Below are 144,179 nucleotides of genomic sequence, written 5' to 3'. Positions count from 1 at the left end.
GGATTTTCTTCCCTCATTGGTGACCTGAGCTTCACTGCCTTTCTTGACCTGCTTGTACATCCTCATGTTCCATCTGAATGGTATCCTTGTAGGACTGTTAATGGAATATTAACAGTTAATGGAGTATTATGGAGGCATTGAAAGATAATCACATCCAAGGGTCATGTCTCATTTAACCTAATGTGTTCCATTCTTCAGGGCACTTCTGAAGCCCAAAGAATGTTATCCTAAGACATATCCTCTGCCCATGTGTCTATAAAGCAGCCAGTCATTTGTTCTTTGATTCAGTCAGTCAATCTTTAACTCATTTGTTCTTCAAGGCTGCCCTCTCTGTTTATGGTATTCCTAGAGACATGAAGATGAATAAAGTCTAGTATAGATTCTGCCTTCAGCATGTGGAAGAGCAGAAAGACATACAAATGGACGTGACATTGTCCTGGTGTAAAAGTTTTTAGGAGCCCATCGCTGGGTCATGGTGCCCTCTTACAGCACATAATAGAATGTTTCATAGTGCGTTGTTTACATTTATGTCCTCAAGGCAACTTGGCTCATATTTATGACAGAAGCATCTTACAAAACCAAAGCCCAAGACAGATAATACATATTTACAGAATTAATGAATGAGTGAATGCATGAAGGTGGAATGGCTGGCTCGCAGCAGGCCTGTGGAGCAGATACCTGGGTCATCTCTGGTTCCTGAGATTCTTCTTGGACTCTGTCCGGGGAGATCCTGGAGCCTCAGGGCTAGGAGTGTGACAAGAGTCATCCTGCTCCCAGGTTGTGAAAGTGACTGTTCTGCATACGCCAGCTGTGCCTCACTCCCAGGGAGACACCAGGCCCAGGATAGAAGGGCTCCAGTGCAGGGCTTCTCAGTCCTCAGCCTTGTCAACTATTACTGACAGCTCCTGCATCCTCCACTGAGTCATGTGAGTGCCTGGCAAAGACAGCTCCAGGGGTGATAGGACTGTATGAAAAGAGGGAGAGAAGAAGGCAGGCAAAGAGGAAGGTATCACTGGGGGTCAGGGAGGAGGGGAAGGATGCTGAAACCTACAGGCATTGTGGTTTTTAGTAGTACTGTCTTCCAATTTATTTATTGGAAAATGAATGTTCTTGGAAATGTTATCCTCCCATCAGAAATCCCTGAGATTAGGAGTCAGAAAATGACTAAACTACCTTGTTTCCCTTGGGGACAAGAAGGCTTATGTAGGGCTGACTTTGAAGGGCATGGAGGGAGAAGGCCAGAATACCTCAGCAGAGGCAAAGTGGACTGAAGTCAGAGAGAGTATTTATTAGACTTACTTTCCTCCAAATCAGTTTCCAAATTCCTTTGTAGAAGTTAGTTCATGAACCAGCTTTTTGTAGGGGGTAGGTTTCTATGAAATCCAGGAGAAAAAAAAAATAGTCCTTGGTATTGTGCACTGATTTCTTTTTTTTTTTTTCTTTCAGGTTGACTGAACCTTTCCCAACATGTCTTGCCATTAAAACCAGCAGCAGTACCAGCCCCTTTTCCAGTGCCCTCCAAATGCTTCACTTCTAAGTGAGGCAGCCCAGTGTCCTGCCCCATGTGTTCCTCCAGTATTTTTCTGCTGCAGCGTCAGCTCCGGGGGCTGCTGTGGCCCCAGCTCTGGGGGCTGCTACAACTCTGATTGGTGGCTGGCTACTGAACCACCACAGGCTGCCTGTTCCACTGACACCAGACCTAGAACCCTGACTGCTGTGTGTGTGAGCCCATTAAGGACTCTGGCTGCTGCCACAGCTCTAGAGGCTGCTGCTGACCTGGGCCCTTTCTGCAGAGGAGCAGTGATGGGAGGACCCAACTAAACATGGACCTCCCTTTCTGAGGTTTCCTCCCCTCACATTCTTTCTTCCCTTGTGGTGTTAGAGATGCTAAGATAAACTCTTCTCAGAGGACTCAACCTTGTGTTCTGTACAAACTCCCTGAGCTCCTAACCCCATGCCCATGCAAAACCCCTCTGTGGAACATCAGCTCCTGAATCACATAAAATTTCTTCTTCCTGTACCACCTGCTCCTTGTTCTTGATCCTCACACACACTTACTGCCTCCCTAGTAACTCTGCTCCTCCAAGCTGATTAGTGTTTTCCAGGAAAGGTGGCCCAACTCAGTCTCCAGACATCCCAGAAAACACAATGCTTTGTCCAGACAACCTCAGAGTGACCTCATCATGTAATCTGGAAATAGTACCTGCTTCCCTTCTGCCAGTCCCAGGGTTAGGGAATAGAAATGCCACATTGGTCAAGGGGAAGACACTCCTATGCTTATGTTGACATTTTAATTTAGAGAAAATTGTAGTATTTATTCTGTTTTATTTTTATAGCATTCTTTGATAAATAAACAAGAAAAACAAAACCAACAGAATTGAAAGATGAAGACAGAGATGTGGAGTGCCCACTGGGACCTTAGCCCGAAGCTCCAGTCTGTTTCCCTTTCAATCATACCTCATGTCACATGATCAGCCTATGTGATTTCATACTCCAAATAATTCTGGCTCATTGTAAGCTGTTTCAGAAATGAGTATTTTTCCACTAGGTGGCATCATGATGTAACAAAAATGGCTATAATTAAGCAATAATAATAATATAATGGCAATAATGATAATTACCTTTATTGAGGGCTTATTCATGGCTTGACTCTTCACGTATCTTTTCTTTAGCCTTTACAACCACCTATGAGGCAGCTATTGTTTACATTGTATTTATGATGAAACTAAAAAGGCTGAGAGAGAGCACGTGACTTCCCTCCAGTTGGCTGGAGGGAAGCAACAGGATAAGTGCAGATGTGTCTGACTTGGAGACCTTGCTGTTTCTTTGGGCCACTCAGCCTCCTAACTGCGGTTTTCGCTTCTTGAGATTCAAACAAGAGAGTATTATGTCTGATGGTGCCTAGTGCTAGTATAGGGTCAATGATTCATTTCCTGTCTCTCTGCTTCTGCTCAGCTTCCCAACACCATCCCTCACAGGGCACTCGGAGACTGGTCCTATCACACCTCCACCTAAAACAGTTGCTATCAGTCTAAGGACATAGACCTGGTTCTTAAAACCAGGCACCAACTGGCCCCTTCTGCCTACTGTCACCACACTGGCTGCTTTCAGTTCTGTGAAGATGCCATGATCCCTCCTGCCCCACACACACTCCTCTTGCACATGGAGTTCCCTTTCTAGCATGCTCTTCCTACTCTTTTGCTCCTACTTTTCCTTCAGATCTCAGCCCCATAGCCGCTCATTCAGGAAAGCCCTCCCTGGCCCAGTTAGCTCTCCCCTGTTCTGTGCGCCCAGCACTAGGTAGCTTTTGCTGCTCTGTGGACCTCTCCTGTCAAACAGTAATCAAGGTTAGCATTGGCTATTTGTCTCTGTGACCCTTGGGTTTGTCCTGCTGACCAAAGCTCATTCAGCACTGGAATTGTATTTAATAGTTTGCATATCTTACCACTGTCTCCACAGGGTATAGCATGGTGCTTCTTACATAGTAAATGCTTAATAAATATTTGCTGAGTGAATACTTGCATGAATGAATGAATGATTGAATCAGTATCCTTACCATTATCACCATCATCCTTTCATCATTATGAGTATTGAAATAATCTTTCTTAACTCTTCATATCCCATGGACACATATATACTAAAAAATTTTGTAGTCTACCTAAAATTCAAATTTATCTGAATCTTGTGTTTTTATTTGCTAAATCTGGAAATTCTACCCCGCACACTGGCCTTTTTATGCTGTGGGCTACCCAACTTCATAATTGGAGATTCACAGACCATCCTCTCACTCACTGCTTGACATGCGTGGCTGTTTCTCCAGAGCAGATGGTAAAGTCTTTGGAAGGTAGTGCCTTGTCTGTGTATCTTTGTGCTTTCCTTATTAGACTGTAAGGTCCCTGTGGGAAGATGCTGTGAATACATGCTCAGGGAGTGCTTGTGGAATAAATGATGGTGACTATTCTTAACCCAATCTGAGGAACCTGGTAGATATCTGTAAATAAGTGTTGAATGAATTAGACTGAATAAGCTCCACTTCATAAACTAAGATCTTTTCTATTCCAAGTAGAGTGTCTGAGATAATGACTGTTAACAGGGAAGACCTTTAAAATGTAGTAATCACCAAAGGAAATACACTGTTTTCCTGGATTATGGGTTGACATCTTGTGAACACGTCAATGTAGGTGATTAGTATCCCCAGCACGCTTGGGAAAGATGCCTAACTGAGGTTCAAACAGAGACTGATCCCATCTTTTAGAGGTAATTATGTATGGCAGAGAGGTTGGATCTCAAGGAGTTTGTGATTCTATGGTTCATAAATGTAATTTAGGTTTCACCAAGATTTATAGATATATTCCCACACACATGTGTGTATATATATGTGTGTGGATATATATATATATATGTACTTATGCATACAACATATATGTATATGCACATATGTATACACACATATATAATCTTTATTGAGATAATTCACATATCCGTTTATTTAAAGTATACAACTCAATGTTTTTAGTGTATTCGCAGAGCTGTGTTATCATCACTACAATCTAATTTTAGAATATTTTCCTCACCCCAAGAAATTCTGTAGCCAAAGTAGTCACACTCCACTCCCCCAAGTCCTCTTTTCCATCTCTACAAATTTGCCTACTCTGGATATTTTATATAAATGGGATCATACAGTATGTGGCCTTTTGTGACTGACTTCTTTCACTGAGCATAACATTTTCAAGGTTCAGCCATGTTGGAGCGTGTATCAGAATTTTATTCTTCTTCATGACGAATTAATATTCCCTCATATAGGTTAACCATGTTGTTTATCCATTCATCAGTTGATGGATGCATAGGTTGTTTTCACATTTTGGCTATTGTGAATAGTGCTGCTTTGAAACATTCATGTATAAGTTTTTAAGTGGATATATGTTTTAATTTTGCTTGCATGGAACGTTCATTTTTGCTAGGAGTGGGATTAATGGATCATGTAATACTCTATGTTTAAGTATTTGAGGAATTGTCAAGTCGTTTTCTGCAGTGACTGCACCATGTCCATCCCCACAGCAGTGTATTAATGGTTCCAGTTTCTCCACATACTCCCCAACACTTGTTCTTGTCTATTTTTTCTGACTATAATAATGCTAGTGGGTATGAAGTGGTATGTCATTGTGGTTTTAATTTGTATTTCCATCATCATTGACCAATGATGTTGAGCAATTTTTCATGTGTTTATTGGCTGTCTGTATATCTTTTATGGAGAACTGTCTATTCATATCTATTGCCCATTTTTAAATTGTAATATGTTCTTATTATTGAGTTTCAAGAGCTTTTACATATTCTAGATAAAAGGCCCTTTATAGATATATGAATTGCAAATATTTTCTCTTATTATGTAGGTCATCTTTTCACTTTTTAATGGTATCATTTGCAACTTGCAAGTTTTTAATTTTATTAAATTCAATTTTTCTATTTTTTTTTTTTTTTTTTTGAGACGGAGTCTTGCTCTGCCACCCAGACTGGAGTGCAGTGGCCGGATCTCAGCTCACTGCAAGCTCCGCCTCCCGGGTTTACGCCATTCTCCTGCCTCAGCCTCCCGAGTAGCTGGGACTACAGGCGCCCGCCTCGTCGCCCGGCTAGTTTTTTGTATTTTTAAGTAGAGACGGGGTTTCACCGTATTAGCCAGGATGGTCTCGATCTCCTGACCTCGTGATTCGCCCGTCTCGGCCTCCCAAAGTGCTGGGATTACAGGCTTGAGCCACCGCGCCCGGCCCAATTTTTCTATTTTTTTATTTATTACTTGTGTTTTTGGTATTGTAGCTAAAAAACCATTGCCTAACCCAATGGCATGAAGTTTTACTCCTATGTTTTCTTCTAAGAGTTTTATAGTTTTAGCTTTTACATTTAGGAATATAATCTATTTTGAGTAACTTTCTGTGTATGATGTGCGGAATCATATACTTTTTATCTTAATTTCGTCTGTATATTCTTACAGGCAACTCTGCATAATCTTATTGCGCAAATTTCTCTTATTTTTCTATATGCATGCCTAATGACAATAGTCCATTTTCACAGCTTTATGTCTATTTCTTTCATTGTTCTTCCTCAATCTATAGTTCTCTCTCTCTTTCTTCTTCTCTCTTTCTCTCTCTTTTTCTAACTCCATCTTTGTCTCTCTAATTTGAACCTAATATTAGGACCAGAAGTAATTTTAGGATTTGTTGAGTCCAACTGAGGCCCAGATAATTCAAGTGATTTTGCTGGAGGCCATGTAACTTCTAATGTATTCTTTATTGTAATAAGGTGTATTTATCATCAATTAATAAATTTTATAGTAATAAATTGACTTTAGAGCAATAATGCAATCTCGACTCACTGCAAACTCCGCCTCCCGAGTTCAAGAGATTCTCCTGCCTCAGCCTTCTGAGTAGCTGGGATTACAGGCATGTATCACCACGCTCAGCTAATTTTGTATGTTTAGTAGAGACAGGGCTTCTCCATGTTGGTCAGGCTGGTCTCAAACTCCTGACCTCAGGAGATTTGCCTGCCTCAGCCTCCCAAAGTGCTGTTATTACAGGCATGAAAGTCATCTTTTTTCTAGACAACTTATGCCTGCTGAAGTCATTCTTGTTATCTATCAAATAACCAATTACTTTAATTGTCCTCTGGGGTTATCACTAATTTTATTATGTCATTCAACAAACATTTAATGAGCACTTTTAGAAAGCCAGCTTTCTTCTGGGCACAGTCTTTTGCCATCAAGAGGTTCATTATCTAGTGTAGAAACCTGACACATCAGCATGGAAATGCAATACCAGTAGGTCCTACAATATTGGCAGGAGTTTGGCATACAATGGGACTAGGGGTGAGTGAGGAGAGAGTGTTCTTAGCGGAGGAAAGAATTTTGAGAAATGGAAGTGAATGAAGCACCACCCTAGACAGGGAGCAATTTTGAGGAGTTGGATGTAGCTTAAGGCTTCTAAGTAATCAAAGACTACTTGGCATTTGGTGTATCCTTACCAATAATTGAGCCCCCTTTGCTGTTTTCTAGATCATTGGATATTGATAACCCAGCAATACTACTAACATTCTATGAGACTCAAGATGTGATTAAGCAAGGCTCTCCATTCACCAAATGTGATGATGGTCTGAGAGTTTCCTATGATTTCAAAAAGTGGTTGATTTAGCTTCATATTAGGCTTAAAATATTATTGTTTAAGTAAAATGAGCATTGTAAGATAGTGAGCTGTATAGAAACGTAAACTATCTGTACAAGCGGGAGTACAACTTGTCTACCCTCATTTTTGTCCTGTTAACGAAATATGCACATATTTCTGTTAATTGAACTGAGACAACATCAAATTTGCAAAATGTGAAGAAGGGTTGAGGTAGGTATATAGTTCTACTTCCCTTGCTTCTCTATATTCTCTGGTTATACATTCCCAGCTCCAGTCTCTCCTGTCTCCCTATGCATCTATTTGGTTTTTGCTATCACTATCCTTATTGCGCTTTCTCTTCAATCTTTTAATGCCCCTGTTAAAGGTGGCTGCAGACAGCACTGACAAACTCTTCCTCTCTGCTTAATATTAATTCTATTCTTCTTTATTTTATGTATTTGTTTTTTGTTTTATTTTACTTTTTTTTTTTTTTTTTGGTTTTGAGACAGGGTCTAATTTTGTCACCCAGGCTGAAATGCTGCAGTTGATCACTGAAGGCTTGAGCTCCTGGCCTCAAGAGATTCTTCCACTTCAGCCTGCCAAGTCACGAGGACTACAACCGTGTGTCACTGCACATGGCTAATGTTTTTATTTTTTGTAGAGAAGGGGTCTCCCATTGTTGCCCAGACTGGTCTTGAAGTCCTATGCTCAAGCAATCCTGCAACCCTGGCCTCCCAAAATGCTGGGATTATAGGTATGAGTCACCATGGCTGGTCAACTTTGTTCTTCCTAATAGAGCTCTTGGGTGTCCTTGTCTCTTAATCTACTTAACAGTCATATGATGAAAACCTGTGATACTATTTTTCACCTTTACCCTACTTGACACATAGGTACTATGCAGTTTAGATATGTGTCTGATCTACCATAGCTGGGCTTAGGGAGGAGAGCTCAACAGCACTCAGGTAAAACCCTGATATCTTCAATGCTTCAAGGTAGAAGTCACAAGGCACTAAGCATTCATACTGAAATATTGGAAGATACCTCAGATGACAAATACCACCTTCATGTCGGGGTTGAGTCCCAGGACATATGTCTATTACAGTGATGGGAGGGAGACTAAAATGGAAAGATTGTGAAATGATACAAGGGAAAAGATTCTTCCTGAATCTGTTGAAAACACCTATCTTTGGAGCAGAAGGCAAGTATGGATATCCTAGCTCTCAGGATCAAGTTATCATTAAATTCTTTCAAATGAAAATCCAGAGTCTCAAAGGTTCATAACTCATGAAAATAATCTCATAGTTTAATAAAACATTGGGTGCATCTCCGTATCTCTAACTCAAGATAACTCCATCTCACTACATGTCTACTTTCAGAGGCCTCTCTCACCAGATCATTTGGCTATAAATCCTGGTTCTGCTGTTTCCAAGCTTGTTATCTACAACAAATTACTTCATCTTTGAACCTTTGTTCTCTCATTTTTTAATAAATAATGATAGTGATAGGTACCCTGCAGGGTTGTTTGAAAGATTAAGAGTTAACATAATTCAGTTCCCCAGCTAAATGACAGTAACAGAGCAAGTCCTCAATGAATTATCTCCAGATTTGTGTGTGCTTTCCAAGTTGCCTCCATCTTTTTGTTAATTAACGTATCCTGCTATTCCTGTGCCTCACAATCTCTTTCATGTGATCTGCCCATTCCTAATTTGCTCCACTTACACATCTGTATTTATTTAAATTTGAAACTTCGTCTTCATCTTTTGCCCTGTATGCCATTATTTCTAACTACATTTTAATAATTTATGAATATCTTTATATTCAGCTCTCTTCTGATAGTTCATGCCAATTTTATAAATCACTGCATACTTATCATTTATTCCCAGATTTATATTATTGTATTTCTAGCCACATGTATTTCAACCTATATTACTATTTCTAAATAGCTCAATTTATCTAAATAGCCACAATATCTTTCACTAAAATTAATGACCTATCTCTGGAGATAGTCTCTGCCTTTAGTACATCCTTTTATCTACAGTTATATGTATAGCATATATTGTATATGGTAATATACAATATATTATCCATATATATCATCACTGATCTCTTTGCTATCATTGTGGTTTTTAATATGATCTTTATATATTATCATTTATTTGTTTATTTCAATAGATAATAAAATGAATCAATCCATAAAATGCAATATAAGATATACGTATGCTAGGCTTATATGCATATAAGCATGTGTAAGGGTATGTGTATATTTGTAAAAATGAAAATGAAATGCTTAATCAACAAGGTAAAATGAGCACTAAGCATTAGCACAACACCTCTTTCTGGGATACAAATATTTACATACCAAAACTTATTTTCACTGAGGAATTCACAGTTGGTGTAGAAGACAGGAATGTAAATAATCACAAAACACATGATCACTTCAATGAGGGGTGTGTCTGAATTGCTGCCAGAGCTCAGAGTTGAGTCATGGCTTAGGGGACAGGGAACACTGCAAAGGAAGTGTTATTGTAGTTGCCTTGGATGATAAGCAATAGTTCCACATGTGGGTAGGAGATGAAAGGGCATTTCAGGCAGAGGAAGTAGCATTTGCAAAGATCTGACTTAGTGAAATATCAAGGAATGCATAGAGAATGAAAGCCACTATGCATGCTTCCTTTGATGCTCTCTGGGGTGGTAGATGTGTCGGGAGGTAGTAATGATGAGAGGATGTAAAGCCGAAAGGGTAGACCTGAGGCAGCTTATGAAAGGATTTTTATGTCTTGCTTAGGAGTTTGAACATTTTCCAATAGACAATGGGAAGCAAAGGGAATAACATGATCAGCTTTGTTTTTAATTTTATTTAATTTTTGGGATAATCACTCCTGTGGCTATTTGTAAGTTAAACGGAAGAAAAGACTGGACTCAGAAAAAAACAATTAAGAGATCATTGCACCATGTAGGAAGTCATGAAGACCTTAGATGCAGCAGGGGCAGAGGTGGGAACAGTAGGGGTGTATTTGAGAGCAAGTACAAAGCAGAATGAATAGTGTGGTGACTATATGTTAAGTTAAGGTGGAACAAGCATCCAGGGTGAATGAAAAATGGTGTGAATGGATCATTGTCAGAAACTGGACTTTGGAAAAAGAAAATGTATAGGAGGAGATGAAAATTTATTTTTGTCCACATTGAGTTGGTTGAGCCAAAAAGCAAAACATCTATAAATATGTATAGACTCACAGAGATTAAAGGGGCACACTGAAGACTAGCTAAATAAATTATTTAGTTTGAATAAATCACCAAATTAGAATGCCTTTGAAAGAGTTCTAAACTTCACTGGAGGAAAAGAGAATATGCCATATTTAACCCTGCCTTTAGACAATCTCATTACTTGTTCCAGTTCTTTAAGCAATGACAACTTTTTAATTCTAGAGCCTTACACACAAGAGAAGGAAGAATTTCAGGAGTCAAATCATTTGCTTCGAGCTTAACAATCAGTTTCTAAAATATTGTTGACAACTCTAACAGCTAACCTCATTATCATCTCTAAGACTTAACTTTCAGGCTCTTTCTACCCCCATCCCTATCCTTCATTTCTCTTCATAAGAAGCAAAAAGCGAAAAGTAACAAGGGTCGCAGTACTCTGATTTCTAGATGAGACAATGCCAAGTCATTCTCTAATGATTAAGGATACATGAATCAAGGCCAATTTTATACCCCTCCTTCCACTCACCTATCTATCTATCCATCAACAGGCTTATATGTCAGGATACAGAGATACAAAGATGGATAAGATAGAAATTATCCCTTTAAAAAGTGCACATTCTATCAAGAGATGAGTGGGAGAGACATAGCCATTAGGATTCAATAATTTGTATTTTCTTGAGGCCAGCTGATCTACGCTCTCAGTTTTCGTTGTTCATGGCTTTCCTGACTACCTTCTTAGTGAACATAGTCCCAGGGCTATTCAAGTTCAGAGCACCTTGGCCAAAGTGTGTGATCAGAGAAATCACTATGGAAGTGGAAAGAGTCCTGATCTGGAACTTGGGCTACCTGAAATCTAATCCCTTCAAGGCAGTCATTAGCTTCAGGTTCCTAGATAGGTTCTTCTCTCTGGGATTCACAGTCTTCATCTGTAAAATGACAAGGTGGGACCAGATAATTCCTGGGGGTTCTTGTTGGCATGACATTCTGAAAATCCTATTCAAGTTTTAAATGGTATCTGGAGACCCCTCTGGAATGAGTGATGGGATCCAGAACTAGGAATCCGAGATCATGTTGAGTTGGGCAGACATCCCCCTGGGACAGATTCCATGCACATAATTGGCATATGTACTGTGAGTTACAAAGCATCTTTATACCCATTATCTGATTTTATCTTTGTGAGAACTTGGTAAAGTCAATATTATCACTTTTATCCTCATATGAGGAAAATAAAGTCCAGACAGCTAAGTGGCTAATTAAGTTTTTTTTAACTGTGAGGTGTCAGATTTATTTCATTTTTTAAATTTTTTATTTTCATAGGTTTTTGGGAAACAGTTGCATGAGTGAGTTCTTTGGTGATGATCTGTGAGATTTTGGTGCACCCATCACCCAAGCAGTATACATTGAACCCAAGTTGTAGTCCCTTATCCCTCACCCCCTCCCCATCCTTCTTCCCCTAGTCCCCAAAGTCCATTGTATCATTCTTACACCTTTGCATCATCATACCTTAACTCCCACTTATGGGTGAGAACATACAATGTTCGATTTTACATTCCTGAGTTACTTCACCTAGAATAATGGTCTCCAATTCCCTCCAGGTTGCTGCGAATGCCATTAATTCATTCTTTCTTATGGCTGAGTAGTATTCCATCATATACATATATTACAGTGTCTTTATCCACTAGTTGATGGATGGACATTTGGGTTGGTTCCATATTTTTTTAGTTGCAAATTGACATGCTATAAACACACATGAGCAAGTATCTTTTTCGTATAATGACTTCTTTTCCTCTGGGTAGATACCCAATAATGAGACTGCTGGATCAAATGGTAGTTCTGCTTTTAATTCTTTAAGGAATCTCCACACTGTTTCCCATAGTGGCCGTACTAGTTTACATTCCCACCAGGAGTGTAGAGGTGTTCCCTTTTAACCACATCCATGCCAACATCTATTATTTTTTGATTTTTTGATTATGGTCATTCTTGGAGGAGTAAGGTGGTATCACATTGTGGTTTTGATTTGCATTTCCCTGGTCATTAGTGACGTTGAGCATTTTTTCATGTTTGCTGGCCATTTGTATATCTTCTTTTGAGAATTTTCTATTCATGTCCTCAGCCAAGTTTTTGATGGGATTGTTTGTTTTTTTCTTGCTAATTTGTTTGAGTTCCTTGTGGATTCTGGATATTAGTCCTTTGTTGGATATATAAATTGTGAAGATTTTCTCCCACTCTGTGGGTTGTCTGTTTACTCTGCTGAAGTGGCTAATTAAGTTTTAAGTACTTTAGATTAGTTTTCTCATTTAATTAACATAATAACCCTATGGCCATAAGCCACATGGACAGCTGGGTCATGGGTGCCTGCTCCCTCCCCATCCTGAGCTGAGCAAGTGATAGCTGCACAGCAGGTGCTCAGCCAGTGCTGCAGAACAGGGTTTGAAGGCAGCACCAGGCAGGTAGTGCTGTGGAGTAGCCCTTGAAGGCAGCACAGTGCAGGGCAGAAGTAATAAATGAGCATTCTGTGAGCCACATAGAGTCAAGATGGATCGCTCTTTAGGTTTTGTCTTCAAAATATTGTCATTAATCATTAGCATTTAAAATAGGGAGATTTTACTTAAGATTCCAGAAATTCAGCTTTCCTTCTAAAATCAAAAAATATAGCATAGTTGAACCTACCTTCCATCATCCTGACTAGCAGCTGCCCACCTTTAATAGGGCATTGCTAAGGTTTGGGTGTTTATCCCTTCCAAACCTCATGTTGATATTTGATCCCCAGTGTGAAGATTTTGTCCCACTCTGTAGGAGAAAATATTTTCTAATTCCTTCTCTTCTCGTGCTGTTATCTCCCCTCTTCTTCCTCTTTCTCCTCTTTTCCATTTTAGAAGTAGATAATCAATCTGAGGCTCATGGAGACTAAGTAGCTTTCATGCCGTTAGTAAGTTACTAGAGCTCAGATTCAACCCAAAACATGCCTAAATCTAAAGTCTATTCTCACAAGCTCGGTCAGAATCTTTTAAGATTCTGCTGAAAGGGGTTGAAGGGTGATATAAACAAGTGAAATAATCCAAGTAGAAGGATTATTTCACTTTTAATTTTAGCAAAGGAAAACAAAAGCACAAGTGAAATAACATAAGGAAATGTACACTTTGAATTACATTGTAGATATAGAAAAGAATAGTGGAGAATTATAGAATGGCAAAATATTTACCTGTCTTAGTCCAAATGTGTCGCTATAAAGGAGTATGTGAGGTCGGATAAAAAAAAAATAAGGCTTATTGGGTTCACATTTCTGTAGGCTGAACAAGAAACATGGCATCAGTATCTGCTTCTGGTGAGGGACTCAGGCTACCTCCACTCATGGTAGAAAGTGAAGGGGAGCAGGTTGTGCAGACATCACATGAAGAGAGAGGAAGCAGGAGAGGGGCAAGAGAGGTGCCAGGCTCTTTTTAACAACCAGCTCTTGCAGGAACAAATAGAGCGAGACCTTAACCCACACCCCTACCAGAGAGGGCATTAATCTGGTCATGAGGGATCCTACGCCATAACCCAAACATCTCCTATTAGGCTCCACCTCCAACACTAGGGGTCAAATTTCAGCATAAGGTTTGGAAGGGATAAACACCCAAACTATAGCAACGCCCTATCTAAGGTGGGCAGCTGCTAATCAGGATGATGGAAGGTAGGTTCAACTGTGCTAGATCTTTTCATTTTAGAAGAAAATCTGAATTTCTGGAATCTTAAATAAAATCTCCCTATTTTTAAATGCTAATGATTAATGACAGTATTATGAGGGAAAACATAAAGAGCTTTCCGTTTTGACTCTACGTGACTCACAGAGTGCCAGATTATTATTTCTGCCCTGCACTGTACTGCCTTTAAGGGTTACTCCACAGTATGCTACCTGCCTGGTGCTGCCTTCAAATACTGCTCTGCAGCATGGCTGAGCACCTGCTGTGCAGCCATCCACTTGCTCAGCTCAGGATGGGGAGGGAGCAGGCACCCAAGACTCAGCAGTGCCTGCAGCTTATGGCCAGCATTTACCCTGAGTGGATTTGGGATATTTTAAACATCATTCTTGGATAGGTTTTTAAAAATATAATAATTACCTTAATCCTCAAAACAATCAGAAACAAGATTTAAGTATCTCTGTTTTGCAGAAGAGTAATTTGATACTCAGGTTGGTTATAAAGGTTGCATAGCTATAAGTACATGGCCTGGGATGTTAGACTCACCTCTGACCCCATGGGCTCATCCTTCTATAGAGTTGCCTCTATCTTTGAAGTAACTTAAATTACTTCAAGTTAGAAAACATTTCCTCTTTTTTATCACTCTGGTAAGAATCTGAAGCAAAGTGGAAGTTGGCAGATACAATCATCTTTTAGGAGAGAAGATACCTTTGCCACTCCTCATCTCCTGACCATCAGGTCTTCTAGGGATGGAGAAGAAACTGTTAGGGCAATGAAGGAGGAAGAAAACAAGAATCTGCTCTTCATAGTCCTGAGGCTTCAACACTAAGACAAGACACTCCCATACTCTGTAAGTGACGGCAAGGGCAGGTACACAGGGAGGGAACCGGCTGCTGGAATGCCAGCCCGGGTGATGCACCAGGCAGATGCCAACAAGCTGTCTCATGGCCCAAGCCAGACCCAGAACCCTTTATATAAAGACAGCCCTCTTCCCAGATGCCTCAGCCTGAACGACTGCTTGCCTGTGAGGAGGGTGAGTCCAGGAACTGGATCCTGGGATTGGGGTGGGTGTGGTGTTCAGGGGGTGCCCAGGTTCACAGTGGTGAGGCACAAAGAAGGGAGAAGCTAGGAGCCAGGGAGGGCAAGGAGTGCATCAACCTCAGGAGAAAAGTCTGGTGAGCTTTTAGGAGACAGAAGCATAGCTATAGAGTTTATGAGATGAGCTAGGGCTGTGATGCCAGTGTATTTGCCTTTGATAACCCTGACCTTATCCTCAGGTACCATTTTTCCTCATGATCTTTCTGGAAAAGCCACATTAGCAATTTACACCTTATGAGCAAAGTTGTGTGTGGAAGGGTTACCTTCCCCAGGGAAATAGATGTGTAGGTATTCTCTATAAATTGAAAATGGAAGGTTTGAACCTTCATCAGGAGCATTTGGGGAGCTTATTGAAAGGCGTTTTGTTGGATGAGCCTGTTGTCAAATGATCTTGTTTTGCTAGTCAGTGGGCTGCCTGCAAATCCACATAAAAACGTGGATCTGGGACAAGCAGTGGAGTGAGGCTGCCCTGTGCTCTCCCCGGCTAAGCATGGTGTCAGGGTGTATGCCTACAGCCTCAAGTCATGTCTGCAATGCCCCAGCTGCGTAGATCATTAAGTATAGCAGAATGTCCATCTTCTGATTAAGAACTTTGGACTTTCTGGCTTACTCCATCTTGGGTAACTCCACCTTGTCTCTATGAGGAGCTGGGGAAAAACATTTCTGAGGCCTGCAGGCTGTCACACTTCAGGTGATTAAGAACAGCAACCTGACTGGGCAAGTTGCCATGGTGGTCAGTCTTTCCAAGGCTGGTGTGTTTTGCATGGGAAAGCTTTGCACGTGTCATGTTTAAATGAATTTATTCAAAACATTGTGTCATGTTTAAATGACTTTATTTCAGAACATTGTGTCATGTTTAAATGAATTTATCTAAAAACATTGAATATAAAGAAACAAACATTTAATGTTGGGTTTGAGCTGCCCACTTTCCAGTGAATGCTTTGACATTATGTGAATGCAGATGGTGTCGAGTGATTATTCTCATATGTACATTTTCACATGTTTGCACATATATGTATACTGCCAGTGCACATGTGTGAGTAAGTCCTAGCTCCTGTGGGAGTGGAGTTTCCACTTTGGGCTATAGCCTTGGGAGCAAGTTTTATCTCTCCTTCCTGTAGGGCTGCTCAGACCACATCAGATGTGAGAAAGTGTGGAGACAAAAGGAGAATCCTTTTGTCATCAGTGCCCTCTTGTTCTGGGCATTGGTAGGTCCACCCCTAGGGAGATCCTGGATATCTGCAACCCTGGATGTGCACAATCAGGCCCTTTGACAGACTCAGGGCAGGTCTAACAGATTAATCCTGGGTCCAACTAAGTCAGGACACTTGGGTGAAGGTTGAGGGTAGAGGAGGAAAAGCTAGGGAAAATGAAGGGTGTCTTCCTCTAGGTTCCAGCCCTCCCTCTCCAACTCTCACCCTCCTGACCCTGGTCTCTCTGCCCTCAGGTCACACTCGACTGACTGCATCAGAACCATGTGTGACCAGCAGCAGATCCAGTGCTGCCTGCCGCTCCAACAGTGCTGCGTCAAGGGTCCCTCCTTCTGCTCCTCTCACTCCCCCTTTGCCCAGAGCCAAGTGGTGGTTCAAGCCCCTTGTGAGATGCAAATTGTGGAGTGCCCTGCATCATGCCCAGTTCAAGTTTGCCAGGTGACAGACCAGACTCCATGCCAGTCTCAGACCACACAGGTGAAGTGCCAGTCTAAGACCAAGCAGGTGAAAGGCCAGGCTCCGTGTCAGTCTAAGACCACCCAGGTGAAGGGCCAGGCTCCATGTCAGTCTAAGACCACCCAGGTGAAGGGCCAGGCTGCATCCCAATCTCAAACTTCCTCTGTTCAAAGCCAGGCTCCATGCCAATCTGAGGTGTCCTACCTGCAGTGCGAAGCCTCACAGCCTGTTCAGACTTGCTTCGTAGAATGTGCTCCAGTTTGTTATACAGAAACTTGTTATGTAGAATGTCCAGTCCAGAACTATGTAACCTGTCCAGCTCCCCAGCCTGTCCAGATATACGGAGGGAGTCCTGCAGTGTGCCGGACACAGGGAAGGTTCTCCACCCAGTGCCAGTATCAAGGCTCCTACAGCAGTTGTGGCCCCCAGTTTCAGTCAAGGGCTGCCTACAACAACTACACCCCCCAGTTCCAGTCGAGGCCTTCCTACAGCAGCTGCGTCCCTCAGTATCGGTCCCGGGCTTCATTTAGCCCCTGTGTGCCCCAATGCCAGATCCAGGGCTCCTATGGGAGCTTCACTGAACAGCACCGCTCGCGGAGCACCAGCCGATGCCTTCCTTCTCCTCGGCGGCTGCAGCTTTTTCCCCGCAGCTGTTCCCCACCACGACGTTTTGAGCCCTGCTCCAGCAGCTACCTGCCATTAAGACCCTCTGAAGGTTTTCCTAACTACTGCACCCCACCCCGCCGTTCTGAACCCATCTATAACAGTCGCTGTCCTCGCCAACCCATTTCAAGCTGCTCTCAGAGACGTGGCCCCAAGTGCCGAATCGAGATTTCCTCCCCGTGCTGCCCCAGGCAGGTTCCCCCACAGAGGTGTCCTGTTGAGATTCCTCCCATCAGACGCCGCTCCCGGAGCTGTGGCCCGCAGCCCTCCTGGGGCACCTCCTGCCCCGAGCTGAGGCCACACGTAGAGCCACGTCCGCTCCCAAGCTTCTGTCCACCACGGCGTCTTGACCAGCGTCCAGAGTCACCACTGCGGCGATATCCACTTCCTGCTCCACGTCCACGTCTGCTCCCAGAACCATGCATAAGTTCAGAACCACGCCCGCGTCCTCTACCACGACAACGTTCAGAACCTTGTTTGTATCCGGAACCACTTCCAGCACCACGTCCAATACCGCGGCCAGTTCCCCGTCCTCGCCCAGCGCAGTGTGAGATTCCAGAGCCACGTCCACACCTGCAGCCCTGTGAGCACCCAGAGCCTCGTCCACGGCCAGAGCCAATTCCCCTGCCAGCGCCCTGCCCAAGCCCAGAGCCCTGCAGGCAGCCTTGGCGCAGCCCCAGCCCATGCTGGGGCCCAAATCCAGTTCCATACCCAGGAGACCTAGGCTGTCATGAGTCTAGTAGTCCACACCGCCTAGACACCGAAGCTCCTTACTGTGGCCCATCCAGTTATAACCAGGGGCAAGAGAGTGGTGCTGGCTGTGGGCCTGGTGATGTGTTTCCAGAGAGAAGGGGTCAGGATGGCCATGGAGACCAAGGCAATGCCTATGCTGGAGTGAAAGGGGAAGCAAAGAGTGCTTATTTTTAAAGGAAAGGTGACTGACACAGCCCTGTCTCCTGCCTCTGAAAATGTTGTTCCTCCTGTTCCACAATTTCCAGTGCGCTCTTGTTTGAATCTCTCCAGAGATATTCGGAGACTCCCTGTTACGAAGGTGATGTCCAAACTCCTTTGCCTATCATCCAAAGATTCACACCTGGGTCTCAGATGCCTCTCCAGCCTCACATGTCACTCCTCGCCTGTACACATCCTCAGCTCTAGCCAGACCAGTCTGGCCATTGGGCACAGCTTGGGTGTTCCCCGGGCCATACCTTAGATGTCCCTGCCTCCAAGCCTCTGCTCCCTCTTCCCCCCTCTTCCTAGACCACTTCTCTCCTCCTCCCCAGCTTCTGAAATCCAACCCATCTTTCACTGCATCCTCCGCACTACTTGGTAACTGCCTGGTGACGTCTCTTGAACTGTTATTTCACTTTGCAGGCATATCTTCCTTATCTGCCCAACTAGGTTCTAAACTCCCAACTGAGTGGAGTCAGAGAATCTCTAGATCTCAGTGTCTATCCTGGGGCAAGGCTTGTGGGTTGGCAACTTGAACCATGTTCTGTCCTGATGCTCAGCTGCAGGAACTGAAGTGAGAGGAGGCCACGTGACAATAAAGATCATGATGTACTCACTGCCTGAGTCCTGAGTCATTCCTGCTTTTATTCCTTGACTTGCTGAGATGAGGTTTTTATTGTTGCCATTTTAAATTGTGATAATAAAACACATGTAACATAAAATTTACCATCTTCACCATATTTAAGCCTTCAGTTCAATGGCATTAAGTACACTCACATTGTTTTGCTACCAGCACCACCATCTGTCCACAGAACTCATCTTGCTGAATTAAATCTTCATCCATTAAATAATAACTCCTCATTCCTTGCTCCTTCTAGCCCCTAGCAACCATCATTTCTGTCACTATCAATTTGATGATTCTAGGTAGCTCATATAAGTAGAAAAATGCAGTATTTGTCCTTTTATGACTGGCTTACTCCACTTAGCATAATGTTCTCAAGGTTTATCCAAGTTGTAGCATGTGCCATAATCTCCTTCCTCTTCAAGGCTGACTAATATTCCATTGCAGGTACATACTATATTTTGTTTATTTGTTCATCAGTGGATGGATGGGCACTTAGGTTGCTTTCACCATTTTTCTTGTAGTAAATAATATTGCAATGAACATGGGTATACAAATACTTCTGTGAATCTCTGATTTCAATTATTATGGATAGATATCTGGAAGTGGGATCACTGGATCGTAAGGCAATTTTATTTTTAGTTTTCTGAGGAACTGCTATACTATCTTTCACAGTGACTACATTATTTTACATTCCCACCAACAGGGTACAAGTCCTAATTTCTCCACATCCTTGTCAACATTTGCTATTTTCTGCTTGTTCTCTTGTTTTGGTAATAGCCATCTTGATGGATATGACATAGTATGAATTTTCTTTTTAATTTATTACCTTTCTTGTTTAGTTTATTGTACCCATGGTGCGAGTTTTTAAGCCTAGATCAAGTGGGTTGTCTTGTGGGTTTTCAATCTTCCCTCAGTGTCCTTGGCCCCAGATGGAAAGGATGAAGAAAAAGGCAAGGGGATGAGGAAACAGGGAGAATAACTCTGCCCCCTGGTGTAGGAGTGAAAGACTTCAGGCCTGGGTTTGGTGAACTGGGTTTTGCCTAGCTCTAGGGCCATAGTCACAGCCTTGTTGCCTCTGGAAAAGAGGAAGGAAAGAATGAAGTACCTGGAGGCTCTCTGGGGACACTCCTCTTCTTTCAGAACTAGGCCGGGCATGGTGGCTCACGCCTGTAATCCCAGCTATTTGGGTGGCCGAGGAGGGCTGATCACCTGAAGTCAAGAGTTTGAGACCAGCCTGACCAATATGACGAAATCCCGTCTCTCTACTAAAAACACAAAAATTATCCAGGTGTGGTGACCTGTGCCTGTAATCCCAGCTACTTGGGAGGTTGAGGCAAGAGAAGTGCTTGAACCCAGGAAGCGGAGGTTGCAGTGAGTCGAGATCATGCCACTGCTCTCCAGCTTGGGCAACAGAGCAAGACTCCATCTCACAGAAAAAAAAAAGAACTAAATTATTTACTTTTCTTTCTGTTTTCTTTTATGGAGGCATTTGAACCTAACTCCGCATTCATCAATTGCTCCCAGATTCCATTAGGCATGGGTGGTCTTGGCAGCATGAAGATAAGGGCTGGAGGGGAGGAAGAGACAGCAATGACTCTCCTATTAGTCCTTGCAGGTGAGATGAATGCTGGGTGGGGATGCGGCTCTGGAGGATGAGGGTGCTGGAGGACAGGTCCTCAGGGAGAGAGAATGAAAAAGCTCCACTTAGGAGGATGACAGCAGAGGGCAGCTCTGGCCTGGGCCTCTGAAGGTCTGATCCGTAGTCCTGCTCCTCACAGTCCACTCCCCAGAGGACCTCAGAGCTACAGAGCCATAGTTGGGAAACATCCAGGACCTGGCTCTGAGTATGCATCTCCCTTGCCCAAGGAATCTAGTTCTGCCAGGCTGATGGTGGAGACCTCAGAAACCAACTAGTAGAACCCTGTGTCATATAAAGGAAAACTGAGGCCCTTCATGTGAAATCCATTCATTCATGTATTTATTGGGCAATATTTATTGCTCATCTGCTGGATGGCCCTGGTTAGAGAGATAGACATAACCTTGTTTACTGTCAGTGCACAACCTAGTATACTGGTCTTCAAAATATGGTACCTGAACCAGCAGCATTGGCAACACCTAAGACCTTGTTTGCAATGCAAATGAAATGCATCACCCCAGACCTAATGAAGTAAAGATTCTGAGAGCAAGGCCCAGCAAGCTGTGTTTCAACAAGCTCTCCTGGTGTTGCTGATGCCCAGGAACATTTGGTCATCACTGGTTTGGTGAAATGCCATATGCAGATAGAATATTAATATACATATATAGTATGTGTATATCTGTGTGTGTGTATACAGACACATATCTACATATCTATCCATCCTCTAATTCCCATAATATTCGGTCAGGCAGGCATTATTATTTTGCCCTTTTGCAGAATTAAAAACCTAAGCACTCAGGGTTTAAGCGTTTGCCCAAGCCATACGGCCACTCGTGACTCCCAGTCTGCACTCTTTAATACCACACATGGCACCTTGGATCTTAGTCATAGTCCCTGCCTCTTCCAAAGATCTTTCCAGTTTTAACCCAATTATTTTCCCAACACAATCTTGGAGTTCTCTCAATCACTAAATGGGTTATTTAGTTCCACATCTGCCTCCTCCCTTAAAATCCAAGCTGCTCTAGAATTGAATTTGCTGTGTGGCACATCTCCCAGGGGCTTGGCAGGGCCTGAATTTGGCCCCACAGAGCATCTCTAAGTTTCCATCACCCAGACCTCTGGGTGGGAGTGAGGAGGGCAGGGTAGGGAGAGGCTTGGAAGCTCCAGTTTGGGAAGGGATTCTTGTTAGATCTCTCCCATGTCCTCGAAAACACACTGCTAGACAAGGAACCCCTTGCCTGGGGATGCTTGGGGGCCGACCACTCACCCCCGCAAAATATTGAAGAAACACATAACTGGCTGTGCAAAGGTGGTGTTCACTTCTAAGAAGTCCTGACCTCCCCTAGGTTTGGGCGACAAGTCACCATCCAGGATCTTTATTGAATGAGCAATGCTCTGTGGTCTGCACCATCCTCTGGGGATAGATTCTGGTTCCCAGAATGATGGTAGAATAGAGGGGTCTTTGATTGGGCCAGCCTGGAGCTGAGCCAAGAAACCCCCAATGGCTTGGTGTTCTCCACTGCCCAGGGCTATGCAGGAGCCAGCCCCCAGACCGTTTCTACAGCCAGAGACAAACACCTCAGAGGAAAAAGGCACACAGGGGTGTGTGTCTATTTTTCATGTTTGTGTGTGTGTGTGTGTTTATGTATCTGTGTGTCTAACTGTCTGCTTTAAAAGCTTGGAGCTTTTAAAATGCATTTGGCAACAGGGGCTGTGGCCTCAGAATATGCTTTAGGATATCCTAAGTCCTTCAGCAGTAGCTTTGATGATTCCTGTCATCTCTTCTACTCTCCACCATCCACCATTTCACTGATGACAGGCATCTTGGCTTTCTGACCTTTCCTTTTGTGTCAACCACTTGAACAAAACTTAAAGTGACTCCAGAACCAAGGCTGAAGACCCAAAAGAGGAAAAGAGACCATTTATAAGGCCCTTCAATGTACTCAAAAACCAACCAGAGAGGCTCCTCTTCAAATCCTACAAGGATGTTAGGCAGCACACAAGTTGTGTAGCTTCTGTACCAGAGTCTGGTGAACTGTGTTGCTCAGAAGTGCCCATGAATTGGCCAAGTCACAAAGTGTGAGGCAGTGATCAGTCCAGACATCCATGCCTGACATCCAGCCATGCTGCCTCAGAACCGGGGCCTGGCTCCCAGAGAGGGGGAGAACGTGAGAGAGACTGGGCCTGAATATCACGTTTCTCACTTTGGAATCCTGCTTACATTCTTCTGCAATTCTGTACCTTTTTTCTCTTTCTAAACTTTCCACTGTGGAATCTCCACTATAGACTGAAAGATGTTCTCAGAAGTTCCTTCCAGACCAGGTGGGTTATCTAAAATTCCTTTTTGTGGAAGGCAGTATGCTAGAATGAAATTACCTGGGGTACTCACTTAAAGACACAGAATCCCAGGATACATCCTAGAACTACTTAGCTTGAACTTTCAGAATGAAAATTGGGGACCTGCATTTGAGAATTATTCTGATCAATCAGAAGTGAAAACCATTTCTATAATGAATACCCAGGTGAGTGAGCTTACTCAATACCTAGGACGAGGGTTGAAAGTTGTACACAGTTGGCCCCAGCATGAGTAGGATGTGGCAGTGGTAGTGAAAACAGAGCTGACTGTTAACTGGTTTCTTCTAGGAGGTTTTATGTAATTGTCCATGTGGGGACACAAATTATCTACCTCTTGGTCTAGAAGCACCTTAAGATGAAGGAATCTCTTTCTTTTTCACAGTTAAATCCCCAACTTCACTGCCACCAAAAGCACCCAGAATGAGAGGATCTGGCATATATTACAGACGTATAGGAAATGGGGGCCTAGCTATAGTATATCTCTCCTCTACCCAGGCATCACCCGGACATCAAGAGAAAGAAATTCCACATCCCACAGTTTGTCCTACACATTATAACAGCCTGTAGTGCATAAACAAATACAAGTGTTATGCATCAGAGAATAGCTCAGCTGTTCATATTAGAATTCATAGGTAGACAGCAGGAATCGGAATCATGAATTCTGGCATGGCATGAATGGATTCTAGAGGATCCACATGCCTATGCCTGAGACTAGTCAGGAAGACGGGGTGATGCCTGATGATCTATGTGCTTCTCATTGCTAGAGACCATCCAGCTCATTCTTCCAAAAGATGGCACTTCCTGTTCTGGAAGGCTAAGCTAGACCTGTCTAGAGGCCTAGGAATAACCCAAGCTGTGCCAAATCTACCCATCACATCTTATCACAGGAACCCTGAGCTAGATCCACACCTTTCCTCTATTCTCTAGTGCACGTCCATCAGGGAAGAGGGGAACTACTTATGAATTTGCATCAACACATCCATTCACTTGACAAATATTTATTGAGGCTCTGCTGTCTTCCAGGAACTGGTACTGATCCTGGAGATATACTAGTGAGCAATACAGACAATAATACGGTAAAAGCTTCAATATGGGAGGCTCAGAGTATCATGGAAACCCACAGATGGGGCAGTTTAGCAAGTCCAGGGCCTAAAGGAGGCAACTACAAGTCAGAGATGAGACAAATGAGTGGCAGTTAGCTGATGATGGAGGAGAGAGGGGAGTCTTCTCCCTTCTCAGAGATAACAGCAGGCATGCTATCAGCATCATTGACTTAGTGACAGACAGCCGGATGAGGAGCAGGTCCTCATTAGTTAAATATCCTTCCTGGTTCCTAATACTATATGGAATTTTTATGTTGGTCCCAGGACTCCATTCTCAGCCCTGTTGTAATGAACTTTTTATCAATACCTTGGGGAGAAACTTGAAAAGAAACTGGCCTAAATTTCAGGTTACTTCAAGTCGTGAAGGAGAATTGAAGAGTAAAATTCTGATTTAACATGGGTAAGAATAATGAATTTAATTTGACAAGATAAAATGCAATTAAGGTAAACATTAAGTTTTAATGTACATTAACGATTAGCCACACCTGTAGAAGCTGAGTGGGTATATGCACAGTTGCACACATGAAGAAATTTTGGTTGATTAGAATCTTAGTGTGGACCAAGAGTGAGATTGTGCCATTTTGGCAATGAACTCTTGTTCTGAATAGCTCTGTATGATGGGGTCATTTTGCTTGGACAGATATGTGCACACCTGAGCACTGTGGTCAGCTCAAGTCAAGTGTGTGGGGCTGGAAGATGGTGATCTACTATGTACCAGCCACCATCTGAGGTGGGAAATCCTTCCTCATGCTCACAACTTGGAAAGGTGATAGCATTCACTCCATTTTGCAGACATTAGAAGACACAAAATCTAGAGAGGTTAACTAGCTTATCTGGTCACACATCTAAGACCTGATAGTGATGGAATTCAAGCCTAGGCTAATCTTGCTCCAAAACGTGATCTACCTCCCCGTGGAAGGAAGAGTAACACTGCATTTTGAAAGGACTAGCATACTTCCATCCTGCATTATTTATAGTGCTTTCATTTAGAAAAAGAATCAGCTTTTTTGGTAAAACAAAGAGCTCAGATTCAATGCAGGGAAACTGTAAGACGATTCTAGCTAGAAATAAAGAAAAAGTAATAGAACTGTTTGGAAATGAAATACATTGTTCTTACATGCATTCAACAAATATTTAGTCATTGTTAATTGAATATTTATTATGTGCCAGACGGTATTTTGGATGATTGGGATAGATCAATGAACAAAACAAAGACCCTTGTTCTCAAGGAGTTTAAAGTCTAGCAGAGAAAAACAAATAAATATTGGGCATATTTTAAAAAATTATATAATAAATCAAAACATACAACTAATCTGTAAATAAGAACATATATAGCAATGAAGATGACCTGGGCAGGCATCCCAGACCGTATAAGAAGTGGAGGAGTACTGAGCTAGATGTATGGAAGAAGGGGCTGAGAGGCTGTGGGGCCTAAACACTCAGCAATGAAAGGGCATGGAAGAGGCATCATGAGAGGAGGGTTTGAGCCCAGTTCTACCACTCATTAGCTGAGAAGTCATGACTTAGGCAATTTTTCTGGCACTCAGTTCCCCCATCTATAAAATGTGGCTGAAAATACGTCCACCTGTCTGGATCACACTGAGGATTAAATGAGATAAGCTATTTAAAATATTCAGTATATCATAAAACATTAAAAATATATTCGCTTTTGGCAGTGAAATATTCACCTTGAGAAAAGGGGGATGATTGGCTTGGAGAACGGCCTGTTTGAAGAAGGAGGAGGGCCACAAGGGTTAGTCAAGCCCAGGCAGGAGCAGACTGAATGAGCCGCAGGGACGCACATGTAGGGATGCATGTGGTCAGCAGGGGCAAGCAGGAAGCTTCAAAGAGGAGGAATTGAAGCAGTGGTGGGATATGGAATAGCAGAGAGGACAGGGATGGGGTGAATTGGAAAAATGCCGTAAGCAAAACACTGAGTCTAGAGGAAGTATAAGATCTGGGGGAAGGAAGCCCAGATGCCAGGGTGAGGGTGGGGTTAAGCACAGCAACGTCAGCAGCCATCACAGAGGGTCATCAGTGTATTGACGCCACTCAGCCAGTGTGCCATCAGCACGGCTTCTTAGTTCTACCAGAGGGAGAGGAAATACAGAAAGGGGAGGCTTTGCAGTCAATCAGAAGCACTATTTAGGCTCAAATTGGGATTGGGTCCTTAGTCACTGAAAGGTGTCCTTCCTTGACCTGGCCTGAATGTGAAATCCGGATTGAGCAATAAGTTAATTAATCAGTCATTTCCACAGCATTTCATCAGCATTCTTCAGAGGTTTGTTTTGTTCAGTGAGAAATCCAGGAGGTGTCTCCAGTGAGTATAGTCTTCATCCTCCTGTACTAGAGCAGGGTTTCTCATCCTCAGCACTACTGACGATTTGGACAACATAATTCTTTCTTAGCGAAGGCCTATTCTGTGATTTGAAGGGTGCTTAGCAATATCCGTGGCTTCTACCAACTAGATGACAGCAGCTGTGATGATCAAACACTTATCCAGATTGTCCAATGCCCTCTTTTGGGGTGTGGTAGTCAGGCCATCCCCAACCTCACCCTACTGAGAACCACTGAATTGGAGGAAAGTCTTAAGCTTTGTCCTCAAGGCCATCCCAAGCCAACAGTAATCACATCTTCCCCTTGCCTCCATCCCAAGAACCTCCCATTCATTAAAAATAAAACTCTGTAAGGCAGAAATACATGCAAATACATGCAAGCAATTACAACTTTAAGGATATACAGAAGGTTTTTATTTTTCCCCAAGGGATCTGCATGCTGATCATGGAAGAGTAGTTTATCTTGGCTATTATGGCAATTGTGAGTAGATTATCTGTGCCAGTAATTATCATCATTATTTGGCAAACTTGTCCAAGAGCTCAGAACATTCACTTTCTAACCTTCCTACTTAGTTGCCATGCAGTGCTAGTGGCACCTTGAAAAATATAAGCAGGAAATTCTATTGTCTTGGTAAAGTGTAACACAGGCCATTTTAACACAAAGAGGAATTGTTTGTATTGATGATTAGTCAATGGGATTAATGGGTAAAGGAGAAAAAGACAAAAATGCACAAGGGCCCTTGGGAGGGCTTCAAGAGCAGGCCTACAGATGCTCTTCTGGATGCCCATGGCTGCTTTTCTAGGTGCCCACGACTGCTCTTCTGGGTACCCACTTAATACAGGAGACTAGTTGAGAATAAGTAAAAAAAAAAAAAGAAAAAGAAAGAAAAACACGTATAGGGACACATTATGAATTAGGGTTGGTGATATGATTATGAGTGGGTAAAATCTTGGGGTGTCAGTTAAAAATGGGGAGAATCTGAGGCTTGTTTAAGTCTGAGAATTTGGGCAGACAGACTGATACAAGGTTCTCTTAAACAAAGTAGTGATTATTAGAGATAGATTGTTACTCCTGAAAAATGCTAGATTTGTTTGTTCCTCCAATGACCCATCCTAGATCCTTGGCAACAGATGTATTTTGAAATTTAGAACTTTTTTTTTTAAGGAGGGTAATACAGTGAATCGAATTCATTAGTAACACTATAGGTATGCTTCAAAATTGGCTGTATTCAGTCTTAATACCATGGAATTAGAACCAAGGACTTGAACACATGTTAGGCAGGCAAGGTGAGGGTGGGCAGTCCAGGACCACTTGTCATTCCTAAGGCTGCACGGGTCCTTCCCCTTAGGGAGGACATTTATATTTTTACAACAGAACATAAAAATATTTACATCAAAGTGAAGTGAGCTCACTGTCTGTTCAGGTTAGGATTTTTTTTTGTTTTTTTGTTTTTTTGCCACCATATGGACACTGTCAACAATCAGACAAAAACTCAGTTTTTAGGGGTGCCAGAATTGGAAATTGTGACTATGAGAGTATAGATATGTAGTAATATTTGGCAATTATCATCAATGGTATTTTCTCATTTCATTTTCTATTGCTGTTGCCCTCTGTGTTCACACTGCTGATAAAGACGTACCCAAGATTGGGTAATTTATAAAGGAAAGAGGTTTAATTAACTCACAGTTCAACATGGCTGGAGAGGCCTCAGGAAACTTACAATCATGGTGGAAGGGGGAGGAAACATATCCTTCTTCACACGGCGGCAGTAAGAAGTACTGAGCAAAGGGTGAAAAATCCCTTATGAAACCATCACATCTCATGAGAACTCACCATCATGAGAACAGCAGCATGGGGGTAACCACCTCCATGATTCAATTACCTCACATGAGTCTCTCCCATGACATATGGGCATTCTGGGAACTACAATTCAAGATGAGATTTGGGTGGGAACACACCAAACCGTGTCACCCTCTCTCGCAGGGTCTGCCTCAAAGTTCTCTTCCATATTAGAATCCAGCACTAATGTGATCATTCTTCCCATCCTAAAACAATAAACCTGTAAGTAAAAAAATAAAATTAAACTAAAGGCTTCAGGAGATGGATTTCTGGTGAACACTCAATACAGACAGCCCAGTGACTTGCCCTGACAGTGGACTTTCCACAGGCTGAACCTAGTCTTCCTTTTAGCCGCACTTTGTGCCTTGTTCGCTATCAAATGCCCGGCATTCTATCCACAAAAGACCACCTGCCCCTCCTGTCCTGTACTTGCCACAGGCTGAACCCAGTCTTTCTTTTAGCTGCACTTTGTGCCTCGTTCTCTGTTACATGCCCAGCATTCCAACCACAAAAGACCACCTGCCCCGTACATATTGTCATAACACTCACTTCTCCACATACCTCCCTACTCCCTACCATCTCCATCTCTCTAAGCTGTCTAAACCTCACCACCCCTTAAAACCTGTATCCTATCAGACGCCCTTAACAAACCTTTCCCAGACACCCTCGCTCAGAATCCCTCTCTCTTCCACCAGTCTTCCAAGACTAATTGGTATCCTCTTTCTGGACCTATAGTACCATTCATTGGCTTACTATGTATTTATCCTGCTTGGGATTTATTAATTTCTTGGCCCTGTAGGTTAATAATTTTTATCACTTTTGGAAAGTTTTTGACCATTATTTAAAAAAATATTTCCTCCCCCGTTCTATTTATTCTCTCTTCCTGAAACTCTAAATACATGGGTGCTAGAATGTTTGATATTATTCAACAGGTCACTGATCACCTGTTCATTTTTTCAATATATTTCCCTTTCTTCAGTTGGTCTGAACAATTTCTTCAAGTTCACCAATCTGTTCTTCTGCAACTTATAATCTGCTAAAACCATCCAATAATTCTTTGATATTATATATAATTTTGACCACATTTATTTTTCAAATACTGGTTTATCACTTTTACATTTTGCATTTGGTTAATTTTGAGCATGGGAAACTGGAAAATCAAACCCAGGAAATGTATATTGCAACAAAGCCAATAATTTCAAATTAAATATTGACTATGTCTATTCTTGTCTCTACCAGCTACACCACTCCAAGTCACAGTTTAAAGCCACCTCATTGGCTGTTCTCTTCTCTTCACCCTTCTCATCCCTTTATTTTACCTTATCCCTTCAGATTTTCCTCAGGAAACTGCAAATTCTTTTATGCTGTAATTTAGGGCAATATACATCTCTTTAGTCCTCTTTTCTTATACCCACTCTGGATCTACCTTCAGAAAGCCCAATTCACTGAGGCATGTGGGAGAAAAAAAAATGGCCTTTAGTTTTAATAAGAGCCACGTAATTTAAAAGTCACCTGTGGCTTTAAAAATTCCCAATGTCCATTAAAATCTCAGGTTTCCCTCTATTTTTCTTTGTGTCTGTCTGTCTCTGTCTATCTGTCTATCCATCTATCCATCCATTTCCTGATTATAACCACATGCCACATACTATCTCAGCTACTTCCCCTTTGCCATCTTAATTAATTTGTAAATCCTGCAAAAAAGATATTTCTCTTATTATCTGTATTAAAAATATCGGAAAGCCAATGACCAAAAATATCAAGTACTTGGCCAGGGTCTCCAAGGCCTCTTTTCTCAACTATTATGAAGTACACATATGCGCATGTGTGCACGGACAAACCCCACAATGCAGTCTTGTGGATTTTTAACGAAGCTATCTGGAGCCAAAGGTCTAGGTGGAAAATTAGTGTCTAGGATGGAAGGAAAAAGGGGTTGTTTGTGCAGAATTCATAAGTGTGACTACAAGACTGTGAAGAGAGCCATCTTCATAAGATATAGGCCACTGAGGACTCCAGGAACCATGATGTTCATTTTCACCCACCACAAGCCCCTATTTCCACCAAGCTCTTTCCTAGCTGAGAGCAGCTCCCCTGAACGCCGACAAAGGAAGGTGTGTGCAGAAATGCCAGTCACCACTCGTCACAAGACTTATGTGGGTGTCAGGAGGTAGGTCCTCTCATGCCCAGGCCCTGTCTCACAGCTGGAGGCAGCATCCAAGGGCAGAATAAAAGGGCTCAGGGCCAGAGCATCCCATCCACTCACCTCCTGTGGTGCTGAAGAACCCTGTGCTGCCTGTAATCCTGGTAAGTGTGCCCTGGGAAAAGGAGCAGGGGCTTCCGCAGAGGAATGCTCAGGCCAGGGAAGGAGGGGATGGATACTCAGACCAGGGCAGGAGTAGAGTCTAGTCAGGGCCTCAGGGGCCTGGAATTGTGATTGGCAAGGAATGGGGCAGGGGAAGAAAATTGGAAAGAGGAGGTAGAGGGGTGGGGTGGAGTGAGAGAGATTAAGAAGAACTGGTAAGATCTGGAGGGCTGTATGACACAGATTTAGAGGAACCAAATTGTTTTCAGTTGCTCAGTGTGTTTCTCCGGTTTTAGAGAATAAACTCATTGCCACTAGATTACGCTGGAGTGGGTTGCATAGGGGGAATATAATTTTTGAAATACAGATATACTTATTTGTAGAAAAGATATGCTGAGGACATTGCTACTTAGAGGAAGAAAGGATCAGAGACACCTGTGGATCTTATTAGATGCCAACAGGAAGATCTGTAGTGGAAAACTGAGTCCACACTGAAGTTTAGAAGCCATGTGACAGTGCCTGGGGACAGGCCTGGGGAGGCAGCATGTGCTAAAGGGCAGAGCCCAGGATGGCAACCAGGGGACCCAGGAACAAATGCAACATGCTAGTGAACAACTCTGGGCCAGTGAAGTTACCTCTTTTGGCTTCAGTTTCTTTATTTATATATTGAGTCTGTTGGAACAAATGGACTCCAACGTCCTTTGCGGTTATAGTTTTCTCTATTTCTGCAAACCGAAATACATCAGTTCTTCCAATAGAAATTCCTTTTGATTTTTCCTTAAGGAGATTTTCACCTCTAAACTGGTCCCAACATTGAACATTTTCAGAATTCTTGGTGATGTGATAGAATGAATGTTGGCCTGGAGCCAATTTATTTCCTGGCCTTCTCTGCCACACTTAGGAGCTTTTAATGAGCAGAAACTTTATTTACATATTTGGAGATTATATATTGTAGGACAACATCTCAAATAAGGTTTTAAGTGAGAATCCATGAATGAAAGCACTTGGTAAACATTGAGAGTGACAAAAACGTTAGAGGTGATTTTCCTATTTTGATATAAGGCTTTCAAAATGAAGGGTCCAGAAATAATGCAGAAAGGACAAGAATAGGCAGGGGTGGCCTCTGCCTCCATCTAACTTGCTGTCTGATTCTCCTTCAGCTCCTGAACACCCGCCACGGAGATGTCCTGCCAGCAGAGCCAGCAGCAGTGCCAGCCCCCTCCCAAGTGCACCCCCAAGTGCACTCCCAAGTGCCCCACTCCTAAGTGTCCCCCAAAGTGTCCCCCTAAGTGCCCTCCAGTCTCTTCCTGCTGCAGTGTCAGCTCCGGAGGCTGCTGTGGCTCCAGCTCTGGGGGCTGCTGCAGCTCTGGGGGTGGTGGCTGCTGCCTGAGCCACCACAGGCGCCGCAGGTCCCACTGCCACAGACCCCAGCGCTCTGACTGCTGCAGCCAGCCCTTGGGGGGCTCCAGTTGCTGTGGAGGGGGCAGCGGCCAGCATTCTGGAGGCTGCTGCTGAAGTGGACCTTGACTTCCTCTTCCTTCCGATTCTGCCTGAATAGTTGAGAGGTTCCAGCAAAAGCTTGAAGTCTTGCCTGGAGAATCCCTCTGGTCTGGTGTCAGGAAACCCAAAATCTTTCTCCTTAATGGCGTTCAGAGACTTTCTTCTGCATATCCATGGCTTCCCTGGGAACCCTAAAGCACACACCTAGTTCCTCCACAGTTCATGCTGAACTGAAGAAATAAAGTCCAGAATCTGCTCCCCAACTTGCTACCAGCTTGCTTGATTTTCCTGTTTGTGTCATCCTTGTTCTGCTCCCCTGTATCTGCTGGTGGCTGCTGAGGCCTTGGTGGACAGAGGATGGGGAAAGGGTTCAGGAGGAAAAAGCTTGCATTTTTGTGTGTTTTGTGTTGTTTCTTCTTTCTGTGTTTTCCTTTTAAACCAAGGGACCAAAGTAGCTTTAAGAAGCATTGTTCTTTCAACTTCTGGTTCCTTTCACCGATGTAACTGTGTCCCTTAGGCATGGCCAGGAGGCTGACTTCATCCTCCTTCCCACTGTCACCTCTTCACTCTTGTGTTCCTCGTTCCCCACTCCTTCCACTAATAATCTCCCCGGACTCCTCCTCCATATTGTATGTGCACGCATTCACACACACACATGTACATGCACATAAGTGAAATGAATTTGCATTGTAAAAAAATTAAATCACATTTAGTGCTGTATAATTTGCATGCAATAAAATTCAATAAATTTAAATGTAAATTTAAATGAGTTTTGTCAGCTATTTATAGCTGTATAACCACAATTGCAATAACACACCAAAAATGTAGTTAATTTATTGAGAAGATTTTCAAAATAACACAAAATCTAGAATACATAAGTGAAAATGTGGTACAGTTAACCACATTAAAATTAAATTCTAAGTATCAGATAGTACCACTAAAGGCATGGAGGGATAAAAAATTAACTTGGGAAAATTACAATATATGTGATAGGGAGCTGACTCATATTGGTAAGAAACATAGAGTTCATGAAAATTGAGTGAACAAATGTTCCTATAAAAGTTTTGGCAGACAAAACAAAAAGCACCTAAGTACAGCAGAGAAAAATCTGCTTGGTAAAATCATAAGAATATATCAAAAAAGGGTTCTTGTTATAGATTTCTCAAAATTTAAGCATAGTAGCAAAATGTAAACACTTCTCACATTTTCAAAGTGGCTTCGGTTTAGAAAGTCAAGATAAAATAACCTGAAGCTATATTAAAGTCTTATTTAAAAATTTGAAAAAAAAAAGTTTTGGCAGAATTCATATTTAATTCTCAAATAATTAATGAAGAAAATCAATAACTTCTGAAATTAGATTTTAAAAGCAATTTAATCTCATTAATAAAGAAAAAGCGTAGCTCATCTTTTAGGGATGAGAACTCATCTATTGGTTCATAAGCTTTTTGTGAGCTTTTTAGCTCACGAAACATTGCTGTTGAAGCTGTGTGGAAATGATCACTTACTCTTTGTAATTTAGAATGCTAACTGGCATAACAATTCATGCAAAAGATTTGGTGACTAATTTATTCATTTAACAATACTTATCGGATTTCTAGTATTAGGCAAAGGGACAAAATATAATAATAATAAATAGATATTTAAGAGTGTTCACTGCTGAGATGACATCAAATGATGACATAAGATGGTAAATAAGGAATCTCTGGGCTCTAGGTCACTTCAGAGACATTGGACAATGATATACAGACCAAAACATCTTTCTGAAAACTTTAAAAACAAGGTAAGAAGCTTCAGCAACCAAGCAAATCTTTAATAAAGAAAGTAACCATACACAAATGGTAGGAAATTTTGTGGTGCTTTTACTCATCCCTACCCTTTTCTATCTTATGCATAATGTGGTGTGGTCAGAGGAGGCTGCACAATTTCTCAGCCTTTCTTAACAGATGGAAGGAAAAGAGTGGAACTTCCATGCAAGATTGTGGGTTGTGTGAGGACTGTGTGAGGAACTGATTTGTCTTACCTGACTTTAGAGCACCAATGAGTCAGTGGCATAGTCTGGATATTCGATTGAAGGCTGCTGAAAGCAGAGGCTGCACTGTGGCATGAAACAGCTGCAAGGGGACTGCAGACTTGCAAGTGCGTAAAGATAAGAGATTAGCAGTAGAGGAACAAAATTGCCAAAGGCTCCAAGAAGAAGCAAGAGTAAGACTCTCTGAAAAATTTAGACATTTAAAAGCAGTCAGGGAACTGAAACAAAAGTGTCTGCACACACACAAACACAAACACAAGCACAAACACACGCTAAGGGAAGGTGCATCCCCAGGGAAGGTGCATCCCCAGGAAAGGTTTGAGAGGACTCTGAGCCTTCACACTACCTGAAGGTTTTCCACTGCACAGAGCCAGCTCCCAAAGATGGAAAGACATGGCTGTTTTTGCAAACATCTAATTTTCAACAACAACAACAAAAACACACGGCATGCAAAGAGAATGCATGAAACAAAATATTTACAGAAACAAAATATATCTCTAGAAACTGACTTTAAAGAAACACAAGCCAATGAATTCCTTGAAGAAGCTTTAAAACAACTGTCTTAAATGCTCAAAGAATTAAAGGACAACACACAAAAACAACAAATAAAATTAAGAAAATTATGTATTAACAAATAAAAATATCAACAGATAGAAATTATTTTTACAAAGACTCACACAGAAATTCTGGGGCTGAAGAATACAATAACTTCATAGAAAAATTATTCAGAGAAGTTCAACAGCAGAGTCAAAGAGGCAGAAGAAAGAATCAGCAAACTGAAGACAAGTTATTTGAAATTACTGAATTTGAGGAGGAAAATGGAAAGAAAATAAAGTGAAAAAAACCTAAGAGACTTATTAGACAAATTAGACTTTAACTCAAAGACTCTTACGAAAGACAAATAAGGACATTACATAATGATAAAAGAAATAATTTAATAAGAATATAGAATCATTATAAACACATATGTGCCTCAAATCAGAGCTCCGACATATATGAAGCAAATACTGACAGAATTAAAGGGAGAAATGGAGAAGTCTTCAATAATAGTAAGAGACTTCATATTCCACTTTCAGTAATAGATAGAACCACCATGTAGAATATCAGTAAGTATACAGTGGAATACACTATACATCAATTGGACCAAAAAGACATATGCAGAACACTCCACCTGAGATCAGCAGAGTGAGTACACATTTATCTCAAATACACATGCAACATTCTCCAAGATGGGCCACATACGGAAACCCACACAAAAATAATCTTAATAAATGTTAAAACATTGAAACTATACAAAGTATTTTTTCCAGCTACAATGGAATAAGATTAGAATTTGGCAGCAAAAGGAAAACTGGAAAATCCACAAATATGTGGAAATTAAACAACATAGTCTTATACAACCAGTGGGTCAGAGTAAAAATTACAAAGGAAATTATAACATATCTTGAGAAAATGAAAATGAAAACGCAGCATACAAAAATTTATGAGATGAAGAGAAAGCAATGCTAAGAGAGGAATTTATACCTACAAACTTACATTAAAAAAGAAAAAAAATCCCAAATCAGTAACCTAGTTTTACACCTTAAGGCTTAAGAAACCAAAAAACCAAAAACAAACAAACAAAAAAAAACACACACAAAAAAGTCTGCATCAAAGCTAGTAGAAGGAATGAGGAAATAAAAAAGATATAATAAATGAAATGAAAAATAGAAAATTCAATAGTGAAAATCGACAAAACCAAAAGTTTGTTCTTTGAGAAGACCACCAAAATTGACAAACCTTTCACTAGTTTGATGAAGAAAAAAGAGAAGAATCAAGGAACTAAAATCAAAAACGGGAGGGAAGGCATTACAACTAGCTCATAGATATAAAAAATTATAGGAGAATACCATGAACAATTGTATGCTAAATTGTATAACCTAGATGAAATGGATAGATCCCTAGAAACAAATCTGAACAGAACTATAACTAGCAAAGAGATTGAATTCGTAATTAAAACTCTGCCAACAGAATAAAGTGCAGCACCAGACAGCTTCACTCATTAATTCTACCAAACATTTGAAGAGAACTCAACACGATTCTTACTCAATGCTTCCAAAAAAATTGAAGAAAAGAGGACACTTATGAATTCATTCTCTGAGGCCAACATTATCCTGATGCCAAAGCCAGAAAACTACATAACAGTGTCTCTGGTGATATTGAGGGATGATAAAAATCCTCAACAGCACATTAAAAGGATTATACACCATGACTAATTGTGAATTATTCCTCAAATAATAAAACCAATCTTGAAGAAGAAAAATATAGTTAGAGTCACACACTTCCTGACTTTAAAACTTATCACAGACAGACATAGTGGTGTATACCTATAGTCTCAGCCACTCAGGAGGCAGAGGATAGAGGATCCCTTGAGCCCAGGAGTTCTAGACAAGCCTGAGTAACATAGTGAGACCTTGTCTCTAAAAAAAAATAAAAATAAATTAATACAATTTATTACAACAAAGCAACCATAATGAAAATAGTGTTTTATTGGCATAGAGATAGACATATAGGTCAATGAAATAGAAGAAAAGAGTAGCAGAGAAACTTAAAATAAATAAACCCTCATATATATGGTCAAATTATTCTTTTTTTGTCCAGAAACAGGATCTTGCTATGTTGCCCAGGCAGGACTCAAACTCCTGGACTCAAACAACCCTCCTGTCTCAGCCGCCTGAGTAGCTGCAACTATAGGCACAAACTATCATGCCTAGTTGATCAAAATGATTCTTGACAAGGGTGCCAATACCATTCAATGGAGAAAGGACAATCTTTTCAACAGGTGGTGTTGGGAAATTTAGATATGCACATGCAAAAGCATGAAGCTGGACCCTCAGCTTACACCATACACAAAAATTAACTCAATAAGGATCAAAGACATAAACATAGAGTTAAAACTGCAGGCTGGGTGTGGTGGCTCCTGCCTGTAATCCCAGCACTTTGGGAGGCCAAGGCGGGTGGATCACAAGGTCAAGAGACAGAGACCAGGCTGGTCAACATGGTGAAACCCCGTCTCTACTAAAAATACAAAAATTAGCTGGGCATGATGGTGCACGCCTATAGTCCCAGCTACTTGGGAGGTTGAGGCAGGAGAATCGCTTGAACCTGGGAGGTGGAGGTTGCAGTGAGCTGAGATCATGCCACTGCACTCCAGCCTGCTGCGCGACAGAGTGAGACTCCATTTAAAAAAAAAAGGCCGGGCGCGGTGGCTCAAGCCTGTAATCCCAGGACTTTGGGAGGCCGAGACGGGCGGATCACGAGGTCAGGAGATCGAGACCATCCTGGCTAACACGGTGAAACCCCGTCTCTACTAAAAAAAATACAAAATCTAGCCGGGCGAGATGGCGGGCGCCTGTAGTCCCAGCTGCTCGGGAGGCTGAGGCAGGAGAATGGCATAAACCCGGGAGGCGGAGCTTGCAGTGAGCTGAGATCCGGCCACTGCACTCCAGTCCGGGCAACAGAGCGAGACTCCGCCTCAAAAAAAAAAAAAAAAAAAAAAAAAAAAAAATTCCTAAAAGGAAACATAGGAGGAAATCTTCATGACATTGGATTTGACAATGATTTCTTGGCTATGATACCAAAAGCACAGGCAACAAATGTAAAAATAGAAAAATTAGACTACATAAACATTAGAAATGTATGTGCATCAGTGAACAAAATCAATACCATGAAAAGGAAAACTTTGTTACGGGAGCAAATATTAGCAAATCATGTATCTGGTAATGGGTTGCTATCCAAAATATATAAAGAACCCCCACAATTAAACAACAAGTAAACAAAGCAACCTTATTAAAAATGGGAAAAAAAGACTTGAATAGACACTTAACCCAAAAGAAATTTACAAATGGCCAAAGGATACATGAAAATATACTGAACACCATTCATAATTATATTAAATTATTTAAAGAAAAACCCACATTGAGATACCACTTCAAACCCAAGAGAATGGCTACTATAAAAAATAAAGCAGGCCGGGCGCGGTGGCTCAAGCCTGTAATCCCAGCACTTTGGGAGGCCGAGACGGGCGGATCACAAAGTCAGGAGATCGAGACCATCCTGGCTAACACGGTGAAACCCCATCTCTACTAAAACTACAAAAACTAGCCGGGCGAGGTGGCGGGCGCCTGTAGTCCCAGCTACTTAGGAGGCTGAGGCAGGAGAATGGCGTAAACCCGGGAGGTGGAGCTTGCAGTGAGCTGAGATCCGGCCACTGCACTCCAGCCTGGGAGACAGAGCCAGACTCCGTCTGAAAAAAAAAAAAAAAATAAAAAAATAAAGCAAAACAAAACAGATAATAACAAGGGTTGGTGAGGATGTAGAGGAATTAGAACCCTCGTGCACTGTTGGTGAGCATGTAAAATGGTATAATTACTGTGAAAACAAGTATGGTGATTCCTCAAAAAGTTAATAGAATTAACATATGATCCAGCAATTCCACTTCTGGGTATATGCAATACAAAAGGATTGAAAGTAGAATCTTGACAGGGTACTTGTACACCCATGTTCATAGCTTTATTATTCATAATAGCTAAAAGGTGGAAGCAAACCAAGCATTCACCGCTGGATGATTATAGAAGCAAAAGGAGGCATACACATACAATGTGATATTACGTGACCTTAAAAAGGTAAGAAATTTATGCACATGCTACAATATGAATGAATCCTAAAGATATGCTAAATCAAAAAGTCACAAAAAGACAAATACTGTATGGTTCCACTTATGTGAGATATGAGGAGTAGTCTTTTTGATAGAAACACAAATTAAAATGCTGATTGCCAGGGGCTGGGGAGAGGGAGTAAGGGAGAACTGTTGTTTAATGGGTGTAGAGTTTCAGTGTTGCAAGAAGACAAAAATTCTAGAGATCAGTTATACAACTATGGGATTCTATTTAACATTACTAAACTGTACACTAAAAAAATGATTAAGACAGTAAATTTTGGATTATGTATTTGACCAAATTTTTTTAGAAAAGTGTTCACTGCAAGAATTTAGGAGAGTTCAGCACAGTTGCAGTATATCAGTATATTAACAATTATAACAATAACCGCAATAAAAATATTTTTAAAAGAAAATATTTAAATAGAATAGAATTTTCTTCCAGACTTTAATAGTATTTTTTCATCACTGTAATTGTTTAAAGGGTTGTAGATATGGAAAGAACAAAACAAAGACTACTAACTTAACTTGTTACTGGTTATAGAACACACACACAAAAATTATTCCATTTGAATTATTTCTGGTTAGATCTCAATAGTATTCACTCACCTCCCATAAGTTGCTGAATTTTTGACTACCTAAAAGAGAAAAACCTTGACAAATAGGAAATTTCAGAAAGTCAATGCTTTGCTGGACAAGATATCTTATTTGACCTAATAGCTAAGCCATGATATCTCACAGCCAAGATTCAAGTTCCAATCTTCCTAATACAACTATGTTGCTGACTCATCACCTACATCCTAGTTAGGTCAGTTGAGAGCTTGGGTGTTGCCCTGCATAAAGACGGAGGCATGGACCAGATGGCATCCCAGCCCCATCATCCTAGATACCAGGAGTTGAACTTCTGAGTAGACCTGCCATTGTGACAGCCTGGGAATCAATGTCCTGACCACTCCCCCATTACTAAGCCCTTTGAAACAATCTGAGCAGGAGAACAAACGTCATACCCAGGAGAGACGGTGGCAGACCTCTCAGGGTGATGTGGCCCATACACCTCAATGAACGTGTCTCAGAGTGTGTCTCCTACGAGGGTGGCCTGAGTCATAAGGAATAGCTGTTTATAAACTGCAAATCAATGCTAATACCAATGAGAGGATTTAAAAGTCATTAAATATCCATTGTGCACATAGCCTTGTGTTGAAAACCAGAGGTAAAGAAATATGAAACACCCAAGGCAGGCCATCAAAGAATTTACTATTATGTCATTAGAGTGATACACCACAGGAAGGGGAAAAAAATTGGGATTGAGCCACACTGTCCAGGAAGGGCAGAGGCCATGGCATGCACTGCAGGGAGAAGCATAATCAAAGTACAGAATATAATCCAGTTCAGTTTCAGAACATTTCTGAAGGTAGACAATAAAGGCTTAAACTAAAGGGAGCACACAAAGTCTTATTTCACTGCAGGAATTTGGACATTTACCCTTACACAGTGTGTAATCATGAACAAGACTTTACTAAATGACTTAGTGTTAATTATGCACAGGGATGGGAGAGTGTTTTCTCGGATGTCATAAAAGAACAGAATCAAATACACACTACAAGTGTTTGCAGATACTACGTTGTCAGAGGAGTCTAGGCAGCTGTAACAGTTGATGCTCTGAGAAAGGGGGTACACACACACACACACATCTCTCTCAATATGTAAGCTCTGTGTATGTGTTTATAAATACACATGTATCTCCACCACGTTCTGGTTAGGGTCACCAAGTCCATTGCGACCTAGATACCATTCCCAAGTTCTGGGCATATCCAGAGTCTGTCGGCGCTGGGAGGAAGAGGACTTATCCCTTTTATTATTTAATCTGGCTTTTCTTGGTCTTCCTCTGAAGAAATAGTTTAACTTGTGGATAACCGTGCAGTCATGGCTGTCTTAGTGACTAGTTTGTCCTAGAATGAACAGCAGCCCATTTCATTAATACCCTAAAAATGTAAAAACTTAAAACACTCCATTCATATAAATCCTGTGGACATGTAGAAAGCTAGTGATTCTAGTGGAGAGAGAGGACAGGGGCTTCCAAAGTAGCAGCATAAACACATTCACATTAAATATTAAGGACTCTTGTTCTTAAAAGGCACCCGTCCCCTTATGTTCCAGGACAGGGTCCCACCAGCCATTTGACCCCACATGGAAGTGTAGGCTTATAATGTCTCACAACCGTGTCTCTTTTCTTTCTCTTTCTCATCTGTGACCATCATCCTGTGCTCCCAGTGTGAACCCAGAAAAGTCCAAATTCTCACACTAATACTAACAGCAGAGCTGGGGCTTCTTGTTTCTCTAATGAGCTGCTTCCTGGGTCACATCTCAGTGCTGACACATCAAGGACCCCACCAGAAGAAAAGGGCTATTTAAAAGCAAACAGATCACCAAACAGCCAGACTCACTCTCATTAGAAAAAAGCTGCATTTTGTTTGTTAAAGATCAGTATATTCACTCTGTATTCAGCAAGGTATGAATGTTTCACTTATTCAGAGCCTGCAACGTTTCAGTCTCTCTGTCAGACACCTTTTCTCTTTTTTGTGTTAATTTATTGACTTTCACAACTAACTAATTCTTCTGTAACTAATTCTATTTCATCTTCCAGCTTTATGGTTTAAAAAACCGTATAGGCTAAATAGTTTCAACAGTTCCACCTCGCAGGGCCTAGTCCTGGGCTGGGTTCTACTTCAAGGGTTTTACTTGTATAGATGTCTACATTGCACCCACAGCCACACAGTTTGGTGGTGCACAGGGACAGAAGTAAACATGCATGGAAACCTCAGGGATTAGTATTTCAACTTCAACCCAGGCTACATGGAGCATCAGGTACTTCGGAAGAGACAGAAATGAGATAGGTCCTAAGTTCTAAGACTGAGAACTGAGAGGCTCTCAGGGAAGCAACCTTCAAGTAAATGAGGTGGGTGATGGTTATCCTGGAACCCCATTTCAAGTAGGCACTTTCCTATCTGAGAGTGGCTGCTCTGAGCCTGGGGAGAGAGGTAGGTGAGGAGCTGTCAGTCACCACCCATCACAAGATCCACGTGGGTGTCAGAAGGATGGTCTTCTCATGCCCAGGCCCTGTCTCACAGCTGGGGCAGAGCCCAGGCCAGGATGAAAGGGCTCAGGGCCAGACCACCCATCCACTTACCTCCTGAGCTGCTGAAGAACCCTGTGCTGCCTGTGACTCCGGTAAGAACAGGAGCAGGGATGCTTAGAACAGAGTAGGAGGGAAGGAAGGGCAGGGCCTCAGGGGCTAGGTCCATGTTGTCAGAGGTGGAGAGTTTAGAAAAGACTGAAGGGGCAGGGGCAAAAAGGGGTCTGGCACTAACTAGGAGCAGAAAGGAGAAGAGGAAAAGAGCTGGCTGGCTGGCTGTGCCATGTGCCTTTGAACTCCAGAGGAAACAAACTTCTCTGGGATGAGATGAGTGGTCCAGAATGGGAACCTCGAAGCAGAGAGACCTGCTCCACTCTGGCAGCCCATAGGAGGGAAGCCCACTTCTAAAGATACAATCCTGTCTCTGCCTGCAAGGGAAGAACTAGAGCTGTGGACATGGGACTAAAGGCTCTTTGGGGTTTGTGAATCCCACATTTTCATGGGTATGAGATTTGTTCACAAACTTCCCAGCTTGGTTAGCACTCACCAAGCCTGAGACCCACTGTGTCAGCCCATCAGCCTGAGCAGATGGTGAGTGAGGAAGTCTGAGCTCCAACCTGAGATCAGGGAGTCAGGGTTCAAGTACTAGGTCTGCAGCAATTGCTAAGTTTATCTGTCTCTATCGAAGTGAGTTTACTGTGTGGTAGTCTCCAAGATCCTGTGCAATGCTGACCTTCCCAAGTAAAATTTTCTTGCAAGTTATGACCAGAGAGAATGACTGCCTCTTCTCCTTTAAAAATAAATTTTCCTTAAATGACTCGTAAATCAGATAATTTCAGTCTGAAGACATATTTGTAATAATTTCTTCCTCCACTGACAGCACATTAGAATCTTAGATGCATTTTGCAATATTGTTTAGTCTTAGTTTACAATTGTCTGACATTCAAAGATATCCTAAGCTTGAAAAAGATGATGTGAGAGTTTGAGGAAGTTATTGGAAATAAAACTACTGAAGATGATGCATTTATACATGAGAGATGCTAAGAGTGTCACAGGGGCAGAGGTGGCCCCTGCCTGGGTCTGACCTGTTATTTGACTCTCCTTCAGCTCCTGAACACCCACCTCCAAGATGTCCTGCCAGCAGAGCCAGCAGCAGTGCCAGCCCCCTCCCAAGTGCACCCCCAAGTGCACTCCCATGTGCCCCACACCCAAATGCCCCCCAAAGTGTCCCCCTAAGTGTCCTCCAGTCTCTTCCTGCTGCAGTGTCAGCTCCGGAGGCTGCTGTGGCTCCAGCTCTGGGGGCTGCTGCAGCTCTGGGGGTGGTGGCTGCTGCCTGAGTCACCACAGGCGCCGCAGGTCCCACTGCCACACACCACAGCGCTCTGACTGCTGCAGCCAGCCCTCGGGGGGCTCCAGTTGCTGTGGAGGGGGCAGCGGCCAGCATTCTGGAGGCTGCTGCTGAAGTGGACCTTGACTTCCTCTTCCTTCTGATGCTGCCTGAATAGCTGAGGGTTTCCAGCAAAAGCTTGAAGTCTTGCCTGGAGAATTCGTCTGGCCTAGTGTCAGGAAACCCAAAATCTTTCTCCTTGATGGCATTTAGAGACTTCCTTCTGCATATCCATGGCTTCCCTGGGAACCCAAAGCACACACCTAGTTCCTGCGCAGCTCACACTGCTGTATTCTGCTGCCTAAACTGAAGAAATAAAGTCCAGAATCTGCTCCCCAACTTGCTACCAGCTTGCTTGATTTTCCTGTTTGTGTCATCCTTGTTCTGCTCCCTGGTATCTGCTGGTGGCTGCTGAGGCCTTGGTGGACAGAGGATGGGGAAAGGGTTCAGGAGGAAAAAGCTTGCATTTTTGTGTGTTTTGTGTTGTTTCTTCTTTCTGTGTTTTCCTTTTAAACCAAGGGACCGAAGTAGTTTTAAGAAGCATTGTTCTTTCAACTTCTGGTTCCTTTCGTGTATGTAACTGTGTCCCTCAGGCATGGCCAGGAGGCCGACTTCATCCTCCTTCCCACTGTCACCTCTTCACTCTTGTGTTCCTCGTTCCCCACTCCTTCCACTAACAATCTCCCTGGACTCCTTCTTCAGATTGTATGTACACGTAGTAGACATATAAATATAAGTGTGTGTATGCGTATATATACACATATATTTACATATACACACATTATATGGAATAAATCTTTAGTTTTTAAATCTAAATCACTTTTATTGATGTATAACTTTCACACAATAAAACCCCTTTTTAAAATACACAATTCAATTAGTTTTACCAAATGTATACACTCTTGTAAACAAAATTACTAGGAACACTCTAAAACTGTAGTTGATTATTTATTAATCATTATTTGCAGTAAAGTTTAAAAATAGGCTATAAGTTTATGTATTTATTTCTGAATTTTCTGTTTTGTTTTTTTGGTCCATACGTCTGTTTTTATGCCAGTACTCTACTGTTTTGGTTACTATAACTTTGTAGTATAATTTGAAATCAGGTAGCATGATGCCTTCAGCTTTATTCTTTTTTGCTCAGGACCGCTTTCGCTATTTGGAGTCTTCTATGGTTCCATAAAAATGTTAAGTCTTTTTTTCTGTTGTATTAGTCAGGGTTCTCCAGAGGGACAGAACTAATAGGATATATGTATACATGAAAGGGAGTTTATTAGGGAGAATTGGCTCACATGGTATTTCAACAGAGATTGCACTGAATCTGTATATTGCCTTGAATACTGTAGACTTTTTAACAATATTAATTCTTCCAGTTCATGAGGCTGAGACACCTTTCCATTTGTTTGTGTCTTCTTCTATTTCTTTCATCAATGCTTTTAGCTTTCGTTGTAGTTCTTTCACTTCTTTGGTTAAATTTACTTCTGGCTATTTTATTTTTTGTGGCTATTATAAATGAGATTGTTTTCTTGATTTCTTTTTCAGATAGATTTCTATAAGGGTCTAGAAACACTGCTGATTTTTGTATGTTGATTTTGTATCCTGCCACTTTGCTAAATTTATCAGTTCTAAGAGTTTCTTGGTGGAGTCTTTAGTTTTTCTAAATATAGTATCACGTTATCTGCAAAAAGGATAATTTGACTTCTTCCTTTCAAATCTGGATGCCATTTATCTCTTTTCCTTGGCTAATTACTCTGGCTAGGACTTCTACCCTGTGCTGAATTAAAGTGGTGAAAGTGGGCGTCCTTGTCTTCTTTTACACTTAGTAGAAAGCCTTTCCATTTTTCTTCATTCAGTATGGTATTAGGTGTGGGTTTTATCATGTTGAGGTATGTTTCTTCTACAGGTAATGTCTTGAAGGTTTTTAACCACCGAGAGATGCTGAATTGTATTGAATGCTTTTTCAGCATCTATTGACAAAACTTAAGCTAGACCAAGAAGAAAAGAGAGAAGCCCCAGAAAAATAAAATCAGATAAAAAATGAAACATAATAACTTATATCACCACAATATAAAGGATAATTAGAGACTGTTATGAACAACTGTACACCAACAAATTGGAAAACCTAGAAAAAAACAGATAAATTACTGGACAACCCACCGAGATCGCACCATAAAGAAATACAGAACCTGAACAGACCAATAATGAGGAATGAGATTAAAGCAGTAATAAATAGTTTCCCATCAAGAAAAAGCCCCAGACCAGATATATTCCTTACTGGATTCTACCAAACATTTAAAGAAGAACTAATTCTGATTCTACTCAAACTACTTCCAAAAACTGAAGAACACCAAACACTTCTAAACTCATTCTACAAGGCCAGAATCACCCTGATATCAAAACCAAACAGACACACTAGAAAAAGAAAACTACAGGCCAATATCTCTGATGAACATAGATGAAAAAATCCTCAACAAAATGCTAGCAAACAGAATTCAACACTACCCTAAAAAAATTATTCACCATGATCAAGTGGGATTCATCCCAGAAACGTAAGAATGGTTCAACATATGCAAATAAATAGGCATAATGCATCAAATCAGCAGCATCAAGGCTGAATAATATTCCCCCTGCTATACAGTATATATATTCAGAATCTTTAAAATTCACTCATCCACTGACAGACATTTAGGTTGTTTCCAGATCTTGGTTATTGCTAATAATACTGAAATAACGCTGGGAGTACAGATATCTCTGGAAAATACTGATTTTATTTCCAGAAGTGGAGTTAGTAGATCATGAGGTAGTTTTATTTTCTATCTTTTTAGGAAATTCCATATGGTTTTACATAATAGCTGTACCAATTTACATTTCCACCAACAGTGTACAATAATTCCCTTTTTGCCACATCCTTGCCAACACTTGTTATATTTCATCCTTCTGATAATAGCCATTTAACAGGCATGAAGTGATATCTCATTGTGGTTCAGATTTGTGTTTCCCTGATGATTAGTGAGATTGAGCACCTTTTTCTGTACACCTGTTGGACATTTGTATATCTTTCGAGAAATAGCTGTTCAGTCTTTTGCTCATTTTTAAATTGGGTTGTTTGGTTGTTGCCATTCAGTTGTATGAGTTCCTTCATGTATAATTATTAAGAGTTTGTCAAGATGAGAAAGCAAAACAAGATCACTAGTTTCCTTGGTGCTGGCTCTGATGCAGAGAGATAAACATATAACTCCACTTTAACTATCATATTTCCAGTTAGATCTCAGTAATGTTTCCTTCCATCACATGTTATGAAAAAATGTTGATGATGTAAAAGATAAATGCCTTGACCCTCAGAAAATCAATGCTTTGCCGATCAACATGTCTGTATTGACCTGAAATCTAGGCTATGATTTCTCAAAGCCAAGACTTAATTTCCAGACTTTCTGATACAACCATGTTGCCAACTCATCACCTACATCCAAGTCAGGTCAGTCCAGGGCTTGGAGTTGCCCTGCATGAAGGCAGAGGCATGGACCAGATGGCACCCCAACCCCATCATCCTAGATACCAGGAGTTGAACTTCTGAGTAGACCTGCCACTGTGACAACCTGGGAACCAATGTCCTGACCACTCCCCCATTACTAAGCCCTTTGGAACAATCTGAGCAGGAGAACAAACGTCATACGCAGGAGAGATGGTAGCAGACCTCTCAGGGTGATGTGGCCCACACACCTCACTGAGCCTGTCTCAGAGTGTGTCTCCTATGAGGGTGGCCTGAGTCATAAGGAATAGCTATTTATAAACTGTAAAGCCTATGCTAATACCAATGAGAGGATTTAAAAGTCATTAAATATCCATTGTGCGCATAGCCCTGTGTTGAATAATTGAGGTAAAGAAATATGAAACACCCAAGGCAGGCCATCAAAGAATTTACTATTATGTCATTAGAGTAATATGGAAGGGGAAAAAAATTGGGATTGAGCCACACTGTCCTGGAAGGGTAGAGACCATGGCTTGCATTGCAGAGAGAAGCATAATCGAAGTACAAAAAATAATCCAATTCAGCTTCAGGTCATTTCTGAGAGTACATGACAAAGGCTTAAATGAGAGGGAGCACACAAAGTCTTATTTCACTGCAGGAATTTGGACATTTACCCTTAAACAGTGTGCAGTCCTGAACAAGACTTTACTAATGATTGAGTGTTAATTATTTATGGAGATGAACAAGTCTTTTCCTGAATCTCACACTGGAACAGCGTCAAGGAGACCCTTTTATCCTGGCCTTGGGCTGTGCCCCTGATGGGTGAGGCAGCACCTGGGCATAAGAGGACCTGCCTCTTGTTACCCACGTGGGTTGTATGATCAGGTGATAAACCAGCAGCTTCTCACCTGCCTCCCTCCACAGGAGATCAGAATAGCTCCCATCAGTGCCAACTTATTTTTCCTGGAGCTGTCTTAGACCTTTTTCTTGGAGTTTGGCCTCCCAAGCCCTCTTTTTCTGTATCCCTGATGGTATCATTTAAGCTAAAATTTTACAGAAGTCTTTTAGTGTCCCTGATGTGTCCCAGATTGTGTGTGTGTGTGCGTGCACGCGTGCGTGTGCAAATACGTGTCTATACCATCACAGTTACAAGCCTGGTAGGAGTCAGACACACCTGGGACAGAATCCTGGTTCTGTCACTTATTAGCTGTGTTACTTCTGAAAATCCCCAATTATCTCATCCTCTGTTTCCTGAAATTTCAAATGAAAATAATAAAGATTAGTCTCCAGGATGTCGTGAGGATCAATGAAGTTGTAGGAGAAAATGCGTATTAAAGTTCCTGTAACACAGTGAACCCTCGTATGAAACACTTGTCTATCAATAATTTTAAAGGGAAAGAATACTTTTTGAGATGGTCCAAGTCTCAGGTGCTATGTGGAGTGAAGGACCCCATGGAAAAGAGTTCCCCAGTGGAGGAGGCTGGAAGACCTGAAAAAAATAGGAGGACTTGAAATACAATGGGAAAGTTTTAGTGTTATTGCTTTGTTTCGACATGAACAAAAGTTTTTGTGTGAAGGTCTACTTAAAAACATTTTTAGGAGATTAAGATTTACTAATGTCAATTTGGTATATAACAGGTGTTCCTTTCGTATCTTGAGGGCAATATTATTTAAAAAATAAAAGAACTAATTAGATGAAAGCAAATCAGACTAGGGAGTAATCATGTGAAAAAGTTATCTTTTCAGGAAGTGTCCAAAACAATTCTCCAGAACATGTGATGAGGTGGAAATGGCCACAGTAAAACAATATCCAGGTCATAATGGGTATAGAGAATCAATATCTGAGATATGTATATGGACATAGGCATAGGTAGATATAGAAGTAGATATAGACATCAATATATAATAAGCCTTGTTCTATTATTACCATATCATGTATCTCAATATGCGTGGCCTTCCCTGAAGTTACACTGCCTCACTTCTCTAGGGTTTCTCCATGCTTCTAATCTTCTTTGGAACCCAAAAATGATCTTTCCATGCCATCCCACACTCCAGAAATAATTACCCCTAACCATTAAGAAAATCTCATCCAGACCTCTGCACTGTGTTCAGGATCAAAGTCAATGTCCATTGAGTGACATTCAAGGCTCTGTGCATAAGACTCTGTACAATTCCTCTAATTTATGCTTTGCTAAGCAGGACTGCATATTAGCTATACTTTGAAGATGTCTCTTCCTACTTTGCCTCTACATTTTATTCCAATATATTTTTTTCTTTCTGAGACACCTGCAGTTCAAATCTCACTTGCTCCATTTTCCTTTTTTATTTTTGACATACCTCATGAACCAAGTTTTAACGAAACTTTGGACAGCACAATGTGTGACTTATATTGTGTAGTCCCCATCAGCTACTAGTACAAGGTCATGGCCACATGGGTGGTTAAAACTTTTAAATCCTGTCAGCAGCATTAGCGGTGGGGTTTTATGGGAGGTATGAATGGTAAGCCTTAGAAAAGAAGTTGGAAACACTTTCTGTTAAGTCTTAAATGTAATACTTAAGAAGCACACACATTTTTCTATAGAGAGTCACGAGCAAGTTGAGAAATACGGTATAGGGATTGTGTTCTGGAATAAAGTGTAGATAATTTAATGAAGATGGAAGAGGAAGAAAACAACAAGATTTGATGGAAGGTTAATAGAAAAGCAATTTTTACTTGCCAATGTGCCTGGAACTAAACTTATTGCAGAAGTAGTCAGTGGGAAAACTGTATTTTCAAAATATATTCATGGGTTTTGTTCTCTTTTATTTCATTTGTTTATTTATTATATTTTTCTTTTTTATCCAGGTATATACATGCATGTGTGTGCATGTTTGTGTGTGCACCTGGAGTTGTGCAGAAGTGTGCGTTTTTGCAATGATGTGTGTGTGCACACACATATGTGTGTGAGGGAGGAAGGATGTTGGTGGGGCTAGGTCAGGAGGAGCAGACTGCACTCACAGAGAAAGAGAAGCATAGAGAGACTAGTCAGGCCCTTGAAGGGGACCAAAGACAAAGAAGCTGTGTTTATAAGAGACAGTTCAGAGTTGGTCAGAAGCAATGCTGCTTCAGACCAGTTGACATAGGACAGACAGAGTTGGGAGCACTAGTCCCTTCCCACTCCTGCCCCCATTAACCCCAATTCACTCCAGAGTGCCCCACTGTCCCCTGAAGTTCCAAGGCCACCACCTGCAGAGGACAGGGTGAAGAGAACAAGAGTCACTCACAGAGAATAGGGTCCTCATAGAACAAGACACTGAGCGGATTCCTTGTTTCATTGCTTTAATCAGCAGATACACACAGCAAACGACATGGAGTGAGCTAGGGGCTTAGACAGAGGGTGGGAGGGTAGCCACAAAGGTGAAGTCCAAGACCAGTGAATGGAGATCCAAGAGAGGATCTGAGTTTCTGGACTCCAGAGAGAAGATATGCTCTTGGCAAGTTCAGAGCTTTCCCTTGGACCTGTGAGCCTCTCAGGCAGGCCTAGGAGGAGAAGGGGGATGTCCTTGGCAGTTTGCTGTCCTGGATTCCACTCTTCTAGGCTCAGGGTCCACTTCAGCAGCAGCCTCCAGATTGCTGGCCACTGCCCCCTCCACAGCAGCTGGAGCCTCCTGAGGGCTGGCTGCAGCAGCCAGAGCTCTGGGGTCTGCGGCAGTGGGACCTGCGGCGCCTGTGGTGGCTCAGACAGCAGCCACCTCCCCCAGAACTGCAGCAGCCCCCAGAGCTGGAGCCACAGCAGCCTCCGGAGCTGACACTGCAGCAGGAAGAGACTGGAGGGCACTTAGGGGGACACTTTGGGGGGCACTTCTGGGTGGGGCACTTGGGGGTGCACTTGGGAGGGGGCTGGCACTGCTGCTGGCTCTGCTGGCAGGACATCTCGGTGGCAGGTGTTCAGGAGCTGAAGGAGAGTCAAATAGCAAGTCAGACCCAGGCAGAGGCCACTCCTGCCTATTCTTGTCCTTTCCACATTGTTTATATTTCCTTTATTTTGATGAACTGTTTAAACGTCATGGTAAATCATTAATCACTGAAAATTTTGTTATTTCTTGTAGTTTGGCAAATGCTCTTATACTGTATTTTTTGAGTTCACAATTTCATCTTAAGACAGTCAATAATTACTATATCTTTTACAAAGAAGGAAACTGAGGCAGTAAGCCATATGAAAAAATATCTGTCAAGATTAAACATTTAGTAAATTAAAGGAAGCAATTTTTCTCATGTCAAATAAAACTCTGAAACTGTCCAGTGTGGAAACCTGGGAATATAAATATTTTCTTGGGAAAAGATAATGAAGGATTATCTCTTGGAGTAACTTCCTAGGAGACTTTGTCTTGTAAAAAACCGGCGAATGTACAATTGTGAATGGTTTTGGAGACCGGCTGGTCTCACAGGCTCCCTTTGTTAAGGAAGATGCTGAAGAGCAGTATTTTTGGTGCATAGAGGGGATTTGAACTCAGGTACCCTGGCTCTAGGCTGGTGCACTGCCATATTCGTCACACAAAGGCCTCACAGTAACATCTTGGAACAATGATCCTCAGCTTGCTATGTCTAACTACTTAAAGAGATTCTCAATTCCAATTTGAATGTAGAGATAAGTGGGTTTCAAAAAGCCCTAAAAGATCCATTAATTATCTCTACTCCACTGATTGAGAGCTACTATCTCCAGCTCAAATTTACAAGGAGTGTCACAGTTTTGCTCTGAAAAGTAAGTGTCCTGTTTGAAGCTGTTCTAGCGGAGTCTATTTGCCTGGGTTTCAACTCCCTCTGTCCTTAAAACTCAGCCAGCTGAAGCACAAAGACAGAGCCATCTAATTCTTATTTGTGTTACCAGTTGGCCCTCTCCCTGCCTCCTGTGCACACCCTCCTTCAATCTTTCTGAGGTCTTGACTTCTATCCAGATGGATCTCAGCCCTCAAGGCCCTGCCCAGCCTCCCCTCCTGCCTACGGCTGAGCAACCCTCTGTGGAAGCCCCAGCTCCTATTCTCAAAGGACACTTACCAGTGTCACAGGCAGCACAGGGTCCTTCAACACCTCAGGAGGTGAGTGGATGGGGTGCTCAGGCCCAGAGCCCTTTTATCCTGGCCTGGGCTCTGCCTCCAGCTGTGAGACAGGGCCTGGGCATGAGAGGACCTGCCTTCTGACACCCACATGGGTTCTGAGGTGGGTGGTGACTGGCAGCTCCTCACTTGCTTTCCTCCGTGGGGCCCAGAAAAGCTGCTCCCAGCTTGGACTATGGCCACTTAGAAATAGAAATGGCATCGGAAAATCCCTACCATCATTTCATGTATTGATCTCCGTGGAGAATACTTAATCTGTTTAGTTTTGGAGCTTGAGTTCTCTGTTTTGTTAACTTCCAAATCTTACCTCTGTGGCTCTGGGCAACCTGGCTTAACTCAAGTTTCATAGAATCCTCTAACCCTCAACTATTTTATAGCTGTGTGTGTGTGTGTGTGTGTGTGTGTGTGTGTCTGTATTACAGCCATTAGGTAACTGGGTAAAGAGTCAGACCTAGAGAGAAACCTGATTCTGCCACTTATTACCCACATTACCTTATGAAAAACATTAATACTTCATCATTCTTGCTCTCAGTTTGTCACTTCTGTAATAGAGATAATATAAAAATAATTGTCCAGGGATGGCTGAGAGTCAATGAAATAATGCAAAGGAAGTTTCTGGTGGAGAGTTTATAACATGTCATTTTCCCTAAACAAATGCCAATGCATTAATATTTTTAAATTACACCTGCTTTCTAAGGAGAGATGATAGCCTCCAGCTCCATCCGTGTTTCTGCAAAGGACATGATCTTATTCTTTTTTATGGCTGCATACTATTCCATGGTATATGTGTACCACATTTTCTTTATCCAGTCTACCAATGATAGGTATTTAGGTTGATCCCATGTCTTTGCTATTGTGAATAGTGCTGGAGTGAACATACACATTCATATGTCATTATGGTAGAACAATTTATATTCATTTGGGTAACCCTCCTTCTTCAACATCCAGGCTTTATTCCATGACCTATGCATTTCTAAAACAGTGCCATTCAACTGTAACTTCGTTATGAGTCTAAGTTGTCAAATATGACTACAATAAACTATCCTTAATTCTGCAGCTTGGTTCTTATATTTGTGTACCCCTCAACAGTTTCTAAAACAGAGGTGGACTCCATAGGTAAACAATTTAAAAATGAATTGATTACTATTAGCATCATCTTTACTTTGTATATGACTTAAGCCGTCATCATTGGAATTCTCACTCTGAGACATTTACATTACAGTATACTAGCCTTATCACCCTGCAGAAGTCTACCACTGAATTACTGGCTATGGCTCATGTTGTTCCAAAGAATGTATTTAATAATGGAGTAGTCAAGATACTGATTACTCAGCTTACACTGGCTGTTCTGAGCCAGAAGCCCAGCCCCTGCATTCCAAGGATGATGAGGATTAGAAGCTATTCTGTCCGTGACTCTGATACCACAAAGGGTAGCACCCAAACTGTCAATTAGTCTGGCATGGATTGGGTTAATAAGGTAGCAATATGATGTAACATCATGAGTATTGTTTCCTTATGTTTGGTGTTAGATTTCAATAGCATTTGAAATTTATTGAATTTGGTATCCTTTTAATGCTAACAATATGCACTAGCAAAGGAGTGACTTTCTGAAAGAACATTTGTACGTTGTCAGACTCTCACATCACAAGAGATAGGTTGGAAGAATGCTGAGACCCAGTAAAAATTAACTTAGACTCAGTAGATCTTACTCTGTGTCCCAGAGCCAGCACCATGTGAGTGATTTTCAATTTATTTCCTTCCTCTGCAACCCCTGCATAGAGTAGTAACGATAAACTGATACTCCAAAATTATTAGAAGAATATACAGAATATCTAATTATTTCTTTATAAGTAATTGGATAAAATATGTAAGCATGAAAAAACTTGATAAATCTCATCACATAATGAAAGAATACTATATGTCAGAAAGCATAATTTTAAAAGATGAAAAATATAAATAACCAGTTGAGAAAAAGTAAAGTACATAAGTAAGGAATTGTATTAAAATCTATGATACATAGTAAGTCCTTACAACTTTATAGAAAAGAAATAAGGCTATCTACAAATGAATGGGCAAAGTTTATGAACAAACAGATAGCTTGGAAAGAAATACAAACGACCAATACATTTTGAAATTTGTTATTTCAAATTTTGTATAAATTTGTATAATTTTGTATAATGCAAATTTTGTATTTGCATATACAAACAACCAAAGACTTGTATATAAAACAAGGATGGTCTTTCAAGGATGAAGTCTGAATCTGTCACTGAATTGCCTGGCTGTGGCTCACGTTGTTCCAAACAATGTATTTAATGCGAGAGTAGTTAAGATATTGGTTACTCACCTTACACTAGTAGTTCTGATCTAGAAGCACAGCCCATCCATTTCAAGGATGATAGAGGATTAGAAAATATTCCTTTATATTGAACTAGAAGAAACTGAAAATCAATAACAAAACAGTATTGCTGAAGGTGATAGGAAATGGGTCTTATAAATTGGAATAATAACGAAAATTCAGATGAAATTTGGTGACCCATTACTCAACAAATAATAATTTTCTGTATACAAATCAAAATTTTAAATGTGCATACTTTTTGTCCAAGAGTTGTACTTCCAAGAATTTAACTTAAGGAGGAAAACTTTGAGAAAGAAGATATATAGACAAGAATGATTACCACAGAAAATTAAAATAACAGTAAGAGTTGGAAAAGTCGCAAGATGTAAGAATAAATTTATATTAACCGGCAACAAGTAATTCAAAAATATAATTTTAAAAATTGCCATTTAAAATAGCAAAAATACATAAAGTCTAACACACAATTTTAATGTAAAATATATTTGATAAAATGAGAAGACTATTAAACAGCATTACAGAATATCATAATAAAGAGTTATACCATATATATGGGTGAGTAGAAAAAAATTATAATAAAATATAATAATTTTTCATGAATTAATGCATATTCTCAATGATGTTTTCATCAAAATTCTAATGATGATTTGTTTTGCTTCATCTTCGTTGTGTGGAACGTGACAAACTGACTCTAATGTTTATATAAAATAACAAAGGTTTAATAATCACCAAGACAATCTTAAGGACTGATGGAACCTGTGTGATTTAGATATCACAATTGATTATACACCTATGATAATTAAGGTAGCAGATGTTCTCAGAGGTGCTGACAAATTGACAATGACAAGAATTGTTCACTCAATTATAAATCTACAGAAATGTGAAAAATTGATTCTGACCCATAGGTATTTCAGATGAGTGGGGGGAAATGGAAAATTTGATTACAATACTAAGACAATTGGTTATCCATTCAGAAAAATGTTTAAAATATATAAAATGTACAAAAATTCCTTTCTTGATTGAATAAAAACCTTCATTTTTAAAAAGAAAAAAATGTCAACTTTTTAAAGATAGGTAAAAGATTTCTGGACTTACAAATGGTTGAGATTTATTAAAATCATGAAAATCACAAACCATAGTTATTGTTGCAGAAATTCAACTATATTTAAAATAAAACACTAGTTCATCAAATGACACCATTAAAATGCAAACAGGAACATACTTGCTTGGAAAAGGTATTCACAACGCATTTAATAGCAGTACATTAGTAACTAGAATATGTAAAGAACATTTACAAATACTAACAAAAGCAGATAAACAAATTGAAAAACATTTTTAAGAAAAAGCAGACGAGTTACAGAAGAGAAAGCTCAAATACCCAAAAATATATTAAAATATGCTCTGATCACTACAAAACAGAGGAACACATATTAAACTACAAACAGATAGCAATGCACATCCATCAAATGGCAATTATTGAAGTTTAGCAACAATGTGCAGCAAGAATGATTCTTATACACCATAGGTGCAAACTGAAACCAATATGAGCAATTTGGAGAGATAGATGTGATCCAAAATTCAGCACTTCCACTTATAGGTACATAACTTGGTGAGACTCTCCCACAAATACACAAGTAGACATGCACAAAAATTTCCGTAGCTGCAATATTGATACAGTGAAAAGTGAGAACACTCTAAATGTCCATCCAAAAGAGAGAAGCTAACAAATCATGATGCACTCATAAGATGCACACTACACAGTTGTGAAAATGCGTAAACTATGGCTATACAGATCAACTCGAGTAACTAGCAAAAATAATGTTTAAGGAAGAGAACAAGTGAAAAATGAGTGTCTTAAGTATGATGCCATTTCTATAGAGTTAAAACCATGTAATCCATAATATACACTGTATCAGGGTAACCTGCACAGAATAAAATTGGAATACATAACAATTTGGTTTGAAGCAGGTTGCATGGGCTCATTAACACTGGGGAAGCAAGAAGGGCAGTATTAGGGCCAAAACGTCAAAGCTCCAAGAGTGAGAAGTGAGCACCTTAAAGGCAGATGCCCTTCAGGCAGATCAAAGCAGGAGATGATAGTAGGGATTTCCCCACCCTACCTCTATTTCTAAGTGGCCATATTCCATGCTGGTAGCAGCTCTCCTGAGCACCCATGAAGGCAGACATGTGCAGAGCTACCAGTCACCACCTGTCACAGGAACTACGTGGGTGTCAGGAGGCAGGTCCTTTCATGCCCAGGCCCTGTCTCACTACTGGAGGAAGAGCCCAATGGACAGGATAAAAGGGCTCAGGGCCACAGAACCCCATCCATTCACTTCCCGAAGTGCTGAAGGACCCTGTGCTGCTTGTGACCTCAGTAAGTGTTCCCTGGGTACTCAATCAGGGGCTCCCACAAAGGAATGCCTAGATCAGGGCAGGAGGGGAGGGCGGGCATGGACTCCAGGGCTGGGGTGGTGCTGGAATTCATATGAGTGAAAGAGGGAGTCTCAAGAAAACCAAGCAAGGGCAATGGGGACAGACCAGGGACATGAGAAGGAGGAGTCCTGAGATGGTGTTCTGGAGAAATGAGATGGATCTAGAGTTCTTGGGTCTCTAGTCTGAAGGCATTGCAACATTGCCTCCCATGTTCACCTGTAACTGCTTTCAGAAAGGGAGGTTTACCTTGAAAAATGTAACTGTCCTTTCCTGAAAAGTTGAGATGGAAACAGTGGTTCCCAGCCAGTGTAGAGGATATCACAGCTAACTGACTCTCCTAAACTCACATTTAATGGTACTTAACTTGGTAAGGCAAGGACAGTAGACAAACAAAATATAAGTGCTGAGCATTCGGTATAGTGTTTGTCTGCTGAGAATTTCAGAGCATTGGACTAAGTCAGAAACCTGGATACAAGCCTCAACTTAATTCAATGATATTTTTCCTCAGTTAGTTTTCCAACATCCTTTGCAGTTCTGAACTTCTATGTCCTTACAACAAGGTATTCTAGAAAATTCTTCCAAGAGAGAATGACTGTTTCCCCTTGAAAAACAATTTTATTTCCAAACCCCTTTCTAGATTGTTTTCATGATTCAGGTGTGTAGTTGAAGCAGAATGTCTCCTCTACATACTACATGCTTGATTTTAAGAATGCTCTCTTAATATCTTTTGGCTTCGGCTTTCTAATTATAAAATAGTTGAAAATGCTTTATGATTTTATAAGTATATAAAAAGCATAAGGTTCAAAACAGAGGCTATAAGTGTGCTTAGCCCACTATTAGAAATAATGAAAACTCCCGTGATTAATTAGCTACAATTACACTAAGGAGTTCATCAAAATGAAGGGATTAGTAATGATGCTGAAAGGGCAAGAATAGGCAAGGATGGCTTCTGCCTGGGTCTAACTTTCTGTCTGACTCTCTTTCAGCTCCTGAACGCCCACATCGAGATGTCCTGCCAGCAGAGCCAGCAACAGTGCCAGCCCCCACCCAAGTGCACCCCCAAGTGCACTCCCAAGTGCCCTGCCCCTAAATGCCCCCCAAAGTGTCCCCCTAAGTGCCCTCCGGTCTCTTCCTGCTGCAGTGTCAGCTCCGGAGGCTGCTGTGACTCCGGCTCTGGGGGTTGCTGCAGCTCTGGGGGAGGTGGCTGCTGTCTGAGCCATCACAGGCGCCGCAGGTCCCACTGCCACAGACCCCAGCGCTCTGACTGCTGCAGCCAGCCCTCGGGACGCTCCAGTTGCTGTGGAGGGGGGAGCAGCCAGCACTCTGGAGGCTGCTGCTGAAGTGGATCCTGAACCTAAAAGAACATAAATGGCCAAATATTTCCCTCTCCTCTTCCTTCTCCTTCCGGGCCTGCCCATGTTGCTGAGAGATCTTGGTGAAGACTGAGTTCAAGCATAGAGGATTCTTCTGTCTTGGAGTTCAGAGGCCCAAAACTTCTCCCACAAAGCCTTTTAATGACCTCGGTTTGCATATGTGTGGTTGCTCTGGGAAGCCCAAAACACAGACCTATATCCCTTTGCAGCTTGTCTTTTTGCATAGCTCAGCCTGATGTGAAACAATAAAACCAGAAATATGCATTCCTTTTTGCCTTAACTGTTATTTCTTCATTGCTTTTCATACTCTGTCCTCATCTCCAGGCTCTCCCAAGATGTTAGTATCTACAGACCTTATTCAAATTTCGCCAGTCTTCCTACTAATATCCTTTATAGCAAAAGACAATTTTGTTGGTTCAGAATCCAATCCAGGATCCTCCATTGGCTTGACATAGTTGCCACGATTCTTCAGTCTCCAATCTGAAATGCTTCTTCAGTCTTTCTTTGTCTTCCTTGACACTGACCTTTCAAAAGAACCATTGGTTTTGTAGAATGCCCCTCAATTTGGGTTTGTCTGATGTTTCCTCTTGAGCAGGCTCAGATGACACATTTTTGCAAATATCCCACAGAAGTGGTGTTGTCCTTAGAGCATGATGTCAAGCCTTACATGATGTTTAATTGTCCCATTCCTGGAGATATAACTTCAACCACTTGATCTGCCAGCTTCCTCTATTGCAAATTTAATATTTATTCCTTTGAATTAAAAACTTATGAAGGAAAGAATAAACTTTATAATTTTTTTTTTGAGTTGGAGTCTCACTGTCACTCAGGCTGCAGTGCAACGGCTCATTGCAACAACCACTTCCTGGGTTCAAGCATTTCTCTTGCCTCAGTCTCACAGGTAACTGGGATTTCAGGTGTGTGACACCATGCCCGGCTACTTTTTGTATTTTTAGTAGAGATGGGGTTTCAACATGTTGGCCATGTTGGTCTTGAACTCCTGACCTCAAGTTATTTGCCCACCTCAGCCTTCCTAAGTGCTAGGATTATAGGCGTGAGCCACAGTGCCCAGCCTAAACATTTATTTTGTATCAAACATTTTCCCAAAACATTTTTAGTATAATTGATGTTCTTTTACAAAATTATTATTACTATAGTGTTGCTAGTATCATCGAGTATAGTTTTTTAAAATATATTTATCTCATACCCTGAGTCTATGCACATAAATAAAGCAAAGAGAGGTGGTGAGGATGGGTCCTGAGCAAAATCAGCAATGTCCTGCAATGCAACTACTTGAAGGAAGTCCATTACAATTTCTTCTTGTTGAACTCTTGTTATATCTAATTTCCTGTGATGACCATTCTTATCCATTTCTTACTCCTATATTATAACTCTGCTTTCAGGGAAATTCCTAGAACATAGTTTTTGTGTAAAAAGATATGCTTATTATAAATTTAAACTCATTACGCCTCAATAAGTATTAAATTGTTATCCAGAATTGGTACGCCAATTCATATTGCCATCTCAAAACGTGTATTACCACCAACTGTCACATACTATTTTGTTGGTCATTAAAAAAATTGTCATTTTGAAATAAGTAAATATAAATCTGTTAGTCTCCTTTCTCAAATTCAAGATATTTCTTTTTTATTTTGTTTGTATTTGTTTGAATATCAGTAAAGTTGAATATGTTTTTTGAAATTTTTTGTTTGTTTGTTTTAGATGGAGTTTCACTCTTTTGCCCAGGTTGGAGTGAAGTGGCGCAATCTCGGCTCACTGCATCCCCTGGGTTCAAACGATTCTCCTGCCACAGCTTCCCAAGTGGCTGGGATTACAGGTGTCTGCCACCACGCTCTGTTAATTTTTGTATTTTTAGTAGAGACAAGGTTTCACCCTGTTGGCCAGGCTGGTCTCAAACTCCTGACCTCAGGTGACCCACCCACCTGAGCCTCCCAAAGTGCTAGCATTACAGATGTGAGCCACTGCGCCTGATCTTTTTCAATTTTATTTGCCATTATATTTGCCTGCATGTGTACATATGTGATGGTTAATTTTATGTGTCAACTTGGCTAGGCTATGGCTCCCAGATCTTGCTCTAGCACCAGTCACCAGTCTAAATGTTGTTGTGAACATATTTTTTTAAATGTGACTAATATTTAAATCAGTAGAGTTTGAGTAAAGCAGATTACCCTCCATAATATGGGCAGGCCTCAGTCAGTCAGTCAAAGGTCTTAAGAGAAAAGACTGATAACCAGAGAGAGAAAAAATATTCTGCCTTCAGGAACAAGGAATGCTTATACACTCTTGGTGGGAGTGTAAATTAGTTCTGCCATTGTAGAAGACAGTGTGGCAATTCCTTAAAGACCAGCAATATCATTCAAGCCAGCCATCCCATTACTAGGTATATACCCAAAGAAATATAAACTATTCTACTGTAAAGACACATGAACACGTATGTTCATTGCAACACTACTCACAATAGCAAAGACGTGGAATCATCCTAAATGTCCATCAATGATAGATTGGATTAAGAAAATGTGGTGCCTATATACCAAGGAATACTATGCAGCCATAAAAAAGGATGAGATCATGTACTTTGCAGGGACATGGATGGAGCTGGAGTCCATTATCCTTAGCAAACTAACACAGGAACAGAAAAACAAACACTGCATGTTCTCACTTATAAGTGGGAGCTAAATGATGAGAACACATGGACACATACAGGGGAACAATACACACTGGGGCCTGTCAGAGGGTGGAGGGTGGGAGAAGGGAGAGGATCAGGAAAAATAACTAGTGGATATTAGGCTTAGTACCTTGGTGATGAAATAATCTGTACAACAAAACCCCATAGCACAAGTTTACCTATGTAACAAACCTGCACTTTTACCCCTAAACTGAAAATAAAAGTTAAAACTAAATCTGCCTCCAGAATGATTTTGGACTTGAGACTGCAACATCAGCTCTCCCCTGAATCTGCATTCTGCCATCCTTCCCTACAAATTTTGGTTTTGCCATCCCTGATAGTCACTTGAGCCATTGCTGTAAAATAGTCCTCTTTCTGTCTTTCTTGCTTACACTTACTTTACCAAAACATAACAGAATCTCAAAGAATATAATCTTAAGGACAAGTTTTCTGAATGAGTTCTGGAATTTCTGGAATTTGTTCTCTAGCCTAACTAGATTTAAATGCACTAATGAACCCTATTTCCCATAGTGAAGAGAACACTGATAGTAAATGTGACTATAGGGATATGCAAAATATCACTATTGGATGTTTCTAATCAGATGCTTATAAGAGACAAGGTTTTGAGTGGCTATGGATTTGCTACCTGAGAATACGTTTGTCAAACTAATGAATATAAAGAGATTGGCTGGTTGCTCCCCATTGTGTTAAGTAAGATGGGAGAAGAAAACGATGAGGTCCAGGATTTGAATCCTCAGTTTGTGCACCACATAAATAACCATGCAGCACATAAATAACCTGAAAGTTTTTATGTCTGTCCTGAGAGAAACTCTTATCTTCTGTAGTCTCAGAGCTGAAACTGCTAAAAACTAAACCCCAAATCTTTTCAGTGAATGACTGAATTACAATACAAATTAAATTTCCAAATTCTCAGCATGTCTACAGATAAAGTGAAGCCATTCTTCAGTCTCCTCCAGTCTGAAATGGTTCCTCAGTCTTTCTTTGTCTTCCTTGACATTGACCTTTTTAAAGAACCATTGGTTTTGTAGAATGCCCCTCAATTTGGGTTTGTCTGATGTTTCCTCTTGACCAGGCTCAGATTACACATTTTTGCAAATATCCCACAAAAGTGGTGTTGTCCTTAGAGTATGATGTCAAGCCTTACATGATGTTTAATTGTCCCATTCCTGGAGATATAACTTCAACCACTTGATCTGCCAGCTTTCTCTATTGCAAATTTAATATTTATTCCTTTGAATTAAAAACTTATGAAGGAGAGAATCAACTTTTTTTTTTTTTGAGTTGGAGTCTCACTGTCGCTCAGTTTGCAGTGCAGTGGCATGATCTCGGCTCATTGCAACAACCACTTCCTGGGTTAAAGCATTTCTCCTTGACATTGATTAAGAAGAAATGGGAGCCGGGCACAGTGACTCATGCCTGTAATCCCAGCACTTTGGCAGGGGGAGGTGGGTGAATCACTTGAGGTCAGGAGTTCGACGCCAGCCTGATCAACATAGTGAGACCCTGTCTCTTCTAAATAAATAAATACAAAAATTAGCCTGGCATTGTGGCACACACCTGTAATCCCAGCTACTCTAAAGGCTGAGACTGGAGAATCACTTGAACCCAGGAGGCGGAGGTTGCCATGAGCCAAGATCTCACCACTGCACTCCATCCTGGGTGACAGAGTAAGACTCTGTCTAAAAAGAAAAAGAGGAAGAAGAAGGAGGAGGAGGAAGAAGAAGAAGAAGAAAGAAGAAGAAGAAGAAGAAGAAGAAGAAGAAGAAGAAGAAGAAGAAGAAGAAGAAGAGGAGGAGGAGGAGGAGGAGGAGGAGGAGGAGGAGGAGGAATGAGACTCTGAAAACTGGAATGAGAACCAATGAGAAAATCCTGATGACGGTGGAAACACTATATCCCTGAATTTGGTTGCGTCATCTTTGCCAGTAGAAGCAGCCTTTCCATACCCACCTGAGGAGACTGACCCTGATTTTCCTAAGGAAACTGTGATGGGCTCCTGTGAGGCAATTGCCTTGAAAGACATTGATGATTCATCTCAGGACCCCTCCCTATCAACTCTTTTTGCTTCTAGAGTGAAGTCCCAGCAGGTCCCCAATGGTGAGGTACAACATGTGACCCAAGACAAGGTGCACTACGCTCCAAAAGAACTTCAGTGTATACAGACGTCTAGACATTCAGGGAATATGTGTGTGACCTAGAAATGACAGGCCTGCCTTGTTTTGCTGCAGAGGAAGAGATTCAGAGCATTAGGGAGATTGGAATATTAGAATTAATTTGTCGTGAAATGACAAATCACCCACCTTGGAAGGCCCAGATGATTCACCTTTCATCACAATTGTGAAAAATATGTTTGTGAGGGGAGGCTCAGCATCTTTGAAGAGCTCTAAAAAGCTTAGATTGGCTGGGCACGGTGGCTCACGCCTGAAAGCCTAGCACTTTGGAAGGCCGAGGTGGACAGATCACGAGATCAGGAGATCAAGACCATCCTGGCTAACACGGTGAAACCCCGTCTCTACTAAAAATACAAAAAATTAGCCAGGCATGGTAGCACGCACCTGTAATCCCAGCTACTCAGGAGACTGAGGCAGGAGAATCGCTTGAACCTGGGAGGCAGAGGTTGCAGTGAGATGAGATCGCGCCACCACACTGCAGCCTGGGTGACAGAGTGAGACTGTGTCTCAAAAAAAAAAAAAAAAAAAAGACTTAGATTGCCATTCTCTCTGTATATCAACAATTTAAGTGGGATCTGCTGTAACTGAAAACGATGGGGAAAATTGGATCCCTGGGTGTCAGGGGCCAAGGAATGGCACGTAATCACCAAAAGCAAAGTGGATGGGTGTGGCTACCATATGGACAGCAGAATCCAAGCAGCAATCAGAATATTCTGACCCACAGGCATGTAGAATGCTGGCTAGTTGGTCACGCTATCCTTGGAAGTGAAATAAACAGGAAGTCTACTAAATTCTTTCTTGATCTGTATACGAGAAGAGTTCCAGACAAGTGAAAAAAAGTTCAACTTGAATCATAAAAACAGTCACAGTTCCTCAGTCAAAGCCCAGGCTTGAGCTACTTTATGGACTCCGAACTCTTCAAAGGAAGGAGAGGCCAGATCTCCTTGAAGAAAGAGCCTAGTACACTGCTAAACATTTATACTGTTTTTCTTTCTCCCAAAGGGACCTACACCTTTTTACCAGGGTGGCCGTGCATTGGGAAAAGGAAATAATAATCAGACTGTTTTGGACAACTGGACACTGGATCTAAATTGAAACTAATTTCAAGGGACTTAAAATGCCACTTTGCTCCACCAGTCAGAGTAGGAGCTTATGGAAGTTAAGTGATCCATGGAATTTTAGCTCAGTTCCATCTCACAGTGTGTCTCTGCACCCATTCTGTGATTATTTACTCAGTTCCAGAAGGCATAATTTTAACAGGCATACTCGGCAACTGGCAGAATTCTCTTATCAGTTCCCTGACCTGTGGAGTGAAGGCTATTATGGTGGAAAAGACCAAATAGAAGCCTTTAGAACTGCTTCCACCTGGGAAAATAATGAACCAAAAGCAACACCATATTACTGCAGATATTGGTGCCATTATCAAGGACTTGAAAGATACAGAGATGATAGTTCTCACCACATCCCTGTTCAACTCACCTATTTAACTTGTTCAGAAAATAGTTGAATCTTGAAGAATGAAATTGGGTGTCTATGGATTGATTTATGTTTCCCCAGAATCCATATATTGAAGTCGTAACTTCCAGTATGGCTATATTTGGAGCCAGGGCCCTTAGGAAGGTGATAAAGTCATGAGTGTCGGGCCCTCATCTCATAGGGCTTGTGCCCTTGTAAGAAGAGAGATAGATGCCAGAGATTTCCTTTTAGCCATGTGAAGACACAGTGAGAGGGTAGCCATCTGTAAGCCAGAAAAGGAGCTCTCATCAGAAACCAAATCAACCGGCACCTTGACCTTGGTGGGCTTCCCAGCCTCCAGAACTACTAGAAATAAATTTCTATTATTTAAGCCACCTAATTTATAGTATTTTGTTATGACAGCTGGAGCAGACTAACACACTGAATTATTATAAGCCTAGCCAGGGGATGACTCCATTTACAGGTGTTGTACTAGATGTGGTATGTGCTTGAGCAAATTAGCACATACTCTATTACACAGCTATTGATCTGGATTTTTTTTTTTTCTTCTTACTTATTAGTAATGACTACCATAATCAGTTTGTTTTCAGCTGGCAAGGGCAGCAATACAACTTCACTGTCTTATCTGCCACTATGGCCACTTTGTTCATGAGCTCATTGGGAAATGACAGGAGAGGCTGGGGAAAGATTCTCACTGGTATCCACAGAATAGGTTATCCTGTCCACTTATTTATTAAAGTCTCTGCTAAGGTTATCGTTTAGTAAACATTCATATGCAACACAAATATCTTATATTTTTTGCTCATTTAAAGAGATCTCTGTACATACCTCTTTCCCTATTCTCCCTGAGTGGCTATTGTTCTCCTCATCCTGTCCTCTGCAGGTGGTGGCTTTAGAACTTCAGGAGCCAGTGGGACACTGTGGCTTGAATTGGGGTCAATAAGGGCAGGAGTGGGAAGGGACTTCCAACTCTGTCTGTCCTATGTCAATTGGCCTGAAGCAGCACTGCTTGTGACCAAGTCTGAAATGTCTTTTGTAAACACGGCTCCTTTGCTTCTGGTCCCCTTTAAGGCCCTGACTGGTCTCTCCATGCTCCTCTCCCTCTATAAGCGCCATCTGCTCCTCCTGACCTAGCTTCACCGGACATCCTTCCTCCTTCACACATGTATGCACATACGCATACATCACATGCAAATACACACACTTCCACACATGGACAGGTGCGCACGCACACATGCACACATTGATAATTCGTCTCAGGACCCCTCCCTATCACCTCTTCTTGCTTCTAGAGTGAAGTCCAGGCAGGGGACTCCCAGTTTTCTCACTAACTGTTTCTGAAATAAGTTTAGTTCAAGGCATATTTTTTGTGTAAAAATTACACTTGTATTAACCTTCCATTAAATCTTGTCTCTTTCTTCCTCTTCCATCTCCATTAAATTCTCTGCATTTTTTTCCAGAACACATTCCCTATACCACATTTCTGAAATTTTCACTCTACTTCTGTAAAACAGAGGCTTTCTACAGAACAATGCATGTGCTTCTTAAGTATTACATTTGGGACTCAGCAGAAAGCGTTTCCAAATTATTTTCTAAGGTTTACCATTCATGCTTCCCATGACACCCCATGTTCTTGCCGCACTGAACAACTCACCTTTGCACAGATATAACTTACTCTTGTATATCTTCATCCTTTTTTTTCTGAGAAGCTGTAAGTAGAATTTACTATCCATAGCTCCATATCCAGAATACTGTAAGTCTTCAATAAAGAGTAGCTTCTCTTGATATTTTATAAGTGTTGCCACTACTACTGCTACTACTCTTAGTATCACTACTAACTACTCTAATCACTACTTACTATTACTGTTAGCAGCTTTACTTGCTATTTCCTCTATCTGAAGTTCCTCCAAATCTCTCCTCACCATCTGGACATTTTGTAATTCTGTCCTTCTTTTAAGACTCACCTCAAATGTCATCCTTCTATGAAATCTTATCCAATTGTATGTTTTCTTAAACTGGTGCATGTTAAATAATCTGTCTACAACCTTCACATTGAGCAAGCTTAGCTTGGAGGATATAATGAAAATTACAGCTTTTTAAAAATTTAAAAATTTTTAAAGTAAAATTGTCCTTAAAATTTTACTCAGTGGGATGGTTTTCCGATTCCTAAATGAAAAGTTGAAAGGCCAACTGACTTTACAGCTCTTTCCAGGTAATGGAAAGTGATTTGTTACTTGAAATCACAAACCTGGGTCCATTGCAGTGGCTCATGCCTATAATCTCAGCTCTTCGGGAGGCCCAAGAGAGAGGATCACTTGAACCTAGGAGTTTCAGACCAGCCGGGACAATAAAGCAAGACCCCATCTCTAAAACAAAAAAATTACAAACTTGGTTTCAGTTCAGTAATGAAATATCCAGTCAGAAAAACAATATCAATGCCAAATTTGATTGGCTGATTGATTTTTTTTTTTTTTTTTTTTTTTTTTGAGACAGAGTCTCACTCTGTGCAGGCTGGAGTGCAGTGGTGCAATCATGGCTCGCTGCAACCTCAACCTCCTAGGTTCAAGCGATCCTCCCACCTCAGTCTACTGAGTAACTGGGACTACAGGCACACACCATCATGCAAGGCTGATTTTTGCATATTTTTTTTAAAGACAGGATTTTGCTGTGTTGTCCAGGGTGGTCTCAAACTCCTGGCCTCAAGGGATCTGCCTGCCTCAGCCTGCCAAATTGCTGGGATTATAGGCACGAGCCACTGCACCGGGCCTCAAATTTGATTGAATGGCATATTTGCCCGTGAACCCGCTCCAGTGGGTTGCCCCACCATACCAGAGAAAGGAAGCCTGGTCCTTCTACTCATTACCCACCTAATGTCTATCCTTCAGCTTTCTAAATATATTTTCTGAATGGAGAAAAAAGAAGAGGCTCAGTCTGACATGTAGGCGCAATTTCCTTCTGATACTAGAGCAACCAGAAAGCAGAATCTAATTTCTGACTTCTCCTCTCTTGGGCATTTTAGTGTCCCCTCTACCTATGAAGTGAGTGATGCCTCTCCAGGGTGAATTTCTCAAAATTCAGCCTTGGTTCCAGAATCTTCTCTTAGACAAGGGATGAATGGCTAAGAGCAGTTCGTCTTTCCAATGTGATCCACATCTGGTCTTAGAAAGCACTCATGCATCATTTGACCCACGCTTGCAGAGGAATTAGAAGCTTATCTTTGCTTAGATGACAAAACTGGTTTCATTTCCTCCAGATTTCCTGAGGGAAGAGTTGGGTCCTCATTCTATACATCCCCCATATCAGGGATTCACCTGCAGACTCCTCCCTGGGAAAGGCCAAAGAGGGCAGCATCCTAAACTTTTAGTCCTAGGAAATTCTCTTTCTTCCTTTTGTTTGCCAGAAATCTAGAAGATTTTTCTTATCCACCACAAGTCCCAATCTGATAAAATACTTTTCTGTAACTTTCACGTAATTAAACCCCAAACCTTGAGACTGGTGCAAATTTAAAACGAAAGAAAGAATGTAATAGTATATATACATATACACATATAAATGTATATACACACATATACGTATCTATGTATACACATACATGTATGTATACATATAAATACTATTAAATCTATATATATATGTATACAAAGATTTAAAATGTGATGATGCAGATGATGGTTATCAGTAGGGAAAAGACGGCTATTCAATACCTGGAGTTAGGGAATTTTGATAACTGAAAAGAAAATGTAAACCATCATTTAGTATTAGATGCCAAGACAAATTTCATGGGATTAAATATTTTGAGGAAATCAAATTACAAAGAAAGAAGTACTTGTAGCTAAATGTTTATCTTCTCTCAGGATTGAGAAAAACATTCTCAATATAAAAACAATTAAAGAAATTATAAAGAAAAATAGGCACAAATACATGCATATTAAATTAAATATTTTGCTAGAGAAGAAGAAAACAAAATTAAATCAAATAATTTTCTGAAATATTTTAATATATATGAAATATGATAGACTAATACCTTACTATATAAGTGTGTGTTAAATTTTACATATATATAAATTTCTTAAATAAAATATTTTATACAGATATAAACTTAAAAGGATTTCCTGATAAACACCCCATGCATGTATTTTGCACTCATATTAAGAAATAAATCATCATAAATATGATTGAAACCATCCCCTTATATATCCCTTCTACCTAGAGATATTCATTATTCTGTATTTTCTGTTTTTCCTTCCTGTGTAATGTATATACTTTCCTGTGCTTATTTATCCTTAACTTATAATTTATTTATAAGTCAAAAATATAACAATTCCTCTGTACTTAACTACACTTTATTTGTACTTAGCTATATTTAATTTATAACTTATTTCTATATTAATTATAATTTGTATTTTTAGTTTTCTGAAAGTGATCTACTCTGTGACTTTGAGACATTTATTTATGTTGATACAGGTGACTCAATTTCATTTCCATTTTTTCTCACCATTTTATAGCATTCCAGTGTAAGAATATTCATACTTTACTTATACTGAAATTGGGTACTTACCTTGTTTTCACTTTGTACTTCATGAAAAGTGCTTCTTTTTAACATTCTTACACATACCGTGGAAACTTGGCATCCGAGGCATAGACTTAACAAGAAGAATCAGCATGTCATTCAGTATATCTGCCTTCATCCTGAGTAGGTATTGCCAAACGACTCTTCAAAAGTTGTACTAAAGTACACTCCCTTCAGAGTATATGAAAATTTCTGTTATTCAACATCAATGAGAAGAATAAGTAGTGTGAATTTTTCATTCTCACCAAGATGATGGATATGAAATTATATATATACCATCATGGTTTTTTCTTGCTTTTCTCTGATTCCTAGCAAGGCTGAAAAGATTTTTCAAAAACGTATTGGTTATTGGTTATTCAGGTTTTCACTTCTGGAAATCAATTCTCATGTGTTTTCCTCATTTTTCCTTTGGGCCATTGCTTTCTTCTCACTGATTTGTAGGGTTCTTTATTTAGATACGAATTCACTGTCAATTATATGTGTTGCAAATATCTTTTCATAATCTGTATTTTCATCTTTTGTGATGTTTTCTGGTTAAAGAAAATTTAGTATAACCAAACTCATGGGGTTTTTTTTTGCTTGTAACGTGTTTGTCTCCGATGTGAACACATGTATATTATTTAGGAAATCCGTTCCATCCAAAGTCCATAAGGTTATTCTATCAAATCATTTTTGAAATTTTAAAATATATTTCTAAAGTTTTGTTTACTACATTAGATCTTTGATTTATGGAATTCATTTTAATTATATGGTGTGACGTAGAGGTATTTATTTACTTCCCAAATGAATGAACAGTTGGTATGGTATAATTTACTGAACTGATTACTCTTAACCCACTTTTCTGTAATCCTGCCTCTGACACATTTCAGGGGTTCATATATGAATGAATGATTTTTAGTTCCTTATAACCTGTCACATTGTTCCTTAATCAATAGCTCACAGTGTTAATGACAATTGTTTTATAATTGTGTTTGATGTTTTGTGAAATAAGTTTCCATGCCTTCTTATTCATGGTTATCCTTTCTATTCTTGGTCTCTTGCTATTTCACTCAAGTCCTAGAATCAGCTCATTAAGTTCCATTGAACTCCCTCTTGTGGTTTTTATTAGAATTACATGGAATCCACAGGTTGACCTGCAGAAAATTGACCTCTAAGACAATGTTTCTTTCAATCCATGGATATGACATGGCTTTCTATTCGTTGTGGTCTACTTTAATGCCTTTCAATACAATGTTGTAATTTTTTCAATTTGGTCATCTTTTAGAGATATTGATTCTTAGATGTCTCATATTTTTGTTACTGATGTCTATGGTTTTATTTTTAAATAACAATTTCTGATTGTTGGTGTATATGTGTTCTATAACATAACAGCTTCAGTCAGGATATATCTTTTTATGCCTAAATGTAGAACCACAAAATAATTTTAATTATTGCCGTATTGATGCCTGTTTTTTTTTTGAGACGGAGTCTCGCTCTGTCGCCCAGGCTGGAGTGCAATGGCCGGATCTCAGCTCACGGCAAGCTCCGCCTCCCGGGTTTACGCCATTCTCCTGCCTCAGCCTCCCCAGTAGCTGGGACTACAGGCGCCCGCCACCTCGCCCAGCTAATTTTTTGTATTTTTTAGTAGAGACGGGGTTTCACTAGGTTAGCCAGGATGGTCTCGATCTCCTGACCTCGTGATCCGCCCGTCTCGGCCTCCCAAAGTGCTGGGATTACAGGCTTGAGCCACCGCGCCCGGCCCCTTGATGCCTGTTTCTAAAGGCATTATTGCCTTTAGATGCCTGTTTCATAATTTAATACCCTAAGTATTAAAAATAAGTACTTAGTAGTAAGCGTTTCCAGCTTACCTTATTACAATATGATAGTTAACACTTTTGAGTATTTAGATTTTCACATTGTTACAATAATCTCCACAAAATGAAAGCCTGAAAATTGGAATCATTTGGTCAAAATATATGTACATTCTACATTTTAATTATTTTAACTCACCAGTAAATATTACCTGAATGAATCAATAATCAGTTTGCCTTTCAGAAAGGTATTCCATCCAGAGTAACTTTTCCCTCCCATATCCACCCTTGGTTTGTAAAATTTTTAAATCTTTGCCTATTTAATATGAATGCATAAATTCCACAGAGAAAAATCAAATGTAAATTTTTATACATGTATTTTTCATCTAAAAATTTACCATTTTGCATTGCCTGCTTATCTCTTTTGTCCATTTTTTTCATGAAATTTTTTCTTATTAATTTGTAAAGTATATTTGTATGTCCACAGTGTTGATCTTATTCCTGGGATATGTGATGTAATTTCCTCTCAGTTGGTCACTTCTCTTTCAGGAGTGTTTACATGTTGCTCTTTCCCACGTGAAGTTTTTATTCAGAAGTAAATAAACATCACATTTTCCTTTTGTAACATGGTTTTGGGAGCCACCAAGCATAGGAAATAACGAACTATCCTTTTCTATTTTAAGAGTGTTATTTAATAATGTGTGTTACAAAAAAGGATCTAATGGGTGAAAAAAAAACCCATTAGCATACTACGTGCTGATTCCAAAGTATAAAGTACAATACCACTCAGTACGAAGTTCAGGTGATTCTTTAAAAATTGAGCATTTCCAAAAATGTGTTAATTAATAACCAGTTTACAGATGGACATAGAAACAATTAGAAAAAAAAGTATTACAGTCATTCCTACAAATTTATAATGTGGGACATAATGCTTTACTGTTTTTTTTTTTTTTTTTTTTTTGAGATGGAGTCTCCCTCTGTCCCCCAGGCTGGAGTGCAGCAGTGCGATCTCTGCTCACTGCAAGCTCCGCCTACCGGGTTCATGCCATTCTCCTGCCTCAGCCTCCCGACTAGCTGGGACTACAGGCACCCGCCACAGCGCCTGGCTAATTTTTTGTGTTTTTAGTAGAGACGGGGTTTCACCGTGGTCTCGATCTCCTGACCTTATGATCCGCCCGCCTCGGCCTCCCAAAGTGCTGGGATTACAGGCGTGAGCCACCGCGCCCGGCCAATGCTTTACTTTTGATTTGCCTCATAACTACATTCTAGATCTCAGCCGTGTCCACTTCCAAGTCTTGGTAACAGAAGACCTAAAAAGCTAGTCACTTGCTTAATAAAAATTTTATGAAATTTAAGTCATTGACATCACACAATTAAGGCAAGCAGACCAATCTTTATGAGTTTCAAACATGCTGCCAACTTACCATCCAGATCTAAATCAGACTGATTGACACATTGTGTACCACATCACCAGAGGCATGGATCATGTGATCCCTCAGGCCAAGTATCCTAAGAATCAGTGAGCTCTGCTTCTGAGTAAGACTTACCTATGAGCCAAGGTATTGATATCCTGACCACTCCCTTATAACGAAGCTTTTTGTAACAACCTGAGCAGGAAAAGAAGAGTCACACTCAGGCAACATAGGTACAGATCTCTGCAGGATGACACATCCTCAGCACGTACGTTTGCATGTTCCAGGTTCTTATGCTGATAGCCTAAGTCACGTGGAATAACTGTTCATCAACTCTATAGTGCCATGCAAATGTTGGCTTCATGCCTGATCAAAAAATAAATGTGTGTATATGTGTGTGTATATATATACACTTTTAGAAATAATGATGATAACTTGTAGTATGCATAACATGTGCAAGGAACAGTTCTATGAGCTTTAATTATGTTATCTCATTTAATACTCCTAACAAACTCATGAAAGGGAGGTTATTAAAATTCCCATTTTACAGTCAAGGAAACTGAGGCAGTGAGATTAAATAGTTTGTCCTATATTATATAAGCAGTATCAGAGCTAGGATTCGTCCTCAAGATGTCTGGCTCCAAAGCCCCAAAGCTAACTTCCAAGTACTTTCTCCAAGCTCAAGCTGATTCTCAGAGACAGATCTACTTTGAACGTGTGCTCCACACAATGCACACCTAATGCACACACCATACTTAGAAACACACACACACACACGCGCGTAAACAATTCCCAGTGACAAAGCGGTGGGACACACATGAAAAAGCTAAGAGTCTTCTGTGTTTCTTTGTGCAAACCTGGATGCCTGGAGCTCATAAATTAACATTGCTAGAGGAAGAAGGAGAACATTTGGGGGACCACACTTCAAGAGCGAGAACTGAGAGGTAGGCACCTCTAAGAGCGTAAGGTGCCAGGTGGTGGTAGGAATTCACTCCCACCCCATTTCTAAGTCATATTCCACACTAGGAACAGCTCCCTTGCGCCCCGTGGAGAAAAGCAGATGAGGAGCTGCCAGTCATTCCCTGTCACAGGACCCATGTGGGTGTCAGGAGACAGATCCTTTCATGCCCGGGCCCTGTCTCACAGCTGGAGGCAGAGCCCAGGCCAAGATAAAAGGGCTCATGGCCAGAGCACCCCATCCACTCACCTCCTGAGGTGCTGAAGGACCCTGTGCTGCCTGTGACCTCGGTAAGTGTCCACTGGGAAAAGGAGCAGGGGCTTCCACAGAGGGATGCCCAGACCATGGCAGGAGGGAAGGCCAAGCAGGGCTTTGTTGGGGAAGGGTAGCTGGATTAGAAGAGGTAGAGAATGTCTAGAAATGCTGATGGAGTTCAAGCTGTGGGGCAGGAGAGATGGGAAGAAGATGGATGGCTTGTATGTCTGTGCTTCATGTTCTAATCCAAATTAGTTCTGTATATTTTTTAGTGTCTCCCATTGCAGATAAGTTAAAACAAACTTTCCTTTCAGAGAGTAGATCTTAGCAACTCAACTGTGTCTCTTCCCCAAAGTCTGTACTGGGATTATAGTGGTTCTCAAATAATGGAGACCAGAGACCAGAGGAAGCATATTTGGAGCTTGATAAACACAGAGATACATGGCCCTTACACTTTCATCAGGAGTCAATTGGTCAGGAGTGGTGTCTAGGCATCTGATTGGATGCCTTAATGTTGAATAGCAAGTAACAAGTTGAAATTTGTGGTTGCCAGGGTAGCAGATGGAGGAGTCTGTGGGTTCTAAGAGGGAACTTCTCTAGGCCTGGGTTCACCAGACGGGGAAATCTAGGGTCACGTGTCAGCTTGCTGCAATTAGCTTTAGACCTCATTTCTCCATTTATAATATGATTTGGGATAGCCAACTCACATAATGACCCTTTGCAATTCTGACTATAATATATTGTGTGTTTGTGACAACTAAATACAGCCATCTGGGAAGCTCCTCCAAAAGGGAATCTTTATTTTTATTTTGTTATTTTATTTCATTTATTTTGAGACAAAGTGTCATTCTACAGCCCAGACTGTAGTGCAGGGGCGAGATCTTGGCTCACGGCAGCACTGGCCTCCTGGGCTCACACGATCCTCCAGCCTCTGCCTCCTAAGTAGTTGGGACTACAGCTGCATGCCACCATACCCAGCTAATTTTTTTTTTCTTAAGAGATAGGGTTTTCTTGTTTATCTTTTAGAAAGCAGAACTGCAGGTTTAAATTGGCTCCCAGATTGCACATTTTCAGAATTCTGAGTGGTGCAGAAGGTCAGACTTCAGTGAGATTCTGTGAATGTCAAATTGCCTTGTCCATTTAAAGGACATTAATTTTGGGCAAGTTTGTTAATACCGTTGTCCTCATTATCTTGCTTGGTTAAAATAAGATAATCTATTTCTATTTTATAAAAACATCCTGATGATCCTATAAGACACTGTGAAAGCATCTGACAAAAAATTTTAGAGATAATTTCTCTCTGACTTATTTGAACAGGTTTTAAAAATGTAGCAAAAATAAATGATGGTAAAAAAGGCAATAAGGGTGGTCTCTGTGCCTGGCTCTAATTTGCTGTTTGACTCTCTTTCAGTTCCTGAACACCCACCGCAGAGATGTCCTGCCAGCAGAGCCAGCAGCAGTGCCAGCCCCCTCCCAAGTGCACCCCCAAGTGCCCCACCCAGAAGTGCCCCCCTAAGTGCCCTCCAGTCTCTTCTTGCTGCAGTGTCAGCTCCGGAGGCTGCTGTGGCTCCAGCTCTGGGGGCTGCTGCAGTTCTGGGGGAGGTGGCTGCTGTCTGAGCCACCACAGGCGCCGCAGGTCCCACTGCCGCAGACCCCAGAGCTCTGGCTGCTGCAGCCAGCCCTCAGGAGGCTCCAGCTGCTGTGGAGGGGGCAGTGGCCAGCAATCTGGAGGCTGCTGCTGAAGTGGACCCTGAGCCTAGAAGAGTGGAATCCAGGACAGCAAACTGCCAAGGACATCCCCCTTCTCCTCCTAGGCCTGCCTGAGAGGCTCACAGGTCCAAGGGAAAGCTCTGAACTTGCCAAGAGCATATCTTCTCTCTGGAGTCCAGAACTCAGATCCTCTCTTGGATCTCCATTCACTGGTCTTGGACTTCACCTTTGTGGCTACCCTCCCACCCTCTGTCTAAGCCCCTAGCTCACTCCATGTCGTTTGCTGTGTGTATCTGCTGATTAAAGCAATGAAACAAGGAATCCGCTCAGTGTCTTGTTCTATGAGGACCCTATTCTCTGTGAGTGACTCTTGTTCTCTTCACCCTGTCCTCTGCAGGTGGTGGCCTTGGAACTTCAGGGGACAGTGGGGCACTCTGGAGTGAATTGGGGTTAATGGGGGCAGGAGTGGGAAGGGACTATTGCTCCCACTCTGTCTGTCCTATGTCAACTGGTCTGAAGCAGCATTGCTTCTGACCAACTCTGAACTGTCTCTTATATACACAGCTTCTTTGTCTTTGGTCCCCTTCAAGGGCCTGACTAGTCTCTCTATGCTTCTCTTTCTCTGTGAGTGCAGTCTGCTCCTCCTGACCTAGCCCCACCAACATCCTTCCTCCCTCACACACATACGTGTGTGCACACACACATCACATGCAAAAACGCACACTTCTGCACAACTCCAGGTGCACACACAAACATGCACACACACACATGCACACACATGCATGTATATACCTGGATAAAAAAGAAAAATATAATAAATAAACAAATGAAATAAAAGAGAACAAAACCCATGAATATATTTTGAAAACTGCCGAGATGTCCTGCCAGCAGAGCCAGCAGCAGTGCCAGCCCCCTCCCAAGTGCACTCCCAAGTGCACTCCCAAGTGCCCCACTCCTAAGTGTCCCCCAAAGTGTCCCCCTAAGTGCCCTCCAGTCTCTTCCTGCTGCAGTGTCAGCTCCAGAGGCTGCTGTGGCTCCAGCTCTGGGGGCTGCTGTGGCTCCAGCTCTGGGGGCTGCTGCAGTTCTGGGGGTGGCGGCTGCTGCCTGAGCCACCACAGGCGCCGCAGATCCCACTGCCACAGACCCCAGCGCTCTGACTGCTGCAGCCCGCCCTCAGGGGGCTCCAGTTGCTGTGGAGGGGGCAGTGGCCAGCACTCTGGAGGCTGCTGCTGAAGTGGACTCTGCACCTAGAAGAGTAGAGTTGGGTGAAATGAGTGGTCAAACATTTCCTCCTCACCCTTCTCCTCCTGGGCCTGTGCGAGTGGCTGAGACGCCCCCGTGAAGGCTCTGAGCTCTGGCCTAGAGGATCCCTCTGCCTTGGGATCCAGAAACTTGATTCTTTGCCCACAAACCTATCTGCTGCCCCTGACACCAACTGTGTTGTCTACTCTGGGATCCCAAACCACAAATTCACTTTCCAGCTCATTTCCTGCAGTTTCAAGTGAAACAATAAAGCAAAAAATCGTCTTGCCACTTATTCTGGACTGTTCCTTGCCTGTTTGTGTCTCCAATATTTTTTTCACTGCTCTTTAATTTCCTGCTGCCTGGAAGCTTTGGAAACCAAAGATGTGCTAGTCACATGGCTAAAGGTAGGGAGGAGGGAAGAGAAAAACATCTCTGGCTCCTACTCTGACACCTTATGTCAGAGGAATCACTACATGGCTCTGCCTGTGCCCACCCTCCTGGTGTTTCAGGAACACAAAGCCTTGTGCTTTGGACTTTCTTCAGGGTGCTACTCAGTCTCCAGGGTGTGGCAGGGAGACAGATGTGCACTCCATCCTTTCATCCATCTACCCCTCCTTGCCTTTACAATACTGCCCACTCACTCCCAAATTTCATTCTCTTTCAGTAAAAAAAAAATTAGAAAATTATACATAAACTTTCTGCAAATAGACCATGAATCTTAGACTATTCTAACTATAAGTATACATAGAACATGTGGTAAATATGATTTGACAAAACTTAAAAATCCATAGAAAAGGAGTCAGTATGTTAAAAATCAATGGCTTTCTTTTCTCTCCCAGAGTCCCCAGTCCAATCTTTCCAGTCAAACATTTCATCTCTGTATTTTGTAAAGAAGTCCTGATTTTTCATCAATTTTTTTTCAATTACAAATTTTACATGGGATTGAATATTTGTTTTTTCAACTGTTTTTGTGTGTATTATGACTCAATAATTTTACTATGAACTGGATAAGTGGGCAATACCCTGCACTGATTTTTTTAATCTTGAAAACCCCCGGTGTCTGGCAGATCAGACAGCAAGAACATGTAGGAATAATCTGATGTGCACCTCACAAATGCTGTGATTAATATGACCCCTAGATGTCCCTGTGGCTTTCGTCAGTCACCCGAGGGACATCCAGTACACTGATTCTCTGCCGTGTATCTGCTTCTTGACTATTCCGGGAGACTAGATGAGGGATATATTCCCTTTCGCTTCAGTAACAAGAAGGAGCTAAAGCACTGCATATATTGGGTGACTCCTCCAAAGAATTCAACTAGCATATTAATGAGTATGGAGCTGATTGGTGGCCAAAGTGACAGACGATACCATTCCCCAGAAAGGAAATAATGTTCCAGTTGCGACCAGACACATGCTAAGGTCCAGGTTTCTCTCTCCCAACTTGGACTGCATGCTCCCTAAGGACAGGTGCTATGTAGCCATCTCAGACCAGAGTTCCATGAAAGCCAAGACTGTGTTTTCCCATAAGGTCATAAAGATTTCTTGTATATTTTCTTCTATAACTTTTATTGTTTTAGCCCCTCAGTTCTGTTCTTGATCCATTTTGAGTTAAATGTTTGTAATGTTATAAGATAAGGGTCAATTTTATTATTTTGCTTGTGGTTTTCCAGTTGCCCTAGCATTATTTGTTGAAAGACTATTGCTTCCTCAGTGAAACCGTCAAATTTTTGGCACCCTTGTCAAAAAATCTTTAACCATCAATTTATGGTTTATTTTTGACACTCAATTCACTTCCATTGTTCTTTGTGTGTAGCTTTAGTTGACAGTTTTGTTTTGATTCTTGTTTTTTGTTTTTCTTCTCAGCATTTTGAAAATGCCATTCCAATGCCTCTGGCTTCCATTGATTAAAAATAAGCTATAAATATTATCGAGATTTTCTTGTAAGTGATGAGTCATTTTTCTTTCACTGTTTTCAGGAGTTTCTCTTTGCCATTATTCCCCAATAGTTTTACTCTGATGTCTCTAAATGTGAATCTTTTTGTGTGTCTCATACTTTGAGTTTCTTGATCCTATTAAATGGATTGTTTTTCATCAAATTTAGTACATTTTACATCATTATTTTTGTATTTTTTTCATTTTCTGTTCCTTTTCTCTATCTACTCCTTCTTGTACTCCTATCACACATATGTTGGTGTGTATATATCCCAAAGTTTTCTGAGGCTCTGCCTACTTTTCGTCATTACTTTTTTCTCAGTGTTATTTAGATCACTTAATCGCTATTGATCTATCTCATTTGCTGATTCTGTCTTCTGACGGTTCAATATATTGTTGAATTTTTCATTTCAATTATTTTACTTTTCAGCTGTAGAATTTCAAGTTAATTCTTTAAAATATTTCTACCTGTTTATTGACATTCTTTATTTTATAAACATTACCATACCTTCCTTTACTTATTTTTTTTTTTTTTTTGAGACGGAGTCTTGCGCTGTCGCCCAGGCTGGAATGCAGTGGCCGGATCTCAGCTCACTGCAAGCTCTGCCTCCCAGGTTTACGCCATTCTCCTGCCTCAGCCTCCGGGTAGCTGGGACTACAGGCGCCCGCCACTGCGCCCGGCTAGTTTTTTGTATTTTTTTAGTAGAGACGGGGTTTCACGGTGTTAGCCAGGATGGTCTCGATCTCCTGACCTCGCGATCCGCCCGTCTCGGCCTCCCAAAGTGCTGGGATTACAGGCTTGAGCCACCGTGCCTGGCTCCTTTACTTATTTAAATATATTTTCCTATAATTCTTTAAAAGTGGTTACCATGGCTACTTTGGAATTTTCGTTTATTAAGTCCAGCCTTTGGGCCCTCTCCCAGGAAGTTTCTGTTTACTGCTTCTTTTCCTGTGTAAGGGTCATACTTTCTAGTTTATTTGCATGTATCATATGTTTTTTCTTTAAAAGTGGTTATTTTAGATATTAGAAAGTAGCAACTCTGTGTAACGGTCCTCCTCTCCCTTCAAGGTGTGCTGTTGCTTGTTTATTTGTTTAAATATTTAGATAGACTGTATTAGTATAGTCTATTTCTCCCCAAGTGTGATGTCTCTGATGTCACTCCTCAGGGGACTCAACTCCGGGCTTGCTCACAGTTACCTTGAATGACAGTCAGTTTAGTAGAACTCTCTTTGGTTGTCTCTTCGATGATTTCTCTGTTAAGCTCTCTCTGTTGGCATCACACACAACTGTTTGGCTTCACTAATTGCTGACAGATTGCTTTATTATTTTTGATAATGTCGTGGAACATAAATTGCTTCATAATTGAAGCTGATTAAGTCTAGGCCCCTTTGCAAGGGCAGTGTTTGAGGCCAGGTTTGAAATTTGTTCTAAACCCAGGAAGACTCTACTTAGCCCTCACTTTCCTTGGTTTTCTCTGGTAAACAAGCTGCCCAATGGGTTAGCGTATTACTCTTATGACTTAACAGCCTCCTCTTAAATGCTTGCCAACAAAGGCTCTCCTATTTACCAAAGTGCCTTTAGGCTGTCCCCATACTCTTTTCCAAATATAGTCAGTTCCTTTGGTGAGAACTTTAGAGTTCTCTGGGTTTTCTGGCCTTCCTCTTCCCTGGACAAATTCTCTTAGCCACTGCTTTTGAGCTGAGGGCAAATATCTCCTGGAGCTCACTGCTGATTAATGAGCAGAGCACTTTAATGGGGTGGCAACTACTATTCTTCTAGGATTGCTTCTCCCACCATTGATCCTCCACCCTACAAGTGAGCTGGGACAAAGGCCTTTGGTGTCCCAATATTCTTGCCCTGCTGCACCTGAGGTAGAGTGACTGCCTGCACCATGAGTGGGAGATGGCAGAGTAAGAAAGCCCCCAATCTCTTAGAGTCACCCTCCTGAAATTTAGTCTCTGTACCACAGAACTAGGGAAAGAAGTGTAAGAAATGTTGGCAGCGTCCTCTTTTGTAGGGACATGGATGCAGCTGGAAACCATCATTCTTAGCAAACTATCACAAGAACAGAAAACCAAACACCGAATGTTCTCACTTATAGGTGGGAACTGAACGATGAGATCACTTGGACTCCGGAAGGGGAACATCACACATCGGGACCTATCATGGGGAGGGGGGAGGGGGAGGGATTGCATTGGGAGTTATACCTGATATAAATGACAAATTGATGGGTGCTGACGAGTTGATGGGTGCAGCACACCAACATGGCGCAAATATACATATGTAACAAACCTGCACGTTATGCACATGTACCCTAGAACTTAAAGTATAATAAAAAAAAAAAAGAAAGAAATGTTGGCAGCCTCCCCATCACAGGAAGATACTAGAGGCCTTCAATTTGGAGTTAAAGGGGGATGGAGCCTTATCTCATTGATTGCATCTTCTAAGAGTGGAGTTACCATCATGCCCAGCTGGAAGAGATTAGGGAGGGTGTAAGTAGTGATTCAAGTACCACAGACTCTTGCTATTGTTACTATGATTTAGTAGATTTTCTTGAATAAAAGTGTTTTAATTTGCTGTATACCCTTAGGACAATTTGCAAAGGACAATTGCAAAATTACTTTTCAAGTCTTAATTGTTTTGCTAGGAGAAGGGTCCAGGGAGCTCTTCATGCCATTGTTCTGAAAGTCCTCCCTAAACGGATTTTTTATTTAAATTGTCTTAGGTTTTCTATGAGGCTTTTAAAAAATACTCTGAATTGAGATTTTATGTATTTATAGATTTCTTTTATAATTTAGTCTCTAAAAGTTTTTAAATATAGAGTTGTGAACAAACTAAGCTGTGGACACAGTTTTAACTATTTTCTTCTAAGTCTTAGAAGCTTTCTCTTCTCTTTCTTTGGATGGTGAGAAAGAGAAAAAAAGAGACTCATCTCATGAAGAAAACACTACAGTAAGCTCTTCTTTTGCCAATGACAATTTATTCTATTGAAATGGAAACTAAACCACTTATACCCAAAGTTCTACATCAGGGGCATCCAATCTTTTGACTTCCTTGGACCACATTGGAAGAAGAAAAATTGTCTTGGGCCACATAAAATACATTAATACTAACAATAGATGATGGGCTAAAAAAAAAAAAAAAAAAATCACAGGCTGGGCGTGGTGGCTCACACCTGTAATCCCAGAACTTTGGGAGGCCAAGGCAGGTGGATCACGAGGTCAGGAGATCGAAACCATCCTGGCTAACACGGTGAAACCCCATCTCTACTAAAAGTACAAAAACTTAGCTGGGCGTGGTGGCGGGTGCCTGTAGTCACAGCTACTAGGGAGGCTGAGGCAGGAGAATGGCGTGAACCCAGGAGGTGGAGCTTGCAGTGAACGGAGATGGCTACACTGCACTCCAGCCTGGGCGACAGAGCAAGACTCCGAAAAAAAAAAAATCACAAAATGTTTCATAATGTTTTAAGAAGGTTTGCCAGTTTGTGATGGGTCGCATTCAAAGGCGTCCTGGGTCACATGGGGCCCACAGGAGTTGAACAAGCTTGGCCTAGATTAACAAGCCAGTTCTCGTGATATTATAGTCTTGAGTACAAGTCGGGATAATTGGTGGTTTGGATACCATCCTACCTGGAGGAAAAAGGTAGGACCAGATCTCTTGACCCTTCTTCCTAACAAAACATGAGCAGGACTGGGTTCTAAAATAAGAAGTGCCTGTAGAAAACATGATATAGATTTCTTGAACACGCTCCTCAAACTAAATTCTTTGGCACAGTCTAAGTAAAAATATACAATAGTGTTCGGGAAATATAGTTGAAGTGTCCACAGTGTGATGTGGACAATCCCAACCTCACTGTAAGTGTCTGATTTTGTCATGGCCGGAGTCTATATTTCATCAGAATTAACTGACTCAGTACATAACATTTGAAAAGCATTCTGTAAACTAAAATTCTTTGCAAATGTCTGTGATGGGGATTTTTAAAAACTTAATAATTAACAAACCTAATAACTGGTAACTGTAATGAACCATTGTGCAAACTGAAATGAGACATGAGATATACAGGTCATAGCCCCATGTTCAAGGCATTAATAATATCACATACAAGTACAATTGTTTATGATAATAAATTATATGTATAGTAAGACATAAATGCTCTGAAAGATTTTTTCAGCCAGGCATTGTCTAGAAATTCATTACAGAGAACACGGGATTTGGACTGGCACTTGGAAGTATTCTCAGAAGAGGAATCAAGAAAGACAAGAAGCAAGACAGAAAGAAAGAGAGAAAGAGAAAGAAAGAAAGAAAGAAAGAAAGAAAGAAGAAAGAAAGAAAGAAAGAGAGAGAAGGAAGGAAGGAGGGAGGGAGGGAGGGAGGGAGGAGGAAGGAAGGAAGAAGGAAGGAAGGAAGGAAAGAAGAAAGAAAGAAGAAAGAAAGAAAGAAGAAGAAAGAAAGAAAAAAGAAAGAAAGAAAGAAAGAAAGAAGAAAGAAAGAGAAAGAAAGAAAGAAGGAAGGAAGGAGGGAGGGAGGGAGGGAGGGAGGAAGGAAGGAAGAAGGAAGGAAGAAGGAAGAAGGAAGGAAAGAAGAAGAAAGAAAGAAAGAAAGAGAGAAAGAAAGAAAGAAAGAAAGGAAGGAAGGAAGAAGGAAGGAAGGAAGAAAGGAAGACAGGCAGGCTGAGTAAATAAAAGGAGGAAGACAAAGAGATAGAGAGGGAAAGGGAGGAAGAAAGATAGGGAGAGACAGACAGACATCAGACAGGATAAAAGCCAGTTCACCATACAATAAATCCATCCATTCAGCAGAGGAGGAGACATAATGAAAGGAAGTTCCAGAAGTTAAGCATAAAGTGATGGGATAGGTTCAAGTATACACAGGGACTTGAATGCTGGCTAAAGGAATTTAGATTTATCCTGAAGACATCAGAGTGTTCTGGAAGAACATTTAACAGGGCAATTATTCATTAAAAACACAAAGCAAAATAAAAGAGATTTTAAAAATATATTTGAGGAGTTACTTCAGGAATAGCCAAATGATTTGGGATATCTGAAAGAAATTGACTGAAGAGAAACCCAGACACTTGGGAAGCCGAGCAACTTCATTTGAGGCTGGGGACCTGAAGATATCTGCTGCTCAGAGAAACAGTCTCATGAATGGAGACCAGGAATGAGATGGGATTATTCTCAGAGATCGGCTCCTGTCTTCAGACCAGGTTGGGACTCCGATAATGGTGGGAGCCACATCACTTGAGAAACTACCATTCTAATTGGATACATTTAAAAGGACTAGTTCTGTTCTCAGGCTACAACTACAATTAGCCTATTTACCCATCTTTCACTTACAATCTTGTGTTACCTTTTAATTTGTCTGTATTCCCTCTAGAGTGAAAGCTTTGAAACATGATATAGACATCTTATTCTTTCTTGTATCCAGTACATAGTTGGGACTTAATAAACATCAAATCACAGAATTACACTCATAGACACAATCTGAACCAGGAAGAGAAGTGGAGTGGGATTAGAATAAGAACATTACATTTCTGTGGTCCTGATTTAAAACTGGCTGGACTTGTAAGCCTATCTGGAAGACAGTGCAGCTGAGGGGCCTCAAACAGGCTAACTTTATGAGCTAGGCAAATCTAGATGCTGAACACACGCCATCCTATATGTGATGAAATTCACTGTACTGAAAAGGAGGGGGCTTAGAAATTTTTGTGGGCAATTTATTATGGGAGGTGGTCTGGGAGAGATATAGAGGAGGCAGGAAGTGTAGTTTGCCTAGGGCAGGGCCCTCAGAAAGAACCCTCAGCCCTAGGTAGAGACAGTAAGTTGGGTACTTGCTAGTTAGCCTCAAAGAAATGCATTTGTGATGTATGAGGTCTCTGAAGCATGTGTTTAAGTGGTGCAGGTCTTGGGTGGGGAAAAGGAGCAACTGGCGCATTGAGACCAAAGTTACTTTGCCTCCCTACTAATGCTTAGTGCAAGGGAAGCACTTCTGAGGTGCAATCAGAGTTAGTTCTGGTGTCTGAGGGAAGAAAAGAGGAGAAAGAGAAGGAGAGCGAAGAAGGAGAAGGAAGTAAAGGAAGATGGGGTCTTTCCCTGAGGCTGTTTAAATCAGGAACTCTCTCTCCAGGGCTCTGCTCTAACAGGGTGAGTGAGGTTTCATACCATTCTCCCACCTGCTGTTTCACTCACAAAGATCTTCTCTTTCTCCATCCAAACTGCATCTCAAAGTTTTCCCAGATGAAGCAATTGAGACCTGATGATCCTGCCCTGCTGGATTTTGGGATCCTACAGCTGCTCCTTTTCTGGCCTTGTCTATTTTCCACCCTGGTCTTCATACCTTCTCCCACACCCCAACCCTACTCGCCTTTGTCCTATACATGATTTGAAGTACTTTGAGGATTGCCCCTACAATCAGAATGTTCCTTGCAATTGCTCATCTTTTTATTTACCCGACTGTTTCCTGAACAGCTACTATGTGTCAGGCATCAGGAATACAGAGGCAGGTGAGGTGCAGTCTTGAACAGCAGGGAGTTCCATCAGTGCCTTTTAACTTAGCTGTGCACACCAGGAGCAATTCTGTGATGGAAGCATCCAGAGGTGAGGGACTGTATTTAGATGAGAATGTTCCCAGTTTAAGCACTGCCAAAAGATGATGATCTCAATTTTCATGAAAGGTGAAGAACTTTTCACTCTGTGGAAGGCTTTTCCATAATGTCCCTTGATAATTCTAAGAAGAGCTCCCCTTTTGCATTTAAGAGACAGCAGGTATGTGAAGGTTTTACTTTCCACCCTCTGCTCAGCCTATTGTGTAAGGTGAGGTCCATGCATAGAGTTCCCTGTAGTATTTATGAAAGGGTGTTCACAAATGCCTTAGGGGAGAATGATGGAAACAAGAAGTCAAGGTCTGATCCACAAAACAAAATGAGTTGGGCTTTATTTTCTTCCTATTTTTTTTCTCCTGAAACACAAAGTCTTTTCTAATGGTTCATAGACTGTTTCATTCAACAAATGCTAATGAGCATTTTCTTTGTCAGGGACAACATCAGGCTCTAGGAATGCAGAAGTGATAAAGGCAAGGTCCCTGTCATCAAATAACAGTTTAATAGATGAAATAGGATATGTATCTTGGTCACAAGACCCAAAGCAATAGTAAAGGTTATAAGATATATCTATAAAGGTCAGAGGATGAAGGACTCAGATGTAGTTGGAGCACTGGGCCAATCTCCACAGAGGTGATGACACGGAATGGGATGCTGACAGTCATGGATGATGGGTGGGGAGTAGACAAGAAGGGTCTTCCTCAGACACTGGGGGTTGTTGAACCTGATTTTTCCCTCCAATCCTACATAGAATTCAACAGCAGCTGCAACCCGCCCAAACCCCCAAAGACATCATCCAGACTTAGGCAGTGTACCCCACTTCTATGTAGGCCAACCTGAAGGCCCCAGCCTTCTGCTTACTTACCTACCTGCAGATGCCTTTGAACCACATCCCAGCTACATGTAGCTGAGGAATCTAACACTGGAAATTGTGAAATATCCAGATCAATCATCCGCTCCATGGCTGTCCTCCAATGACATGTGGCCTGGAGGCTTCAGCTGGAGGATATATAAAAGAGCCTCTTACTTCCTGGAAACACAAGGCCTCCAGACTCCTCCTGGGATAACTTGTCCACACATCTTCCACTAGGGTAAGGCTACTTCTGGCTGAAGAGATACTTGGATGTAGCTCATGTGCTGCTAAGGCAGTACTGATCTCTCCTCTTGTCTCTTCCCAGGGAGCTGAAAAGCCAGGTAGGAGATGCTTGGGGTAGAAAGAAGGGAAGGGAAGAGGATCCCTGCAAAAGAAAGACCCCAAATCATCTAACATGAGAGAAAGCCATAGAAGTTAGAGGGCCAGAAAAGCAGAGATGGGACAGTCAGACTTAGGAGTTTGGGGACAGAATAAGACTAGGTAGAGAAAGAGAAGAGACTTGGCTCTCCTTTGCACTTGACTAGGTGGACATTGGGCTGGGAAAAGCAAACTGTCAGCTCAACTAAGTACAATTTGTCTTTTTTTTTTTTTTAAAGGAAGCATATATCATCAACATGGTTATTAGTAAGTGAGTCCCCTGGGAAGACTTACTCCGCAAATATTTAGTCCTTTCAAGTCCGTTCTTCTTCTCCTGAGATGGAGTTCAGTGGGTTGCAAATGCTGGACTCCATTTTTGACAGCTCCAGTTCATGGAGGACAGAAACAGAAGCCCATGCTGCCTGGGTCCCTGATATAACTATTTCTCTTCCAGATTCGACCTGGTAGCCAAGCAATGTCACAGCAGAAGCAGCAATCTTGGAAGCCTCCAAATGTTCCCAAATGCTCCCCTCCCCAAAGATCAAACTCCTGCCTGGCTCCCTGCTCGACTCCTTGTGGTGGTCCCCATTCAGAAGGCTGTCATTCCAGTTCCCAAAGGCCTAAGGTTCAGAAGCCTAGGAGGGCTCGTCGAAAGCCACGCTGCCTAAGTGGGGGCACAACCTACCACTGCAAAGAGGAAGAGTGTGAAGGCTACTGAGCCCAGAAGAGTTGAGGCACAGATGCAGTTGCTCTTTCCCTACCCCACCTTTGGGTATATATAATTCCCCTTGGAGAGCCAGGCCCTCAACCTCTCATTTGGGCTGAGAAACTCTTCCTGATCCCCAGCTCCAGAGAGGCGAGAACTAGGCTGAGCCACGCTGCTACTGCTCTCGTCCACTTGCCTCTTCAGCACAGCAACAGTAAAGCTGCTTTACTTGGAGCCCTGACTTCTGTGAGTTCTTGAGACCCCTGCTCAAATGTGCTGAGACCCCCGCCTCAACCCAAGTGCATGGTGCTTCTCCTCCTTCCTCTTAAGGCAGCTGATGGTATTTTAAAGAAGCAGATGCTTTTGGGATTTATGCCCCAGTTTCCAGCAGCCTCACAGCCATCAACCCATGTCATTGCATGATTCTAGCACCAAAGACTACAATAAACATATGTTGAGCACCTACTGTGTACTGGCCTCCATGTTTACACATGTAAGTGGGAAATTTGTCCCTGCTCTAGAAGGCTAATTATCCAGTAGGAGATGCAATGGACAGTGGATTAGTAAATATCATTTTAAGCTGATTAACTTACTCATTTTTATCTCTCAATTTGTGTTCAAAAGAACTTAAAGCACAAATTTAAAAAGTACCTTAGGTCAAAGACAGCAGACAGAGGAGACCCATTCTGATGGTGTGGATCAAAGGTGGTTTCCCAGGCCTTGGAAGGAAAGAGAGTATCCCACTTGGGAGTGGAGAGAAGAAGCTCCCTGGGGCAGGAAGCATTTAAACAAGACCTCTAAAGATAGCCGACTTCGGTGCTAGGAGGTGGAGTGAGGAGGAAAGTTCATCCAGGTGGAAGATCCAGCATAAACAAATGCATAACAAGGGCGATACTTGCCAATGGTGTGAATTTCAATGTGACTGTAGTGCCAGGTGTGAGATGAGAGATGTGACACAGTTCATAACCCCAAGTCCCCATGATAATTCAAACCAGCTGAGTTTACTAAGCTTTAGGTATCAAACACCAGCTACCAAAAGATCGTACCTCTGGGAAAAATCTGGGCCCAAGCCCCAGGTCTAGTAGTCTGAGATGAGGGGAGCATGACATAAATTACACAGGCTTGAAGGGGACTTGAAGCTCAGCTATGAATCATACAAATATAAGTTTATGTAAATATTTTTTGCTGATCTACATTTTTGGCGGGACATTAAAAGCATTTCTTTTTATTAACCAAACGTCCAACCCAATAGATTATATTGATCAGGCTCAGAACAGAATTTCAACCTGTAATATCCAGTATGTAGGATTCTCATTTCCAGAGCTTAGTAATCCTCCTCATTGCTAGGACATGATGTTATTTTTGTGATGACACACATCTGTATGTAGAAATGCATCATGATTATATATAATTATAATTTCATATGCATGATTTTTCTCATTAAACAAATGACACATACTTGTATAAAGGTTTGTTAATGGAGATAAGCTTAAGGAATATGACTAAGACCAACCTAAAAATCCTATCACCTAAAAATAACCATGGCTAATCATTTCATAGATGCATTTGCAAACCTTTAAACATCACAAAATGGGTTAATTACAGAATATTTTATAACCTACACTTTTTTTTTACTGTTAAGTAAATGGTAAAATTGAACAAGAGTCATTGTCAATACTCTTCCATCCTAGGAAATACTGATCAACACATGATATTCACAAACACATCATGGTCTGCATAACTGGTTCTCCACTACTGGGCATTTATGTTGTTTTTGCACTTGCTGTCAAGTGTAATTTAAAATAATCATTCCTATTGATAGTTATGCTTAATTTTCTTAGAATAAGTTTTTAGAATTGGAATAAATTCACAAAACTATGAAGACTTTTTCAGACTCTTCAGCAAGACTGCATTTTGGGAGCAATAAAAATTACTTCACTTAAGAAATTAATTATGGTAGATTTGTTTGAGAGCAAAAGTGAGTACTAGGTTAAAGGACTGCTCCAGTTTATAGTAGAAAAAGTCTACTTTTTGAGAAGAGACACTTCCTAAGAAACTTGACAGGTGTCCACCTTTTTACCGTCATAAAATCTATACTTTAAAGAAAATTTAGATGTCTTCCTCTTTTGAGGAAAAAAAGAGTGCTTTATATTGTATGAAGCAATATCTTATGAATATTGATATACCATTGTTTGAAATTTTGTATCTAGCTGACATATTTTTAAATAATGGTTTTCAATATATTTGCATGAGAGATTTTTGGAAAGAATCTCATTTTTCCCTAGGAAAAATACAAAATATCAATGCTGAGTTGATCGTGTAAAGCTCAATGTGTAAGAACATCTTTTTTTCTGCTTTTAATTTCTGCTCCTTATTGAAGACAGGCATTTACCAAATGACAGTTTTTTTAAAAGTTTTTACAGAAACTGTTTTTCTTTGACAAGAATATTCTTTACTATTTTGACCTATTCAACTTTCTCTAGTCAGTACTTCAATTTCCTGTGCTAAGTGTTCAATCTATGTGTTATTCTACAGATACACTGGTTAGTCTGTGTCAAATTGATTTCAAAATGACTGCAATGAAAATAAACTAAGGATTTGATTATTGTTTTTCTTTATAAAGGCTGTATTTGGCATCTTCACAATTCCTAAAATATGCCTGTACATCAGAAATGTCAATAACTTTTTTATATGGCTTTAGTATGGCTTCATTTTAATACTATATGTATGTTGTACTTTGTTTTATAGTAATAAGTAATGAAAAATGTAGACTTTATATTTTATACAAAATATCCTGTAAATCTATATATATATTTTATGATTTATACATAAATTATATATGTATTTTTAAGCATTATCATCACAAAAAAATGGTAAGTATGTGACATAATGCATGTTAATTAGCTTGATTTACTCATTCCACAATGTACACATTATTTCAAAACAATATGTTGTACCTGCTAAATTTATACAGCACAAGTTTTATTTGCCAGTTAAAATAAATAAATAAAGGTATTTTTTAAATGTCCTATACACAAAATTTTGCAAGTTCATAGCGACAACAAAACTGGGTAAGTGGTACAATTCCTTTTATTTAGAATATATCTACCTTTATGCTTTTAACAGATGTTAAAAATTTTATGTGTATTTTACGTCTTTTAATTCAGAAAACTTTATTTTGACAGAAAAACTTTATGTATTTGATATTCAATATATTCTTTTATCTAATTTTTAGAAAATGTTAAATGCTGTATTGTTTGGACTAAACAAAGAACATGCAAGGTGTTTAGAAGTGCTCCCCAGGGACTTTGAAACATCCCCATGTGTCAGTTCCTAATACTACTCTGTCTTCCTTAAGAAGTCTGGACTCCAGTCTTCCAGCAAGCAAGCTCTTGCATGGAAGCTGGACTTGAGCCCATCATTGGGCTCAGTTCAGACCATCCACTGCCTCAATGTGCCCAGCTTTTCTGGGGTCTCCAGTCAGGACAAAAGGGCCCTCTTCAGCCTGGCCCATGGTCAACATAGTCAACCTCTACTGCGGCTGGCATAGCACACTCTCTAAGTATACACCTTTTTAGCAGCTACGAGTTTACAGTGTTTGACAGGTGGTGTTTTGTTATTGGATGCTATACACTTCATGATATAGCATAAATAATAAGTTGTTCCTTTTATTTATTCCTGTACAGATGTCACAAATAATATATTAAAATAAAGTTAATCTAAAGCGAAGGAAATACGGTGCTGATTTAGTAGGAAGTCAAGAAATACTGCCAAAACTTCAGGAATGAAGAAATAGAGTTTTAATTATAGTATTTAAAGTTATAGAGGTAGCCAATAATGACATGAAAATAAAAAATATGTCTAAATAACAAGGAGGGAGGGAAGGGATGATAAACGCGAGCTCAATTCCCTGTTTTGTATTGAGAAAGTAAATAGACACGGCCTAAGAAATAAACATATAAGCAGATTATTTAGACTGATACTTAATTTTTTCATATTACAACTATTTGGATTACCTGACTTTAAATTTTCATTTAAATGTATTGCTTTTCTATAAATAAATAACTAAAATCACATCCTCTTTTTTTCACATGCATCTGTAAGAGTCCTAGGCCAAACCTTCCCTAACAGAGCAAGTGCAAGTTGAAATCCTGTCAGATGAAACTCACTTCAAATCTTTGACAACTCTGTGGCTTTAGAAAAATTTCTGTACCTCTGAAAGCTTCCTCATCTAAAAATTAGATAAAATTATAGTATCTGCCTTGTGAGACTGTGGAGGGATCATACATGATATCACAGGTAACATGTACTGCATATTTAACTCAATTTAACTCAAAGTTATAAGTTCATTGTAGTTTACATTTGGGGTGCACTCTATTTTTTTAAATACACTATTTTAGGATAATTTTAGATTTACAGAAAAATTGCAAACGTAGTTAAGAATTCTTATATATCTGCACCCAGTTTCCCTTGTTAATATCTTACATTCATAGTAAATTTCTTTTTTTTTTGAGACGGAGTCTCGCTCTGTCGCCTGGGCTGGAGTGCAGTGGCCGGATCTCAGCTCACTGCAAGCTCCGCCTCCCGGGTTTAAGCCATTCTCCTGCCTCAGCCTCCGGAGTAGCTGGGACTACAAGCGCCCGCCAACTCGCCCGGCTAGTTTTTTGTATTTTTTTAGTAGAGACGGGGTTTCACCGTGTTAGCCAGGATGGTCTCGATCTCCTGACCTCGTGATCCGCCCGTCTCGGCCTCCCAAAGTGCTGGGATTACAGGCTTGAGCCACCGCGCCCTGCGTAAATTTGTTACAATCAATTTTCTGTGTTCCTGGATCCCATTCAGGAAATCAGGTTATAGTCAGTGGTCACATCTCCTCATGCTCCCCTTGACTGTGACAGTTTCTCAGACTTTTTTTATGAAGTTGGTGCAAAAGTGATAGCTCAATTAATTTTGAGCCAACCTAGCATTTTGGATGACTTTGACAGTTTGAGCAGTACTTGTCGGGTATTTCGTAGAGTGTCTCTCAATTGAGATTTGTGTAGTAGTGTTTTTCCTACGATTATAATAGGATCACTGACCTTTGGGAGGAAGATCGCAGAGGTAAAGTGCCATTTTCATCACATCGTTTCAAGGTTATACAGCAACATGACCTCACTGCAAACACTGACCCTGGTCACCTGCCTGAGACAATGTTCATCAAGTTTCTCTATTGTAAAGTACTCCATTTCTTTCCTTTTCTCTACTTGCGTCTTAGAAAGGTTGTCACGTCACATCACCCATTCCAAGGGCAAGCCACTTCCTTATGGAGCTGGGAGTACATGTTATATACGCTGTTTAAATTATTTGTAATTCTTCTCTATGAGAGATTTTCCTGTTTTCCCTCCCTTTTAAAGAACTATACAATCATTTCTTCTTATCAGCATGGACTGATGGATATTGGATACTATTTATGTCATACTTTAGGTTATAATCCAATATGTGTCATTTAGTTGTTGCTCATATTTTTCCAGCCTTGGGAGCTCTTTCATTTGGCCCTTGTGTCTCTTTCCCAATAACACCACCAGTTCCTTTTCTGAGCATTCCCTGGCTTTCTGGCCCTATAAGATGCTTCAGACTCATCTCATATAGCCTCTGTCCTGAACCTAGATTCACTCACTGCTCTAGTGAGCCTTGGTTTCTGTTATTGAAAAACTATATTACAAACCAAGCGTGTTGGTTGTGCTCATTGCTAGTGGAATGTCATTGCTTCTAAGCTTTCTCAGAGAAGCAATGGACAGAGATTAGAAATATATGTGCATATACTAATTAGTGTATATCCATAATTATTTCAATATATGTCTGTCTTTTTCTATATTAAGCTAACCATTTGTTTACACTGATGTCTTTAACTCTAATTTAGTATCACATGGTTTATTCTAGCCTTCCTTGCTTATCTATCATTTCTTACTCCAATACTGAGAAATCAGCCTCTCACCATATTCAATTATATGTTCAATCCCAGTTTGCCTATACGGTATACTCTGTTTTAAAAACAAAATTATAAAATGCTCAGTAGTCAGTGTATCCTATGTAAGCAACATTTTTTTCTTTCCTTTGCAGGTTATATGATTGTTGATTGAAAAGAAAGAATGAGTGAGTCAGGGTTCTTGGAACTGGGAAAGGATGGGATCAAGGTAAAGACAGAACATCCTGAAGGTCAAGGAGCTGAAAAGAGGCTCAGCATAGTGGCTTAAGGCTGTAATCTCAGTACTTTGGAAGCCCAAGGCTGGAGGATTGCTTCAGTACAGGAGTTTGACCAGTCTGGGCAATATAATGAGAAACCATCTTGACTAAAATGGTAAAAAAAAAAAAAAAAAAGTAGCTTGGCAAGGTGGCATGCAGCTGTAGTCCCAGCTACTGAGAAGACTGAGGCAGGAGGATCACTTGAGCCCAGGAATTCAAGGCTTCAGTGAGCTATGATTGTACCACTGTACTCCAGCCTGGGCAACAGAGTAAGACTGTCTCTAAGAAGGAGGAGCAGCTAGTGGGGGTTGGAGGCTGAATAGAAGTAGACTTTCACTCCATGGGGACCTCCTTCTATCAAAATCTCCTACTCAGCTTCCTCCTCCTGCCATTCCATCTTAACAGACTCACTTCTGAGAACAAGCTTCCTTTATATAGTTTGGACACAAAGAGTAAGGTTATGGGTATCTTGTATGGGGTTATGGGCATGAGAGGGCCTCACTCCATATAAGGCATAGGTTGAACCAGTTTGAATTTTCTCTGTGAAGCAGGAACAGGAGTGAGCATGGCATCTCTGTTACACAACTATGAATAGGAAATCAAGAAACTGTAGGGAACAGGCTGTGAGTAGATAAAAAAGCACATGATATTCAATCTGCAACCTACATAGTTGCTATACCTCAGCCTAATGAGTAGTTCTGAACTTCCTGACACACAGAATATAAAGAGAAAAACAGTCTATTATACACTCTTTTTCATTCAAAGGAAGGATAGACCGTCATAACAGTGGATTCTAAAAGAAATTGTTTGCAATAGTCAGCAAGACACTTAACACTCTTACAACAAATACACAGATGGTTGACAAACCCCTACTGCTTTGACTCACATTGAAAAACACACAGTACATTGAAACAGAATGCTACTCATGGTATGGCAGAAGGGATACACCAAGAATACAAGTGCGCAAAAATGCAGATGCCTAAAAGCAGAAGGTCTCTCAGGCCAACCATAGCTTGGCTCACAAGATATATAATTTACCCATCTGTGAAATGTGGACAATAAAAAACTTAATGCATCACTCTAGCATAAAATGATGTCCAAATAAGATAAAAGAGCCCTAACTAAATCTGCTTCTTACTACTTCAGCCACTACCCTTCCCAGATATCATCTAACATCTAGCCAGGGAAGATTTCAAGACCACCTACACCTTTCACATACACAGACACACACACACACATGCACGCACACACAGAGTCTATAACTCTTCTCTCTCTATCAGGTCTGCCAGTTCTCTCAAGTCCCTTATTTCTCACTGACCCCAATCCTCCTCCCCTGAGCTCCAATATGCCCTCCCTACATGGACCTAGAGGTGCCTCTTTCTCTTTCTGATAGTCCTGGAGTTACATCCTTATCTCTGTCAGAATCTCTCTGCCCTGCTTTGATTGCTGGAGGAGTAGAAATGATTGACACACCCTAATGAGAACTCAGACCCTGCCTAGACCAAGGACTAACTCTAATGGCTTCTCTAACGTCCAGTTTGTTCTCACCGCCTACAGGTGAATATTTTAGGAAACTTTCCCTATTATGGCTTTATACAATAAGCCTAATATGTGAAAATGGTTCCCCAAGTATAAGACTCCAATCAACCTTGAATCCTTGCCCAATCCATGTCAGTATCCATTGTTATGGCTGCAGCCCCAATCTATATGTGACTTGTGGTGATTTTTTATAAAGAATGGAGGTGGTCCTGAGAGTGGAGTAAGGAGAGTGTTGTGAAAGCAGCTTTAGTCACCAACATGCTCTCTTGGTATTCATGGGTATTCATAAATCATGGGAGAAATAAAGAGATAGGCCCCCATCATTGAGGGACACTGAACTAAACAAAAGATAAGAAGAAGAAGAAGAAGAAGAGCACCCAATCTGTATTTATATAGTGCTTACTATGTACCAACTAATCTTCTAAGCACTGTACTCATATTACTTATTTAATTATCACAGCAGCTCTATGAAGGAGATGTTATCACCATTTTACAGATTAGCAACTAAGACAGAGATATCAAGTGACAAGCCTAAAGTTTACAACCAGTAAGTGACGAAACCTAGATTTGAAGTTAGGCGATCTGGCTACTGACACTAAACACTGAGCTGCTATGCTGTGCTCCCAGAATTGTTATGCTGTGCTCCTAGAAGTGTAGCGCTGGATGGGCATGCTCTCCTCTTACTACCTTGCATCCTCTCTCCTCCATTCACCCCCAGTCATAAACACTGGGTTGGAACTTAATCAACCCTACGTTTAGTCTTGATTCTGACACTATTTTAACTTTGTGGATTAAGTAAGGTGACTTCTGCGAACCTCCAACTCTTGTTTGTAAAGTGAAGGCCTATAACCAAACCCAATGAAATATTTTATTTGTAATTAACTAAATCATTCAATGAACCCCTAGTAAGTACCAACCATATGTGAATAACTGCTTTATTTAGGTATGGTAGTCATTACTTCTTTACGATCTGATCTTATGCAATTATTGGAGAAAAATTTCTAACAAAGAAAACAATGTGGAAAGAAATGGACTACCTTGTGAAGTAATGAGTTCTCCAACTAAAAGCATTTTCATTTAGGCCAGAAAGCTCACCATTAGGCATGTGGGAGAGGAGATACAAGCTTCTGGTGGAAAACCACACTACATTCTTCCTAAGGCCACTGAAAGGCTAAATAAATTTGTGAGTTTCCTATGCTTCCTGCATCTTTCAATTTCCTAGGAAGATCCCTAGAGGAGCTCAGAGGAAGGTGGTAGGAGACTGGAAATGTTGTCATCAGAATGTTTCATGGGCTGGCGATAGTTCTACGGTTCTACCAGAACAGTGGCTACCAAACTAGGTAGAATCACCTGGGAAATATTTAACCAATGTAAGTCCTTAAGACCCACTTCTTGGAGATTATGATTCAGTAGGTCTTAGTTAGAGACCAGGCATCTGCTTCTTCTTCTTCTTCTTTTTTTTTTTTTTTTTTTGACAGAGTCCCGCTCTGTCACCAGGCAGCTGGAGTGCAGTGGCACTATCTCAGCTCACTTCAATCTCCACCTCCTGAGTTCAAGCCATTCTCCTGCCTCAGCCTCCTGAGTAGCTAGGATTACAGGCATGCACCATCACACCCAGCTAATTTTTGTATTTTTAGTAGAGACAGGGTTTTACCATGTTGGCCAGGATGGTTTCAATCTCCCGAACCTGTGATTTGCCTGCCTCGGCCAACCAAAGTGTTGGGATTAAAGGTGTGAGACACCACGCCTGGCTGGGATCCACATTTTAAAAGTACTTCCAAGATGGCTCATGTTCACAACCAGGTTTGAAATTCTTGATCTATAACAGCACTGAGAGTCCAGGACAGCTTCCTTGCTTTGTGCAGTTCTTTGCTGGACTTGCCTTATTGCTCTGAAACCTTAGAGACTGTATGATATGAACTTGCTCTTAACTGTCCAGTATTCAGTTTTTCTAGATACAATAATAACAAACTCTCAAGATTGTTAAGAGGAGAAAATAAAGCAGTGAAATGCAACACATGGAGGAATGTGGGGGGCTTCCCTTGCATGACCACCATCACTAAAAGAATGAATGGTTTAGAACTACAGGCTCACAGAGTGATGGAACAGGGGGTCTTGGTGTCACAGGTGAAGGTGCGGTCTCCAGAAAGACTGAGCAACTGCCTAATGCTTCTTAATGGGTCCCCCCATGCCCTTAGGAGTTTTGTAGTGACTTTCCTAGGTAAAACCACTACTGAAAACAGGCTTTGAGGTGAAGGGTGGTGATAAGAAGGATTCACCTTCCCTACCTTTCTCTTAAGATGTGTTAATTGCAGGATGAAAGATACAGTTCAGCAGGTTTATCTTCTTTAGGCACAGTGGAGAAAATGGTGGAGAGATCAATGGCATGGGATTGTGATGAGGCAGAGATATTACCAGGACGGCTGTTTCCAAGAATAGGAGGACGGTAGAACCAAAGATCTGTTCTGCTCACCTTAGTTGGTAGAATCCATCTTTAACATCAGCGAAAAGACATGAAGTTTCACAGGAGTCAGAAAGCTCTGTCATTGTAGGCAGTGGAGTCTCCTTTCTTGCAAGATTCAGAAATATATTCTTGGGATCTTAGAAATACATTCTTATTTATAAATATATTATTGGGTCTGGAGGAAAATGATAGGCAAGATGATCACTCTTCATCCCTTCCTATTTTAGGATAAACAGGCATCACTTGATGGTGACATGTGTAAATACAGGCTCCTGATACGATGTTTTAGCTATTGCTCCATTCATCGAAGTCAACCAAGAAGCCAGGGTGGGGCCCAGGACCCAAAGAGGGCATCGTTTCATGTGTTACATAGGAGAAGGATTGGCAAAGCTATCAGACACAATAAATCAAGGAGTCACCCAGGCTCTAATATGGTCTAGAGCAACCACAAGCACAGAGATCTCATAATTACCTTAGTGATCAAGAGGAAAACAGTAACACTCATTTTACAAATGAAGAGCCTGAGGCCCAGAAGAGGCAAGTGGCCTACGGCTGGTCAGAATCAGGACTAGGCCTGTGCTCCAGGGATGACCTGCTGCTTCTTTCCAAGGAAGCTGTCTATAGCTGGAGATATTAGGGAAACGAGGGGTCAGAGCACTGGTACCAGATGATATTGGTGTGCATCCCCCAATCCTAAAGGAATAGAGCTCAGCATCCGGAGAATAACTGGGACTGTAATAATAATGCTTATAGTTGTAACTGTAGCTTATGGAATATCAACTAATTGCTGGGCACTGTGTTGGTTTCTTTTCTCACAGTAATTCTTTTAACCACCATATTACACATGATGGGCCTACCTCTCTAGTTCACACTATACTGATAGGATGGAGTGACTCTTTTGAGGCCACCTAATAGAGGTGATGAGAATATGTTATGCTGAATAGTTATTGTCCCTTTCTTCTACCCACTAATTCAGATGGGCACAGAACCACGAGGCAGGTCATTGATATGGGTCATGACTATTCTCTGTGCTCCAAAAGAAACACAAGCAGCTTTGGTCCCTCAGTGGCCCTGGTATGAATCCCATCATCCTTTGAGGACCATAAATCCTCTCCCAGTGCTGTTTGCCAATCAGATCCACATATGCTCCCTGCCCACGGAGATTCTGGCCCATAGGAGGACTGTTCAAAGGGTTGATTGCTCAGGCAGAAGGATAATCCTTGTTTTCCCTTCTCTCATCACTTGGGAATTAGCTTGATAAGAATCTCATGCATGCCAGTGCTAGCTTGGCTAGCACCTCACCCTTTTATTAAGGGGCACACCCAAGCCAGATGGGAATCCTTAACATTCTTGAATCCTCAGGCAGGCAGGATGATGAGGAAGTGCATGGGCAGATGAGAGTGGAGTCCAGGAATGCACCAGCTGTGCCCAGGTGACCTAGGCCAAGCAAAGACCTTCCAGTCATCTTCCAACAATTCCCCTTTTCTAGAAGCTGTTAACAAAGTTCCTCACCCAAATCCATCTCTGGTCCTCGTCAAACCATCAAGCTGGTCATTCACCACAGGCTTCAGCTTTGTAGATAACCAAATCAAAACAACTAAGACCACCTTATTCTAGTAATATTTTAAAACTATAAATCTGATCATACTTCTCCCTTGTTTACATGGTCAGAGATGTCCAGTTGTCTCTGGTCAAACTTTTAAAAGCAGAATCACCCTGTTTTCACGTTAAATCATATGTATACCTCCAATATATAAAGAAGGTAAAGATATAATTACTCTGATTGCAGCAGCGGGTAGGTACAAGTCCCCCACTGTTGTCTACTCAGGGTCTCCTTCCCAGGCAGCCCAAATAGTCAAGGATGAATGGTTTTTTTAAGTGGAGCCCAAATTTCTGGAACCCTCATATTGATGAGACAGGAATTAAAATTTATTCTCAACCTCTTATCCATCAAACATGTTAATTACATTATCACATTACAATAGCTCTATGAGTTTCTTATTGTTAATTCCACTTTATAGATTTTTTAAATGAAGCTCAAAAAATGTTAAATAACATATCCACAGCTCAAATGCCAATGCCCCGATTCTGAGACCCATATTCTCCCAGATTGTATGCCATGTAAAGACATGAAGCTGATGCAATAGTCTATGGTGGAGGCGTGGAGGGAGGGCTAGGGAGTGCACATAGGCAGAGAAGCTCATGTTGTCTGCAGGCTCTCAAAAGAGATGACGGTCGAGCATCCTTGGCAACAGCATTTTAGGAAATATAATTTGGAAGCCATAAATGTGTGCTAAAATAACACAATGCATCAAGTAAAGTTTTTAATGTTTTGAGCCTGTCCTTCCTTTCTGTCCAGCAAACATCCCATCTCTGGTTCTTATATACCCAATATTATGGCCACTATCTGTTTCCAGAACAAACCAAGCTCATCCACATTTCTGTGCCTTTGTCAATTCTTCTTCTGTTTACTTAGAATGCCAGTTTCCCCTTCACATCCTGATTAACTCCCACTCATCTTCCAAATGTAATCTCTTCCAAGAGATGCACTCCCAGACAGTACAAGTTCCTGCCTTTGTGCCTCTCCAACTCTCCCTCCATGCCTCCACCATTGCCTACTGCATTGGCTTCCTGTCTTTACACAGCATAGAAGCTGGAACAGTATGTGATCCAGAATCAGGGCATTGGCACTTGAGACACGGGTATGTTATACAATGTTTTCTGAGCCTTTTGTTTTTGTTTTTGTTTCTGTTCTTTTTTTTGTTTTTTTGTTTTTTTTTTTTTTGAGACAGAGTCTCACTCTGTTGCCTAAGCTAGAGTGCAGTAGAGCGACCTTGGCTCACTGCATCCTCTGCCTCCCAGGTTCAAGTGATTTTCCTGCCTCAGCCTCCCAAGTAGCTGGGATTACAGGTGGCTGTCACTATGTCCAGCTAATTTTTGTATGTTTAATAGAGACAGAGTTTCGCCATGTTGGCCAGGTTGTCTCGAACTCCTGACCTCAGGTGATCTGCCTGCCTCAGCCTCCCAAAGTGCTGGGACTACAGGCATGAGCCAAGAGCCTCACTTTTTCTGTAAAATGGGAGTAACAATAAGACACCCATAGAACTATTATACTATGATAATTCAAATAACATATTTAATGAATGATAGGTTGAGAATAAATGTTAATTCCCTTTCTTTCTCTCATATCATCTCACTTGGACCATTCTCTAAGAAAATATCTTAATTTTCTTTGAATTCACAAAACTCTGCACATATCAGGCACTCAACAAATGAATTAATATCTTTAAAGTAGCATTTAAAAGGTTACTACAAAAAAGGAGTTTCTGTGGAGATAAATAATTCTTCATTATTGAACCGGAAGGTCATTGATGGGTATTAGACCAACACAATAAAATGGTGTTTTCCAACCTTTTTAAATATACTTGTAACACTTTTGGTCAGGAATATCGCAGGGAAAGAGCATCATTTTGCCTATCTCTACAGATCTGGGCTTCAGTGGCTTAGAAGAAGAGCCAGAAGAGGCACAACCAGGAGATAATCACACATATACACTATACTATGCTTTGGCACATCAAGGCAAGATGATAAGTAAGTCATTTCCTCTGAGAAGTGGGAGAAACTCAACAGACTATATGGAGTTCCTCCCTCATAATGTGACTTACTTTCAACTATCTCATACGCTGGCATAGTCAACATTCCAGCCATCATCTCCACCCTCTTCATTAAGTTCAGTGTCACTTCCAATCCCCGATAAAATATGTTCAGGGACAAGATCAGACCTGTGCTGAGTGTAAGCTCTGTGGAGGTCTGAGACTTATAAATAAAAATACCTACTTGAAGATATACCTAAGCTCATCTGGTCCAGCCTCTCCTGAACCCAGAAAGAGCAGCAGAGCAAGGACCAGAGTACTGACTCACAGTGCAAAGCTCCGGCTGCTGACTGCATCCGTGGAGCAGCCTCCCACGCCTGCCCCATAGGCCTGCCACTGACCTGGCCTCCCACGCTACTCTCTCTCAAGGAGTGAAAGGAGGGGAGACCTTTGCCTCAACCACAGATCACCCATTAATTCATTAAACAAATATTTTTGAGCACTTATATTATATCGGATTCTGTGTAGGTGCTTGGGATAAAGAGTGAACCCATGAACACTGAGATTGAACACGTTCTATCCAGGATGACAGATATTGAAAAACAAATACAAGCAAGTGTTACCAGGAACACAAGGTGCCATGGGAGCATTTCATAGGAGAAACAATACAATTGAGGTTGAAGATGCAAGGATCCAGAGCAAAGGGGTAGCGATAGGTGTTGGAAAAGACAAGGCATCACTCCTCCCCTGTAACACAGGAAGTCATGAAGGATGGTGCAGATGTAAGTGGGCTTGAAGACTTAGGAGGAGGAAGCAGAAGTACTTTATGTTTAACAGCAGCTCTTTGATCCATGTAGTAGAGGCAGTACCATCTATCTAGAGGCAGTAGTGAAGGTTTGGAAGGTTCAAGGGAGGAGAAAAGGCATGATATATGTGCATGGTGAATACAGGGAGGTATATGGGGATCATCAAGCCATGTTTTGGACCAGCCAAGGTGGATGATGATGATTTTACGATGGTGTCATCCTGCCAAAATGCCTATTTTTGTTTTTATTTTTATAGCAACTAGGCACAGCAGGGAGAATTCAGCCAGGGATAAGGCTTTGCCAGTCAAATGCAGTGACAAGCCAAATGGGTAACAAAGGAAAGTTTATTATATTGGCAAAAGAGTAGTTGAAACAAGGAACTAAGAAAAGTGAACTGGGTGGGGAGTGGCGTGAAAAAAGGAGGGAGCTTATGAGCAGGAAAGAGACTAGATCCTAGTGGATGTACCCCAGCAAATCCAAAAGAAGGGGCTGCTGTGAAATGGGGGTCTGAATTCATGATCCTAGAAAGTTATACTAGCCGGGCGACGTGGCGGGCGCCTGTAGTCCCAGCTACTCGGGAGGCTGAGGCAGGAGAATGGCGTAAACCCAGGAGGTGGAGCTTGCAGTGAGCTGAGATCTGGCCACTGCACTCCAGCCTGGGCGACAGAGCGAGACTCCGCCTCAAAAAAAAAAAAAAAAAGAAAGTTAGAAGATATGGTTTCTAGTTCAGACTCTGCACAACTTTGAGGTCTTCTTTGCCCCCTCTGGCCATATGTTCCTGGCCTATGTAGAGTGGAAGTATCCTAAATCCCCTTACGTCTGGGACTTCCTATGATGCCACATTGTTGATGAATATTTTAGGCACCTTGGTATCTGAATGAAATACAGTGAGCCCTCAGTAGTGGCCCATGTGTGCTTAGATTATTGGTTCCAATCTTACTGACAAAACCTGCAGAAACCCCGATCAGTGCCTGCGTTGATCTAACATCTGTGACTTTAGATGCCCAGTCATGCTTTGGATTCCTCCAGAAACCCTGATTTCAATTCCCAAGCTATGTCATTATACATACCCTTCTAAGTCATGATCTTCTAATCTTTATGGAAACACTGTGAGGGTTTATGAAGGGGAAGGGCGCTCTGGGGGATCTGGTAGTGACACAGGGTGACAAAGTGACAGAATGACAGAGCCACTGGAATGTGGGAAGTTGATATCACAATCCCCTGGTTGGGAAACAGTTTTCACATCATCTGTGGCTCATTCCCTCTAGTTGAGTGCAGTGTGTGTATAAAAGGCATCCACTCACAGTGTACCTACCCTCAGTCCCATCGTTTGCCCAAGGTTAAGAGGACAAGGTGAGTGTTTTTACTGATCTGATGGCAGTTTGGGGATGACTAGGACTGCTACACCTCCTTTGGGAAAAGCCATTAGAGGTTGGAGAGAATGGAAATTGATAATTCCAGAAAGTCGAGGCTCATGGCAATCATCAAGGTGGTTCAGAAGCAGAAAACCTAGGAGTGAAGTTAACCAAAGACTGGGGCAGTGAAGACTTGGGAGTGGTAAGAGGAGCTAGTTTGTAGGACAAGAGACAGCCACACAGGGCTGAAGAGTAAGGCTAAAAGCACAGCTCATGATGTAAGAAAGGAAAAAAGGGAGATTATGATGAGAGGGGACATAACCATAGACTCAGGTTAAAATACGGTTTTTAGAATGCATAAATTAGAGGATAGGATGATAAGTAAGTGAAGATTTGGGGGACTACCTAGTACCCTCAGCTACTGCCTTTGAAGTCAGGAGTCTAGAGAATCAAGCCAGGCACAAGAGAAGGTGTCACAAGACTCTAACTTACTCACTGCTGAATCTCTCCTATGTCAGGAAAGCAGGCCTGCTCTGCTATTATGAGGTGGCTTCTGGAGTCACATATTCAATGTAGAATTTCAGGCTCTGTAGAAAAATGTTGATACAAACAAAGTTTACATTAATTAGACTTTTGAAATGTTTGCATTGTTTTTTAGAGTAACTGGACTTTCTCCAAGATGTCCTATCAGAAACACCAGCAGAAGTGGCAGCTCCCTGCCAAGTGCCTCCCCAAATATCCAACCAAGTGGGCCCCTCAGGCTCCTGCTTCATGTCCAACTCCATGCCCCCCTCCAGCTCCCTCCTGCTGTGTTCCCAGTTGCTGTATTTCTGGTTTTGGAGGCCACTGCTCTCTAGTTTCACTCCGGTTTCCACGATTCTACCTGCGTCAGCCCCAGCATTCTGACTGCTGCGAGCACGAGTCTTCTAGATGTTCCACTTGCCATGGCTGTGGAGACTGCAGCTGACCTGTGACCTTTGAGGAACCAAGAACCACAGCCAAGGACAAGCCCTGAGTTGATATCTTCCCTCACTCTTACCCTCCTCCTTCCTTCTCCTCCTAAACTCAGCTGACTAGCTCCGTAAGTGATGGTTTCCCTCTTTTGCTGAGAACATCAGGCCTCTTGGCCTTGGCTCTGTTACCAGATCAAGGAGACCTGCATGCAAAAGAAAAATCTGCTTTTTGAAGCCTGATCAGTGTGCTAAAATAAAGTTTATCTTTCCTGGTGCCCTATATGTTTGTCATTACTCCATCCTCAGCTCTGAAAAACTCACATTAATCTGAATTATTTAAGCAGACTCCCACAAGGTGCCAGCCAAGTGGAAATTCCCACCAAAGTAGACTTAGAGTTTGAGCTATTTGAGAAGGCTGTGAAAAGCAGAGATTCAGAAAGGTAGAGCAAAGGGAGTTTCCAAAATGTAAGCGACCCTGTTCCATGGCTGCTGTGGCAGGTGCCACCATCACAGAGTTTTCTTTCTGATTATCGAGGACATTTTGCTGCCCAGAGCCTTCTTATTTGGGAGAATCTGATGGTCAGGAAGGAGATGGTACAACAGTGCTTGTACCTCTCAGATCTCAGTTTCAGAAGCCATGAGAAATACTCCGCTTGAGCATATTCACTCAACTGAGTCCCTCACTCCATGTCTTCACACAGAAGCCAGGATGAGGAGGGAATTTGTACGTGGCCCAATCAGCACAATGCCCAGGAGACTTCTGGCCTTGACGTTGCTATCTACCCTTTTCAGGTTTTTCCTTCATCTATGCAACAAGCCAAATGGCGTAGGTGTAGGGCCTGCTCTTAAAGCAATGTCCTTTCTGACCCAACAGCGGGCTTGGGTCACAAGCCACAGCAATGCTTCTGTACATCCTCCAGGGATATGGCTCTTAGCCACAATCTTGAGACACACGATGCCTATCAGGTCAGTGGGAGACAAAGAAATAGGGTTATGGTCAGTAACCCAAAAACTGCACATATCCACAGCTTACAACAACTAAACCATGGCTATGCTGTCAAAACATCTGGTTTCAGGCAGAGGAGCGTCACACACTTGAAAGCCACCCACTAAGTATGTCCTAGCAGAAGAGAGACTGTTCCTGGCTGTCTCTTGGCCCAAAATCAATTACTAAACGTCATGGCTGGCCCAGGGCACCCAGGGCACTGGGGGTTCTGAAGACAAGAATGAAGGCAGACTTCACCACCGTCCTTGACATCCCAATGCTCAGTCCAAGGAGGAGGACTTCCAGATCAGTGTTTTCCAGTCTATGACAAAAGGAACAGTAGGGTTCCAGAGAGGTTCTTCAGGGTTCTTGAGATTTCTATTTGTGTGTATATGTCTGTGTTTATGTGTGTTGACAACTTGGAGAATATTCATAATGCCTGCTCAAAAATGTTAAATAACAGGTGACAATGATAGCACCTGGGAGATCACCCAGCTCTCCATGTTCATCTGGGCTGTTAGTCTAACTAGTTAACTATTAGTTAATCTAAATAGTAGATTGCAGAGTAAAAATTGCATAACGTCTTTGTGTGTATTTTTAACTTTTTAATCATAGTTATTGATTTAAGGAAAATGTTATTTTTATCCATATTATAGCCTCATCTTTAAAATAATATCTTCCATCACACACTCGTTCCTTCTAAGGGAGAACAAGTGAGTTGTCTGAGAGGTGAAATGGCAAGAGTTCTGCCTTCCTTTGTCTCTGCTTTTCTACTGTGCTCACTTTGGTTGCTGGAAGGATGCCTCTCTGTGTGCCAAGTTCTATCCCAATGCAGGCCCCAAGGTTTAGACTTTGAAATAAATATTACAAAGTTCATTTTGGCAGTGGTACAAGTTATATTTGCCAAAGCTATGATTTACAAACTCTCTGTCTTAAACCATTCTCTTTCTCAATTGTTTAAGAGTTTGGAAAGGAAAGACATATGATTAATTAACCCCCTCAAAAAATCCCAATATTACAAAGAGTGTGATTGTGTACAGAATCCACCCCACTGTTTATACATCTAGTTATGTAAAATTTTATTCACACGAAATTGTATTACAGCTTATTGCATTAAATACAATACCAGGTAAGTCCAGGTATGTCAATGTCTCATGATAAATTATTCTAACAGCTGGTGAATAAGTCTTATGCCATATACAAAAAAAATCATGCTAAAGTAATCTTAGCATCTAGCATAAATTTTCTTACCCGTCGTCATATATTTTATGTTTATAAATGCTTATTTTAGATAAAGGTAAAATAATGACTCCTTATACTAGAAATTTGTCACTGATAAAACAGATAACATTTTAAAAGAATAATTACTATTGTACCCAATAGAATGTTCAGGCTTAAACTGAAATACATTATGCATTACTGGTAGTAAGTGTCTTCAACTAGCAATAACTGTATTGATTATAGTGTAGAAAATTAATGTCATGTGCCCTTTGACTCTGCCCTGAAATAACACAGTGTAATTATGTATTTTATCACCAGGATGTGCCTTCTATAATATTTAAGAATAGGTTATATTGCTGATATTTTTTATGCAGTAAAATTTCACAAGAAAGTTTTATACCAATTATTTCTTGACAATTAAAAATATCATTTTGTTATAAAGCATAACATACATTGAGTTGATAAACAGCTAAATGTTAATTTTGAAATTATAGTCAAAAATCTGGTAATGAAAACACATTTATATTATATCTAAAGTGGGTTTCACATTGTGCATTAAAGAAAAACATATATAGTCATGTGCTACCTAATGACATTTTGGTGAATTATAGGCCACATACATGAGAGTGATCCCATAAGATGATAATGTAGCTGAAAAAGTCCTACCCCCTAGTGACATGGTAATATCATAGTGCAAAGCGTTACTCATGTGTTTGTGGTGATGCTGGTGAAAAAAAAAAGCTATCTGGCTGTCAGTTGCATAAAGGTATAGCACATATTATTATGCATAGTACATAAATCTTGATAATGATAATAAATGACTATGTTGCTGTTTTTTATGTATTCACTGGATTTTTTTTCATTATTTTAGAGTATACTCCCCTACTTACATGAAAAAGCTAACTGTAAGACAGCCTCAGGCAGGTTCTTCAGGAGGTATCCAGAAGAAGGAAAGCATTGTTGTCACAGATGACAGCTCCATGCATGTTATTGTCCCTGAAGACCTTCTATTGTCCCTGAAGACAAGATGTGGAAGTGAAATACAGTGATGCTGATGATCCTGACCTGTGTAGGACTAGGCTGATGTGTGTGCATGGGTCTTAGTAGTTAACAAAGAAATTTAAATTTTTAACTAGGAAGAAAACCTTATAGAATAAGGATATATGAAAGACAATATTTTTGTACAGTTGTACAATATGTGTTTTAACTCCTATTACAAAAGAGTCAAAAAGTTTATAAAGTTAAAAAGTTACAGTAAATGAGGATTAATTTATCATTGAAGAAATAGAATTTTTATAAATTTAGCATCCCCTAACTGTATAGTGTTTTTAAAGTCTACTTTAAGTTGTAATGTCCTCGGCTGTCACATTCACCCACGACTCACTCACTAACTCAAATAGAGCAACCTCTAGTCCTGCAAGCTCCATTCATGGTAAGTGCCCTATACAAGTGTACCATTTGTATCTTTCATACTGTATTTTCCTGTAAATACATTGGTGTATATATAAACTATATATGTACTGTGTATATGTAATTTTAATATACTATATGTATTCACTGTATATATATAATTATATATACCATATATATACTATATACACTGTAGATATATTTTTACTGTACCTTTTGTATGCTTAGATACAAAAATACTTACCATTGTGTTACTACTGCCTACATTCAGTATTCAGTATAGTAACATGCTGTACAGGCTTATAGCCTATGAACAATAAGCTAGACCATACAGCCTAGCTGTGTAGTAGACTAGACCATCTAGGTTTGTGGAACTATGTTCTATGATGTTCAGGCAAGAAACCACCTAAAGATACATTTCTCAAAATGTATCCCTGTCCTTAAGTAACACATGACTCTACTACTAGAAAAAAAGCCTGTTAAAAATGACATGGTATTGATACTGTAGAAAGGATGTTAGATGACCAGCTGATTTAGAAGTACAGTTAGGAGCATTTGCTGATAAAGAACTTCAGAAAGACTGCAGCATGACAACAACCTCACTTCATGAATTATTCTAAGGTTAAGATCATGAAATATTTATAATAAAACTGAACAGGAGTATGCCTGTTGAGAATATTTCCATTTTGCTTATTTTGGTACAATATGTGCAAGCAAGTCAATGGAAAGATGACTGACACGTGAGCAATGGAAGAAAACTTTAAATATTGAGATCAGCTTTTTAGCATATTATTGAATGAATCAGCACAATGGGATGTTTATACTGACATTGCAAAAATCAATGACAAGAAAAATTGTAGAAATTATGTTTTATATAGGCATTATTGCTAATATGTGCTTAAGTGATTGTGTGTTGCATGAAAAATAAATTAATTTAAGAAGCTGCAGATATAGTGCAAAATGATGTCTAACAAAACTATTCATAAAAATTGGCTTATTTCCAGATTTTCCAGTGTTATTTGTATGAAATGAGAAGACATGGATAAGTCCTGGTCACTGGAAATAAGGGACAGCCTCCTGGCAAAGATTTTTCAAATGAGATAAGAAATAACCATTTTTTTGTTGATAAACATCATTATGTTGATAAATATCACATAAACCTATTGTAGTTACAACAGCTGGAAATGTTTGCTGATTTGTTTAACAAACCGAAAAAGCTTGTCATGTGCAGTATTTCAAGGTCAATATATTTAAAGCAGCAGATAAAGTGTAAATAATCAAATGAAACCTGACTCAACGCAGAAAATAAATTCAGCTTTTTGAAACACTTAATCACTATTACTTCTTTAAACAATTGTTTATCAAGCGCTTTTTATGTGCTAAGCGTTGATCTGAGAGCAGAGGATATGGCTATAAACAAAAACAGTTCCTACTCTCATGGAGTTTACAGTTTCATGGAGGCAGCAGATAATAACTACACAATGGCTAAATATGTAATGTATTACCTGGTACTAAACAGTATGGAAAAGAAATAAATGAAGTCTGGGGGAACAGACAGTGCGGGTGCAGGCCTGCTATTTTATACAGGGTGGTTAGGGAAGGCTTGTGTGATCAAGTATTCTTTTGTAGGAAGTAAAGAAGCCAATCACGGCCGGGCATGGTGGCTCACGCATGTAATCCCAGCACTTTGGGAGGCCGAGGCGGGCGGATCACGAACTCAGGAGATCGGGACCATCCTGGCTAACACAGTGAAACCCTGTCTCTACTAAAAATACAAAAAATTAGCCAGGCATGGTGGCGGGCGCCTGTAGCCCCAGCAACTCGGGAGGCTGAGGCAGGAGAATGGCGTGAACCCGGAAGGCGGAGCTTGCAGTGAGCCGAGATCACGCCACTGCACTCCAGCCTGGGCTATAGAGCGAGACTCCGTCTCAAAAAAAAAAAAAAGCAAATCACATGGATATTTGGAGAAGGAGCACTGTTAGGCAGAGAGCAGCAGGAGCACAAAACTCAGTCAGGATTTTGCAAGCTGCTTCGGAGACACAGCAAAATGGCCAGTGTGGCTGGAAGGAGGGAGTGACTGCCTGGATTACAAGGATAACTTGGATTCAATCTATGAGGATTTTATGGGATTTGAATTTTTACTATGGATGACAAGGGTATGCATTGGAGGGTTTGGAGCAGAGGTATGCCACTACTTAAGCTATGGGTTTTTCACTTTTATTACTTTTAATTGACGCATAATAATTGTACTTATGTATGAGGTGCAGTGTAATAATTTAATACATGTACACAATGTGTAATGATCAAATCAGGGTAATTAGCCTATCCATCACCTCAAACATTTATCATTTCCTTGTGTTGGGAACATTCAAAATCCTCTTCTAGTTGTTGAAAATATACAGGAAATTATGAATTATAGTCTCCCTATAGTGCTAGGACACGGGAACTTCTTCTTCTTATCGAGGCCTGCTTTGCATCTGTTAACCTACCTTTGGCTACCTCCCCTTCTGCTTTGTTGAGGAAAGACTAGAAGTTAAGTGCAGACCAGGGTAACCACATAGGAGGCCACCACAATAGTCAAGGCAAGAGCTAATGGTGGCTGGGACCAGGGAATTTGTGGTGGAAGAAATTTTCAGATTCTAGATACATTTCGAAGACAAGATATATGGGTCTATAAGAAGAAGAGGACTCAAGGATTGCTTTCATCTGGGCAATGGGAAGGATACAGTTGCATTTTAAGAGATGAAGATTTTAGGAGTAATGAGTGTTTTTTTGAGGCAAGAGGGAAGTTTTGTTTTACATGTGAGATACCTATTTCCTATCCAAGTAGGAACTTTGAGAGACAAACTTGGATACTTAAGTCTGGAGAGAGAAGTTTGAGAATTATCAGCATATGTTCGAGACAGGATGATATCACCTAGAGAGGAAATACAGATAGAGAAGAGAGGACATACAATGACTGAGCCCTGGGACACTCAATATCTGGAAATCAAAGATATGAGAAGTAACCATCAAAGAAAGTTGGGGGTAGAGATCAGTGAGGAAGGAGGCCATCTGTCTTGCAGTACTCTCTTCACTTGACTGCCTGGCCCCTATTCCCGCATAGATAGATGGCCTCCTTCCTCACTGATCACTACGTGATTATGCCAGTCACGTGCTGCTGGTGGTGTCAATCACATCCATTATATCTGGCAACAAGCAGATCATCAGTGACCTTGACAAGAGCATTTTGGGCAAACTGGTGGGACAAAAGCTTGGCTGACAAGGTTTAAAGCAGGATTGGAGACAAGGAGTACCAATAATTAAAAAAACAAACTTTTGAGGAATGTCATGCTTTAAAAAAAATAGATAATTGAGTGTTGACTTGAAGTGGTTGTGAGATCTAGGGAGAGAGAAGAGAGAGAGACAGAGACTGATTTTTTTTTTTAAGATGAGCATTATACGTACTTTTTAGATGGAAATTATAATGTTTTGTGTGCTGATGAAACAGTCCAGTATAGAGAGAAAAAACAATTATGAGGGATGAAGAAGGGAGAATTGCTGGTATGATACTCTTGGGTAGATGAGAGGGATGGAATCCAGGTCACCAATGGAGGGTTGTCCCCAGATAGGAGCACGTGCGGGTCACACATGTTAGTAAGAGGGACCACAGTAGAAAGGTAGATGAGTAGACAAGACTACATGGATGTTCTCTTATAATTACTTCTGTTTTCTCAGTAACATAATAAGTATGCTCATCATTGAAAGGGACAAAAGAGACAGAAATGTTGGAAATTCAAGGAGAGAGACAGAAGGGCAAGAGAGACATGGATTATGCAAGTGCATGATCTTAATGATAGTTTGTAGAGCTTATATGGGTAAGAAGAGAAATGAAGACATGAAGCAGATATTGGCCAGAGAAAACATTACGATATCAGTGAATTGTAGTTCCCAGCATATTGAAAAACTTCTCAGAGTGGGATACCAGGGAAAGTAAGTTGGAAATACAGAAGTGTAGGTTTGGGAAAGGGATTATTTGAAACTCATTTTACAGAAGGGTTGTTAATAATGACTGGTCTAGGCTGGTATGACATGATAGTAGATGAACGTTAGGATGAAAGACAAACCAGTTAGAGGTGCACAGTTCAAAGAATTATGAAGTAAATTATTAAAGGAATCATTTTTGTGGATATTAAAATCACCAAAGACCATGACAGAAAGTCTTAGATAGAGCAATAGTGAGCAGAGCATCAGATACTTACCTGGGGATTTGCAATGAAGAGGAGCAGTGGTTGGTGTAACGGATGCCTAGCCCATTCCTCAGCCCAGTGAGTACAAAGGCATGGGTAAGAAGAAAATACTCAGACCGTGAGAGGACTATGCAGAACCCAGTTTTCACTTACAGCAAGAAGGTGGAGGTGGCTTTGTGAGAAGAGTTGGTTGATACAGTGCATTTTTTCGATGTACAGCCTTGAGTCTTGAGAGCCTGTGGAGGGTTTGAGGTGCTGGTGAAGGATGGAAGATGGAGTCCCACTGGGGACTGTGCAGACCTCTGGAGAAGGGAGGAATCCTGGTGATGGCAGGCAATTTGGGAGTCCTGAGCTTCTGCTGGTGACTGAGACCAACAGGCAGAAGGTATGACCAGTTAGTGCTGAGTGTCATCAAGGCAGAATGAGGGAGCAGGCTGTGAGTGCTGAGGAGGATCCAGGAGGGTGAGCAGAGTCCTGTCCACTCCCACCCCCACTCGCGTTCCTCACCACCTCCATTCCTACTGGCTGTGGCTGGATTGCTTTTAAAAGGTTGCAGTCAAGGGCTGAGGAATCTTAAAATGTTAAGAATAGCATCAAGGATTGTCTCGCATTATAGATGTGCAAATAATACATTACATAGCCTTATATAATGTCATATGTCTCGTCAAGTCATAGCATATCAAATATTTCTCTATTCAACACTTACATTATCTGTCATAGTTGTTTTTTAAAAATTCTTTTGTCATTAAACACTTTTCAGTCAAGGGATGTGAACAGTTCTTAGACATTTCTGCTGATTGCCTCCAAATCCTTTATAACTATTTTTTTCAAATATTGAGGTTAATCTAATAGAAAAATATGCTGAAATTGTAAAGTAAGCTGTTGAAAACCAAAATAAAGCAAGAAACAAATCCTGACAACTGTCTAATAGCTGGTGCTATGACTGGTGCTCCCTGGGTTGTGGAGTGCACAATCCGGACAGCTCCAAGCAGAGGCCCCAAGGACCATTTGCAAAATAACTATTATTTTACCAGTACTGCCCAATCAGAAAGAAAAAATACAGAAAAACAGTAGATGCAGAGACTAATTAATAATACTGCAACTATCATCTACTTTTCATGAATTGAGTTTTGTATGTTCATCAAAATAACCCAATTTTTCTTAATTAACTAACTGATATAAATTTTAACGTAAAAGATAAGCTCTTGTCTGTTTTATGTATAGTGGTCTCAATGTAAGTTTCTATTAGACAAATGGTTGCAGTTGTTAAAGTATATGAAGGCTCGCAGAGACTATTAGGGATTCCATGCTTTGTTAATAGGTGTTCAGTGAAAATAATAATTGCAAGTGATAATTATCTTCACAAATGTTGTAAACAATATAAGTATAATTGTGATAAAAATAACACATACTAATTTTATTCTTAGCATATAATCTGCATTTAAGAAAATAATATGCCTAATCAGAGAAGGCCAGAAAGTCACTGACAAATTATCTCACCCGGGAGCACATCACCTTTAACTTGGGCATGAATTCACATGCAGAGTTTCTGATTCATCCTTGCCTTTATGTATATTGTCTAATGGATGGGAAAAACCGATCAATGCAATTTATCTTATTTTTCAATATCAGCATATACTTGAGATGCTATTCAACATCAGTAAATGTGATTAACTTTACTACACAAATGTATTCTGCTTTCATGTGTTACTGAGAAAATAAATTTGTGAGACCTTTGCATTTTTTTCTCAACCATAATACAAAGGGGCCCTTATCTGTATTTCTCGAACAAAGTTAAATGTATTATTTCATTATTAAATTTAAAATATGACACATATTGTGTTCAATTAATTTTGGGAAACGTGGTTCTAGAGCAATGTTATTCAAGCCTCTATTAGTAAGCAATGTGTGTACTTGTATTTATTAATGAATTATCTACACATATTACTACATAAATTTAAGTACAATGTAACAGAAAACAAAAATAAAAATTTTAAAAATTGGGACAATCATTATAAATACTACTTTGAGTCATGGTGGACACCTTCCCGTGTCATGTACAGTCTTCTTTGGGGACCAAAGTTGGCTTAAATGAAAACAGACCAACAAGTACCAGAGCTAAACCCTCTGCAGGGCTTGGGGGCCAACAATGTGGTTTGTATAGTATCAGGTGCTGTTATACACCAGACCACAAGAGGACAATAGCGGGAAGACCACAGGATCCACGGGGAGATGAGGCCCTCCAATCTACAAACCAGCAGTGTGGCTTGGAACACCTCCCCCCGAGCCTCATCTTAGACATTTGAAAATGGAAACATCATCAACAAAGTCAAGAGACACTAAGTTGATCTATTTTGAAGGTTAAATAAGGTAATATATTTGAATTTTTTCCTAAATTGTACTGTATAAAATGTTTATTTTCAATAAATTAGAAGACCGATGGATCTCTTGCCTACTAATCTTACTGTCCACCGATTTCTTGGATTTTGTTTCATGTGTCTATGTTCACATTTCTTGCTACTTTTTGTTCTCTCTGGCATTTTCTTGACCCTTTTTCTTTCCTCCCTTTCTCTCTGTCCTAAGTTGGCCCTGTGTAACTTCTCGCCAACTCTGTACCAGCTCTTCAAGGAGCTTAATATGTTCTATCTCATTTAATCCTCACAACGACTGCATAGGAAAGTACTGTGTCCCTCCTCTTTTTATAGACCAAGAATCTAAAGTTAAGAAATGTGTTCAAAGTCGCAGAGCTGGTAAATTAAAGAACTAAACTTTGAGTCTAAGCTATTCCATTGTAGCAGCAAGTCCAATCAGGAGACAAAAACGATGGAGTAAGTTAGACAGAGGGAATTTAATATAAGAATTAGTAACAGTAATTAAAGAAAGACTAAACTATAAGATATAAGAAAAAGGCTCAAGGAGGGTACCCAAAGAAGGACAAAAGTAGAAAGGGTTCATACCTATCGGGAAAGGTGTGCTTCAGCCACCAGTCAGCAGAGAAGTGTTCTGCTTTAGCTAGATGGGGTGGGTCTGGAGTTAAACCCTCCAATAAGGGGCAAGCAATAGGTCACCTTCCCAATGCAGGGCAAGGCTGACATCGGGAACCATGTGGCTTGGATATGCAGTGGGAGTTCAGGCTTACCTTCAGAGCACATGGGCAGCAAGGAAGCTTGCAAAGGGGGCCACAGCTCTCTGTGGACTGCCCCTCCCCCACCTCCATACAGCTGACCATGGGTAGCTCAGGCCATGGAGGGGCTTTGGTTTCAGGCTGAGAAGGCTATGAAAAGGTCATTCTCAAGCCAAGGCTGCAAGAAGGCAGAGGGATCTCGTTCTCCGCCCTTGTGGCGGGCGCCACCGGACGGCCACACACTGCCCCCACCTGCCTCTTCCAGCTGCAGTGTCCCTCCAGCGCCCCCTATGGAGAAAGTTTAGCATTGTTCTCACTTTAATGGAGAAAGGATTCAAGGGATTACATTGTTTATCCCAGAGCACAAATCCAAGGGTGTGTTTGGAGCTGAGAGATAATAAATTGGTAACTGGCACGCTGATTATCTCTCTCTCTCTCTCACACACACACACACACACATACACACACACACACACTCACTCTCACATACACAGTACCATGAAGACTTTTGGAATTCATATGTAAGATAAATCAACTAAAGAGGAGCCATTGCGGCCGGGCGCGGTGGGTCAAGCCTGTAATCCCAGCACTTTGGGAGGCCGAGACGGGCGGATCACGAGGTCAGGAGATCGAGACCATCCTGGCTACATGGTGAAACCCCGTCTCTACTAAAAAATACAAAAACTAGCCGGGCGACGTGGCGGGCGCCTGTAGTCCCAGCTGCTTGGAGGCTGAGGCAGGAGAATGGCGTAAACCCAGGAGGCGGAGCTTGCAGTGAGCTGAGACCCGGCCACTGCACTCCAGCCTGGGCGGGGCAGAGCGAGACTCCGTCTCAAAAAAAAAAAAAAAAAAAAAAAAAAGAGGAGCCATTGCTTAGGACCTTTGCAGATGGCTCTATTTTCCACCAGGCGGCAGCAAAGCCAAGTCTTCATCCAGACTTTGCAGCAGTGATGTGCAGTGAGGAATTACCTGAAAATTCTTATACTCATCACCTTGCTGGGTATTCTTACACTGATCACCTTGATCAGGCCTGAGGAGAAAAAAGAGAGGACCACAGATACCTCCAATAACAGTTCTTTCTAATTGAAGTTGGGATTCAAGATGTAGAGTGCAGTTAGGAAAAGGCAGTGATATTTCAACCTCCTGAAGTATGACAGAGAGGACCTACTCCCAGATCCCAAAGGCGGACAGTTGAGGCCTTAGTTGAAGCCTGCAGCTTTAATTTTGGTTCCAGTTCACCTGGTGGGACACAGAAGATACTACTCTGTTTCAGGTTTTTTACAGACCACAAGAAGCTAATGCAAATTCAGAAATTATTTACAGATTGTTCAGAATATTGAGGACCCGAGATGGCTCTGTACTTGTTCTCATCTTGGTGGCGACTGGCTCCAGAGGTAAATAACTTACTAGATGGGCCCAGGGGTGGCTCGAGAATAGATGCACGACTTAGGGACAGCAATCAGAGCAGGCAAGGAGAGCAGCCAGGAGACTTGCCTGAAAGCAAGAACCTTTGTTTTTCCTTAGATTATTCAGTGACAGTTCTGTAAAATAGCAAAGTTTGCTAGTCAGGTCAGTCTTGGTACAATTGCCCACATTGAACACAAAGGTGCCTCAGCAGAGACACAATCTCTGATTTTAAATCCTTACCCTGAAGGGTCGGCTCATGGGAAAACAAGTGTTCCTCAGGCCTAAGGCCCATGGAAAGGGACTGCGACAGATGTGGGAAGCAAGGCAGCACTTCTGGAAGCATCGGAGATGAATCCTATTCACTTCAGTGGGCAAAAGCCAAGCAGACGCAGGGACAACCAGACCATAAATGGAAGGAAGGTCTGAGTCTGACAAAGAGACAGCATGTACCCCTTTGTAGAAGTTCACTAAAACCTGACCAAGAGAAAGCTCAACTTCAGAGTCTTTCTGCTTTCATTGCCAGAGATAGCTCTATCTCTGCCAGTCTTACCCTTGCTAATTCAGTTCCTAGAACTCTGTGGTGGAGAAGTTGTGCAGAGGGTTGTCATTCTATTTCCTGGTTTAGGTGGTTGTCACAAGATGTTTTACTTTGTTTAAATGCATTGGTTGAAATGCATTGGACTGTATTCTCAATGCATGTATGTTACAGTTCAACAAAACCACATTAAAATAATACACACAAATGAATAAATATAACAATATCCAGGACAATTCTTAAAAATAAAATTAATGTGTAGGAGCTAGTTCTACTAGATTTACAATATATTCTTTTTTTTTTTTTTTTGAGGCGGAGTCTTGCTCTGTCGCCCAGGCTGGAGTGCAGTGGCCGGATCTCAGCTCACTGCAAGCTCCGCCTCCCGGGTTCACGCCATTCTCCTGCCTCAGCCTCCCGAGTAGCTGGGACTACAGGCGCCCGCCACCTCGCCCGGCTAGTTTTTTGTATTTTTAGTAGAGGCGGGGTTTCACTATGTTCGCCAGGATGGTCTCGATCTCCTGACCTTGTGATCCGCCCGTCTCGGCCTCCCAAAGTGCTGGGATTACAGGCTTGAGCCACCGCGCCCGGCCTGATTTACAATATATTCTAAAGCTATTATAGTTAAACAGTTTGTTCTGGACCATGAATATACAGACAGATCAATAGAGCATGATAACAAGTTCAGAGCTGGGAAAAAATATACAGAAGAAGCTAATATATGATAAGCACACCCTCAAATCTGTGAAAAATGATCAATTAATCAATAAGTGATGTTGCTACAACTAGGAAGCCATTAATTTAAAAAAACCCTCCCATCTTATACTAGGATGAGTTTTTAAAGGGTTAAAATATTAAAAGTTAACTCTTAAGAAAATCTGGGGCTATTCTTCTACACTTTCAAAATGGGGATCAGTTTTATAATACAACAAACAAGAACTATAAAATAAAAAATTTTAAATGTGTTTACATAATTAACATTTTCTATATGGTTGAAATATAATAAAGTCAAAGGTCAAAAAACACAGAGGAAGAAATTTAGTTTCTCATAGCACAAAAATAACTTAATTTCTCCAATACCGTATAAGTGCTACAAATCAGTAATAAAGTCATCAAGAATACAGTTAAGTATTAGGTAACTTATAACATCAGGCAGTTCCCAGAAAATGAATGCTGTGGTTCACTAAATGTAATAAAATATAGTTCAGCTTAGTTACCAAGAGAAACTCAAAACTACTTTGAGATCCCATTTTTAACCTACCAGATGGACCAAGAACAATTAATTTAGAAATACATCATTTTGATGAGTTTGTGGGGGAAAATTGCAGTCTTTATACATTGTAGGGAGTGAAATAAATCAGTGAAACTCATATGGAAGAAACTGGAAATACTGATCAAATTACAAAAGTATTTAGCCTCTGAGTCAGCAATTGCACTTAAATAAATACATTCTATCTCCTCCTGAGGAATGATGTATAAATAATGTGTTCACTGCAGCATTGTTTGCAAGGGCCAAAATTGGGAACTTCTGTATATACATAGGTTATTATCCAGACTGGGAAACAAAGGGAGAAACTCTTAATGTACTGAAATGGAATGATCTCCAACAGATGCTATTGTGAAAAAAGCAAGGAGCAAAACGATGTGGAGTTACTCTTATTTCGTTAAAAGAAGAAAAAATATACATGTTTGTGTGGGGTTTTAGTGCATAAAATATCCCTGAAAGGATATTTCAGAAATTGATCTCTGTTAACTGAAATATCTGAGTCGCACGTGGGGGATTTCACTGTGTATCCTTTGTAACTTCTGATTTTAGGCCCAAGTAAATGTGTAATAATGATCAGTATTAATAATGTTAAAGGAGAAGGGCCAGGCGCCATGGTGCATGCCTGTAATCCCAGCAATTTGGAAGGCCGATGTAGGAGGATCTCTTGAGCTCAGGAGTTCAAGACCAGCCTGGGTAACGTGGCAAAACCCCGTCTCTACAAAAGATACAAAAATTAGCCAGGTGTAGTGGCACGCGCCTGTAGTCCTAGCTACTTGGGAGACTGAGGTGGAAGGATCACTTGAGCCCAGGAGGTTGAGGCTGCAGTGAGGCAAGATCATACCACTACACTACAGCCTAGGCAACCCTGTCTCAAAAAAAAAAAAAAAAGTAAAAAAAAAAAATCACATTAAAGGAGACCTACAGGAAGCAGAGCCTCAAATGCTGGAACCCAGGAAGACAGCACCATAAAGACTCACTCCGTTACTGGAGCTAATTACATCATTACATCAGCAAATTCCTGCAAACTGGCCTCAACTTTTCTCGCCATCAATTAACATAGCCCATGCAGCAAAGAAAGATGGTCATAGTCTTCCCCACTTTTGATAACAGAGGCAGAAAAACATAAGGAGGTAGGAGTGGGGCTGCCACAGGACACATTCTGCTAGTTTGAATGATGCGTTGAAAACAGGCTTAGGAAATGGGTTCCCCAATTTGGACAAGCAAGTTAGAAGTTATTGGCAGACAAACTGATTAGAAAAAAAAGACCAACAATCACCATTCATGCATTCAACTAATATTTTTTGAGTATTTACTATGTGTTAAGAACTGTTCTGACTGAGAGCCTGAGATATATCAGTAAGCAGCATTTGCCTTTTTGGCAATGACATTCTAGTGAGAGAAGACAATACATAAAACTACAATAAAAAAAATTAGCTTATTTTAGTGCTATGAGATACTGGTCTTTATATTATATGTATATTATATTATATTTGAAAAGTACCACCAGAGGAAAACAAAACAGGACTGTGTAAAGGTAGATATCCATGTGAGGATATTAAATAAGCAGTTGGATACGAAAGTCTGAAGTTCGGGAGAGATGTCTAAGCTGTTATTAACAAAGTAGACATCATCATCACTGACATATAGATGGCTTTTATGGTCAGGAGACTGAACGCTCCAACCAAGAAAATAAGTGTTGGTGGAGAAGAAAAGAGAGCTGAAGACTCCAGCAGGAAGTAGTCAGGCAGAAGAACAGGAACACACAGAGTTCCAAGTTAATGTACTAGTTAAATTGTTCTTCCATGCATTTGTTTACTAAAAGTGGATTTAGTACCTATGATGTTCCATACAGTGTGTTGAAACTAGAACTTAAATGGTGAGCAGAAAGTATACCTATCCTCACCTCCTAGATAGCCTTCATTAGCTTAATTTTAATTAACTAATACGCGTCATGGTTAAAAATTCAAATAGTTTATGTGTATGTGATTCTTCTAGGAAAATGTGTATGTGATTCTTCTAGGAAAATATTATGTATACTAACACATACTAACATATATGTTTATCTTATATATATAAGATATATATATTTATATATACATTATTTTTTATAAGAAAAAGGATATACTAACATATTGTTTACTGGATTGTTTTCTTTGATTACATAGTTGGGAGAATTTTTCATAGCATCATCTACAAGTGGACTCTATGCTTTTATTAGCTATATACTATCCTATTACATGATTGTAAAATGAAATCTCATTAACGGAATATGAAAATACTGGTTTCTCAACATATTCGTTAACAATTAATGTGATCAAAAATTCATGTTTGTTACCAGACTGTCATGGAAAAGCCAGTGTCTCATTGATCTTCTGGTTTGCATTCCTTTAGTTATAAATAAGCATTTCTTAATAGGTTTGTTGGCCATTTCCACCTCTCTCTCCCTCTCACTCTACCCCTCTCTTCCTCTCTGTACTCTTCCTAGAAATAACTTAATTCTTATAGATTAAGGCTTTGGTCCCAACTACAATGTTAGACACTTGAGGAGATGTGAATGAGAGCAGACATTTTACTGAGAATAAATTTTGGAAATAACTATAAGCATGAAGACCTGAAGAAGGCAAGTGAAAGAGAAGTACTTGAATAGTATATTACAGAATGAAAAGCACAATTCAATTCATATACTTCCCAGGAGTGCTACCCTTTGGCTGAGGTAGTTCTGTCGTGGACTTCACACTTTAAAGAGTCCTTCTCTGGTTCTCTTCCAACCATGACCCTGGCCATAAGATAATTTGATATTTCCAATGTATAGGCCCAGAGCTGCTGTCTCCCTCATACCCACTATCCAGGATCCCAAAAATCTCTGTCAAATGGCCCTGAGATCATCTCTATGTGTCCATCCTCCTGAAGACTCAAACAGCCAACACTGTGCTCACTTCTAAGTCTCAATAACCAAGAGAGGGGCAGTTTGAGAGATCCGTGTGTGAAAAGAACATGGATGGTATGGGCTAGGATACTTATACTCATGCACACCCGAGGTCCCTCATGGCACAGGATGAAGCCAGGGAGTAGGAAGAGAACAAGGGGTGAACCACAGGAGTCAGAAGCCTCTGTTTAGGCTCTTGCCTGGTGTCCTAGAAATGTTTATGGCAGGCATGCTTCCCAGGAGAAGAGAATTTCTGAGTCACTGTCCTTAAAGAGGCCATGCTAGAGGAAGAAAGGGAAAGAATAAACATAATGAAATGCTTCTCTCTTCTCACCATGTTAGTCAATTCACTATTGAATTGATTTAGTTTCAGAATCTTTTATGTGCCAATTGCTCAGCCAGACACTGGGAATATCAAAGTGAATAAAATAGGGTCCTTGCCCCTAAGGCATCCCAGTTTCTCCCCTGTTTAAAACCTTTTGGTGCTTCCCATTGTCCTCAGGATAAAGTCCAAACTATTTTCTTTATGGCATAAAGGGGCCTCACCAACACAACCTTACCTACCTAGGTAGGTGAGTCTCCCCCTTCTCCTTACTCCCCACTCTGCTCCAGCCACACTGAGCTTTTCCACCAAATAGCTTATACTTTCACATTTCTGGATCTGAAAATGTCTCCCAGACACACCCTTCCTATTTCCAATTTCCAAGTCTCAGCTTAAATATCACTCCCTCCAGGAAGCATATCTGACCCCCAAACCTGACCCCTGTGCTTATCCTACCATCATTATTATTACACGGTATTATTGGCTATTGACTTGCCTCCATATTGAATTAGTTCTTTGAGAATGGAAACTACATTCCATTGAGCTACACTTCACTTTTTAGGACACAGCCTGGTAGATAGGAGACACTCAATACAGATTTGTGTTTTAGGTCATTGCATGCTTATGGGTTAGCTAGGGAACTTTGTATCTTTCAGGAAAGAAACCGAGAAGAGTCAGACTCTCCAGCAGGCAGGGGGCGCTAGTGAGTGAGCTAGGCATAGAGTCCTGGGGAGAGGATTATGATGTTATAGAGGCTTAGAATCTTGGCATTAGCAGGGAATGGAACCAATCTGGCTCAGAAGACTTTGGCTTCTGATAGTCATGGACTCACTAGGCTGCTGAGGAACATCAATAATATCTACTGGAATCAGTCATGAGAAGTCAAGCATGGAAATTGTGAATTGAGAAGTGTGTGGCCAGACCAGGTAACATAGAAACTTTGTCTTTTGGGCCCTCTCTGCATGGCTTTTTAATGTGTTCATTCATTACATATTTACTTACTGAGGCCCATGCAATGCCATTCAGTGTGCTGGATGAGAGGATTCCAGGATTCATCCTATATTTCAGGAAAAGGGTCCTGCTTCCATTTAAAAGGAAGACACTGCATCCTGGCTAACATGGTGAAACCCCATCTCTAAAAATCTAAATTTACAAAAAATCTAAAAACACAAAAAAATTAGCCGGGCCTGGTGGCAGGCACCTGTAGTCCCAGATACTCAGGAGGCTGAGGCAGGAGAATGGTGTGAACCCTGGAGGCAGAGCTCATCACAGTGAGTGGAGATTGAGCCACTGCACTCCAGCCTGGGCAACAGAGTGAGACTCCGTCTCAAAAAAAAAAAAAAGAGAAAGTCACTGGAGCCTCTGGGGGTGGGGATAGTGAGGATATCTGTGCTCATGGAACTAACGGACCACAGAAGTCAGACAATTAGGGAAATAATAACCACTATAAAAATGTAATAAGAAGTACAGGGGATCCAAGAAAGCCTTCAGGGAGACAGAAGCTATGGGTTAAGGAAGTTTTCCTTGAGGAGGGATGTGTAAGCAGAGACTTCAGGTTTGAATGATATTCAGTGAGCATGTGGGGACAGAGACCCAGGAAGGGTGGTTTAAGCTGGGGAAGAGCACATTCAAAGACCCGGAAAGAGGTGAGAAAATTCAGCAGGTGTCTGCTCTGAGCCAGTCTGGTGCCTGAGAGAACAGTGGGTGGGCATGAGGCTGGGCCGGTGGGCAGACGTCAGACAGAAGGCACCTTGCCAGGGCCCTCCTGGTGGTTTGGGCTCTGTATTAATCCTCACTGAATAGAGCAATAGGAAAAGCTAGGAAGATGGCCCTGGCCCTGGGCCACAGGTGTTTGATGTGATCAGGCAGATTTCCTGAGGCAGGCTATGCAGAGCTTGGTTGGGAAGGAGGGGAAACGGAGCATGGAGAGAATATTTATATATTTGTTTATTTTAATTTTTATTTATTTACTTATTGAGATGGAATCTCATTCTGTCTCCCAGGCTGGAGTGCAGTGGTGCAGTCTCGACTCACTGCAAACTCCACCTGCCAGATTCAAGCGATTCTCTTACCTCAGCCTCCCAAGTAGCTAGTATTACAGGTGCATGTCACCATGCCCAGCTAATTTTTGTAGTTTTAGTAGAGATGGAGTTTCACCATGTTGGCCAGGCTGGTCTCAAACTCCTGCCCTCAAGAGATTTGCCTGCTTCAGCCTCCCAAAGTGCTGAGACTATAGGTGTGAGCCACTGAGCCTGTCCAAGGCCTCTTGCAGGAGGCAGAGTGGTCAGGAGGCACATTTATTGTACAGGAGCTAGTGTTCTGAAAGTGGAGGAAATAGATAATATTCACCAGGCAGAAGGAAGACAGTGGAGACAGCACTGGCTCAGAGGGGCAGGACCTGCATCCATGGGGGTGAAGTTGCAGAAGGACTTGATGTTGCCCTCCTTATGCTATCGTCAACAAGACTGGTTTCTAACCTGCTCTCCTCTGATATGGCACAACCTCCACATTCAGGACCTGCTCCCAGGATCTGACTATGGGGGACATGCTTGGAGTGGAGATGTTGGTGGGACTAGTGAGACAAGCCCCTGGACCTGGGCTCCAGGTGCCCTCTGATGTCTCTGCATCTCTGGTCACTGGAATGAGAATTGTTTCTGTAGAAACAGCTCAGCCTGGACTTATAAGGATGGACCCTAACAAACTGGACTTCCAAGTGGTGATGAGACTCTGCACTTTGGTCAATTCAGGGCACTGACCTTCAGAGTAGAGAAAAGTAAACCGGAGACAAAAGACAGAAATATAGAGACAGGATGAAGACCAGAGAATGATAGAGAGGCAGAGAGAAAAAATAGTAAAAGGCAAAAATAAACACAGAGAGAAACAACAGAAAATAAAAACAGAAGAGGCTCACTCCTTTCTCATCCCTCTCAAAACCTAGTCTTAGGTCTGATCCCTAAGGGAATAGATTCAAACAACAAGGAGACAGAGACAAATACTGGGCTCCCTGCATACACCCACACACTCAAACTCAACCCTGTACAGCTGCAGGGACACCCAGGTGTATGCTTGTGTGTACATGTGGACACACACACTTCCTGTCAAACAGCTTTGAATACTACAAAGGTGGTAGAGAACATGGCCCTGTACTCTCTCACCTCTTCCCTGTTTTTATGCTGGTCTGTCTGTGTCTTATTTCCATTTTTGGTGTACCTCTCCATTGCTCACTTTTCTCCTTCCCGTTCCCTCTCAGGCAAGTCAAGGCATCGCAGGGCCTGCATCTGCCACCTCAGCCTCTTTGCAGCTTCCTCTGACCTGGAAGGAGCAATGGGGTGACTTGTCCCTACGCCCATCCTTGCTCCAGTGTCTTCCTCTTAAATGGAAGCAGGAGCCTTTTCCGTGAAAGATAGGATGAATCCTGGAATAACTGGCAGGGATAGAGTTGTGACTAAATTAAAGTCAACATCCTAATCCAAGTCACTCTCCCTTTTTTAGGTGGGAACTGCCCTTGACCCAGTTCAGGTGGCAACTGTCTAGCCAGAAACTTAGGATCATGAAGGGTTTAGACCAGGTGGCAGGGCCTTAAGAGATAACTCTTCCTTCTCAATTTTCTCTCACCCTAATGCTGTAGTTCAGAATATTCAAACATAGTGGTCCTTATAGGAGGTAGCACTGTGCTACCCTTCTTCCCAGAGAAAGTCTCGGGCTTTCTCTGTAAGAAGGAGGGCCCTGGCATATGCCCAAGCCTTCTCAGGCACATGCCAGGGACCTCCTTCCCACAGAGAAACCTGAGATGAGGCTCCAATGGTTCAGAAAGTGAAAGGAAGAGAGGCCGGCTGGGGCTGCGTCCAACATGTGAGTCTGAAAGTTACTGTTACTAGTGGGTGGAGGTGTCGGCCACACCTGGTTCAATGGGACCCAGTTTTTACACTACGAACTGGATTTAGGTGAATCCCCAGAAAAAAAAGTGTTGAGTCTAAGAGCATGTCACCCATCACTCAGGACAGCCACAGCCCTGGGTCTTCTATAAGTCACAGGAGTGATTCAGATAGCAAAGTAGGTCATCTGACAGGCATCCTTTAGCAACCACCTGACTGGAGAATCATGCACACCTTCAGGAAAGGATGATATAGATTTTTGTCCTACTGGGGTGGATTAGTCCTTCTCCATACTGCTCTAAAGATACTACCCAAGACTGGATCATTTATAAAGGAAAGAAGTTTAATCAACTCAGTTCCACATGTCTGAGGAGGCCTCAGGAAACTTACAATCATGGCAGAAGGCAAAGGAGAAGGACCTTCTTCACTTGGTAGTGGGAGACAGAAGTAAGAGCGGGGGAAATGTCAGACACTTATAAACCCATCAGATCTTGTGAGAACTCACTATCATGAGAACAGCATGGCGGAAACTGCCCCAGTGATCCAATCACCTCCCTCTCTCAACATGTGGGGATTACAGGTCCCTCGCTCCACATGTGGGGACTACAATTCAAGATGAGATTTGGGCAGGGACACAGACCCAAACCATATCATGGGGTAACCCCTAGAAATACTTCATTTTTCTATTTAATTTTATTTCATTTCATTTTTTGAGATGGAACTTCGCTTTTGTTGCCAAGGTTGGAGTGCAATGGCACGATCTCGGTTCACTGTAACCTCAGCCTCCTGGGTTGAAGCGATTCTCCTGCCTCAGCCTCCCGAGTAGCTGGGATTACAGGCACCTGCCCCCACGCCCAGCTAGTTTTTGTATTTTTCATTGGCCAGGCTGGTCTCGAACTCCTGACCTCAGGTGATCCACCCGCCTTGGCCTCCCAAAGTGCTGGGATTACAGGCATGAGCCACCATGCCCAGTCCTCCCCCAGAAAGACTTTAGTGTGAGGAGAGATTTGTAGCTACTGTCCCTAGGAGTCCCTCTATCTACAGAACACAAAAGAAGAGGACAAGACAAGAGATGTGGCTTTCTAAACATCAGGGAGAGGGTTTGGAGCAGGACTTGGGGGAAGCAGCCTGACAGCAGGTACGGATCAGATGGAGGGCAAGTAGGGAGTGTCCAGCAGGAGAGAGACAGCTAGGACAGAGGCTGGCCCCTGCTAGGAGCTATTCACACTGGCTCTGTTAAGACTCATGAGAAAGTTCAAGTAATATCAATTTGATCCAACTAAACAGCCACCATCACAAACCTCAAGTTCTCCTCACCATGTATTTATGATTATGCATGGACACATGCCTATATGTATTCACGTGCGTGCACACAAACACACACACACACATTCTCACAGAGATATGGGCAAGTGTGTGCTTAGTGGAAAGCCCACAGCAGTAACTGGTTCAATTTAAAAAACTAGTTTGGGGCCCGGTGCAGTAGCTCACGCCTGTAATCCCAGCACTTTGGGAGTCTGAGGTAGTCGGATCACCTGAAGTCAGGAGTTCGAGACAAGCCTGGCTAACACGGTCAAATCCCATCTCTACTAAAAATACAAAAATTTGCTGGGCATGATGGCCGGTGCCTGTAATCCCCAGTACTCCAAAGGCTGAGGCAGGAGAATCACTTGAACCTGGGAGGCAGAGGCTGCAGTGAGCCGAGATCTCGCCATTGCACTCCAGCCTGGGCGACAAGAGTGAAGCTCCGTGTCCAGTAATGGTACTTCCCTCCAAAAAACAAAAAAGAAAGAAAGAAAGAAAAAATTAGTTTGAGCAAGAGGCTTTTCTCACAATCCCGAGGATGCCAGAGGTCAGAAGGTGGTTGCAACTCCACTTCAGCAGTTGTCAATCCAAATCCCACACCCATCCCCCACACCGGTGACAGGGCTCTGACAGGCCTGGCACCTCACCGACATGGGTTTGTGGCTTTATGAGCTGAGTCCCCAGAAGGGGTACAGGCTCATTTCCCGTGCTTCCACATTTCCCTGAGGAGGCTAGATAACAAACTGCTCACTGCCTACTGTTTCCTGGCCACTCCTAGACCCTCTATTCTGCTCTGGGGCCACAACAGTGGCGTTCATCCTCTCATCATGTGCCATTGGAGGGACAGGGCAGAAACCATATAGGGGCTTCCCCAGGGGCTGCATACTGGAGCTGAGGCCCAGGGACCTTCCTGGGAGAACTTGGATTTCCTGGGTGGAGGAAGGTGGATAGATAGAAGTAAAGCAAGAGCTGTTTGGATTTTCTCTATACCTAGAAGAATCAGGAAATTATAAAACTGCTGAATGGTTGAGTTTGAAGATCCCTATAAGGTCCAGTTCCCCCTTCCTCATCCCCACCACTGCCCCTTTATAGAGGAAGAGATACAAGCCCAGAGAGATGAAGAGAACTGCCCAAGCCCTGAGGCTTGGGAGTTGCAGAACCAGCCCTAGAACTCAGGTCCTGCCATGCCAAAAGCACTGTACTTTTCATTTCATCTCGCTGTAACCACCACAGTGCTCTGTGCTTGGGACAAGATGATGCGTTCAGGAAGGGTGTAACAGTTGGACACTCTAAGTACAAGAGTTCCATTGCACCTGGGTCCCTGGATGCCACATTAGAGACAAGAACAAGCACGTGCTCTGGAGTGGGACAGAGCTTGGCTTGAATCCACTTACAAGCAACTGAGGTGGATCTTTGAACTTCAGTGGTCCTCATATGATGTGAAGTGGACTAAAAATGTCTACTTGAGGCAGGTAGAGGTCATTCCATTAGCTGATGTTTGTGAAGTGCCTGACACTTGACCCAGGGTCTGGCAACTGAGGGTCACACTGTTTGCTCATTAGCTAAGAGACCTTAGGCACATTGCTTACATATTCTGGTCTTTTGATTCTTTATCTGGCAAATGACTACCTAGTAAGGAACAAACATGCTGGCATATGCAAAGGTAGAATTACAGGGCTGGCTGGCCCCTCCAAGGTATCCAGCTCTGCTTTCTCAACCCTGATCTGAGTCATTATCCTGAAGATGGATGTATTTGGGTATTAAGAAAAGAGGAAATGAAAGCAGGCACCCAGATTTCCTTCTGATGAGAATATTCTTTTCTTTTTCTAGTACCTCCAAGTGTCCAGAAAATGTGTGACCAGCCAAAACACAGTCAATGCTGCCCAGCAAAAGACAATCAATGCTGCCCGTCAAAACACAACCAGTGCTGCCAGCCAAAAGGCAATCAATGCTGCCCACCAAAACAGAACCAGTGCTGCCAGCCAAAAGGCAATCAATGCTGCCCGCCAAAACACAATCACTGCTGCCAGCCAAAACCCCCTTGCTGCATTAAGGCCAGGTGCTGTGGTTTGGAGACCAAGCCCGAATGCTCACCGCTTAATATGGAGTCTGAGCCCAACTCACCACAAACTCAGGACAAGGGCTCTCAAACCCAGCAGCAGCCCTATAGCCCACAAAATAAGTCCAGGCCAAGCAAATGGGAGCAGAAGTGAAACAAATAGATTGTCCCTGGGGCCACGCCTTTCACTTTGTAGGGTGGGGTATTACTGAGAGTCAGGCTAGACCTATGTTTAGAGAAGCAGTTTTCACAGTGACTACCATTTCCACCCAACGAGAGGCTTCTATTTCCCATCATAGCTCCCTACCCTAGGGAGGCCTCCATCTGGAAATGGGAGGATGAAGAAGCTGGAATCATCTTTCCTAGTGATCCTGACATTTAGACAGCACAGAAATAAAAGAGCAATAAAAAGAACATTGCCTCCCTTTGTTCCTTTACTTACCTGTGAAACCATCTCACCAGCCTGGCCTAGAGCCCAAGAAAATATTATGGGCATGTCCTGGAGGTCCAAGGAGCAAGAACTATCATCCTGAAGAACAAAGCCTCTGCTGAGCTGGAGCTTAGTTGACTGACTCATCTTGGTTTCAATATGAAAGTCCTGCATTCCAGGAACCCCTTCAGTCCTTATTTAAAAAAAGAAAGATTATTGGTCCCCCAAAGTTCAAGAACCCTAATTCCCCTGGGTCCTGGGTACCACATTGTACTCCAGACCAAGCAAAAATATGTAAGTCCCTTGGAGTGATTCTACCCCCCGCCATCCAGAGATTTTAGATGGAGGTAGAGTACCCGGGACTCAGCAATGCACAGTGACTGGCGGCAAAGAGCAAAATCTTCCAGCATCAGCACTGGCTCTTCGGTCAGAGAGTAGCAATCCCAAAGCAAGTGGTTCAGTGTCTCTGAGGCTCTATTTCCTCGTGTGTAACATGAAGATAATGGTACTTCCCTCAAAGTTTTTTTAATGAGAATTAAAAGGGATAATTTATTTAAAGTGCCTGCCATAGGGTCTGACACCGAGTGGCTATTCAGTGTCCATAGTTCTCAAACTCCTCTCAGCCACAAGGCCCTATTTCCCTCTAAAGAAGTCATCATCCTCCAATAATTTGTCCCCAAGCACGCCCCCACTAGTCCAGGTAGACAAGTAGAAATAGATAAATCAGCCTCATTAAGCATACTTGCAAACTTCCATTTTTACTGCTTTTTGATGTGTAATTAACATATCACTTTTAAAATTTTTTGAGTGCACTTCTGTACTCTCTCTCTCATGCTTCTCCCTGTCCACCAATCCCCAGAAAACTACTGGTCTACTTTTGTCCCTTCAAATTAGTGTTTTCAAGAATTTTATGTAAGTGGAATCACACAGTAGGTATGCTTTTTTATGCTGACAATTTATTCTTTCAGAGCAGGTCTTCCCTACCCGCTAAACACGCGTATATGAAGTAGCTCAAAACAGCAGTTTCTATTTTGACACCATCTAAGGTCTATAAAAGTCATCTTCAATTACTTGGAATTTCAAAATAGAGATTCCCTAGCAACAATGCACCGGTAGCACACAAAATATTCCTGCACTTTGTTTAGTTTGTGGGAGAAAAATTTTTTAATTGGAATAATTTCATAGTCCTACAAAGGTTATGTTGGAAGTAGTTTATTTTTCCCTCTAGGAGGGCGGGCAGCCATCTCTCCAAAGGTTTTGTAAATGCTGAGGTTCAGATTTCAAAATAAAAACAGGTTTTCATGAAACATCTAAAATGGGCCGCTCTATTTCTATTCTGGGTCATGGCAACTCTGAATTATTTTGTATTCCCACACTGCAAAGGGCAAAACCCCATTCCTTGCATGTAAACTTTCAGAAGAAGTGGGGCAGCCCAATTTAGGAGTTTCGTGAATTAGCTAGAGACCTGCAAGGTCAGATCATTCCAAGAATCTGGCCAGATGGGAGAAATCTTGAGATTCCCAGCACCGGGCTCCTGAAGACTTCCACATGCCACATCTAGCTGGTCCTGGGGGATTTGTGGTTGCTGCAGTAGTTGGAGGGTTGCTACTCTTCGCAGCCTAGGTGGTGGGTGCCCTGCTCTCCATCCTGCGAGCCTCCTCTGGCTGTCATGCTCCAGGGACTACTGGGGTTCCAAGGTGAGACCTCCACCCTCCCGTGATGACAGCCTCCAATTTGGCATCGCCCCCCCAACTCATTGGTGGAAGTCAGTGAGAGTCCTGCTACACTGGGCCTCACCACATACCCAGGCCCAATGCAGCTGGGCAAGATCTTGGCAGAGTTGGGCCTTGGGATCTGCACCCTGTGCAAGGACAGCAGAGATGAGCTGGCTCACCTGCCTTTCCCTTGCTGGGGTCTGGGGAAGCCAGCGGTAATTACCCAACCCTCTGTGAAAGGCGAGACTGTGGGTCTACGGGAATGGTGGGAAGACCCTGCCCAGCCTGGAGACTCCAACCTTCACCCCCGCCCCTTGCCCCACCCCAGTCCCACTCCCTGTCCTCTTCCTGAGTCTCCAGGCAGCTCTCTGGGTTGACCGACCCCCGCGGAGTGCTCTGGCAGCAAGTCAAGTCCCTCCTCCGCCACTTCCCAGGCCAAACCACTGTGCATTCTTTCATGCCTGGCCCCTTTCACTCAGCTAAATTAGAGTGAGATTCAAACAAGTTTTTGCATGTATCCACAGTTCATTCTTTTTCATTGCTGAGTAGCAAATACCCTCATTATTGTGAATATGTCACTTTTGTTTATCAATCCTTTGATGGGCATTTGGGTTGTTTCCAATTTGAGGCTATTACAAATAAAACTGCTATGAACATTCATGCACAAATCTTTGTATGAACATACGCTTTCATTTCACTTCAGTAAAGACCTCAGAGGAAAATGACTGTTTCATGTACTAGGTATATGTCTTACTTCTTAAGAACCTGCCCAACTGTTTCCCAAAATGGTTCTGCCATTTTACATTCCCACAAGAAGTGTATGGCAGTTCCAGTTGTTGCAGAGCCCTGCCAATTATTTGTATGCTCACTTTTTCTATTGCTAGAGCTCCAGACATTTTAATAAATATGCAGTGTTGCTTCATTGTGGCTTTAATTTGCATTTTCTTAATGGCTAATGATATGGAGCATCTCTCCTTGAGCTCTTCCGCCTTCGTATATCTTCTTTGGTGAATTATTTGTCCAAATATTTTCTCCATTTTTTTTTTTTACTATTTGGAGCTATTTGGATTCTTATCACTGGATTTTAAGGGGATGTGTGTATACATATGTATGTGTGTGTATGTATGTGTATATCTATATACGCATATGTATGTGTGTGTATGTACACATGTATGTATGTGTATATATATGTGTGTGTATGTGTGTATATACGTATATATGTATATTCTTGATACAAGTGTCTTGTCAAATAAATTATTTAACATATTTTCTCTGGACTGTGGCCTATCATTTTATTCTCTTAAAAATTTTTTTTCAAATAGCAGAAGTCCTTAATTTTGATATAGTCCTGTTAGTTGCTTTTTTATGGGTTTTGTTTATTGTGTCACACCTAAGACATCTTTGCCTGACTCTAGGACACAAGGATTTTCTCCTATATTTTCATCTAGAAGTTAATTTTTGTTCAGGCATAGCTTGAAAATATTGCTGGTTCAGTTCCAGACTGCCACAATAAAGCGAGTTACACATTTTTAAAATCTCCCCGTGCATATAAAAGTTATGCTTACACTATACTATAGCTTATTAAATGTGCCATAATATTATGTCAAAGAAGTACATACCTGAGTTAAAAATACTTTATTGCTAAAAAATGATAATCATCGGAGCCTTCAGCAAGTGGTAATCTTTTTGATGGTGGAGGATCTTGCCTTGATGTTGATAGCTGCTGACTAGAGTGACTGGTACAGCTCCTTTTTTTTGTTTGTTTGTTTTTTTTGAGACAGAATCTCGCTCTGTCACCCAGACTAGAGTGCAGTGCTGTGATCTTGGCTCACCGCAACCTCTGCCTCCTAGGTTCAAGCAATTCTCAAGGTACAGTTTCTTGAGATAAGACAACAATCAAGTTTGCTGCATCAATTGACTCTTCCTTTCATGGAAAATTTATCTTTAGCATGTGATGCTGTTTGATAGCATTTTACCCACAGTAGAACTTCTTTCAAAATTTGAGTCAATCGTCTAAAAACCTGTCACTCCTCTATCAACTAAGCTTATGGAATATTCTAAATTCTGTGCTGTCATTGCAACAATGTTCACAGCATCTTCACCAGGAGTAGATTCCATCTTGAGAATCAATTTTTTTGCTCATCCATAAGAAGCAACAATTCATCTGCTCAAGTTTGATCATGTGATTGCAGCAATTCAGTCACATCTTCGAACTCCACTTATAATTCTAGTGTTCTTGCTATTTCTAACACACCTGTAGTTACTTCCACCACTGAAGTCTTGAATCCATCCAAAGTCATCCATGAGGGTTAGAGTCAACTTCTTCCAAACTTCCATTAGTGTGGATATTTTTACCTCCTCCCATGAATCACAGATATTCTTAATGGCATCTAGAAAGGTGAATTCTTCCCAGAGAGTTTCAGTTTACTTTGTCCAAGTCCATCAGAGGAATCACTATGTAAAGCATCTATGGCAGCTATATCCTTACAAAATGTATTTCTTAAATAATAAGACTTGAAGGTTGAAATTACTTCTTGATCTGTAGACGTAACACTATTAAATTTAGGCCAATGAATAACCCCACAGTGTCCTCTAAGTATTCAAGTAAAAGCAAGAGTCACATGTCTTTTACTTTAAATTCAAAGCTAAAAATGATTAAGCTTAGTAAGGAAGACATGTCAAAAGTTGAGATAGACCAAATGATAGGACTCATGCTGAACAATCAAGTTGTGAATGCAAAATTAAAGCCCAATGAGAGGAAGAGAAATGGAGGAATGGCTGGTTGTTCTACTAGTAAGAACACACAAAATATTTATCAGTTAAATTTGTTATCACCTATGGGCACAGTTCATGGTACCCCAAAACAACTGCAATAGTAACATCAAAGATCAATGGTCACAGATCACCATAACAAATATAATAATAATTTTAAATTTTGAAATATTGCAAGCATCACCAATATTTGACAGAGAGACATGAAATGAATACATGCTGTTGGAAAAATGCTACCAATAGAATTACTGGACACAGGGTTGCCATATAACTTCAAACTGTAAAAAATCACAATATCTGAAAAGTACAATAAAATGGGGTATGCTTCTTTATGGTGGAAGGTATGAACAAAGGTTCATTTTTCTTTTGCTTTTGTTTTTGTTTTTTTGCGGGGGGAGAGGCAGAGGGAAGCATAGGGATACCCCATTGTATTATCACTATTTACTAAAGACTGTCCTTTCTGTAGCCTTTGCATCTTTGTCAAAAATCACCATGTCATATTTGTTTAACTCTTTTACATTGATCTATTTGTCTGTCTTGACACTAATGTCTTATTTACTGTAGCCTTATGCTAAGTGTTGAAGTCAGGTAATATAGTCCTCTAATTTAGTTGTTTATCAAAGTTGTTTTAGCTATTCTAAGTTCTTTGCACTTTCATATTAATTTTAGACTAAACTTGTCAATTTCTAAAAATCAGTGCTGGGATTTTGACTGGGATTTTTTTTTAATCTGTAGATTAAATTTTGGGGGAGGAAATGAACATCTTAACCATATTGTGTATTTTGATTCATGAACATGGATTATCTCTCCATTTATTTATGTCTTCTTTAATTTTTTAAAGTTTTATAGTTTTTGATGAACAATTTGCATGCATTTTGTCATATTTCCCCTAAAATTTGCAAGCATTTTGTAATATGTGTTTGATATACTTTGATTGTATTATAAATGATATTTTTATTTTGGTTGCTGATTATTCAGTTAATAGACAGAAATGCAATTCTTTTTATATATTAAACTTGTATATAGCTTTTCTTTCTTTCTTTCTTTTTTTCTGAAATGGAGCCTCTCTCTGTCACCCAGAATGGAGTGCAGTGGCACAATCTGGGCTCACCACAACCTCCACCTCCCAAGCTCAAGCAATTCTCCCACCTCAGCCTCCCGAATAGCTGGGATTACAGGCACGTGCCACCATGCCAGCTAATTTTTGTATTTTTAGAAGAGACAGGGTGTCACCATGTTGGCCAAGCTGGTCTTGAACTCTTGACCTCAGGTGATCCTCCCACCTCGGCCTCCCAAAGTGCTGGGATTATAGGCATGAGCCACCATGCCCAGCCCATTATGTACTGCTTTTTAGTTTTTACAGCTTTCACGTAAATGCCATAAGATTTTCTATACAAATGATCATGACTTCTAAGCACAGATTTGACTTCTTTCTTTCTGATGTATTTTATCATTCTGTTTTGCCACTTGAAGATGTCCCTTCTTTTTCTACTTTGTTGAGAGTTTATAACAGAAGTGAATGTTGGATTTTGAAAAATGCTAGTTCTACATCTATTGAGATGATCAGATTTTTTTTTTTAATTTTTAGTCTGCTAATGTGGTGAATTACATTGATTGATTTTTGAATGTTAAAAGAGCCTTGCATACTGGAGATAAGCCCTCTTTGACCACACTGTATTATCTTTTTTATATTTTTGGATTTGGTTTGCTAAAATTTTGCTAAGAAGCTTTGGCTTTATGTTAATAAGGGATATTGCAATTGTTGGTAGTTTTCTTTTTTGTATTATTTTTGTCTGATATTGGTATCAAAGTAATGCTGTCCTTATGAAATAAAAAGTGTTCTCTTCAGTTTTCTGGAGCAGTTTGTGGAGAATTGGTGTGATTTCTTCCTTAGACATTTGATGGAACCCAGATGTCATTATCTGTGCCTGGAGGTTTCTTTGTAGGAAGGTTTTTTAACAGAAAATACAATTTCTTTAATTGATTTTAGTTTCTAAAATTATCTACTTACTTTTGAATGAATTTTACCACTTTTTGTCTTTCAAGAAAATCATCTATTTCAGCTAGGTTTTAAAATTTATTGGTACAAACTTATTCATAAGATGTCCTTGTTATTTTTAACATATGTGGAATTTGTAGTAAGCTTACTTCTTTCATTCCTGTATTGGTAATTTACATCTTCTCTCTGTATTTCCTACTTAATTTAGAGAGTATTTTCATCAATTTAATCAATCTTCTCAAAGCCCTGGCTTTTTGTTTCATAGTTTTTTATGTGGTTTCTGGTTTTCTATTTCATTTATTTTTACTCTGATCTTTATTATTTCCATTCTTCTGCTTATTTGGAGTGTAATTTGTTCTTTTTTCTAATTATTAAGGTGAAAGTCGAGGTTATTATTTGAAATCTTTTCTTTTTTAATGTGGGTATTTAATGTTAGAAAATTTTCTTTAGGTATTGTTTTAGCTACAACCAAAAAATTTTGGAACGTTGTTTCTGTTTCTAGTTCAAAGGAGTTCTTGTTTTCCCTTTTGATTTACTTTGATCCATGGGTTAATTAGAAGTGTTTTTATTTATTTTCAAAATGCTCTGAGATTTTCCAAGAGATATTTCTGTTTTTGATTTCTGTTCTTCTGCAGTCAAATAACATACTTTACATGACTTGAATTTTTTTTAATTCACTGAGATTTGTTTTATGACTCAGAATATGCTCTATCTTGGTACATGCTTCATGTTCACTTGAAGAGAAAGTGTATCCTACTGTTGTAGGATGGAGTGCTCTGTAAATGTCAATTAGACTAATTTGTTTGACCATGTGATTTGAGTCTTCTACATCTCTACTTATTTTCTGGTTACTTGTTTATCAAGTATTAAATGTGTAGCATTGAAAAGTCTGACCATAATTTTGAATTCTTCTATAATTTCTTTCAATTCTAGCAGTTTTCGCTTCATGTATTTTGAGGCTATCTTATTAGAAGCGTGACGATTTAAGATTTATTGTGTCCTTTTCATGAATTGCCTCTATTATTACAAAATTACCTTCTTTATCCCTGGTAACATCTTAGCTCTGAAATCTACCTTGAAGTCAATATATCCACATTTGCTTTCTTTTGATTAGTATTAACAAGACATTTCCCCCATTATTTTGCTTTTAACCTATTTATGTCTTTATGTTTAAAGTGGGTGCCTTCCAAGCAATATATAGGTGAGTCTTTTTTATTTGATCTGATAATTTATGGCTTTTAATTGGAGTACTAAGATCAATAGTGTTAATGTGACTAGTAAATGTGGTTGTGTTTAAATTTACCATCTTGCTGTTTGTTTTCTCTGTCTCACCTATTTTTGTTTTCTTTTGTCTTACTCATTTTTTTGAATTGAGCCTTTAATACAATCCCATCTCATCTCCTTCATTGACTTAATCTCTGTAACTTTTCTGTGTTATTTTGGTAGTTGCATCAGGATTTTATTGTTTAGATTTTTAACTTTGTATAGTCCACCTTTATGTTATACTGCTTTCCTCACAGTATCAGAACCTATAAACTACATACTTCCATTTTTCTCCTTCTGATCTTTGTGCTATTATTATAACACATTTTTATTTTACATATATTGAAAGTATTCATAATACATTGCTCTCAATTTTGCTTTAAATAGTTATTTATTCCTCCTCTAGGTTTGAACTGTAAGAAAAATTTTTTTTTTGTTTTATCCAGGTATTTACCATTTATGGTGTTCTACTGTTGTATAGATCCATAGTCCCATTTGATATTATTTTCCTTCATCCTGAGGACTTCCTTTAAAATTTTGTATAATTCATAGTTTGCTGGTGTGAAATTATTTCAGCTTTTAAATGTCTGAAAAAATCTTTATATCATTTTAAAAATATATTTTACTGGATATAGAAATATAGTTTTCCAGTTTTTTGTTATTGTTTGTTCTGTTCTGTATTTTTTCTTTCATTACATTAAGGATGTCGCTTCTCTGTTTTCTGGCTTGTATTGTTTCTAGAAAGAAATTTGTTGTCATTTGTTCCTTTTTCCCGTCATCATGTGACCTTCCTCAGTGACACGTCTATTTATCTCTGGCTATTTTTATGATTATCTTGTCATATGTTTGAAGCAATTGTGTTGTCCTTGTGCCTTGGTATAATTTTCTTCATGTTTCTTGTTTCTTGAATTTGTGGATTACAGCACCCTGCCAATTTTGAAAAATTTTGGTAATTCCCCATCTACCCCATCATTCAAGGATTACATTAGGCTGCTCAAAATTTTCCCACACCTTACTGATGTTTTCTATTTGAGTTTTTTTGTTTGGTTGTTTTTTGTCTTTTTTCCTCTTCTCTGTGTGTTGTGTTACGTAATTTCTATTGTGACATCTTCAAGTTCACTATATTTTCTTCTGTAGTATCTAATATATTATTAATCTCATCCAAGGTATTTTTTATTTCAGACATGGTAGTTTTCATCTCCACAAATTTAATTTTAAAATATATATATTTCATATATTTGCCGAATGTGTTCAATATTTTATCTAGCTTATTAAACATACAGAATGAATTTATAATAATTGTTTCAAAGCTCTTGTCTACAAATCCTATGTCTTTTTGGGTTGCTTTTATTTTTCTATCATTATTGATGACATTTTGCTATTTCTTTGCATGCCTGGCCATTTGTAATTGGAAGTCAGACATTGTGAATTTTGTCTTTCTGGGTGCTAAATATCTTTATGTCCCAATAAATATACTTAAGCTCTGTATTGAGATACAGTTAAGTTACCTGGCAGCAGTTTGATTCTTTCAGATCTTTTTTAAGACCAGAAAAGCATTTAATCTGAAACTAAATTGTACCCACTACTGAAGCATAACCCTTCTGAGTACCCTATCTGAAACCATATGAGTTACACATTTTTCTAGTCTGGCTAGTAGAAACAGAAAGTATTTCTGGCCCTGTGGGCTCCAGGGATTTTCCTTCTTAAATCTTTGAAGTAATTATTTCTCCTGTCTCATGTGATTTCTTCACATGAATGTGCCTATAGTACTCAACTGAAGACTCAGGAAGAATCTTCTGCAGATCTACAGAGTTCTCTCTGTGCACAGTTCTCTTCTCTCTGGTGTTCTGCAAATTCTAGCTGCCTTGGCATCCCAGCCTCCCAGTTCTGTCTCCACTCAGGGAGATAGCCAGGCCCTGTCTGGATTCCCCTTCTGCACAGCAGCTTGCAAACTCTCTGAGAGTAAGCTGGAACAATCAGGACTCACCTCATCTGTCTGTCAAGGTTCACTGTCCTTCATTGCCTGGTGTGTCTAGTATCTTGATAACCACTGTCTCAGGTATTTTTTTCTTTTTTGGTGGAAGGGCAAATCCAGCCCCTTTTATCTTTACCAGGAGTGGTAGTTCACTTTGTTTTACCAATTATTTGTTTGAGCATCAAATAACTGCAAGGTTCTATGTGATATACTTCAGACATGGAAATAAATAAATAAAGTCTGTTTTGTGATGCTTACAGCTCAGAGAGCAAGACAGGAAAGCAGACACAAAGGTGTAAGTGTTGTGATGGTAGGGAGCACGTTTTTTTCTAACTCCAACAACCTAATCTTTCCTGCCCATATATCCTTTCTCCAGAAGTCTCCTTGGATTCCTCCCTGACTGCATCCTCGTAGAGTGAAAACTAAAGACAGGTACACTTTGCTGAGGCTGCAGTGGATATGAATCTGGTTGTGGGTTGGGTGCAACCAAAATCTGGTTGTGGGTTGGGTGCAACTGCAATGGCTCAGGAGGCTATGAATAGGGCTGGAGGCTTTTAAAATACATGGTAAGAAAGCTCTCTGACCCTTCACTAAATACTAGTGAGAAGCCATGGTGTGGTGGAAATAAATACTGAAATTTGGGATGGATGATCCCTGAGATACAGAGCTTCAAAGCTGCCAAACTGCTTCTGAAACAGAAGATGGCAGCCCTAATATTAGGACAGTGATGCACTCCGCTCTAAGAGGCTATATGCAGCGGGCAGTGAGGGAAGGAAAGCCAAAGAAGCACTTTGTATAAAGGGGAATAATTTCAATGACAGAAAACTCAAGTTACAAAGGTGTCTCTGGAAGTCCAGCACAACTAGTTCCTCCCGCACTCAACACTGGATCAACTGATTTTTTCTTGGTTAAGCACTGGATGAAGTGGTTGTGTTTCATTTCAAACAAAAAAATATAAATTCTATTTTAAAATACCAGTATAATGATTCACATAGCAGAGATGTTTGCGCTGTGCAAGGCCAAGAGGGCTGCAATACCAGGTCAAACACAGAAGATCGGGTCCTTGAGCCTTGGCCTGACAAAATGTTCCTCCTTCCTCATGTAAAATCACACTGCAAACCCCCTGGATGCAGCTCCCCTCCCCCTCCACCTTTGTCTGCCTCCTGGAGGTGGGCACAGGGCAGACTCCTCAGGAGAGCTGGACTGGCTTAGCTGTATCAGCCATCCAGGGCCTGTGGAAATGCCAGGCCTGCCTTTCCTTGCCTCATCCCTACGTGCAGACTTCCCATTTCTGTTTGGCCTCATGGCCAGTTAGTCAGTTGCTTGAAGCTGCTTAGAAATAGGAGTAAGGAATGGTTGTAATTTCTTATGTCACGGAACCAGAGGAAAGGAATAAAGGGATGAAACTCTAAGCACAGGAAACCCACCAACCAAGTGCCAGGGCAGATGAAGCAGGAAAAAATTGGGTCTTGTCTTTGTTCTTGGGAGCTTGGGGTTATTAGTGGGAAGAAAGGGATGTTTACAAAGTCATATAATTACCATTGCCAAAAAATGGAGAGACTATTTAGGGAGATGAAATTCTGGAATACTGCAAGCCCGTCTTTTCTCTCACAGGAAGCTTCCTCAGAAGCCATCCCACCTAGTCAGCAGCACATACTACTCAGGGGAAGGTCTAGAGCTGGATCCTCTGGACAAAGACTCTTAAGTTTCTAAGTAGGCTTTGGGGATTTATTGCAGGGATCTAAAAGTATATGCTCTCCACAAAGCAGTCTTAAATGAATCTCTGGTAAGGGGAAAAGGAGTGGCAGAGGAGATTCTGCATTGCATGAGGTGTCCATGCAAGCCAGAGTTGACTGAGTTTACTAGGAGTTGAGTACATTGTTTTCTGCAATCAAGGATAGTGACTGCATATTAGAAGTTAAGTTTATTTATGGGAAAATGCATTTATATCTTTTTGACAGGAGTACTCATTTCTTCAACAAACATTTAGAAAGGTGTCATATTAGATGTATTGGAGAGACTATGCATCAAGCCAGTTCTACGTGTTGGGGAAGTCAAGAGGCCAAATACAGTCAAGGGCCCAGCTCTCATGAACTTAACATTCTAGGGAGGAAAGAACACAACGAATAACACAAGCTCCAATAGTGATGAGTGCCAAAATGAGATGAATAGGGCATGGGCTAGGGAATCAAATGTAATTGCAGTTTTGGATTGTGAATTTCCAGTTATTATAACTAGGCTCAAATACATGTTTATTAATCAAAATAGGAACCATGACAATCGACACACTTTTGCCAATAAGAAATAAGTTTGCTCTTTCCTGTAGCATTAAAATCTGTGACTCAGGGTTCGACAAACTCTTGGAAAGCATCTTCTGCATGCTGCTGGTTGTGGAAGCATTTTCCCTGCAAAATGTTGTCAAGAAGTGGTAGTCGGTTGGCAAGAGGTCAGGTGAATATGGCAGATGAGGCAAAACTTTGTAGCCCAATTCGTTCAACTTTTGAAGTGTTAGTTGTGTGACAAGCAGCTGGGCATTGTTGTAGAGAAGAATTGGGCCCTTTTTGTTGATGAACGCTGGCTGCAGGTGTTGCAGGTTTGGTGCATCTCATGAATTAGCTGAGCATACTTCTCAGATGTAATGGTTTCGCTGAGATTCAGACAGCTATAGTGTATCAGACCGGCAGCAGACCACCGAACAGTGAACATGACCTTTTTTTCATGCAAGTTTGGCTTTGGGAACTGCTTTGGAGCTTCTTCTAGGTCCAACCACTGAGCTGGCTGTCACCAGTTGTCATATAAAATCCACTTTTCTTCGCACGCCACAATCTGATGAAGAAATGGTTCATTGTTGTTGCATAAGATAAGAGAAAACGATGCTTGAAAAAGAACTGGTTTTTTTTTTCTGTTCACTCATGAGGGACGCACTTATCGAGCTTTTTCACCTTTCTAATTTGCTTCGAATGCTGAACAACATAGAATGATCAACGTTGAATTCTTCAGCAACTTCTTGTGTAGTTGAAAAAGAATCAGCTTGGATAATTCCTCTCAACTGGTCATAGTCAACTTCTTACGGCCAGCCACTACACTCCTCATCTTCAAGCCTCTTGTCTCCTTTGCAAAACCTCTTGTCTCCTTTGCAAAACTTCTTGAGCCACTACTACACTGTACGTCTGTTAGCAGTTTCTGGGCCAAATGTGCTGTTGATGTTGCAAGTTGTCTGCACTGTTTTATGACCCATTTTGAACTTGAATAAGAAAATTGCTTGAATTTCCCTTTGTCTAACATCACTTCCAAGTCTAAAATAAATATAAAATAAACAGAAAGTAATAAGTCATTAGCAAAAACATCAAGTGAGAAGTGTGCATTAAAATGATGTATAACATAACCACATTTACTCAAGAATGTATTCCGATAAAAAATGGCAAATTTCAACAACACAAAAGCCCCACTTACTTTCACACCAACCTAATATTTTAGAGAGGCTAAAGGAGCTATCTCAGAAAATTGACATTTGGATAGAGATCTGAATGACATAAAGAAGTAATTCACTGGGATATTTGCAGCCGAGCTCTCCAGAAACAGAGAACAAGTGGAAAACTGCAAGGCTGGATCCAAACCCTCCACAAGTAGGAGCTGAGGAGTGGGGAGGTGAGGTGGAAATGAACAGGGGTTGTGGAACAGTCAGGGCATCATGGGATTTGGTGTGTCAGTAACAGCTTTATTGGGGAGGAAGGGTGGGGTAATGAGCAGAGTTTACAAGGAGCTGGAGAAATAGAGTCAGCACTGGCTATTGCCCCATTTATCTGCTTCTCTTAACAATATTTTTAACAATGGTCTCTATCCTCGCTGTTCCCAAGCCCTCTCTTCTCATTCTTTCTTGAATCCACCCCAATCTGGCTTTCATCCTCACCACTGCCTTAGATTGCCAGTGTCAAGGTCACTAATGGCCTCTGTGTTGCCCGATCCAATGGGTATTCTTAGTCCTTATCTTTTAAAACATGTTTAATTGACAAAGATTCTATATACTCAAGCTGTACAATGTGATGCTTTGCCATATGTGCACGTTGTGAAATAATTGCCACAATCAAATGAATTAACACATCCATCAGGACTCAGGCTGTACCTTAGATGCCCAGAACTGTTCATCTTAGAACTGAAAGTTTGTACCCTTTGACCAACATCTCCCCATTTCCCCAGCTCCCCCCAACAGTTCCTGAAAACCCCTGCTCTACTCTCTGCTTCTACAAATTTGACTTTATTAGATTCCACATATCTGTACAGCATTTTCCTCACTGTTCATCCCTCCTCCTTGGCAATGTGACCACTTGTCTTCCAGAACACCACATTATCCTACCGTGTTTCTTAACTCTCTGTCTGCTCTTTCCCTTCTCAATTTTCCTGAACTTTTTCTTCATATCTCGCTGATCATTCAACGCTGGAGTGATTCAGGCGATCATGCTTGAGCCTCGTGTGTTTCCTCTCCATATTCATTCCCTTGGTGATTTCATCCTGGCTCATGTCTTCAAATGCCATTTATGTACTGATGATTTCCAAATGTATTTCCACAGCATAAACCTCTTCCTGAATTCACAACTAGTATCTCTAACTGCCTACTTGACAACTCTGCTTGGATGTCTAATAGATGTCTCAAGCTTAACATGTTTTAAAGGTCAAGCTGCTGACCTTTTCCATAAACCACCACGTCAGCCAGACACAGTGGCTATGCCTCTAATCCCAGCACTTTGGGAGGCCAAGGCAGGTGGATCACCTGAGGTCAGGAGTTTGAGACCAGTCTGGCCAACATGGTGAAACCTCGTCTCTACTAAAAATACAAAACTTAGCCAGGCGTGGTGGCGTGCGCCAGTAATCTCAGCTACTCAGGAGGCTGAGGCGGGAGAATCGCTTGAACCCGGGAGGCGGAGGTTGCAGTGAACCGAGATGATGCCATTACACCCCAGCCTGGGCAACAAAAGTGAAACTCCATCTCAAAAAAACCAAAACAAAACAAAACAAAACCAGCCCCACCCGTGGTCTTCCCCATCTCTGTTAATGAATCCTTATGGTCATTCAGGTTGTTTCCCACTGATATTTTATATCTTATTTTATTTGTAAGATACAAGTCTTATTGGTTCTAGGATCCAAACGTATCTATATTCTGCTCACCTCTCTCTGCCTCTACTGCTACCACCCTACTTCCAAGCCATCACTAAATTCCTACAGTTCCTCTAAGAGTTCAACTTGCTTCCACCCCTGCCAGAGAGAGCCTTTTAAAACTAAGTCAGATAATGTCACTGATCTGCGGCTTCTCATCTCATTGACTATAAAGGTAAAGTTGCTACATGATTTCTCTCCATTACTCACCTCTACCCAAGCCTCCAGCCTTGTCTCTCAAAACTCTTTCCCTTGTTCACTCAGCCCCAGCCACACCAGACTCCTTACTGGTTCCAGAGCACTCCTGCCTCCAGGATGCTGCCTATGCTGTGCCCTGTCCCTGCACTCATCCTCATGCTGACCTCCCTGCACTCATCCTCATGCTGACCTCCCTGCACTCATCCTCGTGCTGACCTCCTGGTTTTCTCCAGGTTCCTGTGTGAGGCCTTCCC

At 41.1% G+C, this 144,179-nt stretch overlaps 8 protein-coding genes and 3 long non-coding RNA genes across 13 annotated transcripts in view; 9 read left to right on the top strand and 2 right to left on the bottom strand.

Annotated features, from left to right (window-relative positions):
- Positions 1-15,029: 15,029 nt before the first annotated feature.
- Positions 15,030-19,025, top strand: KPRP (keratinocyte proline rich protein). Its single transcript, XM_033198291.1, has 2 exons — positions 15,030-15,062; positions 16,575-19,025. Exon 2 carries the CDS (start codon positions 16,603-16,605, stop codon positions 18,382-18,384), a length of 1,782 nt encoding a protein of 593 aa, XP_033054182.1. The 5' UTR covers positions 15,030-15,062; positions 16,575-16,602; the 3' UTR covers positions 18,385-19,025.
- An 11,528-nt stretch (positions 19,026-30,553) lies between these two features.
- On the top strand, positions 30,554-32,365 carry LOC117074929 (late cornified envelope protein 1C-like). Its single transcript, XM_033196882.1, has 2 exons — positions 30,554-30,604; positions 31,763-32,365. The coding sequence occupies exon 2, from the start codon at positions 31,785-31,787 to the stop codon at positions 32,115-32,117; it is 333 nt and encodes a 110-aa protein (XP_033052773.1). The 5' UTR covers positions 30,554-30,604; positions 31,763-31,784; the 3' UTR covers positions 32,118-32,365.
- Positions 32,366-42,022: 9,657 nt separating this feature from the next.
- LOC117075640 (late cornified envelope protein 1C-like) lies at positions 42,023-44,052 on the top strand. Its single transcript, XM_033198175.1, has 2 exons — positions 42,023-42,055; positions 43,068-44,052. Exon 2 carries the CDS (start codon positions 43,090-43,092, stop codon positions 43,420-43,422), a length of 333 nt encoding a protein of 110 aa, XP_033054066.1. The 5' UTR covers positions 42,023-42,055; positions 43,068-43,089; the 3' UTR covers positions 43,423-44,052.
- A 6,066-nt stretch (positions 44,053-50,118) lies between these two features.
- On the bottom strand, positions 50,119-56,477 carry LOC117075639 (late cornified envelope protein 1C-like). 2 transcript variants are annotated; one of them, XM_033198174.1, is made up of 3 exons: positions 56,384-56,477; positions 54,255-54,348; positions 50,119-50,751 (listed from the first exon to the last, which is right to left on the bottom strand). In XM_033198174.1, the coding sequence occupies exon 3, from the start codon at positions 50,727-50,729 to the stop codon at positions 50,409-50,411; it is 321 nt and encodes a 106-aa protein (XP_033054065.1). In that variant the 5' UTR covers positions 50,730-50,751; positions 54,255-54,348; positions 56,384-56,477; the 3' UTR covers positions 50,119-50,408. The 2 variants fall into 2 exon arrangements, with proteins under 2 accessions (XP_033054065.1, XP_033054064.1); XM_033198173.1 differs by lacking the exons at positions 54,255-54,348; positions 56,384-56,477 and adding an exon at positions 51,852-51,986.
- Positions 56,478-56,514: 37 nt separating this feature from the next.
- Positions 56,515-58,340, top strand: LOC117075638 (late cornified envelope protein 1C-like). The gene is made up of 2 exons (XM_033198172.1): positions 56,515-56,640; positions 57,686-58,340. The coding sequence occupies exon 2, from the start codon at positions 57,707-57,709 to the stop codon at positions 58,037-58,039; it is 333 nt and encodes a 110-aa protein (XP_033054063.1). The 5' UTR covers positions 56,515-56,640; positions 57,686-57,706; the 3' UTR covers positions 58,040-58,340.
- Positions 58,341-73,381: 15,041 nt separating this feature from the next.
- LOC117075637 lies at positions 73,382-75,439 on the top strand. Its single transcript, XR_004434072.1, has 2 exons — positions 73,382-73,443; positions 74,820-75,439. It is a non-coding gene; the product is annotated as an uncharacterized LOC117075637 (long non-coding RNA).
- A 550-nt stretch (positions 75,440-75,989) lies between these two features.
- LOC117075636 (late cornified envelope protein 1C) lies at positions 75,990-76,633 on the top strand. The gene has a single exon (XM_033198170.1). It carries the CDS (start codon positions 75,995-75,997, stop codon positions 76,349-76,351), a length of 357 nt encoding a protein of 118 aa, XP_033054061.1. The 5' UTR covers positions 75,990-75,994; the 3' UTR covers positions 76,352-76,633.
- Positions 76,634-85,494: 8,861 nt separating this feature from the next.
- Positions 85,495-87,296, top strand: LCE6A (late cornified envelope 6A). Of its 2 annotated transcripts, none has more exons than XM_033197225.1 (2): positions 85,495-85,527; positions 86,580-87,296. In XM_033197225.1, the coding sequence occupies exon 2, from the start codon at positions 86,601-86,603 to the stop codon at positions 86,841-86,843; it is 243 nt and encodes an 80-aa protein (XP_033053116.1). In that variant the 5' UTR covers positions 85,495-85,527; positions 86,580-86,600; the 3' UTR covers positions 86,844-87,296. The 2 variants fall into 2 exon arrangements, with proteins under 2 accessions (XP_033053116.1, XP_033053115.1); XM_033197224.1 differs by lacking the exon at positions 85,495-85,527 and adding an exon at positions 85,902-85,985.
- A 15,433-nt stretch (positions 87,297-102,729) lies between these two features.
- Positions 102,730-104,040, top strand: LOC117074880. Its single transcript, XR_004433746.1, has 2 exons — positions 102,730-102,805; positions 103,466-104,040. It is a non-coding gene; the product is annotated as an uncharacterized LOC117074880 (long non-coding RNA).
- Positions 104,041-121,958: 17,918 nt separating this feature from the next.
- On the top strand, positions 121,959-128,835 carry SMCP (sperm mitochondria associated cysteine rich protein). The gene is made up of 2 exons (XM_033195848.1): positions 121,959-122,109; positions 128,194-128,835. The coding sequence occupies exon 2, from the start codon at positions 128,214-128,216 to the stop codon at positions 128,574-128,576; it is 363 nt and encodes a 120-aa protein (XP_033051739.1). The 5' UTR covers positions 121,959-122,109; positions 128,194-128,213; the 3' UTR covers positions 128,577-128,835.
- An 11,976-nt stretch (positions 128,836-140,811) lies between these two features.
- Positions 140,812-144,179, bottom strand: part of LOC117075330 — a 15,687-nt gene continuing 12,319 nt past the window's right edge. Inside the window, exon 2 of the long non-coding RNA XR_004433970.1 lies at positions 140,812-141,872. This is a non-coding gene — a long non-coding RNA (uncharacterized LOC117075330). The remainder of the gene's footprint in view (positions 141,873-144,179) is intronic.

This window comes from Trachypithecus francoisi, unplaced genomic scaffold, assembly GCF_009764315.1.
Source record: "Trachypithecus francoisi isolate TF-2019V2 unplaced genomic scaffold, Tfra_2.0 Lachesis_group5, whole genome shotgun sequence".
Taxonomy (NCBI): domain Eukaryota; kingdom Metazoa; phylum Chordata; class Mammalia; order Primates; family Cercopithecidae; genus Trachypithecus; species Trachypithecus francoisi.
The sequence above is the reverse complement of the archived record's forward strand: the minus strand, read 5'-3'. Positions and strand labels throughout refer to the sequence as shown.

Coding starts and splice junctions, on each gene's coding strand:
- KPRP (XM_033198291.1), top strand. CDS start 16,603: ATGTGTGACCAGCAGCAGATCCAGTGCTGCCTGCCGCTCCAACAGTGC.
- LOC117074929 (XM_033196882.1), top strand. CDS start 31,785: ATGTCCTGCCAGCAGAGCCAGCAGCAGTGCCAGCCCCCTCCCAAGTGC.
- LOC117075640 (XM_033198175.1), top strand. CDS start 43,090: ATGTCCTGCCAGCAGAGCCAGCAGCAGTGCCAGCCCCCTCCCAAGTGC.
- LOC117075639 (XM_033198174.1), bottom strand. CDS start 50,729: ATGTCCTGCCAGCAGAGCCAGCAGCAGTGCCAGCCCCCTCCCAAGTGC.
- LOC117075638 (XM_033198172.1), top strand. CDS start 57,707: ATGTCCTGCCAGCAGAGCCAGCAACAGTGCCAGCCCCCACCCAAGTGC.
- LOC117075636 (XM_033198170.1), top strand. CDS start 75,995: ATGTCCTGCCAGCAGAGCCAGCAGCAGTGCCAGCCCCCTCCCAAGTGC.
- LCE6A (XM_033197225.1), top strand. CDS start 86,601: ATGTCACAGCAGAAGCAGCAATCTTGGAAGCCTCCAAATGTTCCCAAA.
- SMCP (XM_033195848.1), top strand. CDS start 128,214: ATGTGTGACCAGCCAAAACACAGTCAATGCTGCCCAGCAAAAGACAAT.